The following is a 135,119-nucleotide window of genomic DNA, read 5'->3' as shown; positions in this document are numbered from 1 at the left end:
GCTGGCCACGGCACTGATAAACCTGTTCTGACCGGGCAGGGATATCAGGGCTCTCTCAGCCTCACCTCCCTCGCAGGGTGTCTGTTGTGGGGAGAGGAAAGGGAAGGCGACTGTAAGCTGCTTTGAGCCTCCTTCAGGTAGAGAAAAGCGGCATCTAAGAACCAACTCTTCTTCTTTTTCTACAGTGCTGTCAACCAAGAGCTAGGTGGGGAAAGGGCTGTGCCACATGCTTCAGAGTACCACTGGATCAGTTACGTTGTGCAGAAAGCAAAAGGCAAAGGGAACACCTGGGAAGGAGGTGGGAGGAGAGAATGATAATCTCTCCCTCACTGGCAAAGCCTAGGAGGGAGGCAAGAGGAGGGAAGGAAACACCCTCTCTCATTGGCAGAAAACTTGTGACAGATTTCACAGCTCTTAGCACTGATTGGAGCTGAATGACAATGGGCAGGGCTACACAGCTTTGTGCACCATAGCCTGGTTAAGATGGAGAAGGGTGGAGCCTCTCAACATGTTCCTAAAAGCCCAGAGCAAAAATGTAATAAAGGCCAGAAGTGTGAGGACAGGTGTAGCTTCTTTCAGCAATGCTGGGGAGAGAATGCTTAAAACAAAGGTGGGAGGAGGAGGAGTTGGCTTCTTTGTAGCCCGAGGGAGGAAGGTGTTCAGAGCATTTTCTGCTAATGATAGTGGGGAAACAGATACTCCCTTTCAAAGCCAAGGCAGAGCGACACCATCTCTGACTAGCTCTTTAGGCCCTTTATGTCTCAGGCTCCAGCTCTGGATGAGGGGGGGGGGGCACTTGCTAACAGTCTGGAAGTGTCACATGATTCCCCGTGGTTCAGGGGTAGCACATTTGCCTGGCATGCAGATGACCCCAGCTTCAGTCCCTGCTGTCTCCAGTAGATGACATAAAAGCCCTTTCTCTGTCTGAGAGCTGCAGCCAGTTTGGATAGACCTCTCTGAACTTGACAGGTGGAGGGCCTGGTTGAGGAGAAGGCATTTTCATATGCTCTGCTGGAGTTGTCTGTTTTCCAGAGGGCACACCAGGCCAAATGGTTTTGCTTTGAATTTGGAGTGTAATCCACATTTGGGTTCTTTTTGTTAGGGGCATGGTTAACATTTTAACATTAACATTTCATATTTGCTATATCAGTTTTTATGTTGTTTTTAGCTTGTTTATGTTTTTAATGTGGTCTGTTCCTTTGGATGAACTGTGCTGAAAAAAGGAGAGGGGGGAAGCTTTCCCTTTTGGCTATGGAGCTCAAGGTCAGGCCCAGGGCTCTCTGTGCCTCCAATTTAGCTTAATGAAAACCTTGTGAGGAAGGTTAGAATGGCCAATGAACTCCTCGTGGGGGGGGGGAATATTCAGGGGAGGGGGGTTGGGCTTTGGGTCTCCTCACTCCCAGTCTAGCACTCTAACCCAGAGCTGCATACTCACTCTTATAAGGGGGCCAAAGTCTTATAAGGGGACCAAAGGGGCACAGCACATAGAGCTACAGCAGAGGCCCAGATCTGCCCAACAAGCCCAATCTCACCATATCTTTTTGTAGTCTTCTTCTAATTGATTGCATTTTTTATTCAAATAAGCTTTGCTGTATATTCTTGCTGCCTTTTGAAAATCCGCATTTAATTATCTTGTTTCCTCCCTTTTGCATGCAGTTTTTGCTGCTTTTCTACATCCAGCTGTTCTTATAGTTTCATTTGAGAGCCATTTTGATCTTTTTTCTGATCTCTTGTGTTTAACTGCTTTAAAAGTGTTTAACTGCTTTTTCCCCATCAGTGGATTGAATTTTCTGCCACAGTTCAACAAATATATTCTCTGTTGCATCCAATAGCTGAAATTGATTTTTTTGGGCAGAGTTTTGTTTTGATGTTAGCCAATAACAGTTCATGATCTGAACCACAATCAGCACCTGGATACGTTTGACAGCGAAGATTAAACTGGACCATCTTCTCTTACCCAGAATGGATACTTGAATTGCTGGGGAATTATTAATTCAGAAGGGGGAATTAGCTTGAGACAGGGGGAACAAATGGGGTCTTTTCACCATTTGTATACAGGAGATGGGGATTCCTTAGACACCTGGAATTAAAGCAGACCTTGATTCTCTGAACCAGAGTTGATATTTTATTAAATAACACACATATACAATATGATACACAGACTTCTAAAAGGGAAAGACTAGCAAGTGGGGGAAGGAAAGGAAATTATACTGCACCTGATCCTGAATCGAAGAGGGTTTCCAGGCAAGCTAAGAAGAAAGGGGACTCAGATGACCAGCATCTGACCTCTGATCTCAAAGCAACACGTTGGGTGTGTTGAGAGCACGGCACACTTTGGAGGTGTGCGTTGGAAGAGATAAAGGGTTTGAAAATCCTGGGCTGCCCACAAATCAGCCCACTGGGATGTGAGGAATGATGGCCTCCGATATTATGAGTACCTGATAGGTGAGTTTGAACTGTGAGGTCACTGAGTGTTACTCATGGTCAGGGAGTGTAACAACAAAGCCCTTGATGAGCCGTGTTCTAAACTCCAGGTGAGGGTACCGTCAGGCTCTCATCTGGGCTGGGCACAATGGCTCATATTAATAGGTGGATAGGGAGATAGGGAAGAACAATAAGGGACATTGGCACAAGGGTGTAGCAGGAGACTTCACTTGAGATAGACATAAGATTTAGTTAGTTCAGGAAAAACTATTCTTCTCTAGGGACCATCTGATGGTCAGGCTGGGAAGAGCACTGGTCCTCTTGTGCTTCCCATAATTGCCCGTTTAGGCTTAAGTCAGACTCTTTATCACAATCATAGATCAGTCTAAGATGATGTGATACATCTATTAAAACCAGAATTTAAAACATCCTAATGCAGTAATGCAAAGTAAAACATGCAGTAAGAATGTATACAAACACAGCTCTCCAGTTCACTTGATACAGACCTTTCCATTGCGAATTTTCATTGCTGCTGCACAGAACCTATTTGTATCTAAGCAGCAAAGAAATGTAAAATTGTCCTGAATGCCCTGGCTACATAGTCCCTATGGGCTTTCCAGCTACCAGAAATCTGAAAAACCACCCCCTAAATATTTGAAATAGCAAACCTGTTCAATTCTATGGCCATCAGTGATCCAGGAATGTCTCTTAGGTGTTTTGGCAAATGCCATAATTTTGGTTTTCTGATAATTAAGTTCTAAATGGTCTTTTTTACAGTATAATGATAAAACAAGGCTCTTTTAACTCCAATCGGTGTTTTTGATAGAATTACTGCATCATCTGCATACAGCAAGATTGAAAGGTGTCTCCCAGCAAGTTTCAGCGAGTGAAAATTCATATTGCAAAGATGGCCCACCATATCATTAATATAGAAATTAAAAAGAAGTGGGGCCAATATGCATCCTTGTTTGACCCTTTTTTGGCTTAAGTCTGTTGGACTAGAGGAACTGAAGAAGGAGGTTTTCCATCTTGTTCTAGCAGCCTGACCTCCTTGACCAAGAAATGTATCCAGTGACTTTTCATATCGAGTATCTGTCAGTCTGGTCTCTGTGTGTACCAGTCTGCACAGTGCCCAATATGTGCCAGGCATATGAAGATGACTTCTTGAAACCTGCCTCCTAAATGGGGGCACTTGCCAGGGTAATACTTTGAGTATGTAAGATGTAGTCAATTTGGTTCCTGTGTAGTCCATTTGGTGATGTCCCAGTGTATAGGTGACATTTATGCTGTTTGAACCAAGCATTCATGATACAACTAATATTCATAACAGAATTGTACCAGATGATCACCTGCATCATCCCTTTTTCCAAGTCTGAAGTTGCCAGTAATGTCTCTCTCTGCTTGTGGGACAACTTTTGCATTAAAGTCACCCATTATGTAAATGACATCCTTCTTGTCTTGAATATAGAAGTCTTCAATTTCCTCCTCCGTTGCACCTGTTGTCAGAGCATATACTTGGATAGCTGTGATATTTATTGGCTTGGCACAAATTTGGATTGTCATAATTCAATCATTGATTATCAAAAAGCTTTCCACTGCTGAAGAAAATTTTTTGCTTGCAATGGAAGCCATGCGTTCCTTCTTATGATGTTGTGTCCTGAATAATAGATGGTGAAATCCTCCAATTGAAAGGAAATATCATCTGCTCAATGTGAAATTACTGATGCTAAAGAGGTCAGTGTTCAACATGGCCATTTTTCTTTTGACAATTTCCAATTTTCCTTGAGTCAATCCTCTAGAAGAAGAGTTGGCTTACATTTGCCTTCCCTTTCCAGTCCCCGCAACAGACACCCTGTGAGGTGGGTGAGGCTGAGAGAGCCCTGATATTGCTGAAGAAGAAGTTGTTCCTTATATGCCGCTTTTCTCTACCCTAAGGAGGCACACAGTGGCTTCCATTCGCCTTCCCTTTCCTCTCCACAGAACAGACACCCTGTGAGGTGGGTGAGGCTGAGAGAGCCCTGATATTCCTGCTAAGTCAGAACAGCTTTACCAGTGCTGTGGTGAGCCCAAGGTCTCCCAGCTGACTGCATGTGGAAGAGAAGTGGGGAATTAAACCCAGTCTGCCAGATTAGAAGTCAGCACTCCTAACCACTACACCAAACTGCCTCTCACACTCTAAGTTGCTATTCGGTGTATCTTCATAAAGCTCCAACCCTTGCTGTCCCCATGGGCAGCATCAGCACCTGGGGTTCCTGCTGGATTTGCCCCAGGCACATCATAAACTCCAGGGCTGCTTGCTGCAGGTCTTTGCTCCTCCCCAGTCACTTGTTGGGTACCTTCTGGCCTGAGGGACTCAGCATTGGGCACCATATCAAAATCGTTTGGGAGCTGTTCCATAGGATTTTCTCGGCAAGGTAGGTTGCCAGGTCTTTCCCATATTCCCAGGCTTGGGACCAGCATGCTCAAGTGTGCATGGTTGAGTTTCTCAGAAGCTTGTTGTTGTTGTTGTTGTTAGGTGTGAAGTCGTGCCTGACCCAGCGTCACCCCATGGACAATGATCCCCCAGGCCCTCCTGTCCTCTACCATTCCCTGGAGTCCATTTAAGTTTGCACCTACTGCTTCAGTGACTCCATCCAGCCACCTCATTCTCTGTCATCCCCTTCTTCTTTTGCCCTCGATCGCTCCCAGCATTAGGCTCTTCTCCAGGGAGTCCTTCCTTCTATGAGGAGGCCAAAGTATTTGAGTTTCATCTTCAGGATCTGGCCTTCTAAGGAGCAACCAGATGCAGAGGGTCACTGTGGGGAATGATTTATCAGACCCCCTTGGGCTCCCATGTGGAGTACCTTAGGGGGCGATTCTCTCCCTCACATTGTTTAACGTCTATATGTGCCCTCTAGCCCAGCTGCTCCTGAGTTATGGCCTGGGATGATATCAATATGCAGATGACACCCAGCTCTATCTCCTGATGGATGGCCAGCTGGACTCCCCTCCCCCCAGAACCATTTGCCAGATGTTTGGAAGCAGTGGCTGGATGGCTCTGCCAGAGTCACCTGAAACTAAACCCCTCCAAGATGGAGGTCCTGTGGCTGGGCAGACCAGGGCAGGATCAGGAAGCACACCTCCCCCGCCTAGATGGGGTTTAACTAATGCACCAACCACTAGGAATTTGGGAGTGACCTTTGATGCCTCCCTTTCAATGGAGGCTCAGGTCACAAAGGTAGCCCAGGTGGCATTTTTTCATCTATACCAAGCACGGCTACTAGCGCCCTACATCCTCCCAACATTTGGCCACAGTGATCCATGCAACGGTCACTGCCAGGTTAGACTTCTGTAACTCGCTCTACGCGGGCCTACCCTTTGCTTTGACCCAGAAATTACAGCTGGTACAAAATGCAGCTGCAAGGGTCCGCACTGGGACATCTTGGAGGGCCCATATTCAGCCAGTGCTATGACATCTGCACTGGTTACCAGTTTGTTTCCAGATCAAGTTTATGGTATTGTTTTTAACCTTTAAGGCTATACACGGCTTGGCCCCTGGTTATCTGTGGGACTGCTTATTTCCTTAAGCCTCCTATAGGACACTTCACTCTTCTGGTATGAAGCCCCTGGGTCCCCGGGACATTCATAGAATCATAGAATCATAGAGTTGGAAGGGGCCATAGAGGCCATCTAGTCCAACCCCCTGCTCAATGCAGGATCAGCCCAAAGTGTCCTAAAGCATCCAAGAAAAGTGTGTATCCAACCTTTGCTTGAAGACTGCCAGTGAGGGGGAGCTCACCACCTCCTTAGGCAGCCTATTCCACTGCTGAACTACTCTGACTGTGAAATTTTTTTCCTGATATCTAGCCTATATCATTGTACTTGTAGTTTAAACCCATGACTGCGTGTCCTCTCCTCTGCAGCCAACAGAAACAGCATCCTGACCTCCTCCATGTGACAACCTTTCAAATACTTAAAGAGGGCTATCATGTCCCCTCTCAATCTCCTTTTCTCCAGGCTGAACATTCCCAAGTCCCTTAGCCTATCTTCATAGGGCTAGGTCCCTTGGCCCCAGATCATCTTCGTCGCTCTCCTCTGTACCCTTTCAATTTTATCTACGTCCTTCTTGAAGTGAGGCCTCCAGAACTGCACACAGTACTCCAGGTGTGGTCTGACCAGTGCCGTATACAATGGGACTATGACATCTTGTGATTTTGATGTGATGCCCCTGTTGATACAGCCCAAAATGGCATTTGCCTTTTTTACCGCTGCATCACACTGCCTGCTCATGTTTAGTTTACAATCCACAAGTACCCCAAGGTCTCGTTTACACCTCCACTCCCTCATCTAGATAATTAATAAATCTGTTAAAAAGTACCAGACCGAGCACCGAGCCCTGAGGTACCCCGCTACTCACCTCCCTCCAGTCTGATGAAACACCATTGACAAAACTCTTTGAGTGCGGTTCTCTAACCAATTCCCTATCCACTTAACTATCTGAAAATCCAGATTGCAGTCCTTCAATTTATCCATCAGAACATCATGGAGAACCTTATCAAAAGCTTTACTAAAATCCAAGTAAACGACATCAACTGAATTTCCACGATCCAGCAAACCTGTTACCTGGTCAAAAAAGGAAACCAGGTTGGTCTGACAGGACCTGTTGGAGACAAATCCATGCCGACTTCCTTGGATCACCAGATTGTCCTCCAGATGTTTGCAGATCGCTCCCTTTAATATCTGCTCCATTATCTTCCCCACAGCAAAGGTCAGACTCACTGGTCTGTAGTTTCCCGGGTCATCCTTCCTCCCTTTTTTGAAGATCGGAATAACGTTTGCTCTCTTCCAGTCCTCTGGGACATCTCCAGTCCTAAAGAGGTCCCGATGATGATGGACAAGGGTTCTGCAAGTTCTCTGGAAAGTTCTTTGAGCACTCTCGGGTGCATTTCATCCGGACCAGGGGATTTGAACTCATCCAGTACAGCTAAATGCCTCTCGACAACCTCTCTATCCATGTCAACCTGCCACCCAGACACTATCCTTTGGCTACAGCCATCTCTAGATGTGCCTAAACCATTTGACCTGTGGGAAAAAACAGATGTAAAATAGGCGCTAAGCCTTTCTGCTTTCTCTGCATCTTCCGTTAGAGTCTGTCCATCCGCACCCAACAGTGGGCCTATTGCCTCCTTTACTTTTGCTCCTCACATAACTGAAAAATCTTTTCTTGTTACAGTGGGCTTCCCTGGCCAATCTTAGCTCACTCTCAGCTTTGGCCTTTCTGATGATTGATCTACAGTGCCTAGTAACCTGTAGGTACTCTTCTTTAGAGCTCTGTCCTTCTCTCCATTTTCTGAATATTTTCCTTTTCTTCCTTAGTTCCTCTTGAAGTTCTCTGTTCATCCAAATAGGCTTCTTAGAGCTCCTGCAGTGTTTTCGTCTTTCTGGGATAGTCATTGATTGAGCATGCAATAGCTCTTGTTTGAGTACAACTGAGATCACGTGGAGAGAGCTACTGGGAAGTGTTGCTGCTGACCAGGTGAGCCTATTATGGTGCTGAGTGAGGAGATTGCTGGGAGGATTAAAAAGGGCTGCTCCTTGCCAGAGGCGCGAGCTGAAGGGCAAGAGACAAAGGGTTCTTGGCCTGAGGCTCTTAGTCTGGGGTTCTTGGCCTAGCAATTAGAATCAGATTATATTTCCCTAGTAGTTGCACTGCCTAGAAGTTACAATGGACCTCCAGGACAGTGGTCCCCAACCTTTTTATCACCAGGGACCACTCAACGCCGGGGACCACTCACCGGGGACCACTCAACGCCTTTTACTGAGGCCCGGTGGGTCTCACACCTCCTCTACTCTCAACCACTGCCCTAATGCTCTCTGATCGCTATGGTAATGTTTAAACATCCCTTCAAAATAAGATACAGACACGCCACAACAATGAACATAAAGAACATTTTATTTTCATGGAAATTTTAACTCATGACAGTGACAAATCGATGGGAACCCTGAGCTTGTTTCTCTGCAACGAGAGTCATCTGGGAGTGATGGGAGACAATGACACCCAAAGTGTGTTGTAAAGGGCCAGGGGGGATGAAGTAAAGGGCTGGGGGGGGAGGGAGAAGGCATCCTTCGGGGCCCACCTCCAATTAGTCAAAGGACCACATGTGGTCCACGGCCCACAGGTTGGGGATTGCTGCTCCAGGACACTCATCCCATCATCTGCAGTGAGTGTGACATGATTGCCTTCCTCCCTGAAGACAAGATGGACTACATCTGCCCCAAGTGAAAGCTGGTAAGACTTTTGGAAGAAAGGATTAGGGGATTAGAAGACAGCATTATTACTCTGATCCAAATTAAGAAAAGGGAGGAGTTCATAGACCAGAGCTGTGCAACTCGGAATAAAAAGGATACAACCAGTCCTGAAGAGGATAAGGGGATTGACCTCACTACGGAGCCTCTGCAGACAGTTAGGAAAAAGACTCAACGGCGTAGAGCGAGACGGTTCTTGGGGCCTTTGGAGCTCCAGAATAGATTTCAGGCCCTTGCAGAGGAGGTGCAAGTGTCAACGAGGGAAGGGGTCCCAAAACAAAGTCTAAGACAAAGTGAAGAGGCCACGGGGATAGAAGGAAATGGAGTTGAGAAGAAGAAAAAAAGGAGAGTACTGGTAATTGGAGACTCCCTGCTAAGAGGAATGGATCACCATGTTGCTTGCCAGGGGCGAAAATTAAAGACATTTCAGAACGGCTGCCCAAACTCCTCAAATCTATGGATCGCTACCCATTTGTGATGGTCCATGTGGGAACGAATGACATGTCCGTGAATACCATCACTCCTATTAAAAAAGACTATCAAGATCTGGGAGGAAGCTCAAGCAAATGGGGGCACAAGTGATATTCTCTTCAATCTTGCCTGTCAAGGGAAGAGGAATGCGTCGTGAGAGGAAGATAATGGAGGTGAATCAGTGGCTGCGTAGTTGGTGCCGGCAGGAGAGATTTGGTTTCTGGGACCATGGGATAGGCTTTCTTGAGGAAGGCCTACTAGCACCTGATGGACTGCACTTGTCGAAGCTGGGGAAGAATGAGTTTGGCAGGAACCTGGGGAGATTCATCAGGAGAGCTTTAAACTGAAGCCACAAGGGGAAGGAGACGATCAACTAGGGTCACTTCCCCCTAGGGTCCCCACCTCCTCCTTCACGTCATCCACCAACTCTTGCCTGTTGGCCAGTATTAAGTCCAGTATGGCTGAACCTCTTGTGGGTTCATCTACCATTTGATAAATGAAATTGTCAGCCAGGCAGGTCAGAAAGTTGCATGACTGAGGAAGCTTCGGAGAGTGTTTTCCAGCACACATCTGGGAAATTGAAGTCACCCATGATGACAAGGTCCTGCCGCTTGGATATTTTCTCAAGCTGCTCACAAAGTGCAACATCTACATCTTCTCGTTGGTCAGGCGGTCAGTAGCAGACACCAACCACCACACTGTTTGTTTTCCCCTCGCTTGTTTTCACCCAGATGCTTTCCACTGTAGATATACTGTCCTTCACTAGAATTTCCTGACAGGTAAGCCCTTTCCTCACATACAGTGCCACTCCTCCACCTCTTTGATCTATTCTGTTTTTTTCTGAACAGTTCATATCCATCCACTATTACATTCCAGTCGTGAGAATAATTCCACCAAGTTTCTGTGATGCCTACTAGATCATACCTTTCCATCTGCATGAGAAGTTCCAGCTCTTCCTTCTTATTGTCCATGCTTTGGGTGTTAGTATAAAGGCATCTGAATCCTTTTACTTTTGGTTCCCTATGAGCTGGCCTTGCCGGTTGGGCTGCCCCCAATCGGTCTCCTTCCATACACTTCCTATGCTGATCGTCTCCTTCCCCTTGTCGCTTCAGTTTAAAGCTCTCCTGATGAATCTCCCTACATACCAAGCAAGAATATCTCTTAGCAGCAACAGGGAGCTCCAGAGATATGGACCGCAGCCAAAGGCAGCAAGGCAAGGCAAGGCAAGGCAGGGCAGGGCAGGGCAGGGCAGGGCAGGGCAAGGCAGGGCAAGGCAGGGCAGGGCAGGGCAGGGCAGGGCAAGGCAAGGCAAGGCAGGGCAGGGCAGGGCAGGGCAGGGCAGGGCAGGGCAAGGCAAGGCAGCAAGGCAGGGCAGGGCAGGGCAGGGCAGGGCAGGGCAGGGCAGGGCAAGGCAGGGCAGGGCAGGGCAGGGCAGGGCAGGGCAGGGCAGGGCAGGGCAGGGCAGGGCAAGGCAAGGCAGGGCAGGGCAGGGCAGGGCAGGGCAGGGCAGGGCAGGGCAGGGCAGGGCAGGGCAGGGCAGGGCAGGGCAGGGCAAGGCAGGGCAGGGCAGGGCAGGGCAGGGCAGGGCAGGGCAGGGCAGGGCAAGGCAAGGCAGGGCAGGGCAGGGCAGGGCAGGGCAAGGCAAGGCAGCAAGGCAGGGCAGGGCAGGGCAGGGCAGGGCAGGGCAAGGCAGGGCAGGGCAGGGCAGGGCAGGGCAAGACAGGGCAGGGCAGGGCAGGGCAGGGCAGGGCAAGGCAAGGCAAGGCAGGGCAAGACAGGGCAGGGCAGGGCAGGGCAGGGCAGGGCAGGGCAAGGCAGGGCAGGGCAAGGCAGGGCAGGGCAGGGCAGGGCAGGGCAGGGCAGGGCAGGGCAAGGCAAGGCAAGGCAAGGCAAGGCAAGGCAGCAGGGCAGGGCAGGGCAGGGCAGGGCAAGGCAAGGCAAGGCAAGGCAAGGCAAGGCAAGGCAAGGCAAGGCAAGGCAAGGCAAGGCAAGGCAGGGCAGGGCAGGGCAGGGCAGGGCAGGGCAGGGCAGGGCAGGGCAGGGCAGGGCAGGGCAGGGCAAGGCAGGGCAGGGCAGGGCAGGGCAGGGCAGGGCAGGGCAGGGCAAGGCAAGGCAAGGCAGCAGGGCAGGGCAGGGCAGGGCAGGGCAGGGCAGGGCAGGGCAGGGCAGGGCAGGGCAGGGCAGGGCAAGGCAAGGCAAGGCAAGGCAAGGCAAGGCAAGGCAAGGCAAGGCAAGGCAAGGCAAGGCAGCAGGGCAGGGCAGGGCAGGGCAGGGCAGGGCAGGGCAGGGCAAGGCAAGGCAAGGCAAGGCAGGGCAGGGCAGGGCAGGGCAGGGCAGGGCAGGGCAGGGCAGGGCAGGGCAGGGCAAGGCAAGGCAAGGCAAGGCAAGGCAAGGCAAGGCAAGGCAAGGCAAGGCACAAAACCTGTCACTAAACCCATCATCACATTGTGCATCATTGTGCATCATTGCCCATACAGCTATAGCAGCAGTTCTCAACCTTTCTGGTGCCACAACCCCAACTTTGGCGGCGTGTGTATGTGCATATGCAGTGCATGCAAGTGCACAATAATCAAGGTGGTGTGGAGATGCCATTACCATGGCTTCGCCACTTCTTCTGGCCACTGGCCACCACCCTTTCCTTGAGGTGCCCAGGGGCTGGAGGCAGAACAAGGGGCTACAGGCTGGAGGGGCTACTTGTCCAGCAGGACAACCAACCGCCGCCACCACCCACCTCTGCCCGCTGCTGCAGGCTGCTACCATTGAGGCCAGCAACCTGGTGACCCAGGGGAAGGGGCCAAGTGTGGTCATGACTGCAAGCTTCAAAACCACTGAGCTATAGTGATGCAAATGATCATCCCTACCTAAATGACGAACTTTACATGTATCACTGTTGAAATTCATTTTATCATTTTAGCCCAGTTTTCTAGCCTGTCAAGATCATGCTGTATCCTGATTCTGTCTTCTGGTGTGTTTGCTACCCTCCTAGTTTAGTATCATCTGCAAATTTAATAAGCACCTCCTCTATTCCTTCACCCAAATTATTCATTCATTCATTCATTCATTCATTCATTCATTCATTCATTCATTCATATACCACCCTCCCTGGGGGCTCAGGGCGGTTTATATAATAACATAAGAACAATACATGGAACAGTCTGAAAAACATTTGAATAACCGTGCAATAATGATAATTGTAAACATATAACATTATAATTGTATAACCAATAAGCAATACAAGGTTGCAACATACAAACAGGTCCAGAGTGTATAGGTGGTGTTCTGAGGGGGCGCGGGGAGCAGGGACCCTTTGGTCGCTGTTGGTTATATCTGGTCTCAACCAAATGCCTGGTGGAAGAGCTCCTCCTTGCAGGCCCTGTGGAACTGTTTAAACTCCGTCAGGGCCCTGATCTTCTCCAGGAGCTCATTCCACCACGTGGGGGCCAAAACAGAGAATGCTCTGGCCCTGGTTGAGACCCGGCGGACTTCTTTAGGGCCAGGGACCTTTAGCTGGTTGGTAGCAGTGGGGGGTCTAGGCAGGGGGGCGATCCCTCAGGTACACTGGGCCCTGACCGTGTATGGCCTTGAAGGTAATTACCAGAACCTTTAGTCTGATCCGGAATTCAACTGGCAACCATTGCAGTTGATGGAGAATGGGCCGGATGTGGGACCTCCACAGTGTTGTAGTGAGGATCCTGGCTGCTGCATTTTGAACCAGCTGTAGTTTCTTGGTCAAGACTAAGGGCAGGCCTGCGTAGAGCGAGTTACAAAAGTCCAGTCTAGAGGTGACTGTCGCATGGATCACTGTGGCTAGGTGTTCAGGGGCCAGGTAGGGCACTAGTAGCTTGGCTTGGTGGAGGTGGTAGAATGCCAGCCACGCTACCTTTGTGATCTGGGCTTCCATTGTCAGGGAAGTGTCCAGAGTCACGTCTAGGTTCCTGATGGAGTGAGCCATAGAGAGCTGCACACCATCCAGGGCAGGCAGGCACGCTTCCTCACATGGGTCCTTCCTACCCAGCCACAGGACCTCCGTCTTTGAAGGATTGAGCTTCAGACGATTTTGCTTGAGCCATCTCATCACTGCTTCTAGGCAGCTGGCTAATGCTTCTGGGAGAATGTCAGGGTGGTCATCCATCAGGAGGAGGAGCTGGGTGCCATCTGCATATTGATGGCAACCCAGCCCAAACTTCCGTACCAGTTGTGCTAGAGGGCGCATGATGTTGAATAGAATAGGAGAGAGGACCGCTCCCTGTGGGACTCCACAAGTAAGTTGTCGGCAGTCTGATGTTCTTTCTCCTATTGCTACCCTCTGTTCACGATCCCGGAGGAAGGAGATCAGCCATTGAAGGGCTGTCCCTCATATTCCGGCATCGATGAGGCGGCGAGCTAGTAGCTCATGATCGATTGTGTAGAACGCTGCTGAGAGGTCTAGTAATATCAGCAGGGCCGACCTGCCTCGGTCCAACTGGCAACGGTCGTCTATCAGGGCAACTAGCACTGTCTCTATACCATGGCCAGGCCTGACACCCTGAACCCCAGGAACTCCACAGTTTACTACAGGGTGCGCACTAAGAAGGGGCATGAATATTTGACTGCTTTTAATATGCCCCTGGGACAGTTTGAATATACTGTTATGCCGTTCGGCCTCGCCGGCGCTCCGGGTACGTTCATGAATATGATTAATGAAATTATGCATGATTTATTGTACAGAGGGGCCCTGGTTTATCTTGAAGATATTTTGGTGTATTCTGACAACCTTGCTGAACACGTGTCGTTAGTACGAGAGGTGCTGCAAAGGCTCCGAAAGCACCACTTGTATGCCAAACTTTCCAAGTGCGAATTCCACAGGGAAGCTGTGGAGTTTCTGGGGTTCAGGGTGTCAGGCAAGGGGATTGAAATGGACCCTGGCAAGGTCCAGGACTTGTTGGCATGGGAAAACCCAGAAAACACGCAAACAGCTCCAAAGTTTCTTGGGGTTCGCTGATTTCTACCGGTCATTCATCCCCAACTTTGCTAAAGTTGCCTTGCCCCTAACTGACCAGTTAAAGACCAAAGAGGGCGGCAAGGCTGCGGCGCGGCCAGGCGCACCCTTACGGTGGACGCCGGCATGCCAAGCGGCATTCAACAATTTGAAGGCTCTGTTCACATCCGAACCAGTACTCGCCCATGCAGACCCCCCTGAAGCAATTCACGGTTCAAGTAGATTCCTCGGATGTAGCTATGGGGGCGGTGATCCTATAGGAAGGGTGGGATGGCAAGTTGCACCCAATCGCCTATTTGTCTAAAAAGTTTTCTGGCCCGGAAAAGAACTGGGCGATCTGGGAAAAGGAGGCTGCTGCTGTGAAACTGGCATTGGCAACCTGGAGACACTGGTTGGAAGGGGCAGCCCTCCTTTTCATTGTATGGATAGACTATAAGAACTTACAGGCGCTGAAGCAACCCTGCTTGCTCTCCGCAAAACATATGCGGTGGGCGAAGTTCTTCTCCCGGTTTAACTTCACTCTCAAGCACCTCCCGGGGAAAATGAATTTTTTGGACGATGCGCTCTCGGCCTCCCCCAGTAAACGGGACCCATTGGTGGACACGGTTTTCATTCCGTCCCAACTGGGGCTGATGGTAATGACGCAAAGTAAAGCGAAGGGGGACGGACCATTCCCAGAGGGATGGGTCCAAAAGGACATTCAAAGCGACGTGGAATTTAAGATGCTACATCCCTCCCTTGAAGAAAAGGAGGGCATGTTTCTTAAAGACAACCGCCTGTACGTACCACTAAGCGCCAGGAAGGAGGTTTTGAAACTGTGCCATGACTCCAAGCCAGCTGGGCATTTCGGCTTTGTAAAGACACTCCACCTAGCCCGGCGGCATTATTGGTGGCCCTCCCTGTGCAGGGATGTGGAAACCTACATACAGGGGTGCCCTGTTTGTCTGACTAGCAAGCCCATGGGGGCTAAAAAGAAGGGCTTGCTACAGCCATTGCCCACCCCGTCTAGACCCTGGTCAGACGTCACCATGGACTTTATCACGGACCTGCCCCCTAGCCATGGCAAAAGCATAATTTGGGTGGTGGTGGATGCTTTTTCCAAGCAAGCCCATTTTGTCCCATGTATAGGGATGCCTTCAGCTGTGAAGCTAGCCTCCCTGTTTGTCACCCACGTATACCACCTACATGGGATCCCTAGTAGACTGCTCACAGATTGGGGCCCGCAGTTCGTTGCCAAGTTCTGGCGAGAGCTTTTGAGACTGCTGGGCGTGGAGCAGGCTCTAACTTCTGGTTACCACCACGAAACAAATGGGCAAACTGAGAGAATCAACCAAATTTTGGAACAGTACCTCCGCTGCTTTATTAACCACCAACAGAACGACTGGGTGCACCTGCTCCCGTTAGCTGAATTTGCCCACAACAACGGGATTCATGCTTCGACCGGTGTGTCCCCATTCAAAGCTGTATACACGGCGGATCTACTGGCAGTGCCCACCTGGGAAATCTCAGGTTGCTGTTACAAAATGCAGAGCGAGCAGGCAGAGATCAAAGTACAAATAATTCAGAGCGGACACTACAAAGCATGATAGCATGGGAACAGGAAGTAGATTTGGGTTACATGAAAAGCAGGGAGAAGAACACTAAATACAGGCAAGATGGAGTCACCCCTGTTCATAGACAAATCATGGCAGAGAACAGGGACTGATCCTGACATTTACCTGCATATAGGTTTCTCAAGAGACAGATAAAATACTCTGGTATTCCCATCTCTTTAAGAACTTGCCACAATTTGTTGTGCTCCACACAATCAAAGGCTTTCGCATAGTCAATGAAGCAGAAGTAGATGTTCTTCTGGAACTCCTTAGCTCTCTCCATGATCCAACGTATATTGGCAATTTGATCTCTAGTTCCTCTGCCTCTTCGAAATCCTGCCTGTTTTTCTGGAAGTTCTCGGTCCACATATTGCTGGAGCCTAGCTTGTAGGATTTGAGCATAATTTTGCTAGCATGAGAAATGAGTGCAATGATGTGGTAGTTTGAACATTCTTTGGCATTGCCCTTCATTGGGATTGGAATGTAAACTGACCTTCTCCAATCCTGCGGCCACTGTTGAGTTTTCCAAATTTGCTGGCAGATTGAGTGTAGCACTTTTACTTTTATTCCCTTACTATTCCCTTTAACCCCCTTCAAGGATCGCTGCCTTGTTGTGGCAAGGGGGCTTGCGTAGTTCAGTGAAGCTATGAGCTATGCCGTGCAGGGCCACCCAAGACGGACAGGTCATAGCTGAGAGCTCTGACAAAAGGTGATCCACTGGAGAAGGAAATGGCAAACCACTCCAGTATCTTTGCCATGAAAACTCTATGGACAGTTCCAATAGGCATAACGATATGACGCCGGAAGATGAGCCCCTCAGGTCGGAAGGTGTCCAATATGCTACTGGGGATGAGCAGACGGCTAGTACAAGTAGCGCCAGAATGAATGAAGCGACTGGGCCAAAGCCGAAAGGACGCTCAGTTGTGGAAGTAACTGGTGGCGAAAAGACAGTCCGATGCTGTAAAGATTTTTATTCCATAGGAACCTGGAACGTCAGATCCATGAATCAAGGCAAGCTGGACGTGGTCAAACAAGAAATGACAAGACTGAACATCGACATTTTAGGAATCAGTGAACTAAAATGGACAGGAATGGGTGAATTTAATTCAGATGACCATCAGGTATACTACTGTGGACAAGAATCTCGCAGAAGAAATGGAGTCGCCTTCATAATCAATAAGAGAGTAGGAAAAGCAGTCTTGGGATACAATCCCCAAAATGACAGAATGATCTCAGTTCGAATCCAAGGCAAACCATTCAACATCACAGTGATCCAGGTCTATGCCCCAACCACTGCTGCGGAAGAGGATGAAGTTGATCAGTTCTATGAAGCCCTACAACACCTTCTAGAAGCAACGCCAAAAAATGATGTGCTTATCATCATGGGGGATTGGAATGCTAAAGTAGGAAGCCAAAAGATAACCGGGATAACAGGCAAGTTTGGCCTTGGAGTACAAAATGAAGCAGGGCACAGGCTGGTAGAATTTTGTCAAGAGAATACAATGGTCATAGCAAACACTCTTTTCCAACAACCCAAGAGACGACTCTACACATGGACATCACCAGACGGTCAACACAGAAATCAGATTGACTATGTGCTCTGCAGCCAAAGATGGAAAAGTTCTATCCAGTCAATAAAAACAAGACCAGGAGCTGATTGTGGTTCAGATCATGAGCTTCTTGTTGCAAAATTTAGGCTTAAATTGAAGAAAGTAGGGAAAAGCACTAGGCCACTCAGGTATGAACTAAATCATATCCCCGAAGAATACACAGTAGAGGTGACAAATAGATTTAAGGAATTAGATCTGATAGATAGAGTGCCTGAAGAACTATGGACGGAGGTTCGCAATATTGTACAAGAGGTAGCAACTAAAACCATCCCAAAGAAAAAGAAATGCAAGAAATCAAAATGGCTGTCTGAGGAAGCTTTACAAATAGCTAAGGAGAGAAGGGAAGTGAAAGGCAAGGGAGAAAGAGAAAGATACACCCAATTGAATGCAGAATTCCAGAGAAAAGCTAGAAGAGATAAGAATGCCTTCTTAAATGAACAGTGCAAACAAATAGAAGAAAACAATAGAATGGGGAGGACCAGAGATCTTTTCAAGAAAATTGGAGATATGAAGAGAACGTTTCATGCAAAGTTGGGTATGATAAGGGACCAAAATGGTAGGGACCTCACAGAAGCAGAAGAGATTAAACAAAGGTGGCAAAATTATACAGAACAACTATACAAGAGCGAGCTTAACATCCCTGATAACCACAATGGGGTAGTTACTGACCTGGAGCCAGACATCCTGGAATGTGAAGTCAAATGTGCCTTAGGAAGTCTGAGCAACAATAAAGCTAGTGGTGGTGACAGCATTCCAGTTGAACTATTCAAAATCTTAAAGGACGATGCAGTAAAAGTGCTACACTCAATATGCCAGCAAATTTGGAAAACTCAACAATGGCCACATGATTGGAAAAGGTCAGTTTACATTCCAATCCCAAAGAAGGGCAATGCCAAAGAATGTTCCAACTACCGCACTATTGCACTCATTTCTCATGCTAGCAAAGTTATGCTCAAAATCCTACAAGCTAGGCTCCAGCAATATGTGGACCGAGAACTTCCAGAAGTACAGGCAGGATTTCGAAGAGGCAGAGGAACTAGAGATCAAATTGCCAACATACGCTGGATCATGGAGAAAGCTAGGGAGTACCAGAAGAACGTATACTTCTGCTTCATTGACTATGCTAAAGCCTTTGATTGTGTGGAGCACAACAAATTATGGCAAGTTCTTAAAGAGATGGGAATACCAGAGCATCTTATTTGTCTCTTGAGAAATTTATATGCAGGTCAAGAAGCAACAGTGAGAACTGAACATGGAATCACTGACTGGTTCAAAATTGAGAAAGGAGTTCGGCAAGGCTGTATACTGTCGCCTTGCCTATTTAACTTGTATGCGGAGCACATCATGAGAAATGCGGGATTAGAGGAGTCACAAATTGGGATCAAGATTGCAGGGAGAAATATCAACAACCTCAGATATGCAGATGATACCACTCTAATGGCAGAAAGTGAAGAGGAACTAAAGAGCCTGTTGATGCGGGTGAAGGAGGAGAGTGCAAAAGTTGGCTTGAAACTCAACATCAAGAAAACAAAGATCATGGCATCCGGCCCTCTCAATTCCTGGCAAATAGATGGGGAAGAAATGGAGATAGTGACAGATTTTATTTTCCTGGGCTCCAAGATCACTGCAGATGGGGACTGCAGCAAAGAAATTAAAAGACGCTTGCTCCTGGGGAGGAAAGCTATGGCAAATCTAGACAGCATTCTAAAAAGCAGAGACATCACCTTGCCAACAAAAGTGCGTTTAGTCAAGGCTATGGTCTTCCCAGTTGCAATGTATGGCTGCGAAAGTTGGACCATAAGGAAGGCCGAGCGTCAAAGAATTGAGGCTTTTGAACTCTGGTGCTGGAGAAGACTCTTGCGAGTCCCTTGGACTGCAAGGCGAACAAACCGGTCAGTCCTAGAGGAGATCAGCCCTGACTGCTCTTTAGAAGGCCAGATCCTGAAGATGAAACTCAAATACTTTGGCCACCTCATGAGAAGGAAGGACTCCCTGGAGAAGAGCCTAATGCTGGGAGCGATTGAGGGCAAAAGAAGAAGGGGACGACAGAGAATGAGGTGGCTGGATGGAGTCACTGAAGCAGTAGGTGCAAGCTTAAATGGACTCCGGGGAATGGTAGAGGACAGGAAGGCCTGGAGGATCATTGTCCATGGGGTCGCAATGGGTCGGACACGACTTCGCACATAACAACAAAATTCCCTTTAAATCTGCTGTGTTCCCATCTACAGTTATTGTCATCGAACTAGCCTTTGAATCTACATCTTGCTCCCACACTGGACTTAGTTTAAAGCCCTCCTCAATGCGCCCACAAGACTCACAAGGAAGAGTCTTGTTCACTAATAAATAAATTCACTAATAAATAGTTACTATATTAGTTTATACCCTTTGTAAAAAGTGCCTTTTCTTTCTTTGTTGTTTTCTGACCACGTGCTCTCAGCATGCTGCGCTTATCAGCCACACTCTGCTAACTTTCAGGACATTAACACGTTATCATGAATCTATCAGAATTGAATATCCTTCAGCTCCAAGGAAGAGCAGTGAAAAAAGAAGACTTAAAAGAGGGGAGAGCACACACTTTATTAGAAAATTCTTTATTTTTTTCAAGTGGATCTGTAGCAATTCAAACATCATCTCTGTTAGTAGAACCTTCAAGGCCAGAGGACAGTGGAGACAAGTCAAAGGAAGAAGGGAAGAAGGACATCAGCTGGAAGGCCGTGGATTGCTCTTGGAATCCTAAGTCTGCCCTGCACCTTTGGGAGGCCATGATGTCTGGGTTTTTCTCCTATCAGATGAGTGCATGAAATGTTCTCTGCTGGAAGATCCCCCCATCCTGCAGTGGGTCCTCAAGAAGGCTCCCCAACAGTCCTGCTTCAGGGGGCTGGGCTTCCCAGGAAGTGTCTCAAGTAGGTGGATTCACCAAGGGCAGAACTGATGCTGATGCAGAGTTTCTGAGGCCTGGCGAACTTCTGGAAGGTGGCCCGGAGGGGGGTGCTTGAGCCCCGCATGGCAGCCTGGATCATTACCCGATACACGGCAGACAGCTCAGACACACTGCAAGTGGGGCAGGAGGAAGAGAAAGAGGAAGGAGACTTGTTTCTTATATGCTGCTTTTCTGCACCTCAAAGTGGCTTCCAATTGCCTTCCCTTTCCTCTCCCCACAACAGACACCTGTGGGGGAGGGGAGGCTGAGAGAGCCCTGAGATTACTGAAGAAGAAGAAGAACAAGAGTTGGTTCTTATATGCCACTTTTCTCTACCCGAAAGAGTCTCAAAGCAGCTTCCAATCCCCCTCCCTTTCCTCTCCCCACAACAGACACCCTGTGAGGAAGGTGAGGCTGAGAGAGCCCTGATATTACTGAAGAAGAAGGAGAGTTGGTTCTTATATGCTGTTTTTCTCTACCAGGAGTCTCAAAGCGGCTTCCCATCACCTTCCCTTTCCTCTCCCCGCAACAGACACACTGTGAGGGAGGTGAGGCTGAGAGAGCCCTGATATTACTGAAGAAGAAGAGTTGTTTCTTATATGCCACTTTTCTCTACCCGAAGGAGTCTCAAACTGGCTTCCACTCGCCTTCCTTTTCCTCTCCTCACACCCTGTGAGGGAGGTGAGGCTGAGAGAGCTCTGATATCACTGAAGAAGAAGACTTGGTTCTTATATGCCGCTTTTCTCTACCCGAAGGAGTCTCAAAGTGGCTTCCAATCCCCCTCCCTTTCCTCTCCCCACAACAGACACCCTGTGAGGGAGGTGAGGCTGAGAGAGCCCTGAGATTACTGCTCTGCCAGAACAGCTTTCTCAGTGTTGTGGTGAGCCCAGCTGGCTGTATGGGGAGGAGGACCTGGCTCACCGGATTAGAAGTCCGCACTCCTAACCCCTACACCATGCTGGCTCTCAAGGACTGGCTGGGGGAAGGTGTGGGCCCGAGCTGGTCTCCAGCAGAGACGGGGCATTTCTGCTTCCCTTGCAGAGTGTGTGAGACCAGAACAGCTTTAGGGGGTGATGCAGGAACAACTTTCAGGCTAAGCCTCAAAGCCCTTTGCTAGCCGTGGCCTGGGGGGCTCCCATCCAAACAAGGAGGGCCAGGGGGAGAGGTGGGGTGGGGAAGCCAAGTTGCCTGAGTTTGGGGAAGTTTCTCTCCCTGTGGATGTGGTGTGGACTGGAACCTGTGCTCTGCTGGTATATTTTTGAATGTCAGGTTTTGCTTACAATAATCTTTCCCTTCCTCTCTCCACAGAACCATGAGGTTTAGGTGGGGCTGAGAAAGCTCTGGGAGAACTGCTCTACAAGAACAGCTGAATGAGGCAGCAGGGCCCAGTTTCCTCTCTCTCTAGCCCAACACCTGCCCTAAGTACTCTCCTGTTGGGGCCAACACCTACCTGGACAGGTGGAATCTGGGGGAACATTCCTGGGGCAACTGTGAGCCTGCAGGGTCCCCCTCACCCAGGACTCTCTGTGCCAGACGCAGGGCAGCCATGGACAGCCGGGCAGGCTCCACCCCCACGGCATCTGCCTCCATCAGGGACAGCTCCATGAAGTACATGGCCATGTGCTGGACCTGAGAAAGGCGCAAACAGGGCAGCTCACACTGCAGGAAAGAGGAACCAGGAGTCTGGCTGTACGGCAACCCACCAGTAACCCTCCCTCCCTCTCCAAGTGGACACTGCAAAGCTGCACCAAGAATTGTGCTTCTGAGTATGCTGCAGGAGGCAGGGCTGGGGAGGAGAAAGGCACGAGAGCCATGCACCTGCCACCCCAATGCCCCTCACCTCTGGGCTGGCGCTACCCACTTCTGCTATCAGGTGGAGCAGGGCAACAGGGTTGGCATAGTGCAGCTCAAAGCGGAGGCAGGCCAAGACTTTCCGCTCCATGCGGAAGAGCTCCTTGGGCGTGAAGGTGTCCTCTGCCATGAGGCACAGCTGGCTGGACTGGAGGGGAGACGGAGGGCCCATCAAGGCCTGGCCAAGGAAGCCCCCTGCTGACTCTCGGACTCCTCCCTCCCTCCCTCCCACATAAGGATTTGCAACTGGATCTCAAATTCCCTAGCCCACTGTACCACTGTCTGGGGCTTGCAGGTGTTAGTCCCCAGACCTCTCCCCATGGGGGCAAGGCAGGGTAGCCAGCGGGAGCCCCAGCCCAGCCACAGGGAGCTGCCTTGTCTCTTACCTGGGGGCAGGTGCTCTCCTCAACCTTGCAGGCCAGGAAGAGGCAGGTGATGCTCAGGAGCTGTAGTGTGGCCACTCGTACTTTGCTGGCTTTCAGGTAGGCATTCATGAGGTACACGGCCAAGTGAAGGGTGTCGTCGGCCAACTTCAGGTACTCCTAAGAAGGAGGCGGGGGGGGGGGAGAGGAAGTCAGTCCCCCTTGTGGGGCATGCAGGCACCGTTGACATCACAAGGAGGATGCATCCCTTGGGGCCAACCTCTGATGGCTGCCCTTTGGGGGCACCAATAGGCTCTGGCAGCTCAGAGGGGAGTTCGACCCCACTAGAAGCAAGCCCTTAGAGGGCTGGCAAAGGCAGACAGTGGGTCTCCAGGGTGAGCACAGTGACCTCTTTCTTCTCACCCCCCATGGAGTAGATTTGCTGAGAGGGCTTCTTTAGAGGCACTTTCCTCCAGCCACAGAGGTGGGGGGAGGGAAGGAGAGGGAAGGGGGGCACCTACATGCACCTGCACCAGCCAGTCGACAAGGAGCGCCCGCCCCTCAGCAGTCATGGTGTGGGGCATGTCAGAGGCTCGGACGGTGTGCCGCGGCTGCTCCTGGGTGGCAGAAAGAAGAGCATGCCGGCTGCCTCAGCCCCAAAGGCATCTGCAGGGTGGTGGGGAGAGGGCGCCTCTTGGGAAAGGCTGCCGAGACCACTGGTTCCGCTCTCCTTTGAAGGGGTGGGGGCTGGGAGCAGTGCCCTCCCCTGGCTCACCATCAGGTTCCAGAAGATGTCGTAGCAGTACTCCTGCTCCGACCCCATGCCCATCCGCTGCATGGCTCGGGACAGCTCCTGGCCCATGGAGGCTGAAAGGGAGGGAGGACGGGAAAGGAAAGCAGCTGGTCAGCCACTGGCCGGTCACTCTTGGGGCTTCACTCTTTTGCTTCGCTTGCCCACAACCAGGACGTTGCAGGATCCCGAGGGAAGACCAGCAGCACTGGCTGCAACACCCAGCTACAGAGAGGGGGATGCGTGTCCCTCGAGCTCTCCGCCACACACAGTTCAAGTGGGCCCAGCCCTCCTGCCCCCCCTTCAGCCCCCTACCTCTCTGCAGAGGAGTCTCTGCAGCAGTGCTTCTGGGGCAGGCAGCTCCCTGCTTCCCCAGAGCGCTGTCCCTTCTCCGGCTCCCCTGGACCTTCTGAGAGAAAACAGATTTGCTGTTGCAGCAGACTGCCCCGTCCCTGGGCAGAAGGCAAGCGGGACCAGGAAATCCTGGGGCCGGAGGAGTCTCAAAGAGCTGCACACAAGCAGGACACAGGAGGCCTGGGAGCCCCGGATCATCCGGCAGCCCAGTGCTGGCAGTAGTTCTCCAAGGGCAAGCTCTTTTAAGCAGAGTGCCAGGAGGCCCCTCAGGCCGGCCTGCGGTGCCCCCCCCCCCAGGCAAGCCAGATGCCTCTTCATCCTGCCGCTCACTTCTTGGCACGCAAAGGTGGAGATTACGCCCTCCAGAACACCCCCCCCCAAACAAGCACAGGTCAGCAGCTGGGAAAAGACCCCCTTCCCAGAGCTTAAACAACCCACCAGCACCTGAGGAGAAAAACCTCCCCCCCCCCCCCAGTTTCGGGTATCACCCCATTAACAGGCTCTCCTAACAGCGCTTCCCTGGGAGAGCTGCGGGTGGGGAGCGCAGCGCAGCAGGCCCCCCCTCCCCTCCCCTCCCCCCCCCCCCCCCGACGGAAGCCAGCCACGCTTCATCCCGGGCCGCTCCGCAGGGTGGAGAGAAGGGAGGAAGGGTGCGGCCCACACAGGGAAGCTTCTCCCCGCGGGGAGGCTGGGCGCGGCGCCGACGGGGCTCTTCCTGGGAGTAAGCCGGGCTGAACCGAGGCGCAGAGGCTTCGTTGTTGACCTGCTCGGGAGGGCCCTGCAGCCGTCCCGGGGACGCCTTTGGGGCGTGAAGCTACCGGCCCGGGCCAGATCTTCTAAGGCCATCGGGGTCGCTCTTGCCTGCTCGGGCCGGCAGCGGCTCGCTGGCAGAAGAAGCAACCGGGGGCTGGGACCGGGAGGCCTTCCCGCCCGGACCTCACACGGCTCGGCTCGGCTCGGCACCGGCCTCAGAGGGCCTGCGGAGACGATGCAGGTGACCTCCGTGGGCCAGACCGAGGGGAAGGGGGCGGCCGACCGACCCTCCACCCCCTCCCCGCACCTCTCTGGGCAGCAGCCCCGCCATGAAGCTAAAGCGGCGGCCCGCGAGACGCGCCTTTTCTCCCGGTCGGCCGGGCAGAGCCTCCCCGTGCAGAGGCAGTGTACCGCCGCTCCGCCCCCTCGCCGGACGGCGGCCGCCCGGGCAGGGCGTCGTCCCGCCCACGGCCAGACCCGGTGGCGCTTGGCTGCCTGAGGTCCGCCCCCCGCCCAGCACCCAGACCCGGCTCTGTCGGAGCTCTCTCAGCCCACCTCCCCCCACCCCACGGCGGCTGTTGCGGGGAGGGGGAAAGGAGGCGCCTGGGAAACCCTTGGGGCAAGGAGCCAGCCCATCCTGGCCCCGACAAAGGGGCGCTTTGGCCTCCCCTGCGGGAGACGAAGGTAAAGGGGGCTCAGCACCTGCAGGGGCACGGGGAGGAGTGCGTGTGTGTGTGTGTGTGTGTGGGGGGGGGCTTGTCTGACGGCAAGAAGAGTGGCAGGAGAGCCAGAAACGGAAACAGAACCATTTTATTGCTTGTACCGCACAAACCCAGGGAAGAGGCTGGCCTTCTGCGGCCTACAGAGCCAAGCAAGCAGCGACTCAGGAGAGACACCCCCCCCCCCCCGCCCGCACAACTGAGCTCAACGGGCACTGGGGTGAGGGGGCTGGGCCCCGGTGTAGGTAAGGCAGCAAACAGTGGCAAGTTAATAAACGGCAACTATCACAACAGAAAGAACACTTTTATTTCTGTAAAAAACCCAATGCAAAGAGTAGGGGGGAAAACAAGGCTTCAGGCTTCCCTGGAGCGCAAACACGTTTTTGCCTAACTTCTGAGAGATCCTAGACAGCGTCATTTGGATCCAAAACAGGGTGTGGGGCACCGCCCTGCCCCTAGAGCGCCAGGCTGGGGGAAGGCCAGCGGGCACCTGAGCACAGGAGCAGAGTCACAGTTGGGCTGGCTGGTGGGGCAGGAGGCCCCAGCACATGAGGTGAGGAAGGACAGCACCAGCGAGGGCATTAAGGCGGGACCTCCTCTTCTGTTGCAGCAGGGCCAGGTGAGGCAGCCCAGCCCACCCCGTCCATCCAGCCTGGACCAGACAAGCTGCTTGGCTGGGAGCCCCCAGGGGTCTAACCCTCCCCCACGAACTGTGGCTTGCCACCCTGTGACGTGACCAAGCAGTTTGCCCCAGGGAAGAGAGCAGTGGCACCCTAGGGGCCAGCAGGGCACAGAAAGGTGGCCTCCAGCCACAGACTGCTTGAACAGGACAAGGCTCCTGCAAGGGGGCAGAAAACAGCCCCACACAGTGAGGTCCCCAAAGCCCAGGGAGACCTCCAAGGGCCTCTGGCACAGAACTGTGCAACGGCAGACCGTGCCTTCCATGGGCCTCTCCAGCCAAGGGCACCAGGAGATGCCCCCTTCACACTCCATTCCTCCTGCCCCGAGGACCAGTGGCCACGCTCCAAGGAGAAAGGACAGCCAGACTCCACTCTGGGAGAGCCAGCTGCTGGGCAGTCTAAACACAGCTTCGCCCTGAGCCAGAACCTCACGGGCAGGAGGCTGTGTTTCAGCAGCCCCCAACCTTCTGGATCCCACACAGGGGAGAGGTGGAGGAGAAACCACCAGTGTCAGGAGATGGGTGCCAGTTTCACCCCCTTCCACCCCCCTCCAGAGTTGCCCACAAGCCCCCTAGGGACCCAGCAGGGAGGCCTGGCCCCCACACAGATGCCCAATCGTGAAGCCACCCACGAAGGACCGCCCCTCAGCCTGCCTCTGCCTCGGGGGCAGCCTCTCAAGGACCCCCCCCCCTCCAACCTCCAGAGACTGAGCAGACATCAACCAACTGGGGCAGCTTGGGACACTCCAGAGGACCTCAGCAGCCCCATTCGCTTGGGGGCAGCTGATTGCTGCAGCACCTAAGGGGGGCACAGAGTCTGCATCGCTCCCCCAGCCCAATTTATAGGTGATGCTGCCATCCTTGTGTGGAAGAGAAAGAGAACCGCATCGTCTCCTCCTGGGACAGAGGCGGGCACAAAAAAATGTCTTGGGTGCCAGCAGGGGTGGGAGGAGACATGGGGTAGCCCACGGCAGGGCTCCTCAGGATGGATGCGAGCTGCGCTTCTGCAACCAAACCGGCCGCTCCAGCCCCTCCTCCCCCTCGGAGCCAGTCTCAAGGAGTCCAGGCCAGTCGTGACCACAGAGGCACAGTGGGGTGGAGCCCCTCCCCTGAAGACAGGAGAAAGGGGCAGGAACACCCACACACCAGCTTGTTTTTAAGGCCACCTGCCCCCTCCTCCAAGTTCCATGGGCTGTTTCTGAAATGCCAAAACGAGGATTCCATGGGGTCACTACTCTTCAGCCAGCCCAATGTGGAGAACAGCCCTTACCCTCGAGGAGGAAGTGCACCTGAGTTCCAATCCAGCCTCTCGTAGGGAATCTCCCCACATGGCCCAGAGTAAGAGATGCAGGACAGCCTGTGTGTGGGTGTGGGTGTGTGTGTGGGGGGGGGAGTGGACCCCGTTCTGCTGGGAACCTTGGCTGCAGGCCCTGCTGAGCATGCAGCCCCCCCCCCCCAGCAGCTGCAGTACAGGAAGATCGAGGGAGGTGCAGAACTACCATCCTTCTCCAGCCCCAAAATGCCACCCTGAGGGAAGCCCACCATTGCCAGCAATGGGAGAGGCAAAAGGGACTTGAAGCCAGGATTTTGGTTCCAAAAGGAGTTACATGTCAAGGGGCCCTCCCTCAAACCAAGAAGGGGGAGGGTCTGCAGAGAGGTCTGGACTACGTGGCCAGCTGGAACCTACCCATGGCATATGGGGGCCAGGCATGGGGCGGCCTCTTGGCCCTTCGAGGTAGCAGCTACACAGCACGCAAACCGCACTGCTCACTTGGGATGGGGAGAAAAGCAGGTCCCTCCCAAGATGCAAGGGAAAACACAGCCCTGAATGAGTAATCCTGGGGCTTCTCCTCCCCAGGGCAGGCACCGGGAGGCACCAGGACTGGTGGGTCACCTGGCGGCACAAGTCCCCCCACCAACGGTAGCTATAGCACACCGAGACCATCGGAACAGAGCTGCCCCTCTCCAGCAGCACCACGAGCCTGCAAGGAGACAGCACCGGTCGTCGCCGCCACTGCCGGGGCGGAAGTGAGGCATCTTCTGCCTGGGGCCACCCAGCTGCAGAAAGTGATACTGGGCAAGCATGGCGCTTGGGCTAAGGCATTGGCCCAAGCGAGAGAAAGAGCCCTCATTGCTCCTCCTCTGCACCAAGCAGAGAGGAGGTGGAGACTTCCTGTAGATTTTACTGCCCACCACAACAAGGAGGGCGAATCTGCTGGCAGTGAGCTGGCCTGTCTTGTCTGTCTGTCTCTCCCTGGTGCCCAAGGCCAGTCGGAAAGGAAGAGGCACCAAGCAGAAACAGCCGCCAGTTTTGGCTCTGGTACCTCCTGCTGGCAGGAGGTAGGAGAGCATCCCACATTCAATAGGCAAGATGCCCCCCCCCCCCAAATGTGCCTTTTTTTGGTATGCCGTGTGGCAGTCTGTTGATCCAAAGGGATCTCTTCTGTTCCACAAGCAGAAAGCCCTTGCCTGGCTCCAGGGGGCTCCTCTCGCCTACCCAGAGCAATTTCCAAAGGAACCTTGGAGAAAGGCCCCTGGGGCAGAACACGGAGTCTGTATACGCTTCTGCTGCGGCCCCCGGACTGTTCTCCCACAGAAGACCCGTGGGGCTGGGAGCAAAGAGAGCCCCACTTTCTTGCTGGGGCAAGTTCAGGACTCTCCAGGGGGGAGGAAGGCAAGCAGGCAGGCAGGCCGGCCGGCCGGCCGGCCAGCAGGGCTGGTGATGTCGGTCCAGTCCCCAGGAGCTGGGGTGCCGCAGAGCCAGCCGCAGGGGATCCAGTCAGAAAGAGCTGCCTTGGCTGCCCCCGCGGAGTCTCCAAGGGACCGCTGCCCGCCTACTCCCGGATGCTTGCCGAGTAGGAGAACTGGGGGAAGTGGGTCCTCTGGTCGGCCTCCAGCGAGTCCAGGCTGTCATCTGTGGGCAAAGGAGATGCAGCTCGCGCATCGCTCGGGAACGGCAGAGGAACAGGCTCACCCCCTCCCCTCTCAGGGTGGGCACGAACCAGCCCCAGCTGGGCCCCAAACCCAACCGCCGCTGGTGGGAGAGAGGCTTGGGGGGAGCACAGTCTTTCTACTCACATCGGTCAGGTGGGGTGATGGTGATGGACTGTGCAGTGAATTCGTCATCAAAGTACCGGGTGTCGATCTCAGAGGTCACCTGGGGCTTGAAGGGTGGGATGAGCTGCAAGCAAGAGGCACGTTTGCTCTGGAACTCAGTTGGGCATGAGCAGGCCCCCCACCTCCCAGGAGCCCAGCAGCTCCAAGCAGTTGAGGGGGCCCCTTCCCCGGGGTTCCTCACCCTCACCTTTCTTTGAACCACATCCTGCCAGTTGACAGCTGCAAAGAACCGGTGCTCCATCACTTCTTTGGCATCGTTGGGGCCTCCGCCAAGCCTGCAAGGAGCAATGGAATTGTCTCCTGCTCCTGGGAGGGTGTCCAGGGACAACTGGGAGCCCAAGACTTGTGAGAAAGTATCCCCACCCAACTGACTGCAAGGCGCAGCAATGGGGGAGGGGGCTGCCCTCCTCGGGCCCAGTTAGAGGGACAGGAACAGGGGAACACTCTTCTTCCCAACCTCCACCAACATACATACTGCAAAAAAATAGATTACAAAGCATCCCGCCCAACCCAAACACTGCTGCTGACACCATGAACTGGGGATTCTCCCATGCCCTGACCTGGAGGGCCCAGGCAAAGCCGATCCCAGGAGAAGCCATGCAGAGCCCTGGCGAGCAGCCCTGCTTTGCACTTTGGAGGCCACTGAGAGTCCAGGGCACCTCCGAATGTCCAGCCAAATTCCAGCTCCACATGTTTGGTTAAGGCTGGCCATGCTCTGTTTCGAACGCAGGCCTGGGCCAAAAGGTGCCTGTGGAACCCTGTGCAGCGCCCCAGAGGCCAGCCCCCCTCACCTCTGCTTGGGGTCTTTCTTGAGCAGCCCGGCTAGCAGGGCCTTGGCCTCTGGGCTCAGCGTGCGCGGGAAGCGGATCTCTTCCATGAGGATGAGCTCAAAGAGGCGCTCGTGGTCTTGGTTGTAGAAGGGGAGGCGCCCACACATCATCTCGTACATGACCACCCCCAGGCCCCACCAGTCCACGGCCCGTCCGTAATCGTTGTCTTCCAGCACCTGTGGGGGGAGAGAAGCAAGTGGGCCTAAGCCCCAGCAAAGAGAGGGATGGTTCCAGGGGCACAGGGGGGCCTGGGCAGCAGCGTGGTCGGATTTCTGACCCTCCAGTGCCTCAGAAAGCCAAAGAGCCAGGCAGCTGGGCACTTTGGCAGGCACAGGGCATGTCCCCACATAGGCCATGATGCCACATCCACCCACTCCAGCCGCTGTTTGCACAAGGATTTTGCCATTCCACACCATAAAATCTTGCTGGGGGGTTAACTGAATCCATCCTGTTCTCCCTCTCCCTGCCTCACCCACCCCCCACACTCCCCCTGTGGCCTCTCTCCCCTTCTGGGCAATCCCCTGTGTGAATGTCAGTGTGTGTTGAGACTCCCTCAGGGATGGGGAGGGCACACGCTTAGCTTTCCCTGCTGGCCTCCCAGAAGCAGGCTCCCCACGGGACCCTGTAAGCCATGCCTGGAGCACCAGCCGCTGCTGTGTGCCAAATGGGATCGGAGCCTGGGTGGCAGCTGATCACCGGACAGCCCAGCTTGGCCTTGTCCTGTGTGCTGACCCACTGTGTTAGGGGGCATGAAGCACGGTCTGTCAAGAGCAGCCGGGTCAGCTATGGAGACCTTTTGCACCACCTGCTCCCTGATCCTTTTTAAGGGCAGAAGCAGCCTGGGACTGAAGGGGGGGGGGGCTTCTGTGTTCAGGGCGGATGTTCTACTGCTGAGCTTGCCAGCTTGGTTGCTGATTCAGGAGCTCCCTCCATCTTCCCTCCCTTCACTAGGCCGCTCTGGATGGGTCAGTTGGGCAAACTTCCCTTACCTCTGGGGCCAAATACTCTGGCGTCCCACAGAAGGTCTTCATCGTGGCCCCATCGGTGATACCCTCTTTGCACAGCCCAAAGTCCGTGATTTTGATGTGTCCGTCTTTATCCAGCATGAGGTTCTCCAGCTGGTAGGAACGAAGGCACTAAGGGTTGGTTTGGCACCCAGCAAGTGCCCAAGAGACAGTGGAGATCCCCTGTGCCTCCTGCTGCCAAGCAACCCAACCCCTGAATGGGGGTGGGGGGCAGGGGGAACCCCCCCAAGTGGCAGCCACAACTCTGCTTTCTGGAGAGACAGCACCTGGCTGCCATTCCAAAATGTCCCCAAGATGCGCATGGGTCACCCCTGCAATTGTAGGGCTGGGACTCAGGGCAACAATGGTGGTTTTCATTTCTCACCGGGGGGGGGGGGGGGCACAGTGCCAGGCCACAAGGCGTTCGCCAAAGCACCTGCGCCAGCATTACCTTGATGTCTCGATAAACAACATCCCGGGAGTGGAGGTACTCTAAGGCTGACACAATCTCGGCCCCGTAGAAGCGGGCCCGGTCCTCAGTGAAGACCCGCTCTCTGGAAAGGTGGAAGAAGAGCTGCAGACAGGGAGACAGGACACTTTGTGAGCCGCAGGGGAGGTGGGTAAAGGCCACCAGCACATGCAGGAGGGGTGAGGTTACCCAGCCCATGAACTGGCATGTGCTTCAGGCAGGCCAAGGAGATGTCCACCAGGGCTGGGACCTCGCTGCCCGCTTCCCCTCAGCCTGAGCTTTCTGGCCAGCACAGCCTCTTAGAAAAGGGCAGCAGGGTTTTGATCCAATCACAGGCTGCCTTGCTGCTCTGGCGTGGCTTCACCTACCTGCGTGCTCATGTGTGGCTCATCTGAGAATTAAATGAAACACCCACAGAAATAGTGGACATTGACTTTTAACCGATTACGAGCCAAGTTTGACTTCTAGTCCTGCTTTAGAAAGGCTAATGAGAATGTTACCAAAGGCATCTGCGTCAGATTACCTCGTCCTTTGTTGAGGACGGATTATTTATCCAGAGGATGGTATGAGGGAGTAGGGGGAAATTTGCACAGGATAAGATTTGCTGTTTTTCTATATAAACTCTTTGCTGTAGCAAACAGATCAGATTTCTCTGGAAGGAACTCTCCAAAGGCACGAGGTGAGCTGTCTGGTTGTGTCCATGACTTGGGTTTGCAGAAACATTCCTAGACGTAGTTTAAGATGATCCTCTGAAATCTGCTATGATGGTCTGCAATGGGAGGGGAGGATCCGAGTCCACAAACATTGCAGAGACCATCAAGAATTTCAGGGGAGAAGCTTATGAAAGCTGGACTCAAACATTGTTATTGTTGTTAGGGGCGAAGTCATGTCCGACCCATCATGACCCCATGGACAATGATCCTCCAGGCTTTCCTGTCCTCAAACATAGCTAATCTGAACTCTGGATCACTTTGAATTTGACATATTCAAACATACTTGAGTAATGCCAGGAGATCTGACTTTACTGGCACTTGTCTTTGCAATTGTTAGAGGGTTAATGTTCACATGCTTTTATTTTCTAGCATTTTGTCTCAGGAAGAAAATTACTTCTTTTTTTCAGTAAAAGGTAATTTAGATCTCTGAAAGTTTTCTGCCTGGTTTGCTAGTCTTAATTCACTAAAAACATAACTCGCAATTCATTTGTGCTGGCAAAATAAAGAGTTGCAACCAATCTTAAATCTGACAGTTCTGAGAGATATTTGGGGCTAAACAGTTTAAACGGACAGTCCTTGGAGAACCACCCGGTCCAGAGCCACAATCCTGTCCCAGGAGGACCCCCACCTACCTCCCCTCCATTGGCGTACTCCATGACGAAGCACAGGCGGTCGTTGGTCTGGAACGCATATTTCAGTGCCTGGGGAGGGAAGGGAAGGAACTGGATCAGCGCTGAGAAACAACTTTGCCGCAGCTGGGGAAGGGGACGGAAACCGGCCCTTGCAACCCTCCTCCTCAATCCACGTACCGTGAGGAAGGGGTGTCTGGTGTTCTGCAAAACTCGGCTCTCCGTGACTGTGTGGGCCACCTCGTCCTGGGAGAGGGAGACACAGCATTGCCTGTCACTTGATCCACAGGCCTCATACCTGGCAAGCCACCAAAGGCAGACTTTGCTGATGCCAGCATCTCAGGCCCAGATGACGAACAAACACCCTGCTTGCAGGGGGGGGGGGCAATGCAACACACTCCCAGGGTAGGTTTTCTTAAAACACCCTTCTCCAACAGGGAGAGCCCTAAAAGGGATGCCAACTGGGCCACCAGAAGAGCAGTTTTCCTCAGCGGAGCAGCCAGCAGGACGGCCAGGTGTGCAGCCAAAGCTCACCCTTGCTGCTGAACCCGGGAGGCTGTTCTTGGACCTCCACCCAGGCAGCAGGGTTGAGCCACGCCCTCCCTGCAGGCAGAGCGCCTCACTTTCACCTCCTGAGCTTTCCAAGGGGCCCCTTGCTGCCGTTCACTGGACCCCCCCCCTCCCCGGCTGTGGCCAGGCCCGGTTTCCCTTCTCCCCAGTCCTCCCCACCCTGATGCTCAACCAGACCTTGGCGATTATGACTTCTTTGCGCAGAATCTTCATGGCATAGTAGCGCCCGGTGGCCTTCTCTCGCACCAAGATGACCTTCCCAAAAGTGCCCTTGCCCAGGAGCTTCAGGTAGTCGAAGTCGTTCATCGTCTGGGGAGGGAGGGAGGGAGCAGAGAGGAGGGGGTCAGGGGGCCTGCCAGCACACCAGCACCCACTTTTCCCCAGCCCAGATCCTGGGGGCCCAGCAAGCAGAACGAAACATTCGACCTGACCTTCTTCTCTTCAGTGAGGTGAAGACATCCAGGGTGGTTAGGCTGTGCCTCTGCTCGCCCAGGTAGACAGGGCAATGCCTAGGCAATTTTTGCTAAGCCTCCTCTTGAGTGACTACTGGGTCCAAGCCCTGCTGCATCCTTATGCTTGGCAGCATCCATCTTGCCCATGTGAACGTCCAACGCTCCCCTCTGCAAATGACCTTGCTTGGGTGGGAAGTGGATGACTTTACCCCGCTGAGGACAAGAGACCTTCAGGTAAGGTCCAACTTTTGGCTCTCCTTCAGTGGGGCCAAAGTCATCCAAGGTGGTCAGCAGTACTCAAGCTTACCCTGGGGTGGAATAGTGTTTCCATCATTCCACCTGCAGCCAAAGGCAGCCTCTTCCGAGTCCACCTGGCCAATATGGTACTGCTTGCCGAAGGCAGAAAATGATGGCTGTGCAGCTGACCTGCAAATACCTGAGACGGGAGCCCTGGCAGAGACAGCCATGGAGGAGGCGATGGCTCTAGTGGGGTGAGTGGCGATCTTCCCAAGCGGAAGCTCGCTAGGTGACTTGCATGCCTCGACCCAGAATGCAATGGTCAATGAGGAGACCTTCCTGCCTAGGTTTTGCATGCCATGCGGAATGAACAGAGTGTTTGAGAGCCTGAAAGCTGCCATCCGATAGAGACAGACTCGTTGTGCTCTACAAACATCCAGCTTGTGCCGCTCCTTCTCAACCGTATGCTGTGCTCTGGTGTAGAACGAGGACAGGACCACTGGGTGCTCCAAGTGAAACAGTGAGTTGACCCTGGGAATGAAGCTAGGAGTCCAACCTGAGCCCTTTAGAAAGGCAGGGAGTTCCTAGATGGCAGCGCTGCCAATTGCAACACCTGTCTGGCTGAAGTGACGGCGATAAAGGAGGCCACCTTCCATTTTAGGAAATTGAGTTGTGCCCTCTTAAGTGCCCGGAGCACAATGGGTAACCTCTATTTGGCCCCCTTAATGAAACGTCTGGAATGACAGAGAATTTGCTCTTCCAAATCCCAGGACTGCATTGAGAGCTTGTCTCCTCAGGATATTGGCCCAAACTCCCTGTTTCCATCCCTCAACAAGGAAGGCTAAGAGGTCTTTATAGGATGGGCAAAGAGGGTGGATGCCAGTCTTGGTGGCCCACCTGCTGAAGGCCTTCCAGGTGTGGTCATAGATGTGTTAGGTAGATGGCTGACAGGTCTGGAGCATCAGGCTGACGATCTTGGATGAAAATCCTAAAATTTTCAGTAGATGCTGTTCACCTTCCATGCCATTAGTTGAAGCCATGCTGGGTCTGGGTGTTGGGTGAGTCCCTGGAGCAGCAGTTCCTCATGTGCTGGTAAAGACCACGATTCCATCTCTAACATCTGGGCCAACCTGGAGACCCACAGGTGTCTGGGCCAGTGTGGAACAATGGAGATTACTCTGGCCCCTACTCTGCTGATGTTGCTCAGCACCTTATTGATGAGCTGTAGAGGGGGGGAAAGTGTACAGCGGACCCCGAGGCCATGGGTGTATGAGCGGGTCCTCACCCTCTGCCGCCTTGTCGCAGTAGAGTGCCAGAAACCTCCATGTTTGCATGTCGCTGGAGATTGCTAGAAGACACGAATCTAGAAGGATGTTGCTAGGAGAGCCAAATCTGGTTGCGATCTGGCCAAATATCCCCTGGTTGAGATGCCACTCCCCAAGCTCCAGACCCTGACGGCTCAGCCAGTCCATTTGCTGGTTTGCCTGGCCCTGCAGACGCTCTGCTTTTAAACCGATTTAAGCCCACTTGAGGAGGAGACAGGCTGTGACAGAACCAGCCCACTTTTGCCTTACAGGCCGTTCCGTCCTTGCCTGCCATTCTGGCAGGTTGCTAAATCCAGGCAGGTGGCAAAAGGGACTCTCTGGGTAGCTGCCACCACCACCTGGCTAAAGTACAGAGTCAATGCTGGGAAAGCCAGGCACCCCTAACTTCCCCTTTCACGCAGGTGAGGCCTTGCCTCTGTGGTCTTCCCATGGCCCCAACACCTGAACACTGTGGGGAATGAGTTACTGCAAAGATACACAACTTGGGGTCTTCCCTTTGCACTGGGGAGCTTTTCCGAGGTGGGGGAGCACTACGTGGATCAGAGAACCATGGCCCACTTCCAATTTATAAACAATTTATTATTAAAAGAACGAGGCTTAAAAAGCACATCTTTAGCACAGCACAGAGTTAAGTAAAAGAAGACAAAATAAACTGAGCAGGCTTTAGCACGTTTCATCTTCCATACCGCCTTTCCGCTGGTTGCAGGATGATTGTTCACCGGGGAACCGCACATTTCAGGGAGGAATTTGCAAGGCGGCTGCTAGCCAGCTTCTGGAGGTAGGCGACGCCATGTGGAGGGGCTGGAATTTGCTGCCTACCTTTGGGGGCTCTCTGGCTTCTGGGAAGAAGCAGCTCTCCCTCCCCCATTCCAGTCCAGGTACCTGCTTCCTGGGCAGGTCTATCAACATGTGAAAGGGACGGTGAAGGGAAGGGGGTCTTAGTAGCCCTTCTCTTCCCTTCAGCCCAGTGGGAAAAAACTGTCCTTTTGAAATAGCAGTGGAGGCATTTCGTCACAAAGGCATCCAGATAAAGCAATTGGGACTTCATCCCACCTTGTTGATTGATGTACACCTTCGTCATCATATTTTCTGAGCACACCAAGACACAACTGTCTTGAACTGGGTGCAGAAAGGCAAACAGCTGAAAGCTCTCGCCCAGGCTTTTTCAACCAGGATTTTGTGACAGCCCTGGAAAGGTTTCCTGAACGGGTGGGCGTTAATTCATTTTTAAAATTTGTTAAGCATTTATCAGGTGATACAACCATATACGGTCCTGTCAACCCCCCCCTCCCCAAATGGCCAATGATGGGCCTGCAGGGGGTGGGAAGGGGAGGAGCCCCGGGTGGTTATAAACGCAACCACCACATTCAGTACATGGTTTCTCGAAGCCTGAAGAATGTTTCTGGGGCTTCTCAAGGGTAAAGAAGTCGAGAAGGGCTGGGCTGGGCTAGCCAGTTGATGCTGTCTGGTCCTTCCTGGGATGAGCACTTTCCCTGAGCTGCCTGGCCCAGGCAGGGAGCTCCCCATCCTCGCTGGCTAGCACTGGGCGTCATGATGTCTTGGTTGCACGAAATCTGTGCCCTTCCCGAGATGCACATACTATGTCCACCAACAAAGCTCTGCACATTGGATTGCCAGTATCTGGGTCTTCCTGTTCCTTCTCTGGCAATGTCCTGAGGTAAGGCAGAAGGGACATTGTAGCTGTCTTGGGTGAAAACACACCCAGGGCACGACATCTATGGCAGAGGTCACCAGTCCAAGTCCTGCTACCAGACGCACCAGGTCTGCCTTTTTGCTTGCATGAAGTCTTGCTTCCGGAGGAGCGATCTTATGCCGTTTGTCTTCTGGCAGGAACACCTTTAGCAAGTGTGTGCTTATCCTGGCCCTAAGATGAGCCAGGTCCCTTGTAGGAGTCAAGGGTCTCTTGTCCACGTTAAGGAGGAAGTTGTGATCCTGTAGGAATGATACCATCCAGTGGGTGGACCACCTCACCATGGCCACCTCCTTTTCCCTCAACAAAAGATCGCGAGTGGCAGCCCAAACGCTGCGCTTCGTGGAAGAAGCAAAGCGACCTTCAGGAATCTTCATGTAGGTCCACGGATGTCTGCATGTCCACAGCCTGCAGAACTTCCTGGAGGTATCGCAGAGATTCCCTTCTGAATCGGCTCTTCTTCACCCGCAGACTGAGACCCCGGAGGTTCAGTCCCACCAGCTGCCTTAACCCCTTCTCCTGGCCTTCTCTCCCATGCCCTGGAAATGCTGGGCACCTGAGGAATTTCGCTGGGAAGGCCCTTGCCTTCCCTTGGTAATAATCCTTTCTCTCTTTTTCATTTGTTGGGGTTAAACTTTTGAAAACCTAGACTAGGAGCAGGGCTCTGGTCTTCCTACCGGAGCAGTAGGGCAACTGCAAGGTCACTCAATGGTCACTCAAGAAGCAGCTTAGCAAACATTTGCATGTGTATTGCCTGAGCGAGCAGAGGCATGACTTAACCATCCTGGATGACTTCGCCCCACTGAAGGAGAAGAGGCACTGCTCATCAGGCCTCCGTTCCTCCCCCCAGCAGCCTCTCACCGCCTTGGCCCGGGCCTGCGTCACGGCCACCACTTCCATCTCCTCCGCCCCGGTGCTACCCCCAGGAGAGCCGCCCTGGTAGTCCATCTGGTCCTCTTCCGGCTCCTGGTTCTTCAGGCTGTTGGCGACCATCTGAATGGCACGGATCCACTCCTCGCTGCAGACAACACAAGAGGGTTACGGACTCTGGCAGCCACACAGGGGACAGCAAGCCCTCTGCCCAACAAAGCACAGCTAAGCTGCAGGGCTCCACAGATGGGCTGGACTAGAACTGCTGGCTTCTCGTGTGCTCTGCTTTTCACTACCTGGTAGAGCAGCTGACAATGGCCTACCCTCCTGTCCCCACAAGACACCCAGTGGTGTAGATTAAGCTGAGAGAGCCCTGAGAGAGCTGTGACTGGCCCACAGTGGAGGAGGAGTGGGGAATAAAACCCAGTTCTCCAGATTAGAGTCTGCTGCTCTTAACTACAACGGCACTCTGACTCTAGCATGACAGGCCCCTCCATGGCTTCTACCATCACCACCACCAGCACCTGCCTACACAGAGATCTGAATTTCTGGGTGCTGGGAACCAACATGGGATGTAGAAGGAGCTGCTCCGGCCGCCCTGTGCTGGGGAATGGCTGCATGCCACTCCAGAGAACTGAGGCTGCCCTTGCTGCAGGAAGAGCCCCAGCTGATGGCTCAGGCATGCTTCCCTGGTCCCCCCACAGAGCCACACCTGTTGATGGCCCAGGGCCTGGTCTGGGCGTTTTGGGTTCATTTGCCTAGTGGGCAGTACCCAAATAGAGTGACCACTAGACTGGAAAACCTTTTATGATTTTATTCAACTGCAGAAGAACAAAATGACACAGGAGGGTTGGTCCCAAAAGGGCCTGTGCGTCGAACAATATACATGAAATTATATAACTTTTCACTGGAGGTGGGTAAAGGTGATGCCCCTACGGGTCAAGCCAATAACCTAAGGTCTCCACCCTTTGCACATCCCCCCCAGACCACCCTTTGCCCTTTTGCAAAGTCACTGGAAAGGCCCCAAAAGGCAATTTTCCATTCCTCCCAGCCCTCCGCCCGACTCCAGTGGTTTAGGATCAACAATTCTAGTTACTTCCCCTGGCCTTGGAAATCGGCCAGCCCAGTACAGCAACATTGGCACCATTTGGCAGCATTTCGAGAGATGCTCAAGTACATCCTCCTCCCAATTAAGACAGAGTTCCAGAAGCTAAGTGACAGGGACAAAACATTACAGAACTTTGCATGGTCACAAACAATGTTTAACCACTGAATGGGCATTTTAGGAACTGCAGCAAAGTTCAAACTCTCCTCCATCACCATCCCGCTCACCGTTCATCGGGGGAGTCTACGTGGAAAGTCCGCTCAATCACAGTCGTCCACTGCAGGCAGCGGATTATGAAAGTGTTGGGCCGGGGGCGCTCTGCCTTCATGAGCTGGCATTCTGTGAAGCGGGAAGAAGAAAGAAGAAGAAGAAAGAAGAAAGAAGGAGGAGGAGGAGCATGGAATCAAACGCAGTTCTTCAGATTAGAGTCCAGGAAGGGCCCATTACCTACTCCTTACTGAGATCCCCCGCTGGGTCAGAGCCATGGTGCAGCATCCTGATCCACACAATGACTGGAGGGGGACTCTTCCCTGCAAGTTCTACTGGCCAAAGCCTCCCTCCCCCAGCCTTTGCAGGGAGCTCCAGGTGCTAGGTCAGTCTTTGGGGGCAATTCAGGGCAGCCCCCTCTCCCTGCGAGGATCCCTGAACCCTTGCTGTCCTTTCCCTTCTGAGCCACCATGCGCACTCTGGAGGGCAAAGCAGAGCCCAGGGACAAATCACTGGGGACCATTATTATTAGATTCATTTCCCTCCGCTATCAGCAAAGCCATCTCGCAGCGGGTTACACAACAGTAAAACCCAACATGAAATATCAACAATCCGCCATTAAAAATATATCCCGGTGACGAAAACCCTACCTTTCCTCCCCCAGTCCAGATAGCTCCCTCCCTGTGCCTCATGTGCCAGCAATCCACTACCAGAAGATGATCTAACCTGGAAGGGCCCATCTGGTCTCCCCTGCCCTGCCCTCAACTGAAGACCAGAAGAGCTCCGTCCCACAGGCCCTGTGGGACACAGAGAGCTCCTGCAGGGTCCTCAGTTCTTCCGGGAGCTCATTCTACCAGGCCAGGGCCAGGCCAGGCCAGGCGAACCTTCCCAGCGCTGAGTACCATTGAAAGGTGGCCCTTTCAATGACCATACCCAGAAATGCAGGATGCGAGACTGGGCGGTAGCTGGCTGGGTCCCGCGGGTTCCGTGATGGTTTCTGAAGGAGAGGGTGACCCAGTGCCTCCTTCAGCTGCTCTGGAAACTCCCTGCTAGACAGGGAGAGGTTGATAATATCCCACCAGTGGGCCTCCTATCCGCTGGCCACCACCTTCACGTAGCCAAGAGGGGCAGGGACCCAAGGGGCAAGTGGCTGCCCTCGCTGACCCCAGTAACTTGTCCAGTTTGGTCACCTCCCAAGGCGGCCAAGAGACCTCCAGTTCCCTACCTGTATCATCCAAAGCGGGCAGAGCAACAAGACTTTTATCTGCAAAAAAGCTCGCTAAAGCCTCACAGCTAAGGACTAATTTACTAGTATTTTGGGGCCCCTCCTCGAGGTCGGCGAGCATCCGAACCACCCTAAACAATTGTGCCGGGCAAGAGCACGTGGACGCAATTCCCATGGTGAAAAAATCTCATTTCACCACTTTCACTGCCATCTCATGCGCCCTCCTAAGCATGCAATAAGATGTTCTTGTCGCCTTGTCACGAGTTTTCCGCCACACTCGCTCCAGTCGTCTCGCTTCCCCTTTCCTCTCCTGAAGCTCCCTGGTATAACAAGGAGACCATTTGAGCTGAGGACGGAGAGGACTAGGGGTGATCTCATCTATGGCCACCAACAGACAGGACTGCCAGTCCTCCACCAAGGCCATCAACGAGTCACCAGGAGGGATCGGGTACCGCAGGCTAACATGCGCCTGTTGCCCAAACAGAGAAGGGGTGGAATCTTGAGCCGGGCGCGCAGGGCAAAGTGGTCTGACCGTCCAATGCTGACACACTCCACTCCAGAGATCACCAGCACCGGGAGAGTCCTGAAGGAGAAAGCCCCCCGGACAAGAATACCCCCCACCCCCACCCCCACCATGGAGCCAAGACTGGCAGGGAACCCGGGCAGGGTTAGTTCTTTCAGGGTCATTGTTTCGCCCTCCCATGCCCAGGTCAACCCCAGACCCTGCGAAATAGTCAGGCAGAATGGAGGTCTTGTTCTTAATCAACCTGGCATTGCACAGCACCAGAGTCGGTTCCTCCTTAGCCTCCACCCTCAGAAATGCAGGGATGGGATGGAGGTGCATCTGGGCCCACGTCCGAGGCCCACCCAGGTCCGCACAGCTCCCAGCCTCTTCCCTTGTCCAACTCCCTCCTCCACGATATCCCCCTTGGCCATGCTCCTGTCCTATCCACTTGGCCTGTCCTCTGGCATGCTCCTTGTGGAAGGGGTGGCCGACCCCACCAATCCCTCCACTAGCCCTAGACCCCAGCTGCCATATATAAACCCATGCCCTCCCTCCGTATCCCTCCCCCTCCCAGACCTAATCCCTAACAACTGGCTCAGCCCCTGGAGGGTTTAGGGCCAGGATTCCACCTAACCAACAGGGGTTCTCTTAGTCTCCCCCCCCCTCCCCAGCACCCCACCCCTGCTTAACGGGCTGTCTCTCCCAACATGCTACTTCAGGAGCCAGCACAGCCTCAATATATTATTTCCGGGCTTCAGACCGGCATACAATCCAGGGACGGGCCGTGGACACGAGATGCTGCTCCTGGGCTGTTCCCTCCAGTCACCACCAGATGTCACTGGAGGTCTTGTCCCCAGCTCTCTCTCCTCCGGGATCTCTGGCTGGATCTTCAGGCTGGGAGGTGAGCTGGTCACAAGAGGAGCTGGCTTTTTATACCCAGCTTTTCACTTCCTGAAGGAGTTTCTAAGCAGCTTACCGACACCTTTCCCTTTCTCTCCCCATAACACACACCCTGTGAGAGAGGTGAGGCTGAGAGAGCTCTGAGAGAACTGTTCTACAAGAACAGCTCTCAGAGAACTGCGAGAGGCTCAAGGCCACGTAGCTGGCTGCACACAGAGGGGGAGGAGGAGTGGGGAATCAAACCCAGTTGGCCAGCTTAGAAACTGCTACTCTTTAACCACGACACCATGCTAGCCTCACAGGGCATTTGGAGGGGGGCTGGGAAACATAAGGGGGGGGGGGGCTGGAGTAACTCTCTGGTCCTGCTGGAAAGCCACCCCCACTCCCCCCATACAACACAGCCTTCTCCTGGCCCCAACCTCGGGTCTCCCAAGGCCAGCCCTGCCTCCTATCCCAGGTCTCTGGTTCCTGAAATTGGAGAAGCCACCAGGGACTGAACAGGGAACCTTCAGCCTGCCAAGCAGAGGTTGTCTCCCTGCCACACAGCTGTTCCCTCCTTGGCCGCTGAGATCCAGAACACGGCCAGAGGCGACCTTGCGCAACGCACCTGCCACAGAGAAGTCGTTCAGAGGGGGCAAGCTGTGCTCAGACGTTTCAGGTTTCTCCTTGTACCCAATGAAGGACCCGTCGCTCTTCAGCAGGAAGTACCTGGGCCGCCATGTTTTGATGTATTCACCTGGAAAGCACAAGGGTTGGGGGCAAAGCACTGTTCAGAGAGGTCCTTGCAGCTTTTTCTGAGGGAGGGGGCAAAATGGAAGGGGGCAGCAGGCCAAGGACTGGCTTAGAAACAGGGCCTGGTTCTGATTACCCCACTGGGGGAGGGGAGGACCCTAGGCAACACTTGCCTGCCCCCCTGATCCGACGTGTCAAGCAGCTTGGGGTGCAGGGGCATCTAGGCCAGACTGGGCCACATGATCTTGGTTCACATTTCAGCAGCCAGCCCTGTTGCCTGAGGAAGGGGAGAGGAGAAGGGGGGCCCACACAGAAGCTTCCCAGATACTTCTTAAAGCCCAGACTGAACTTTTCATGGCCAACCCCCCCCCCCCCCCCCGAGCTGCAACCCAAATTACAACTGGGGCTTAGTTCCTCTCCACCTTGACCTGGCCAAGTTCTTCTCTGAAACCAGAAAAGCAACCAAGAAGAATCTGCCCGCAGACCCTTGGGGACTCTGGTCATCCCTGTCCACAGCCCACATTTCGTCCACACATTTTGTGTTCTCTGGGCAAGGCTGGGGGCAAGTTGTGCTTCTCTCTGAGGACCAAAATAGCCGCAGGCAGGCCTGGAGACCACCAGCTGCCGTCTATATTTGTCTGCAGGGAGAAGGAATGTGCTGGAAGGAGCCCCAGCCCAAGGGGGGGGGGGCTCACAGGGCACCAGCTCAGGGCACAACAGAGACTGAGGAGAGGAGAACCAAGCAGGGGGGACCAAGTCACATTCTGGAACTGTGCAGCCTGGTCATGACTCCAGGGGAACCACTCGTCATGGAATCATAGACTCACGGGGCTGGAATGGACCTCCAGGGCCATCTAATCCAACCCCCTGCACCATGCAGGAAATTCACAATAACCTGCCCACTGCAGTGACCCCCAACTCCATGCCTGGATAATGCCCCCCCCCCCCTTTCACAGAAAAGAAACCAGAATCTCTGGATAGTCTGGCTGGAGGAAATTCACCTACTGAACCCAAAGGGGTGACCAGCATTTCCCTGGGCATGCAAGGAAGGGCCGCAAGAGCCAAGCACCCACACCACCCTTTCTGCCTGTCCACTCACCATATGCCTATATTTTATTCAAGTTTGGGCAGATGTCCCGATATCAACTCATGGCTAAAAATTAGTGAGATTCTTCATTTATCTATCCTTAACACTATTTCGCTCCCTTATATATTTGGCAAACAGCCTCCTGGGAGGAGACTGTCTGGGCCCTGTCCGTCCAGGTCCACCCTGATTGGCCCTCCCCCACCAGCTCCCACCCTCCCTCCTTGCCTGCTAGAAGTCTTGTGGCTGCGGCCTCTGTTGTCGCCCACGAGGAGAGAGGCAGCGGCAGGGCTTTGTGGCCCGCAGGTACGTTCCTGCTGGGAGGGAGCGGGGGGGGGGGTTTGCAGCCTCCCTGCGGGCCACAAACCCTGTCGCCACCAGCGGTGGGGAGGGGGGCTTTCCACTCCCTTTAGCCCGCTTTGTGGGCCAAAGGAAACCGCAGCCACCCTCTCACGCCCTCCTGCCTGCCGCCTTTTTAAAATGGGCTTTGATACTAGTGGCCGACCCCACCAATCCCTCCACTAGCCCTAGACCCCAGCTGCCATATATAAACCCATGCCCTCCCTCCGTATCCCTCCCCCTCCCAGACAGAGTTATACCCAGGAAGCATCTGTAAACCGCTCCACGGTTATTAAATAAAAGAGTAAGGGCAAGTTGGGAGGAGTTAGGGCGGACTCTGTCCGGGATAAAAACTCAGAGGGGCGAATCAGGAGCCGCTTCCGAGTGTCAATCCTGGACCAAGGAGCGCCTCCCCATTGCCTCCTTGGTCGCCATAGACTATGCATCACTGCGGGGAAAGGAGCAGGGACGCCACTCCTTTCCAGCCGCACAACATCCCAACTTGCCGCCAAAGGGCCTGGGACACCGCACCCCTTTGCCGCCGCCCCTCGCCGCTGCTGGCCAGAGCTTCTCCATCCACAACGTCGCTTTCTGGCCGCTGCCGCTCCCAGACGCGGCTCCCCCAGCGTTGCCGTCCTTCCCTGATGAACCTGCCTCCCGCCGTGGGCCTGTCGATACCGTAGCCGAGCCGCTCTGCCGCCACCACCACCACCACAGCTGCCCCGCCACCCCCCGCGGCGCACCACGTGCCCGCCTGCCTAAGGACCGCCCGCCAAACTGCATCCCCGCAGCTCCCAGCCGCTGAGCAGCCGCCAGCGGCGAAGGCAGGTAGGCCACTTCCAGCCCCGGCCCCACTGAGGCCTTCCGCGATCCGGGGGGGGGAAGCCTTCTGCCGCCCCACGGCCCCTGAAGCCGTTGGGAGTCGCCGGGGGGGGGGGGGGGAAGCCGCGTCCATCTAGCGCCCATTTTATTTCAAAATAAAATGGGCTTTAGTAGTGGAATAATAATACAAAGCCTGGAGCCCAGCAGGTGCAGGCAGTTATGCAGGCAGTTTTGGCCTTCCCCCTCAATGCTCCCATCTAAGTTTCCAATCCACTCAGTCACAGCTGGGGAGACCTCCATCACATCTGCCAGGAAAGCATGACTCTTGCATCCCTACAAGCAGCATAAAGGGAAACAAAAACCCAACCTGAAAAACAGGCGTGAACCAAAAAGGCTAGGGATAAAACCAATTATAGAAAAATATGAATAATGTATTTTTGGAGCTCAAATGTTTATAAATCATAAAAGAATATCTATTCCACACATGTAAAACCTCTAAGGGAGTATACCCATACGGCCTGATTGTAAAATCTCAATCCTCTGGAGCTCTGGAAAGAGAATGCAGTCTGTGCAATTCTCTTGCCTCCTCGCGGGGCACCTTAGAGAACCCTTTGGGCTGCCAGGCCATCGTAGGCTCTCCGAGCAGCACGGCACACACGGAAACGGCACAGGGAGGATCCTGAACAAAGCCGACCGAGTTACTAGCAGGCCTCAATTGCAATGTTAAATTTGGGGTTTTATGTATTTTATGGATTCTGCGTTATGCTTTATTTTTTATTTTATTACTAATAATAAATAATTACTGTGATAATTTACAGAATTCATACCATGCCCTGTATGCAGCCAAGGCAGCTAAGAATTCGAAACATACAAATGTGCTAAAGGAATCACATCCAGAGCTGCTGGAAGGGATCCCAAAGGCCCGTCCAAACCAGCCCCACCTTCTCAGGGACTTATAAACCACACACTCTGCCCGGAAGGGTGCTCAGCCAATCTACTCCCCAAAATATCCAACAGAGACTCCACTTCCACCCGAGATGGCCTGGGCCAGCAGTTCTCAGCCCAGGGATTGCGACCCCCTGAGGGGCCGTTTGGCTTTTCCCGGGGGATCAAGGCGGCAGCTGGCCTTCGGAGCTCACGGAGGTGGCAGGGAGGAGTCCAGCGTCATGGTGCCGCTGCTACCGCCGCCTCTCCTGTGACACTAGCCCCCTCAGTACCATCTTGGCAAGCTCTGAGGCAGTGCAAAGGAGGCCAGCGCCATGCCGCCACTGCCGCTCTGGCTGCCTCCGCCACCGCTCCCCCCCCCCCAGAGAGAGAGTGACGGCAGCATCTGCGCATGCGTGCCACCGTGTGAGTGCGGACACCCCAACTAGGCTTGTGCGATTCGGCCGCCGAAGCCTAACCCCAACCCTGCTGTAGGGGTTGCAGAGTGGTGGTGGTTGAGAACCGCTGGCCTAGACCATCCACCAACAGTCCTCACCATCAGAAAACGCTTTCTAATATTTAAGTGGAACCTGTTTTCCCGTAATCCGAACCCACTGCTCCTCATCTCAGTCTCTAAAACTGCAGTAAACAAGCTGTCCCCCTCTTCAATATGGCTGCTCTTTATTATTATTATTATTATTATTATTATTATTATTATTATTATTATTATTATTATTTACCGCCACTCCCCGTAGGCTCGTGGCGGGTCACAATAGTTTTATCCCCATTAAAATACCCATTAAAAGACTTTAAAAACAATCCCAACATGGCGGAAGCTCTCCTTATTCCTATCCCCTGCTATCAAAGCGGCAGGGGGGGTGGGGGGGAGATCTAACTTACTAGGTCCGGGGGAGGGGGGGGAATCATTCGCTAGCCCCGGCCTCAACCAAAAACCTGGCGAAAGCACTCTGTCTTGCAGGCCCTGCGGAAAGCTGGTAAATCCCGCAGGGCCCGCAGCTCACCCGGGAGCTCGTTCTACCAGGTAGGAGCCAGGACCGAAAAGGCCCTGGCCCTGGTTGAGGCCAGGCGTGCTTCTCTAGGTCCAGGAACAACCAGGAGATTCTCCCCCGCAGAGCGTAGAGCCTTGCGGGGGGGCATAGGGCGACAGGCGGTCCCTCAGGTACTTGGTTCCCAACCCACGTATGGCCTTAAATGTCAAAACCAGAACCTTGAACCTGATCCGGGCAGCAATTGGCAACCAATGCAGCTGCCTCAGCACAGGCTGGATGTGGGCCCTCCAAGGTGTGCCAGTGAGGACCCGAGCAGCTGCATTTTGCACTAGCTGGAGTTTCCAGATCAGAGACAAGGGTAGGCCGGCGTAGAGCGAGTTACAGAAATCTATTCTGGAGGTGACTGTCGCATGGATCACTGTAGCCAAGTGGTCAGGGGACAGGTAGGGCACTAGTAGTCGGGCCTGGCAAAGATAGAAAAACGCCTGGCCCGCTACTCTCTTGACCTGAGCCTCCATGGTCAGGGAGGTATCGATGGTCCCCCCCCCAGATTCCTGGCCTGGGGCGCAATGGTGAGTTGTGCTCCTGCAAGGGGGGGTAGCCGCGCTGCCTGGTCCTGCCCTCTGCCTCCCAGCCACAGGACCTCCGTCTTGGAGGGGTTCCGTTACAAATGACTCTGCTCGAACCAGCCTTGCTGCCGCCATTCGCCCGCTCGCTCGCCATGCACCAGCCACCTCGCCGCCGCCCTCCAGCTCCAGCCGCACCTGCACCCGCCGCCGCCTGCTGTCGCGCCTCACTACCCCATGACTCCACAAAGCCGCCCGCCGCTGGGAGCGCCCGCAGCCATCACCCCCCACACCTACACGCGGCCACGTCCCCGCTCCCGCCCGTCGCCCAAACGCTGCCGTCATCACCCCCACGCACTCAGGAACGGCCGCCTCCAACCCATCCACCCAGCCCACACGCCACCCGAACCTCACCCGGCCGCGACAGAGGACCTGCCCCGAGCCCCAAGCCTACCTCCTGCCCTCCGAGCCCGCAACCAGCCTCCCGCCCGCTCCATGCTCCTGCCTGACCTCCAACAAACAGGTAGGACACGGCCCGGCCTGTCCATTCGCGGCCTCTTCACTGGCCGCCCACCGCCCGGTCTCAGATCTGTCTCCGCTGCACCCCAGAACTCCTACCCCCCACTAGCGCCCGCTGTCTGCAGATTACAACGGGCTCTATTTCTAGTATACACACACACAGACACACACACACACACATATATATATAGGTAAAGGTATCCCCTGTGCAAGCACTGGGTCATGTCTGACCCTCTAGTGTTTTCTTGGCAGACTCAATGCGGGGTGGTTTGCCAGTGCCTTCCCCAGTCATTACTGTTTACCCCCCAGCAAGCTGGGTACTCATTTTACCGACCTCGGAAGGATGGAAGGCTGAGTCAACCTTGAACTGGCTGCTGGGATCGGACTCCTAGCCTCATGGTCAGAGCTTCAGACAGCATGTTGGCTGCCTTACCACCCTGCATGCACGCACGCATGCACAGACACACAGACACAGACACATACACAGACATATATATAAAAAAACAGATCACATTTAAGACTTTCTAGATAATTGGCGAGGGGAATCATTCTATTTATTTTTTAATTTATTTACTGTATTAGATTTTAGCTCGCCACTCTCTAGGGTTAGATAGATGTCACCATGTAGTCTTAGGAGGGACCTCATTGTTCGTAGCCTTGACCTCAACCAAAGACCTGGCGGAAGAGCTCCATTTTGCAGGCCCTGCAGAACACTGTGAGCTCTGCCAGGGCCCTCAGCTCTCCCAGGAGTCCATTCCACCAGGTAAGGGCCAGGACCAAAAAGACCCTGGCCTGGGTCGAGGCCAGGCATGCTTCCTTAGGGCCATGGACCTCCAGTAGGTTAGCACCCATAGAACAGAGACCCCCGTAGGGGGCATAAGGAGACTAGCGGTCCCTCAGATAGGCAGGGTGCAGATAAGCAAGCTGCAGATGACCTTAAACATCAGCACCAATACCTTACACCCGATCTGGATCAGAACTGGCAACCAGTACAGCTGCCTCAGCATAGGCTGGATATGGGCTCTCCACGGTGTACGTGTGAGGACCCTAGCAACTGAAATCTGCACCAGCTGAAGTTTCCAGTTCAGGGATAAGGGCAGGGCCATGTAGAGTGAGTTAGAGAAGTCCAGTCTAGAGGAGACCGTTGTATGGATCACCATGGCTAGACAGTCCGGGGAAGTAGCTTTGCCATGAGTGACCTGGGCCTCCACAGAAAAGGAGGTATCCAGAATCACACCCAAATTCCTGACTGAGGATGAGATGTTAACCTGCACCCCAGCCATGGTGGGTAGATGTACTTCCTGGTCCTCCTCTTTTCTGCCCAGCCACAGGAGCTCCATCTTGGAGGGGTTGAGTTTTAGGCAACTCTGCTCTAATCATCCAGCAACATCTTCCAAACATGTAGCAAATGTATCTGGGGAGGGGGGGGGAGTCCAGGTGGCCGTCCATGAGGAGACAGAGCTGAGCATAATCCGCACATTGGTGATGTTCAAGCTGGTAGCTCTGGACCAGCTGTGCCGGAGGGCGCGAGAGTACCGCTCCCTGAGGGACCCACAAGGAAGTCGATAAGGGCACAACAGACCCTCCCCCACAGTCACCCCGGGTCTGGTTCCAGAGAAGCCGTTGAAGGGCTATCCCCCGAATCCTGGCCCCAGCAAGGGGGTGCACCAACAATTCATAATCGGCCTAGTCAAATGTTGCAGCAGTCCGTGAACGACAGTGAAGGGGAGACAAGCAGCCATGACATCGCCACCAAAGATGCCAAGGTGAGGCCCCTCTCCCCACCGTACCCATTGACATGATTCGGAGGGGCAGAGATGGCCAGTGGTGGAATCACCAATTCTGGTGCCCCAGCTCGCCAGGGGGGCCAAGGGAGAAACAAGTACCCCACAGCATGCAAGCGAGAGATCATCCATGTTTGGTGACCTCCCTTCAGAAAATGCACAACTGCAAACAGAGGCATCAACCCCAGGGGTTAAACTTTAATCTGGTTAAGTGGGACTTGGTTTATCCCAGAAGTCAGGGCCTTTGTCTCAGGGCAAGCTCAAGGACCACCTTTCTCTGTTTGTAACGAGACTGCAAGGGCATTCCCAGTCCGTTTGGGATCTGCCAGACACCATCAAGGTGGGGGAGGGAGGCACCTGACTGGGCACAGAGATGTTAGACCACAGGCTCACCATACCCCCAATCAGCCCCACTCTTTGTTGCAGACCTTACAGGGTACTACCTTCCCAAGACAACAAAACCACCACCACTTAGCTCCTTCTGGTGGTGGGGGCAAGGAATCGCTCACCTCTCTTGTGCAGCCATCCCTCCTTGATGACGGACACGTCATTCATGTTGACGTGGTGGTATCACTTCACTTCCCTGTGGCAGGGTTTTCAAAGGTGCTTGACTCTGCTGACCTGCGGGAGAGAAGAGGACTGGCTCAGGACGTGTGCCAAGGAGCAACTAGCAATGGATGGCAGACAACCCCCCCCCCCCGGATGGACAAAGGTAGAGGTCAGAGTGCATCCTGCACTAGTGGCTGCTAATCAGCAGAACTTCTCCAAGAAGTCTCACTGTTTCCAGGAAAAGCTGGTTTGGCTGCAGTCCCCCAGCCCCATGTGCTGTCCCTCTACGCAGCACCCAGATGCAGCAGAACTATGTCATGAGAATAGTCATCTCCTGAGCCACAGTGTCCCTCCAGGTAACTGCCAACCAATCACCCTCACCCTCCTCCAAGGCACCAACCAGAACGGAAGAAAACAAACCCTGGGTGCCCAAATTTCTGGGACTCTGGGCATAGCAGATCGGCCCCCCCCCACACCTCTGTTTTCCAATTCCCTTGCAGCCTTCTCTGCCCCTGTGCCTTGCCCTACTATCAGCAGTGATAAGGAGCGAAGGGAGATAAGAGGCCTTCCCCAGGCACAGATCAAAGAGCCATGCGGCAGCAAAACATCCACCCTTGCAGCAAAAACAAACAGCAAGCAAAAGATTAATTCCAGGCACCTGACTGGATTAACTCTGGGGTCAGAAAGGAGCCCAAAGAGGCTGCCTGCTGGGGAGACCAGAGGGGGCTGCCCCCAAGCCAGCCTGGCAAGCTGGGAGGATTCTGCTGGCAACACTCAGAGGCCAAGAGAGCCAGAACTGGGGGTGCTGGGGCAGCCCCAAGGGAAGACTACATGTCTGTGCTGCATCTCAGCATGGAGCACACACGCCAAAGAACCCCACATGAAGGCCTCCGGGGTGCTGCTTCTGAGTGAAAGTTGGGGGGGGCACATTATTTGCACTCTGCCAATGGAGCAGGGGGGGATCCCATTCTCCATAGAAAGCTGGCCGGTCAGAGTGGCTCAGCAGGCCTCTGCATAGGGGGAGATGCCTCTCCCCCCTTTTAAACTTAATTTTAGCCCTACTGTTCTCCTCAACAGAAAACTAAAGCAGCTTGTCCCATTCTCCCCTTTATCCTCACAGCTGCTTCCTGAGACTGGTATGAACTGCGACGGAGCTGGGAGCTGGAATTCCAACCCGCGTCTCCTAAATCAGGAGGCGCTATCCACACCTTGTTCTCAGACACAGGAGAAGAGTCTATTGTGCTTCCTGAAGGCAGGTAAAGAATGCAGCCCCTTTGTTTGGAGGTCCCACCTGTCCCTTACCCAGCTTCTGTGGATCATCTGCTTCCTGCTGCTGGGTGGCAGGCAGAGCCAAGCCTGCAAAGAACCCCCCACCCCGCAAGGCCTACTTGGAGCAGAAAGGAGTAGTTCCCTCCTTGCTGTTGACAAATAAGAGCCCACTAGGGCTCTGCTGGTCAGGCACCTGCTTGCGAAACACCCAACGGCAGCAGCACACACTCGCTTGTTTCCACAGAGGCTGGCAGCTGGAGTTGCATCAGGGCTTTCCAGGGGCTTGCGCAACTGTGCGTGGAGGTCCCCTGCAGGCTGCCTGGAGCAGCCACATTCCCCCCCCCCTCCCACAACCAGCCTGGAGGCCAAGAGGGACTGGGAGGAAAGGGCAAAGTTCTGCCAAGCCAAGCAAGGCAACCCAGCACCCCCCCCCCAGGGGTCAGTCAGCCACCTGTCTTCAGGTCACGTTTTGCGGATGCCTGGAGAAATGGGATGGAGGAGTCCCCTGTCGGAGGCGGGGGCTGCAGTCTGCCTACTACAGAGGTGTCCACCAGAGGTGCTGCAGTGGGACACCTCCCAAAAGGAAACTGCAGAAGGGGCCACTCCTTCCTCCCTCCCAAAGGCTCTATGGATGCAGATGATGAACAGTGGGACGTGGTGGAAGCAGGGACTGCCCACCTTGGAAGTGCCTCACGAGCAAGGTCAGGATTGTGAATTTCCCAGAATCCCAAGGCCTCTAGTCTCCCTTGAAACAAAAAGGGCCTCCAAAGGGCCCTGCCATGAAGGCACAACAGGCTGGTGTGGCCGACAACCCTTGTGACCACATATGCAGCCCTCCCCCGAAAGGGGTGGTAGTGGTCCCAGCAACCTGGTTTGCACACCACCTCCCCTTGACCCCAAATGGCCTGGCAGCTGACTTGAGAGCACGGCAGCCACAAGGCAGTGAACTTCCCTGTGGACCGGCAAAACAGATGGGGAGAGGCTGGATGACTCGTGGAGCCCTGGTGACTCAGATGCTGCAAATGCAGGGGTTGTTTACACTCTCCAGGATGTGACCCTGGCAGGGCAGGACTTGTGGCAGAGGGAGGGGCAAGAAGACCACAGTTGGGCTGTATTCAGTGACATTCAGGCAAAGAGGAGGGGGCTCTCATCTGCCTTAGGGGAGCACTAGGGGGAACGGACCTGTGGGGCCACGGCTGCCACCAAATAGGCAAGGCTCACCTGCGCCATGTAGCCCCACAGCTTACCAGCCCCAGGGGTCTTTCCCCATCAGGACGAAGAGTGGCTGGAGATGTAAAGAAATCCAGAAAGCGGCCCAATGACAAGTTTTCCCAACTTGGCCACATCCACAAAATCACTGCATGCCACGAGGGCCACCCAAATCAGGAGGGAGCAGGATCAGCAATGCCCCTCCACCTCTGCCACGGACAAGCAGCCCCTTCCCTGGACAAGACTGCAGGGGAACCAAATCCCATCAACACTTGCCTTCCACCTCCTGTTCAAGTGGCCAGTCAGGTGTCATAAGCAGCTAGACAGAACAAGCCGCAAGCCGTGACTGAATCTGGAAGGATGTACTGCTGGTCACAGGAACAGACAACATTGAGAGGGGATTAGATCTATCAGCAGCTACTACCCACGGTGACCAAAGGAAACCTTCACGTACAGAGGAGCAAAACCTCTGGATCCAAGTGCCTGCAGGCAACATCCAGGGGAGGCCCCGGATACTTTGCCCTGTTGTTGCACCTCTACAGGAGCTGCTCGGCCCCTGAGTGAGATGGGAGGCAGCACTGGGTGGACCGTCCTGGGTCTGGTCCCCAGACCTGATACAGGCTCTTAAGGCCAACTGCAGCCGTTAGTCACTCCAGTGAGAGTGCTGCTGGGCCCTCTTCATCCTGCCCAGGAAATGAGGCTGCAGACGGGATGGAAAATACTGTCCCATTCGGCAGAAGGGAGACTTCGGGGCCTTGCGAAGCCGCAGACACAAATCCTGCCCAGCGCCTTGGAGTCTCCCCCCCCCCCGCCCCCCGGATGTTGGGCTCAAGACCTTTGCCCCTGTCCGGGGAAGCCGCGCCTTCCCTTCAGGCTCCACGAAAGCGGGCTTCCAGGCAGGCAGGCAGGCAGCCCCGGGCGGCCCGCCAAGGAGACGGCGGCGTCTGCGACCCGCTGGCCGGCCCCGGGAAGACCCTTCGCGGCGCAGCCCCCGAGGCCGCCCCGCCGCGTCCCAAGGGCCCAGCGAAGGGGGCCGGGCCGGGCCAGCCAGGCCAAGTCCGGCGGCGGGGGGGAGGCGGGTCCGCCACGCGCGCCGGCCGGGAGCTCCGCAGGGCCAAAGGCCGCCCCCCCCCCCGACGGGCCAAGGTCACTGGGGGGCGGGAGGCCCAGGCCCGCCCCGCCCCCCCCCCCGCGCCCCTCGATGGTTTGGCCCCCTCCCCCCACTCCGACAAAGGCGCCCCACAATGCCCCGCGCGGCGGGCGAGACCATTCCTCCGCCTAGGCGGGGGGGGGGGCGCGGGGAGGCCGCCTCACCTGCTGCCGGCGTCACCTGAGGGCCATCCTCCGGGCCGCCGCCGCCGCCGCCGCTCCTGCACCGACGGCGCCCGCGCTCCCGGAAACCCCACCCCCGCCGGGCCCACGCATGCAGGGAGGGAGGCGGGCGGGGCTTGTTTGCGCCTCGGAGGAGGAAGGCCGCAAGCCCCACTCGCCGCCGCCACCTTCTCCGCTCTGCGCACGCGTACCACAGCCGCCTTCATCTGCGCAGGCGCCAAAGGGGCCCGGCGGGAAGCGCGCACAGCGCCTGTGCGGAAGCGCTGGGCCGCCGAACGCGCCTGCGCAGCCGCGCTGGGGCCTGGGGAGGGGGAGGGAGCTGTCCACGTCTGCAGCTGGCCGCCACGGGGGGGGGGAGCTGACGAGCCGGTTGCCACCTCCAGAGCAGGACGCGCTGGGAGATCGTGGGTGGGAGGGAACACGTTGCCTTCCCCCGCCCGCCCGCCCCCAGCAGCCCCCCGGTTTCCCCAGGTTTACATAGCACTCTGCATAAATTTACATGGAACATTATAACAATTTTCAAAATAACATCACAATCTAACAGTAGCAATCGCAGCACAACATGACTAACAACAACACTGGGGAATTCAGATTGTTCAGTCATGGGGCGGTGACCAGCAGGTGTTCTGAGTCGGTCGGCCTCAAGGGAATGCCTCTGTAGGAGCTCCCTCTTGCAGGTCCTGTGGAACTGTGGAAGTTCAGGCAGGGCTCTGTTTTCTCAGGGACCTCGTTCCACCAGGACCGAGAAGGCTCTGGCCCTTGTGGAGGTCTGACATGCTTCTCTGCGGCCAGGGATCTGCAGCCAGTTGGAGGTGGTGGAGCATAAGGCGCTTTTGGGGGTATAGGCAGGGTGGCGGTCTCAAATACACTGGGCCCAAACCACGTATGGCCTTAAAGGTGATTACCAAAACCTTAAGCTTAATCCAGAATTCAACTGGGAGCCAGCCAAGTTGGCCGGATGTGGGATTTCCATGATGTTTTAGTGAGAATCCAGGCCGCAGCATTCTGCACCAGCTGTAGTTTCCAGATTAAGGATAAGGGTAGGCCTGCGTAGAGCGAGTAGCTAGTCTAGAGGTGACCGTCGCATGGATCACTGTGGCTAAGTGCTCTGGGTCCAGGCAGGGCACTAGTTACTTGGTTTAACGGAGGTGGTAAAATGCCAGCCGCACTACCTTTGTGACCTGTGCTTCCATTGTAAGGGAAGCATCCAGGATCACGCCCAAGTTCCTGGTGGAGTGAGTCGCTAGGAGCTGCACACCGTCCAGGGTGGTCAGACGCGCTTCCTAGCCAAGCATAGGACCTACGTCTTTGCAGGGTTGAGCTTCAGACGAGACTGCTTGATCCATTTTGTCACTGATTCCAGACATCTGGCTAAGGGTTCTGGGGAAGAGTCAGGGCAGCCATCCGTCAGGAGGAAGAGCTGGGTGTCATCCACATATTGGTGGCAACCCAGCCCAAACCTCCATGCCAGCTGAGCCAAAAGGCGCATAAAGATGTTAAATAGGAGAGAGGACTGCTCCTTGTGGGATTCCACATGTGAGCTGATGATGGCCAGATACTCCCTACTATCGCTACCCCTCTGTCCGCAACCCTGGAGGAAGGAAATCAGCCATTTGAGGGCCGTTCCCCGTATCCCAGTGTCGGCTAGGAGCTCATGATCTACTGTGTCAAACACTGCTGACATGTCTAATAGTATGAGCAGTGCTGACCCGCCTTTATCTAGCTGGCATCAGAGATTGTCCATCAGGGCAACTAGCGTTGTCTCTACCCCATGTCCAGGCCGGAAGCCTTACTGAAATGGGTCAAGGGCTGATGGGGGGGGAAAGTTCCAGACCCTACCTGGAGCCTGGCAACCGTGCCCTGCAGGGTCCACTCGAAGCCCGGGCAGGGGGCCTACTAGGAAAGAGGAGCGACTCCTAGCGGCCATCAGATTCAAGGGGAGCCACAGAGGCCCGTTAGTCAGCACCGGCTCTCCTGGAATGCATCAGCTGTCGCCCATGTGGGCCTGAGGCCGCTCAGTCCAGCGGGACCTTCAAGACTTTTTCTTGTGGGCAAGAACCATTGGGGGCCTTGGAATAAAAGAATAACTTGGTTCCTCTTAAAGGTCGTGCCGGACTTGGACCTTGTGTGCACACAGAAGCTGATACCCAGAATTGAACTTGCCTGGTTGTAACGGGGCTGCTGGACTCTAATTCTCTTCAATATGCCGACACGGACACATATACATGTATACAGGAAGTTTCCTTATACTAAATGGGAACCTTAGAGCCTCAGATAAGCACTTTCCCATCACCTACAGTCTACAGAAAAGCTGCAATGAAAGGGACGTACTAAAACTTCGGACATTGATGGCCCATGGACAATTCATGCTTGCCCATGGAGAATTGCCATAGGGAATAATGGAGCACACTATTGCCCATACGAAGGAAAACATAATTGCCCATAGGAGATAATGGAAAGCATGATTGCCCACAAGGAATAATGGGAGGAACAATTGCTCAGAGGGAATAATGGCAAGTACGGTTGCCCACAGGAAGGAAAACACGACTGCGCATAGGGAATAAGGGAAAGCATAATTGCCAATAGGAAATAACAGAAAGCATGATAGCCCATAAAACATAATGGAAAACATAATTGCTCACAGGGAATGATGGCAAGCACGATTGCCCATAGGATTCCATGGTCTTGCTGATAGGGAATAATGGAAAGCACAACCGCCAAGAAGAAGAGAGTTGGTTCTCATATGCCACTTTTCTCTACCCGAAGGAGTCTCCAAGTGGCTTCCAATCGCCTTCCCTTTCCTCTCCCCACAACAGACGCCCTGTAGGGAGGTGGGGCTGAGAGAGCCCCGATATCACTGCTCGATCAGAACAGCTTTATCAGCACCATGGTGAGCCCAAGGTCACTCAGCTGAAAGCATAGGAAGGAAAACACAATTGCCCACAGAGAATAATGGGAAGCACAACTGCCCATTGTTGTTAGGTGCGAAGTCGTGTCCGACCCATCGCGACCCCATGGACAATGATCCTCCAGGCCTTCCTATCCCCTACCATTCCCCGGAGTCCATTTAAGTTTGCACCAACTACTTCAGTGACTCCATCCAGCCACCTCATTCTCTGTTGTCCCCTTCTTCTTTTGCCCTCAATCGCTCCCAGCATTAGGCTCTTCTTCAGGGAGTCCTTCCTTCTCATGAGGTGGCCAAAGTATTTGAGTTCCATCTTATGAATTTGGCCTTCTAAGGAGCAGTCAGGGCTGATCTCCTCTAGGACTGACCGATTTGTTCTCCTTGTAGTCCAAGGGACTCGCAAGAGTCTTCTCCAGCACCAGAGTTCCAAAGCCTCAATTCTTGGACGCTCGGCCTTCCTTATGGTCCAACTTTCACAGCCATACATTGCAACTGGGAATACCATAGCCTTGACTAGACGCACTTTTGTTGGCAGGGTGATGTCTCTGCTTTTTAGGATGCTGTCTAGATTTGCCATAGCTTTCCTCCCCAGGAGCAAGAGTCTTTTAATTTCTTTGCTGCAGTCCCCATCTGCAGTGATCTTGGAGCCCAGGAAAATAAAATCTGTCACTACCTCCATTTCTTCCCCATCTATTAGCCAGGAATTGAGAGGGCCTGATGCCATTATCTTCATTTTCTTGATGTTGAGTTTCAAGCCAACTTTTGCACTCTCCTCCTTCACCCGCATCAACAGGCTCTTTAGTTCCTCTTCACTTTCTGCCATTAGAGTGGTATCATTTGCAAATTTGAGGTTGTTGATATTTCTCCCTGCAGTCTTGATCCCAATTTGTGACTCATCTAACCCCGCCTTTCTCATGATGTGCTCCTCAAACAAATTAAATAGGCAAGGTGACAGGATACAGCCTTGCTGAACTCCTTTCTCAATTTCGAACGATGTCTAACTATGTCCCAGTGAAACCCCTAGCAGCTGCATTTTGTCCCTGCTGTCATTTCCAGAGCAGGACAAGGACAGAGCTGCGTAGAGAGAGGCATGCTTTGTGTGACAACTTTGAGAAAAAAATATTTTTGGCTTTATTTATTTATTTGTTTGTTTGTTTATTTATTTAATTTATATGCTGCCCTCCCCGGAGGCCTGCATGCTTGTATGCCTATTCATTGATCCAGGCAGTTTGCTTTAAAAAACTTTCTTTCTCCCTTCCCGGAGAAGGGAGGTGGGTGTGACGGCTGGATATTGGAGGTGGAGACAGCGCTTCTTCGCCTCCATACATTTCTTTGGTTGGTGGCATGCTGGTTGCTCTCCTGTAGCTCACACTTTTTAGGTTGGGAAGCCCACTTTATGTGATTCCCTAACTATCACTTTAAAATGGCAGATGTAGCGAGCAGTTTGCTGCATGGCTCCTGGATGTTGTCGACATCATGCAGTGTCCAGAATATAACGAAAACCTAAGGTAAGCATTTCACTATATTTATTGGATGCGGAATTGCCCCATGTATTCTCTAAGTGCAAACATTCATTGTCAATGGGCAGTCGCTGTCCCTAGTTTTAGAACTTCCTGCAATGAAAATGTGGAACAGATTTAAAGAAATCTGCTCTGAGCCGGAACAAGGGACCCTACGGAAAAGAAAGCATTCTAGGATGTGAAAGACAATCCTCAAAGTAGGTTGATGCCCCTGGAGCAGTGTGACAACTCCCCCCCAAGGAATGGCACTACCTTGAGCCCTTGAGGGTCCATTGGCATTCACAGATCCCAATTTAGCCAATAGGCATTCTTGTAATCCATTTTAGTGCACCCAGCTCCCTTTTCAATGGCCTCGAAGGCTCTTTTACAAAATGAATTGTGCTGTAGGACAATGAATTGATCAGAACACTTCTTATAAAAAGGACAGCTTATGGGCTGTAAACCTTACCTTGTTTTTCTCTCCTGTGTTCTCTAATTTCTGTAATGCAACTTTGACATCTTTTAATCCAATCTTATCACATTGCTGCATTATTTTTAAATGGCATAGTCTGATTTGTTTCTCTACAATAATAATAAATAAAGTTAAATGACTTATGGAAGGGAAACTCTGCTGTGAGTTGCTGGCAGGAGGGTGCAGAGGTATGTCCCCCACTGGCTCAACTGGGGCAAACTAGTGTTCACAAAAGGTAAACAGCTGCTACCAGCATCCCCCTTTGGACCAGGATGGCAGCAGAGATTAAATCTGCCCCTGGCCACAGTCCCACTGGAGGGAAACCAATAGTTTCATCAGGACAAGCAGCAGAGAGGGCCGCTAGACAGACCCCTGGCCTGATCCAGCAGAGCTCTTCTTGTGTGTTTGCTCCTTTTTTCCTTGCTCCATCAAAGCTCATGGGGGCATGTGCTTTTTTGACTAAGGAAGGAGAGGGTGGGTAAAGACTGGTGTAGAGGTTAAGAATGGCGGCCTCCAATTGCAGACCTGGGTCTTGGTTCTCCACTCCTCATCCACAGGCAGCCAACTGAGTGACCTTGGGCCAGTCACAGTTCTCTCGGCCCCACCTTACCTCACAGAGGGTAGGGATTGTAAGTGGCTTTGGGACTCCTTTGAGACTCTTCTTCCATACCTGTTCTCATGTTAACCTCCCCGGCTATGTCAGGCAAGTGGTCACCCAGTGGCACCAAGCAGCCCATCAGTTGTTGGGAGGAGGTCCCCTCATGTTGCCAACCAGCAGTGGGGTTCAGAGATGTACTGCTTCTGGTTGTGGAGGTTCTCTTAGTTGCCATGGATGGAATCTGCCCAACTCCCTGCTAAAGCCACCCTTGCTATGCTGTCTGGTGACCCTGAATCCCATCATTTAATTATTCTTGGATAAAGAAGTAATTCCTTTGGTGTGTCCTGAACCTACTGTCCATCAGTTCCAGTTCACTTCTGACATCACAGCTATAGTTTCACAAACCTCCACTGTGACCCTCTTCAGCCACCTCTTGCGCCCCTCCTTGTGTCATTCTCCTTGTGGCTGCCATCTGCACTTCTTCAAGCTCTGTGGTCTTTTCAGGTAGCCAGATCAGAACGGCTCCATAAGCTACCTTGCATCGTTTCCCTCCTAATCCCCAGCATGGGGTTTGCCCCCTTTTCACCACTGCCACCCACTGAATTGGCACCTTCATCAAGATCTCCAAGGTCTCTTTCCCTTCCAATTTGTCAGTTCAGACCCCAGCAGCATTTATTCAGAAAGGACAGTGGGTTCCCATGTACAGGAGCTTTATCCTTACCTGCAGGGAACTTCATTTGCTACCTTGTATACTTCTTTCTGTCGCCTTCCTCCCCAATGGGGACCGACAGTAGCTTATATCGCTTCCTTCTCTTTTAACCTCACAGCCCCCTGCAAGATAGGAGAGGCTGGGAGAGTGCGCCTGGGCCAAGGTCATCAGTGAGCTTCCTCAGCAGAAATCAGATTCGTTCTTCCAGATCCTAGATCAGGGGTAGTCAAACTGCGGCCCTCCAGATGTCCATGGACTACAATTCCCAGGAGCCCCTGCCAGCATTCGCTGTAGTCCATGGACATCTGGAGGGCCGCAGTTTGACTATCCCTGTCCTAGATCAACACTCTAACCACAGGGATGTGCTGGCTCTCTAATCCTTCCCCTGACATGTTTGGAAAGATCCTGCAGTTCTTGACACTCTGCCTGGGTTCTCACCATCGTGGACAATTGGGTTTCTGCACTTCAACACTGTGCTGCCTGCCCCCTTCCAATTAAGGTAAAAAGAAATTAAACTGGTACTGAAGTTCGGACTGGGATGTCACCAATATGCGGATGACACCCAGCTCTTCCTCCTGATGGATGACCACCCTGATTCTCCCCCAGAAGCATTAGGCAGCTACTTGGATACAGTGACGAGGTGGCTTAAGCAGTCATCTAAAGTTCAATCCCTTGAAGACGGAGGTCCTATGGCTGGGCAGGAAGGATCCAAGCAAGGAAGCATGCCTACACAACCTGGAGGGCATGCAGCTATCAGCGGATCACTCTGCCAAGAATTTGGGTGTGATTCTTGATGCTTCCCTCTCCATGGAGGCACAGGTCAGAAGAGTAGCGCAGCTGGCCTTCTACCCCCTTCACCAAGCCAAGCTACTAGCGCCCTACTTGGCCTCGGAACACCTGGCCACAGTGATCCACGTGACAGTCACCTCTAAGCTAGACTTCTGCAACTCACTCTACACAAGCCTACCTTTAACTCTGAACCGGAAACTACAGCTGGTCCTGAATGCAGTAGCCAGGGTCCTCACAGCAACATCATGGAGGTCCCACATCCATCCCATTTCCCAATAACTGTACAAATTACCAATCGAATTCTGGATCATGCTTAAAGTTTTGGTAATTACCTTCAAGGCCATATGTGGTCTGGGCCACAGTAACTGAAGGACGGCCTCTCTGCCTACGCCCCTCTAAGAACTCTGCACTCCACTACCTCCAACCAGCCAGTGATCCCTGGCCCAAGGAAGTCCGCTTGACTCCAACCATGGCCAGAGCCTTCTCTGTCCTGGCCTGTATCTGGTGGAACGAGCTTCCAGAGATTAGGGCCCTAACAGAAGTAACAGAGAGCCAGCTTGGTATAGCGGTTAGGAATGTGGACTTCTAATTTGGCGGGCCAGGTTTGATTCCCTGCTCCTCCCCCCACATGCGGCCAGCTGGGTGACCTTGGGCTCGCCACAGCACTGATGAAGCTGTTCTGACCAAGCAGGGATATCAGGGCTCTCTCAGACTCACCTACCTCACAAGTTGTCTGTTGTGGGGAGAGGAAGGGGAAGTTGATTGGAAGCTGCTTTGAGACTCCTCTGGGTAGAGAAAAGCGGCAACTTTTCTTCATCGTGGAGTTTGATGTACTGTTCTGTTTTTGTTCCCTGTGAACTGCCCTGAGCCTTAGCAGAGGGCAGCATATAAATGTAAAAAATAAACCACATTGGTTCCAATCCTGCTCCCATGAAGCCCCTTGGCACCACTGTGTTATTCCTGGCACTTGACCACTTTTGATTCTTAGCGGGACTTGTCCTCTTCTCCCAGGTTTTCTCAGTTTATGCACAAATCTCTGATGCGGAAGGTTTTCAAAAGCCTCCCTACTCCCTCCTCCCACCACAAAAAAAAAAAAAAAGGTGGGGGAGACAACCCAGATCAGGACTTCCACCAACGCCTTGTGAAATGTGACGACAGCCTTATTTTGGCTTTCCGAGACTCTCCCTGAACCTTTTTTCCAAGTGTTTCATGATGCATCTCCTCACATCCCCTTACAGTGCAGGGCACTGGAGCAAGACCAAAAGGACCAGCCAGGAAGTGGCTGAAAGTGGGGCCCTCAGCCTGAGAGAAAAGAGGCACCAGAAAACTGAAAGCTCTCTGGGAAAGCTGCAGGCAAGAAGAAAAAGGACAGAAGATCTTAAAAGGCTCTCTAGCCCACCCTCTGTCTCTTGCTGTGGATCCTCCGGCGGGGTTCTTGACTCCTCCTGGGACACTGCTTCTTCCTCTCTGAGCACAATACTTTAAAATGTGCCTATGGAGACCCTCTTGCAGAATCAGACTTAAGGTCAAGAAGGAGAGAAGGAACTTCAGGGACAGGAAGCACATTCGCAGGGCGAAAGCCAGGAGGGTTCTGTGCCGTCCCAGTGCCAAACAGGAAGCCCCCCCCCCCTGCCCTGAGTAATGCTAAGTGGAGGCAGTTACTAACACTCTTTATTGCAAAGAAACTCACATCTTCCACGAGGCTGAAGAGGCCTGGGCTGCTCTGCCTAAAGCACTGCAAAGCCCACCCCACCCATCGTGCAGCTAACTACCAAAACCCAAATGACACCCACTTGCAATATTAAAAACAAAAAACCACACACACCGTTAACAGTCATTTCCAAAAAGGTTCTCAAGTAAACTCATTAAAATATTAGGAGTCAAACAATGTCATCATCTTGTGTGTTTTTCAGGGAGGGGGGACAGGATACAGAAAAGCAGAATTTCTTCCACTGGTGCAAATCCCCGAGGTCGAAAATGAAGCTGACTGTGAAGGCACTGTGGGTGGGGTGAGGAGGACCCCTATATGGGAACCAATCAGAAGCCATCAGAAACCAGGGGACGCCATCAGGCAGAGCATTGTGGTATGCAGACAGGTGGTCAGTCAAGGAAGACTCAGGCCAGCCCTCAGGGGAGAGGCAGAGGAACCTCTCTCTGGCCTAGGATTTCTGGGGGATTCCCCTCTGGCTTGCCGGGAGCTCCCATCCTGTGCCACTAGCTCTAGAAATACCCCTTCATACAGGGACACAAACAAACTGGATCCCAGCCCCACCCCAAGTCAGGCTGGCTTCCTGCGCCTCCCTCTCAGGCTGGAGGAAGGTCAACTGACCAGGAGGCCTGGCTGCCGCCAAAGCCGTCGTTGAGTCCCTACACAACCCACGACCCCGGGCAGTCCAAAGGTAGCGTCCAGAGGACAGCTGCAGTGCAGCCTCCAGGGGATTTAAATCCCACACCCAACCAAGGCAGTGGAAAAGGACATTCCTCCTTTCACTCCAGCTGAAGCTACACCCAAGGCAAGCTGGTGGGAGGGGACACTCAGAGGACCCTCGGAATAGTTCTCACTTGGCTGCCAGTTGACCACACCACCCTTCTGAGAGCCAAGGCCCCTTCCAATGCTACAGGTGTGCAAGTTTGGACCCAGGGCCAGCGATGTAATGAAAAGGCGGTGGCTAGGGCCTGCCCCACAATTCCTCCTTGCTTGTGCTGCTACCATGCCTTAGTAAGCAGCAGTTCCCAAAGGGACAGTGAGGGGTCCGCACTGCAGGCCCGCAGCAGCCAGGCCTCTTGCTCTCACACAGACACTCCCCCTCGCCAGGTCCCATCCCTGGCCCCAATCCTGCAACACAGAAGCATCTGTTCAGCAAGCCGCTCGGCAAGAGGTCGTTCTGCTGACCCCTCTGCTCTCACTCGGAAGTGGCCTAAATGCCATGTCCAATACATATTTGGTGCCTGGGGCAGAATTCATCCAGAGGCAGGCTCAGTCATGGCTCCACAGCACTTTGTTTCTCTGCTCTCATGGGCCACAGAACAGCTGGCCACGTAAAGAACAGAAAATGTGGGTTCCCTTTGCTCTCAAGAGTCTCCTCAGAGCCATGAGACCCCCATGTTGAGAGGGGCACCTCAGCCAAGCCCTAAGCTGCTCCTTGGGTGGGGGGAGGAGAGGCCTGGCCTCTTCCCCCTAACACAAGAAGAGGCCCTTGGTCTGGGCCAGGAAGTGGGATCTAACACAGCAGCTGATTCTGATCAAGGCCAGAGAAGTGTGTGCAAAATGCTGATGAGATGCAGCGAATAGCCAAGCAAGAGATTTCTCTCCAACAGAAAGGTGCCCAAAAGCAAAGTGGGACTGAACGGAATTCCTGGCACGGGGCAGGACTTGGGAGGGGGACCCTGCAGGTTGTCTCCAGCCAGAGAGGTCTCTGCCAAGTGTTTCCTTGCCTTTCCTGAGGTCAAGAAAGCACCAGGAAGTCACAGATGAGAGCCCGGGGGGAGGAAGGGAGGGAGAAAGACAAGAAGGAGGCCCCAGCATCGCCCAAGCCCCTCAAGAGCCTACATCCTAGGAAAGGGCATAGACCTGCAGAGGGAAACAACAACAAACACAGAGAAAGGGGGGTTCAGTGCGGTCCAGAGTGGCCCAAAAGTCCGGGTGGGAGCCCCCGGATCCAGGTCCTTGTCCTCACCCCCAGCCACATCCACGCTGGTGCTCCTCAGTTCAGAGCTTGGGGGTGGGTGGGCTGAGCTTCCCTCTTCCCCTCCCCTCTGGCACAGACCCCTGGAGCAGCTGGAAGACCCAACCCGGAGTTTCACAGAGGCACAGGGACTCCCCTGCCTGGGATCAGGGCCAGAAACCTTTGGGTTAATGGGTTTGAAACAAACCAACACACAAAAACCAGACACCAAGTTCAAGCGGTCTCCTTCAGGTAGACAGGGCCCTGCGTGCTTGTGAAGGACGAGCAGCAGCAGGCCCCCCGGGGCATCACACTGTCCTTCTGCCCAGCCGCTTAAAGACGCTGACTGTCCCCGTGTTGTCCATCTGGGCACTGTGGCCTTCCGAGGTGCTGCTTACCTTGGCGCTGCCCAGAGTCCTCTGGATGGTGACCTGCAGGTCAGCTTCCGCCCTGCTCCGGGAGCTGGTGACGCTGCTGTCCTGGGCCTCCCCGGGCAGTGAGGTCTTGCCCAGGCGCTTGGCCACATGGCCTCCTCGGGAGGGTCTCTTGAGCCCCTGCTCCTTCTGGGGGGCCTTTTCTGAGGGGCTGGCTGGGCTTCTGCTTGCCGGCGGCTGGGCCTCAGAGCTGGTGGCTTTGGCCTTGATGGTCACCCCAGCCTTGGCGGTCTCCTTGAGGGCAGGTGGCCGGAAGGATTTCTTCAGCACCCCAGCATACTGCAGGACCGAGCTGTCATCCTCCTCGCTCTCCGCCGCTTTGTCCTCCTCCGCCTCTTGCACATTCCCCAGCCGGCTGAAGACGCCCGTGGGCTGCCGAGACACCAAAGGGGTGGGGTGCTGAGATGGGCAGGGGGGCATGGAGGAGAGCGGCCCCATCTCCAGCCCTTTGAGATGAAGCAGGAGAGGACAGAAAACAAAGCCGCAGGGGAGAGGGGGAGGGAGAGGTGAGGCCACAGCTAGTGGCCAGCAGAGAAAGAGGACAGAAGGCAGACAGCGCTGCTGGACCCTGAGGGGAGATAAGAAGCAGGACCAAATGGACCTCTGCTCTGGCCTGGACAGAAAGCAGGGGCAGGCAGAGTCCCCTGCCTACCAATCAGGAGACGCCATGGGGCAAGAGGTCCCAGCCCCAGCCCTCCCTCCCAGGGGACTCTCTGCAGAGCAATGCTGGGTGGCCTCAGAAGCCGAGGCCCAGCCACGAACAACACAGAGGTCTGATGCTCTTGGGTCACAAAGGTGGCTGAGGGACCCTTGCTGGAATGCAGCAGGAAATGCAAGACAAAGGCCACCCCCCTTCCCCTCCCACACCTTATTGCCTGTGGTCGTGTCCGCGTTGGTCTCTGCACCCAGTCGATCAAAAACAGAGGTTCTCTGCAAACCTGAAAGCAGACAAGTTTGAATAAGAGACTGCACTGTATGAGGGGGTCAGGAGAGCTGTCAACAAAGAGAGTGAGGGGCTTGGGGACCAAGTTGGAGGAGGAAAGGTTGAGGGAGCTTGGCCTGTCTAGCCTGGGGAGGAGACCAAGAGGTGATAGGACGGCCATCTTCAAGTACAAATGTTCTTACATTATTATCCTAACCCCGCCCATGGCGCTGTGGGCGCTGCGGACTAAATAAAGCCGTAAGGGCTTAGGGGAAGGAGTTAGGGCGGGCTCTGTCAGGGATGAGGAAGGGTGCCGATTGGCTCCTTCCTCCGGACAGACCATCGGCGGAACCAATTGGCAGGAGCAAAGCGCCTGCCAATTGGCCTCTCCGATTCCCGCCCTGCCGACAAGGGACCAACTGCGAGCCACGCAAAGCGCCTCCGACGCATCAGGCCGCCGGCCAGGGAGCCCCCGCCAGCCGCGCTGCGCACGCCTGCCACAGGCTCCCTGGCCTAGCACCCGCTGTATTGTGAGTACAGCGGGCTTGATTACTAGTATGTTATATTGTAATATAGTTTATCAATAATGTATAGCTCTTGAACTTTGTATTTGCTGTATTTGCTGGCATTATTTTATAGTACTTGGCCTTATACTGTATTAAAATAAAATCAACCAGTAGCAAAGTTTCCATCTTCAAATGCTTGAAGGGCTGTCATATAGAGCAGCGGTCCACAACCTTTTTCTGGTTGCGGACCGCTGCCAAGGGGGAGAGGGCAACCCGAGGCCCGCACAAACGCACATGCTCGGACCTGCCTCGCATGTGCGTTTGCGTTCCCAGCAGGGGCAAAACATGCATGTGCAGCAGCTCTGCACATGTGTGCATGTGCGAAACTACTGCACGTGTGCTTTTTCACCCCCATCGGGCACAAACGTGCATGCATGGCAGGTTTGCGCATGCAAGTTTGCACCGCCAGCATGCTGGCAGCCACGCTTCCCCCCCCCCCTCCCGCAGCAAGAAGCTTGCTGGGCCGCACGCTAATCGGCCGCTTTGGGGGGGCGGGGAGATGGAACCGCGGCCCGCTGCCGAGGCTCTTGCGGCCCGGTACCGGGCTGCAGACCGAAGGTTGGGGACCACTGATATAGAGGATGGAGAAGAGTTGTTTTCTGTTGTCCCAAAGGGTCGGACCGGAACCAATTGGTTGAAATTAATTCAATACAATTTTCGGCTAAACATCCTCAGTGGAACAGGATTCCTCAGGATTCTCATTCTTTGGCAGTTTTTAAGCAGAGGCTACATAGCCATCTGACAGAAAGGCTGATTCTGTGAATGAGACAGTTTGTAAATGGGTGGGCAGGAAGGGATTGTGTCTGAGCTTGGCTCTTGTGGCCCTTTCTGGCATGTCTAGGAAAGAGCCAATCACCACCTTGGGGTTGGGAGGCAAATTTCTTCCAGGCCAGACTGGCCAAGGATTGTTGTTGTTTGGGGGAGGGGGGGGTTCATATGTGGTTGGGCAGGTAGAAGTGTTTCCTGCATTCTGCAGAAGGTGGGACCCTGAAGGTCCCTTCCAATTCCATGAGTCTATGATTCCAAGGACATGAAACAGCGCCCTCGGGAGTGATCCTGGATCCTGGACCCTTTCTATTGAGGCCCAGGTCATGGGACTAGCATGGACAGCATTTTTCCACCTACACTAAGTGAAGCTGCTAACGCCCTACCTGTCCTCAGATTGCTTGACCACAGGGATCACCTCCAGACTAGATTTCTGTAACTTCCTCTACACAGGCCTGCCCTTGTCCCTGACTTGGAAATTGTGTATTAGGGCAGGGGGACATTTCGGTGTCTGTGGCCTAATTCACACGAGAAGGGAAATGAGGTTGAATATGGAATTGGGAGGAATTGGTTGCCATGTAATCTCCCCCTAAGAGGAGTCTCCAGTCTGATTTTCCCTTCACATATCTGAGGACATGGCTCTGGAAAGTTCATCTATAACGACTATGCCACAATTCCCCAAGGTCAGTCCTCTCCCACATTCAAGGAACATTCCACACCACATGTTCTTGACACCCAAGCCCTCATTTGTCACCACACCACCACAACCCCCCCACAACACACATATTCAACCTCATGCCTTTACTGACTGGACAACCCTTCCTCTTCCCACCATCAAGCTCTCTCTATCTTAATCACTCTCTTCCTCTCTACCTCTCTCTCTTTGCTATTTTCCCCCCTCCCCCCCCCCGTGCTAGCGCCTGTTGTATCAGATACAATGGGCTCTAATTCTAGTAACCTAATAAAACCTGACTTTTGCTCTGCTCCTTCCTTCTCCATTCCCATTTAGAGCCTTTGGGCAGAGACCTGCAGTCCTCTACTTCCAGATTTGCCACTCACAGCAGCGCTTACCGATTTCCTCTGCAAACACCCCTCAACCCACTTCCCTGCCTGGCCCCTTTCCCTAATTCTTCTCCCAACACGTGATCGGAGAGGAGTCTCCCCACCACAGCAGGTGGCCAAACATGGCTCAGACCTACCTTTGGCTGCCTGCTGCTCCAGGATCTTCTTGGTCCTGGGAGTGGTGCCCTTGGGCATGTGGACGATATACTTCCCCTCCATCTCAGCTGTGACACGGCGGCGCTTTGCCATGGTGGCCGTGGCAGGAGTCTCGTCCGTGGGGCCGCACAGAGCTAAGGCAATGAGAGATCAGGTTTGGCTTGGCATGAGCTTCAGTACCCGCCTGCTAACAAGGGCAAGTAGCTCTCCAGGCTGCGAGGCTGGCCTTCATCTGATGAGGCAGTCTGGGCCTGGGGGTTCTGTTCCTTTGCTGGCCCATGTGGGTGCAACGGCAGGCATGCTTGTTGGGGATGGAGAGGGGCACTGACTGCCTCTTCCCACATTGCTCCAACCCATCCCCACACAGCGCTGTAAGGATACACCCACTCACACACTGAAAAAGAAGCCTTTGCCTGGGCCACTAGAGGGGAGCAGAGAGCTTTGCTCGGTCACCCTTGAAACGGAGGAGGGTTTCATTACTGAACTGATATTTTCCAGAAACAACCTTCAAATATAACTATTACAAGTTTTTTGAAAATCCCTCCCCCCTTTTGTTTTCTGAAGCAGGGAAAAAGGACTGGAGCATCTCCTCTGGCTCTTATGAGTCTGAGGAAGGTCAGAGATAGCAACTGCACACTTTTCCTTCTCCTCATTCGAGCATCCATGAACACCAGATTCCCCCTCCACCCTGGCTCAGTCAAACAAAGGACTGTGTGATTTTCAACTCAGCAATGTCCCTCCTGGCCTGAAAGTTTTCTTCTAAAACATTCAGTTAGAGCTGCACAACCCGTCCCTTTCCTGAGCTTCCCCATCTTAAGGGGCAATCCAGGGAACGGAGCAAGACTTTCTTTGCTCCATCTGAAAGCTGATCCGTGAGGCTGTGCATGCACCCACCCACCCACACACACACAAATACAATTCCTGCCCCCGTCCCCACAAACCCTTACAACAGCGGTTCTCAACCGCCCTAGTGTCACGACTCCTAAAGTAGGGGCAGCGGCAGCACATGTGCGCGCAGGCTCGCAGGCCACTGCCACTCCTGCTCACCGTGGCACTGGCCAGGGCCATGCTGCCACACCAACCTCTGCTGCCATGGCCCCCAGGAAAGGGCCAAACGACCCCATGAGGGGTCACGACCCCTGGGCTGAGAACCACTGCTCTGGAAGGTGCTGGGAACAAGTCCGAGGACAGAGCAAGCCTACCAAGGCAGGGCATAAAGAGAGATCCTCCCCCTCCCCACTCACCTGCTTTGGCATTCTTCACTGCCAGCTTGTTAGACACCGTGATGGAGATCTTGGAAGCGCTACTGTCTGGCCTCCGAACGGGAGTGGAAGGTGGGGAGTCTCGGCTGAGGCTGTTTGCAATCATCCTACTGGCAGCTGTAGGGAGAACAGGGACTGGTGGAGGAGCTTCTTCCAGCCTCAATGGCCACCAGATCGAGACATCACCTCTCCGATGGCAGGGAGAGGCATGGGCACTCACTGCACGTCTGTGCCCCAGCTGCACCTGCCTTTGTGCTGCTCCCGCTTACCGCTGGTGGCGCTCCTGCGGAGTTCAGATGGCATGGCTGCTTGGCTGGAGGCAACCGACTCTGTGGCTGCCTTGCACATTTCCTAGAGACAGAGAAGACCAGGGTGGAGTGGGCATCCCCCTGGTTCTGGTACCCACACTCCCACAAAATCATGAGGCTCACACAGATCCCAAATAACCCTTCCACAAGGCCCCTCTCCAAGCTAGCCTACCAAAGCATAAGATCCTGCACCCCGCAACAGGAAGCCTGCAGCAAAGAGGTGACAGCCTGGGTATGTGCCAGGAATTCCTAGGGCCATCTGGATGCTCCTTAATCAGGGCAAACCTCCAGTTCCTACAAATGCCCTTCAGGCCCCTTCCATGGACTATTCTGGGGCTCACAGAAGGGCAAACGGGAATGCTTCTGGAAGTTTCCTTTGCCACCTGTCTCCCCTGGCCCCCAAGCTAGACCGATCCATTTGCCTCTTACATAAGGAGTCTCCCCAGAAAGCCAGGCCTTTAGGGAGCAAGCTTGCATACCACGTTGCCTCATTTTTGTTTCAAGTATGGAAGGGGCAGAGCCACATTTCTCCCAGGAAGCTGCTTCCTGTATCCAGGAGACCCACCTGCCTATAAACAATTTTGGCATGCTTTAGAATGGCGATGATATCCCCGACCACAGTGACACCCAGCTCGTGAAGGATCTCCTTGTTCAAGTCCATCAGCATGTTCTTCTGGATCCTGCAGGAAATGCAAACCATGTGAGACAGTCACCGAACTAAACTCCTTGTCGTCTGAGCACCAAAGGGCAACTGGGCCACCCAGTCTCAGCCACCCAGAAAAGGCAGAGAAGAAAGCTGCTGCCAAACCTGGGGAAAGAGAAGCTGGCAGGGAAAAGGCTGTGGGCTCCCAGTTGTTAAAGGAGACGGCCACAGGAAGAGCTCTTCCAAAGGCTGAGTGCCCTACCCCACCACAGTGAAGGCAAATGCCAGCTTTGCCTTTAAGTAAGTTCTCCTAAAGCTCTTTAAAAAGACACCACCGAGAGATCAAAACTGCAGCATCATCTTCAAGGAAGCTTCCATTTGTATTGCTTAAATGACATTCAGTGCAGAATGCTCAGAGTGCTTTTGCCAGAAAAATCCTGGCTCTGTCTAAAAGAGAACAATTCATATTTTGAGAGTGAGCATGCATCTTTAAACAGAGGCAGGAGGGTAGCCGCCACGTTCATCTGAAGCAGCAGAACAAAGCTTGAGTCCAGGGGCACCACTAAGAGCAGCAAAGTGTTGTGTGTTTATACAAAAAGTTGCAGAGGAAAGTCTGAGTCCAGGGGAACCTTTTTAAAGTCCCACAAAGTTTGATTCTGGTTATAAGCGTGTTGTATGCGCGCACACTTCCTCAGATACCTAGAATGAAGGCATGCTAGGGACTTGGGTGCTTACAGCGTTTCATTTGCACAGCCATTGCAGAGCTAACATGGACACGCCCAGAATAAGACTCCCTGGATCTCCGGGGGGACAGGCCAGAACCAATGGGGAGAAATTAATTCAAAAGAAATTCCATTTAAACATCCAGAAGAAGTTTCTGACAGCTAGAGCAGTTTCTCAGTGGAACCGGCTTCCTCGGGAGGTGGTGGGTTCTCCATTTTTGGAAATGTTTAAACAGAGGCTAGAGAGCCATCTGATGGAGAGGCTGATTCTGTGAAGGCTCAAGGGGGTGGCAGGTGACAGTGGATGAGCGATAGGGATGTGAGTGTCCTGCATAGTGCAGGGGTTGGACTAGATGACCCAGGAAGTCCCTTCCAACTTTGTGATTCTAGGATTCTAAATTCCATCTAAATTTCCGGAAGAAGTTCCTGAAAGAGCGGTTTCTCAGTGGAACAGGCTACCTTGGGAGGCGGTGGGTTCTCCATCTTTGGAAATTTTTAAGCAGAGGCTGGATAGCCATGTGATGGAGAGGCTGATTCTGTGAAGGCTCAAGGGGGTGGCAGGTGACAGTGGATGAGTGATTGGGATGTGAGTGTCCTGCATAATGCAGGGGTTGGACTAGATGACCCAGGAAGTCCCTTCCAAATCTGTGATTCTAGGATTCTAAATTCCATCTAAATTTCCGGAAGAAGTTCCTGACAGTCAGAGCAGTTCCTCAGTGGAACAGGCTTCCTCGGGAGGTGGTGGGTTCTCCATCTTTGGGGATTTTTAAACAGAGGCTGGATGGCCATCTGACGGATAGGCTGATTCTGTGAAGGCTCAAGGGGGTGGCAGGTGACAGCGGATGAGCGATAAGGATGTGAGTGTCCTGCATAGTGCAGGGGTTGGACTAGATGACCTAGGTAGTCCCTTCCAACTCTGTGATTCTAGGATTCTAAATTCCATCTAAATTTCCGGAAGAAGTTCCTGACAGTCAGAGCGGTTTCTCAGTGGAACAGGCTTCCTCGGGAGGTGGTGGGTTCTCCATCTTTGGAGGTTTTTAAGCAGAGGCTGGAGAGCCATCTGATGGAGAGGCTGATTCTGTGAAGGTTCAAGTGGGTGGCAGGGGACAGCGGATGAGCGAGAGGGTTGGGAGTGTCCTGCACAGTCCAGGGGGCTGGACTAGATGACCCCGGAGGCCCCTTCCCACTCTGTGACTCCATGGCTAGGGGGGCCTGGCTGGGATCCTTCAGCAGACGCCCTGGAGTCGTTATCCACGAAGAGGCGGCGCTCCCCCCTCACCTGTTGTCGACGAAGCCGACGGCGTAGTTGACGGCGGGCCCGGGGGGGATGCCGGCCTCCTTGAAGAACTGGATCCACTCTGAGGTCGCTGCGGGAAGAGAAGAGGCCGACGGTGGACGCGGCGGCCAGCGAGGGAGACCCCCCCCCCCATCACCACCACCACCCCCCTGCCAGGTAGGCCGCCCCAGCCCGCCCCAGCCCGCCGCGCCGCGCCCCCTCCCTCACCCATCGTGACCGACGCCATGGCGAGGGGCGGAGGGGGTCGCGGCGCTCTCCCCCCTCCCCGCTTCTTGCTGCCTCCGCCGCCCCCGGGCCCCGCGACAGCCGAGGGGCTCCCCAGGCCCTGCCGGAAGCGGAAGGCTTCCCGAACCCTCACCCAAGCACTTCCGTGGCGGCGCAGCCTACTCTGGCCGCCCGCGATCATAGACGCCGGGAGGACCGACCCAGCCGCGGCAGGAGGGGAGGGGAGGGGCGGGGCTTCACGCGCGCAGGCTCCGCCCCCTCCGGAGGCAGCCTGGAGATCGGGGTGGGGGGGCGGACGGACGGACGGAGGGGCAGCAGCCCGAAGCCCCGCCCAGGAGGGGAGGCGCCTCGCTAGGGAAGGTCTTGCTCCGGGGGGGGGGGGATGGGAGGCATGCACACAAAGTTCTGCAGCCAGGCCGGAGCCAGGGGGCATGTCACAGACCAGCAGAGTTTTATTCTGGGGGGGGGGAGCTTTGGGGTGCATGTGCTCAGAGGGCTAGAGCAAAGCCTGTCCAAGGGGGCACCTGGAAGACCCAGCAGAGCTTTGTTCGACGCGGGGGCTTTGGGGTGCATGCCCACAAAGTTCTAGAACAAAACACCAAGTGAGAGTTGGTAGCCCTCCTGGAGGAGAAGGTACAGAAGCTGGAAGAACGCCTGTCCACACTTGGTTCCATAAAGGAGGGTGAAGAGGGCTTGGAGCCATCAGGTTGGGGCCATGGGTGAAAAGGCCCTGGCTCCTGCTGAGGCCAGGCAGGCTTCTTTGCGGCCTAGGCTCACCAATGTGTGCCCATTAAAGGATCCCACTCCTTGGGGGAGATGGACAAGCAGACAGGTCTCGAGAGACACAGGACCCAGACCACGAGTGGCCTTGAAGGGGAGTGCCCGTCCCTTAAACCTGATCTGGTACTGGACTGGTAGCCAATGCAGCTGCGGAAGGATTGGGGTAATGTGGATTCTCCATGGTGTTTCTTTTACAAACAGAAAGTCTGGTCCCTCCATTCAGCTTATTACCTAAAAACCGTAATGGCCTCATCCCAGGAAGACCAATCGTTTCTGGTTGTGGGTTAGTTTTTGAGCCCCTGGCAACACACCTGGACCTGTTTCTGAAACTATTTATCCCCAAAATAGGATCATTTATATATGATGCTAGAAGAAGTAGAAGAGTTGGTTCTTATATGCCGCTTTTCCCTACCCGAAGGAGGCTCAAAGCAGCTTACAGTCGCCTTTCCTTCCTCTCCCCACAACAGACGCCCTGTGGGGTGGGTGAGGCTGAGAGAGCCCTGAGATTCCTGCTCGATCAGAACAGTTTTATCAGTGCCGTGGTGAGCCCAAGGTCACCCAGCTGGCTGCATGTGGGGGAGTGCAGAATCGAACCCGGCTCGCCAGAATAGAAAAGTCCACACTCCTAACCACTACACCAAACTGGCTATGGATTTCCTTAACCACATGGACAAAGTGGAATTAGGTGAGGATCATGTAACCATGGATGTTATCTCATCGCATATGAATATTCCACAGAATGAGGCCCTGGAAGTGATAGTCAATACATTAGAAAGGAGGGAGAAACCCAGTCCACCTACATCTTTTTTGGTCAATATAGCAGAAATTTGTTTTTAAAAGTTTTCTTTTCCAGTTTTCTAAGGATTTCTACTAACAGATGTCAGGGACCGCAATGGGTTGCAAATCTTCCCCAGAACTGACCAATTTATTTATGAAAAAATTTGAGAAACATTCTTCATAAAGACAGTGCATATAGGAAATATATAACCCTGTATAAAAGATTTCTGGGTGATATCTTTCTATTACGGACTGGCACTGAAGATCAGTTTGTCGAATTCGTAAAATATATAACCACAGTCCATGAAACCATCAAATTTGACCTTAAATGTGACAAAATGTCTATTAATTCTCTGTCACAGTAAGTAAACAGGGTAACTGCATACATACACATGCGTACAGTAAAACAACTGTCAACTCGTTCCTTTCTGGGGATAACTTTGATCCAGACCGTCTAAAAAAGAACCTTTTAAAGCAACTTAGGTTAATGAGAAATTGCAGTCAAGATGCTGATTTTTATAAACAGGCAAAGATAACCCTGCACCAGCTATCAGAGAGAGGCTATTCCAAAAGGATCCTTAAAATGCCTTCTTTAAGGCAAGGAATACAGAAAGGTCATCCCTTCTAATCCCCCAGCAAAAGAACCAGAATGAGGAAAGGATGAGTCACATTGACCTATAACACAATTTACAATCAACTTAAAGGAATCATCCAAAAGCATTGTAAAGGTATCCCCTGTGCAAGCACCGAGTTATGTCTGACCCTTGGGGTGACGCCCTCTAGCGTTTTTATGGCACTCAATACGGGGTGGTTTGCCAGTGCCTTCCCCAGTCATGACCGTTTACCCCCCAGCAAGCAAGCTGGGTACTCATTTTACCGACCTCGGAAAGGTGGAAGGCTGAGTCAGCCTTGAGCCAGCTGCTGGGATTGAACTCCAGCCTCATGGGCAGAGCTTTCAGACTGCATGTCTGCTGCCTTACCACTCTGCGCCACAAGAGGCTCTTTTTGTTTGCATATAAGCATTCAAAAAATCTTAAGGACATGCTGGTCAAAAGTAGGATTAAGAAATCTTTCACAGATAATTCCACTGCAGATGGCAGAGACATGGCAAAAGGTTTGTTTCCTTGTGGGGATTGTGGTGCGTGCAAGCGTTATGACAAGACACAAATGTTTCAGAACTCAACTAGAGAGAAAACCTTTTATACAAGTGAGTTTGTAAATTAGAATCAAAGATTGGATTCTGTGATTCTAATTTACAAACTCACTTATGTTATTGTAAACGCAAAAGTGTTGTCTACATCAGTGATCCCCAACCTTTTTATCACCGGGGACCACTCAACGCTTGACAATTTTACTGAGGCCCAGTGTGGGGGGGTATTTTACTCCTCTACTCTCAACCACTGCCCTAACGCTCTCTGATCGCTATGGTAATGTTTAAACATCCCTTCAAAATAAGATACAGACACGCCACAACAATGAATATAAGGAACATTTTATTTTCATGGAAATTTTAACTCATGACAATGACAAATCAACGGGAACCCTGAGCTTGTTTCTCTGCCACGAGATAGTCCCATGTGCGCCTGCTGGATCGTGGATGAAGTAAAGGGCTGGGGGGGGGGAGAAGGCGTCCTTCGCGGCCCACCTCCAGTTAGTCGATGGACCACATGTGGTCCACGGCCCACAGGTTGGGGATCGCTAGTCTACAAGATAGAATGCGAAAAATGTAAATTTCAATATGTAGGATTGTCCACTAGACTGGACAAGGTTCTCATGTCAGAACACCTCATTAGAACCGGGAGGATGTCTGTCCCACTGGATGCCCCTGGTCCGTATGGAGGAAGATCTGCGCTTCTGGGTGACCGAAAAAGTAAAAGCCACAAAAGATGAGCTCCTTCACAAACTCAGGAGAAGAGCGTTTCTGGATTTATACATTAAAAACTCTGGTACCAGATGACTTGAATTCAGTAACTGATTGGATATGGCTATGAATTAATGTATGTCATCCCTTTTCAGTATACTGTGGGTTTTTTTCTGTATGTAACTCTCTAAAAATATCTAGGTCAATACTAGTGACTCCCTTCCCCCCCTCTGCATGGTTCAGCAGAAAACCATTGCATCATCCCACATTCCCCCCCACACACACACACACACACACACTCTTCTGGGTTGTGTTTAACACTCAGTTTATCCTTTAAAAGGCACACAAGAGCACAAACCAAAGAAAATATGTACATGAATAATATTTAAATATATATTTAAGAGATTGGTAAAACTGGGAACTACTAAAATGCATCTCCTTTTTGGAATAGGTTATTGAGGGCAGCCCGTTGAAATACCCTTATCTGGATAAGAACGTTTAACATCCAGCGGATATGCAAATCACCTCCCCTTGAATAATGTTATGGAACAGAATTTTTAGATCAGAAGTCTGGTAATCTTTGCACTAACCCTGGTATGTTTTTGTCATCCACACAGGAAATTATATAATATACTTGCGGAATTTTTTAAAAATGTAAAAAAAAATTGGGGAAAAACCCCAGCTATTTGTGTTGAATTTTTTAGAGGGCAGGGTTCATAAGGATCTTAGTTCTATTTATGTACATGACTTCTGCAGCTAGAATTGTTTTCACTTCTCATTGGAGGAGCCCTGATATTCCCTCAACCCAAGAGTGATTGAGGAAATGGTTGGACTATGTTGACGTTGCCAAATTATCTGCTGTTCCCAAAGACCTGGATCTTGGAAAATATGTTAAGCAAGGGGCATTGTTTTTGAATCACAGGAAAAAACCCTGACCAGACTTTGCGAAGATCTATAAAATGTAATATAGTGGCAGCAGGTTTTAAGTAAAATGTTATGTCACAGATCTAGGCTTTATGATTTCATTTGTTAGGGTTAGGAGAAAAGTCTTGAATGTATATTTGTGTTTGAGTTTTAGGTTGCTGAACTGATGTATTAGTAATGGTTATGGTTATATATATATTTTTGAAATCACAATAAAATGTTTGAATTGGAAAAAACAACAACACAGAATCACACCCGAATTCCTGGCTGAGTGCTAGACCTTCAGTCAAGGGAGGTGCGGTTCCTCTTCCGGCCAGTCCCAGGACTTCAGGCTTGGAAGGATTTATTTTCAGCCGGCTTTTCTTGAGCTAGACTGTCACTGCTCCCAAATGATTTGAGTGTGTGTGTGTGTGTGTGTGTCAGGGCAGCTGTCCATCAAGAGATAGAGCTGGGTGTCATCAGTGTGGCCCAAACGCGGGAACAGCTCAGCCAGAGGGCACATAAAGATGGCAGATGGTGTGGAGAAGAGAACTGCACCTCAGGGAGCACCACTCCTTTCTAGTGTTCAGGGAGGCAGACGTGTGTCTCCACCCCCTCTTCTCTATCTTCTATGCTGGCCCCATAAGAGGAGGGCAGGCAGGCAGGCAGGCTGGCTTTATTTAAGCATCCCCCCTTCCAACTAGGCACTTTTCTTTGTTAAAACCTTTTTTTGGTGGGGGGGGGGGAAGTGGCAACAGATTCCAGTGGGAAGCTGCCATATTTTGCTCAAGAGGCTGGCTGTTCCTCTGGAGACGTGTCTCATTGGGGGCGGATGCCGGAGGTCAGTGGCCCCCACACGGGTCATCTGTCTGGCCCAGCAAGCTCAGCTCCCGGCTGTAGCGTGAGTTCCAGTCCCGCTCAAAGGTAGCCTGCAGCTGATCTCGGATCGTCATCTGGTCCCCGGCCTCTGCCCGACTCTGCTTGACCACCAGAGCAGACCCGGCCGTGTGGAGGAAGTAGTCCCCAGACCAGTTGGATGTGCCTGTTGGAAAGAGAAGCAGGTGAGGAGATGGGGCAGTGGGGAGCCCTGCCGGCCAGAGGAGCCGGCCTTGCCCCCCGGAGAGCCAGCAAGGTGGCCGGAAGGGTCTCCCAAGAGGAATCAGTGACCTGATCCAGCCCCTTCCAGTTTTGGGGCCGTTCCTGCATCCCAGCTGAGCTCCCATTTTGGAAGAGGCTGTCCTGCCAGCCCTCATGGGCCCACTCTGACCAGGCCCAAAGCCTCTCCACCCCCACCCCCTCTTGTGGCTTCTGGGGCCCTTCTCCTCTTGCTGGGGCCCTTCTCCTCTGGCTTCAATCTTTGGAAATTTCTAAGCAGAGGCTGGAGAGCCATCTGGAGGAGAGGCTGATTCTGTGAAGGCTCAAGGGGGTGGCAGGTGACAGTGGATGAGCGATTGGGATGTGAGTGTCCCGCATAGTGCAGATGACCCAGGAGGTCCCTTCCAACTCTGTGATTCTATGATTCTAAGTAACTTCTGGGGGTCCAAACAACATCTCTCGGGGGAGGGGGGAATCAAACTCCTCCCTGCCCCAATACCTCAGCCCTCCCTGCTACTCACCAATGTATGCCACTTGATCCGACACCATGTACTTGTTATGGTTCACCCGGGCGTAGGGGATCCGGGCCTGTGTCTCATTGGCTGGGACTACGAAGAGCCTCTGGAAGAGAGAGGGGAGAAAGGAAGCCATGAAAGGATGCAGGGAGGAAAGACCCTGAGCCTGCTGGGGGGGGTGTGTGCTGGAAAGCAGGCAGCCATGGGCTCTCTAGGGCCGGAGGCAACCACCATCATGCCCCCTCTGGCCACCAACAGTGGAGAACCTGCAGTTCAGAGCAGCGGGGAAAGCCGGAGGCTAACAGTTAAATATCCCGTGCAGTCCCCACCCCAGCTTCCTCTAATGAGCGGAGGGTTCTTCCTTTGTCCCTTCAGTCCCCCCAAGGGCCCTGTGAGGCGGCTTTGTTTTCAAGCAACCTGTTTGTTTGATTCTGCACGCAGGCTTAACTCCCGGGGGAAATCTCTGCTCATTTTGGGTGGAAGAAACCATTACCCCTTAAACTGTGTGAGTTCTGGAAACCACCTCTCCTTTGGCTACCAAAGGAGCCCCGTTGACTGAGCTCTCAAGAAGCTCTAGCCCAAGTCCAGTGGCCGGTCCTTTCACTCTGGGGCCACGAGGGCCCTGGGGCCTGCTGGACAGAGCCACGGGGAAAAACGGGGGGCTCTTGAAGCCAGCCAAGGGACGGTCCCTGAGGGCGGCGTCTGGACGCTGGAGGCAAAGGAACCTGCGCCTGGCTGTTCAGAAATCCTTCCTGCGGTTGCAGCTTTTTTGACTACAAACTGTGCTTTCCTTTGAAGTCTCACAGCATGCCTGGAGATGTCCAGCCACGACGGCTGTGCTCCAAACTTCCTCGGGTGACCCCCAGAGAATATCGGCTGTGGGGTATTCTGGGGGCCAGAAGAGGCAGTGCACTGAGGACACTGATCTTCCCCCTTCTGGGAAAGGCTGGGGATTGTAGAGCCAGAAGTTGGATGGAGATGCTCCCCCCCCCCCCCCCACGCCTCCCACCCTTCCAGCCTTGCCCTGTGCCTGCTCTGGCAACTCCATTCACTTTGGCCGGGCAGCCAGGCCTCCAAGCACAAGCTCCCTCCAGTGTAGGCCTTGCAGAGAAAACACACCCACCCACCCACCTACCCGGCCGGTCCTGCCCTCCCCCGCAGACCCTCACCACTTCAATGCAGCAGCGGGTTCGATTGTCCTGCAGGGCTGCCAGCGACCGCAAGAAGGGGAACATGGTGGCCTTGGAGTGCTTCCAGCAGCCGACCAGCAAGCGGACTCGGACTCTCCGCTCGTAGGCCACCTTCCGGAGGTGGTCGTCAATCACCGGCCAGAACCTGAGGAGAGGACATGGCGGAATGGCCCCCAACCAGCAGACTGTCCACCCCCACCTCCCCACACAGCCTGTCTCCTGGCCCTCCTGGTGACGGATACGCTTGAGGGTTAGGCTGGTCCTCCGGCTCACAGGCAGGGCCTCTGCTGGGCATGCAGGAGCTCCCCGGTTTGATCCCCGTCATCTCCAGGCCAAACAGAACTAGGCAGCAGGGGACAAGGAAGGCTTTTCTCTGCCAGAGACCCTGCAGAGCGGCCCTCAGTCTGGGAGGCAACACAGACCTTGGCGGATGACACCCAGGCTCCATACAAGGCGGCTTCTGGGGGGGGAGGGGGAGTCGGTCTGGGCACCCTGTGAGCCCTCTGCCTGCTCAGCCCATGGGGTGCTTCCAGGGACACCTTTCTAGCCTGTCTCCCCAGACTGAAGTCAATGCTTGGGGCCGCCCCATACACGGTGCCTCAAGGAGAGAGGAAATCCGGCTTTATGGGCCCCAGGCAAAACCTCCTCTCTCCCATCACCCCCCCCCCCCAGTCACCAGCCAAGAGCCACCTGAGACAGGGCAGTGTACCTGACTGCCCATGGCCGGGGAGGAGTACCTCTGCCACGGACCCCTCCCAAACTCCGAGAGACCATCCCTCCCAATGTTATTCTGAGGGGGGCAGGAACGTGGGACACAGGAGGCAGCACGCCGCCCCCCAGCCCCCACTTACTTCCTGGGGTGTGAGAACTCCATGGTGGGCAAGTAGCTCATGACGGCCACGTAGACAAACTTCTGGGCCCCACTGATGACGCTCAGCACCGCCTCAAGGTCTTCGGTCCGCCCCGTTGGACACAGGGCTGGGGGGGAGCTCTGGAAGACCCACAGAAAGGGCTCGTGGGATGAGGCATGGGGAGCACAGTGACGGGCAGGGGGTCGAGCCCTTGCTTCTGTAAGCGGGATCTCTGCTCTTGGTGCTCCAGGGGACGGGGCCCAGAGAACGGGGTCATTATATGGGAGCAGATTTGGAGCACATCTAAGTGCCACGAGGGGTGGGGCCTTCAGCCCCACCTCAGCAGAGCGCACCCACCTGCAGGGCCCCATGGGCCGACTCACCGAAAGATATACCCCGGCTTCGGTGTCATTCAGCCGTAGAGCAAGGGGCGTCTCCTTGTTGTAGGGGGTAGAGAAGTTGGCGGGCCAGGGGGAGGGGATGGTAGCGTTCGGCAGGCCCAGGGCCCAGTAGACCTCGAAGAGCTTGCCCAGGTCCTGGGCCAGGCAGCTGCAGTTGTAGATGGCCACGCCCAGCTCCTTCACCTTGGAGCCAAGCAGGAGAGAGGTTTGGCCACAGCCTGCCCCGGCAGACGACCCGCAGAGGCCGTGGCCACCGTAGGCAGCCCCCGAGGCATGGCCAGACTCCCTGCACCGCCATGCAAGAGGAAGGGCCCCGACTCTCAGACCATGAGCAGCTGCTCCTGGTCCCCCTTCTCCCCCCAGCCACAGCTCCTGGCTCAGGCCGACAGGCTGCCCAGAGACGCCACCTGGGTGAGAGCCCGCCAGTCCATGTTCGCGCTTCCGAGGTAGACATGCATCTGGTCCACAATCCAGAATTTGGTGTGAAGGATTCCGGTCGTCAGCCGGGGCAGATCTACTTTGCGGATCTGGGCTCCTGGCAGGATCCAGAGGGACGGTCGTGAGCTCTGGGCACTCAGTGCCACTCCCCCGTGTGGCAGCAGAGTCCCCTCCCCGGGCAGAGCCCCTTCCTCAGTGTCCCCACTCCCCCCCCCGGGGAGAGGGCAGGGGGGGCTGGGGCTGTGCGGCCCCTTCTTCCCGCACTCACCGCTTTCCTCCAGCGCCAAGAGGTTTCTGCTGGGCATCCTTTTAGAAGGTGGGTTGACTGCTATCCGGGTGGCAATGCCTCTCCTGGGCAGCTTCAGTAGCCCTGCCAGGACTTCTTCCCCCTGCTTGCCAGAGACGGATTCAGAGGGAGGCAGCAAAGGAAGACCCACCCGCCCCTACCCCTCCTCAGGCTGGTCAAGTGGGCGAAGACAGGGTGGCCTGCCCACAGGGTGGGGGGCACTCAGGCAGCTCCTGGGTGGCACTGCAGGAGGCGGCAACCGGGATTGCTGCCGTCTGGCATCACACCCCCACCCTGTGCCCCTACTGGCTGGGTCCACAGCCGGCCTCGGGGCCACTCCATGTGCACCCAGCACCCATCCAGCGGCAGCACGAGATATTTTGCTGCCCCAAACAAGCAGCGGATTTGTTTGGCTCCAGCCTCACTGCTCCTAGGAGGAAGGCATGCTGGGGATGTTCCGTTCAACCCCCAAGGAGAACGCTTTCTTTCCAGGGGGACGGTTTGACTGGGGGAACTGCAGCCCCCCCCCAAAGTATCTCTGCCACTCCTGCCTTTTGGCCGGTAGTCCCATGGGGTTCGCCCAGCGGTGGCACATCGTTGTTGAGGGTTGTCTCCCCCACCCAGTTTGCATCCAGCCCAGGTCTGCCCCAGCGGCCCCCGGGGGGAGAACGGCCTCTCTGGGAGGAGCCAAGTCAGCCTGGCAAAGCCACCTGGAGCTGAGGTTTCATTCCGGAATGTCACCTGTTTGTCACGTTCTCCTTTCTTTCTCTCCTTCTAATCTGCCTAAAATGGAATCTGCTCTGGCCCAAAACCCTGCTTCCTACATGGCATCACCAGCGGAAGAGCACTTCTGGGAAACCTTGATTTTCATTTCTGGGTTCCACAGATTTGGGAGAATACCACGTAACTCCAATGATGGGCAGCTCCCTCCCTCCCTCCCAGCTCCGGGGTGGACTGGCATCCTCAGGCTGTGCAGTTACCAGGTTGCCTGCCAGAGGATTGATCCTGCCATGCTGCTGAGCCACAGGGCAGAGAGCTGCTCCTGCCCCATGCGCACACCCCTTCCACCAGCAGACTTGGCTCTGCAGCCCGAGAGGAGAGTGGAAGCTGAGGAGGCCACCCCTGAGAAGGGGTCCTGATCCTTCTTCACCTGGCTGGCTGAGGGATCGTGGGTGCCTGTGTCGTTGTTCTGGAGAGACCAGTAGAAGGCGGCAATGTCCACGGTGCTTCTGGCGTCCGCAAGGAGTTCCATCCAAGCCCCAAAGGTGGACGGGTTGGCGGTGGCATTGTCCGCATACACCAGCCCTTCCGGGATGCTTTCCACCAGCACGATCCTAAAGAGAGCAAAGGCCTCTGGAGGAGGGGGGGCAGCAGGCAGGACTCACCCCCCCCCCCAGCTCATTCCACCAATTCCCCTTTAGGGTATCTTTTAGATCCAGGTGGGTGGGTGGCCAGGTTGGTCTGAAGCAGCAGAACAAAGTCTGAATCCAGGGGCACCTGGAAGACCCACAAAGTTTTATCCTGGGTGTTTTTGTCTGCATGCACAAAGAGGAGCATCAAAGACCACCAAGTTTTATTCCAGGTGCAAGCTTTTGTGTGCACGCACCATCTGAGGAAGGAAGGCTTCGACCTTGGTCTTAAAGGTGCCCCCAGGCCCAAACTCTCTGCTGGGGTCTTCTTTCCTTCTGGGAAAGCCTTCTGGGCTCTGAGGCCAGGCCTGTTTTTTAGTCTAGCCCCACAGACCCACATCCCACAAGGTCAGAGCTGAATTCCTTTTTTGGGGGGTGCTCCTGAGAAAAGGTGGCACAGAGTGGTAAGGCAGCAGACATGCAGTCTGAAAGCTCTGCCCATGAGGCTTGGAGTTCACTCCCAGCAGCCAGCTCAAGGTTGACTCAGCCTTCCATCCTTCCGAGGTCGGTAAAATGAGTACCCAGCTTGCTTGCTGGGGGGTAAACTTTAATGACTGGGGAAGGCACTGGCAAACCACCCCGTATTGAGTCTGCCATGAAAACACTGGAGGGCGTCACCCCAAGGGTCAGACATGACCTGGTGCTTGCACAGGGGAGACCTTTACCTTTTACCTGAGAAAACTTGTGTTCTCAGGACTGAACGTTGATGTCCACCCAATGGAACACAGGAGCTCCTGCAGCAGATGGCAGGAGCAGCCCTGTTCAACCCTCCCCCCGGGGGGGGGGTCTGGTGGGAGGGTGGCCCTCACCTGCAGGGGTCACTGCAGGGGTTGTCCAGGGAGGCGGCAGCCATCACAGTCTCCCCCTGGGTGGAACCGTAGGAGGGCAAGAGGAAGGTCTGGATGAGGAGAGCGGCCAGCAACACGGTCCCCAAAGCAGCCATCACCAGGAGGCAGTGGAAGTGCTGGCAGAGAGAGCAAGAGAGACAGTGAGACTTTCTATCCTGGGACTCACACCCAGGACCACTTCCCAGCTCTCCAGGAATGAGCTGCTACAACCGCAAGAGAGCAAGCCAGAGCTCTGCATGGCCTGCTGCCCCCCCCCAACCCCCCACCGTCTCGGCTTAGGCCGGCAAGATCCCGAGGAGCACCAAGGTCTCTGCAGAGAACCCTGGGCAGGGTCCGGCTTCTTCCTAAACGCTTTTCATAGTCATTATCGGTTACGCTAAACGCCAACAAGGATCAGCTTAACAGGGAGGGCATGTGGCTAGCAGGAGAGCTTCTGCTGGGCTTGGCCAGAGCTAAGATCGGGTTTCTCCACCTGCCTCTGCACCTGCCAATCGGTGCTCCGGGGAAATCACACCGTGCCCACCCAATACCACGTGAGGAATTGTTATGGGCAGTATTAGAACGTGGCATATTCCGACGTTTTAATTTAAACCTGGTTTTATATGGGATCTTAGTATTTAAAATACATTGTAATCCACCTTGAGTCGTCTGAGACAGGGCAGAATAGAAACTGAATGAAGAATAATAAAGATAATTAAGGTCCCCGGTTCAATCCCCGGCAGCATCTCCAGGGAAAAGGGCCAAGCAGGAGGGGATGGGGGTACCATGGCCAGCTGGAGCAGGTGGGAGCCGAGGGGCTGGTTGAGCCCATGGCAGGTTCACATGTGTCCGTGTGTGCCCCACGAGGAAGAGATGGTCCCCCACCTGATGCCCCACCGAGGTGTCTGTGATGAGGATCCCCCACCAGGCCCCTTCCACACCTGGAAGGCCGAATTGCCATCTCCCCAGTATACAGTTGGGGGGGGCTGAGGGCCAATGGGGGTAGTGGTTATGGGAGGGGGGGTGAGGAGGCTGAGAGGGGGTTTTAGGGCTGTGTTGGTTTTATATTAATTGTTGTGATCCGCCGTGAGCCAGCAGTACTGGAAACGCCAGAATATAAATGTAATGATAATAATAGTGCCATTTTCCATTGTTGCCAGGTTGCACTTGAGAGACTTCAGACAATTCCGGGATCTTTAAAAGAGAAAGAGAACTCCTCCCCACACCCCACACCCCACACCCCACACCCCTACCCTAGAGTTTCCACTCAGGCAGGAAGGCCCCGAGGGCAGAAAGGGCTTCCCTTGGCCGGGACTGGGAAGGAAACCTACTTGAGGGGCCAGGCCGGTGGGTTGCGGCTCCTCAGGGCTTCTTCGCAGGACCTTCAGCTGGAAGGACAGGAGGAGGAAGGCGGTTCAGGCCGACAGGGAGAGGAAGCGGCCTCAGGGCCTGCGCCGCCAAGGTCCCGTGGACACACGAGCCATCCCTCCCCTGCGCAGCCACCTTAAGCAGTGCCCAGGGGGAGCCGGGACCAGCGGCCCACCCACACAGCCACCACCACAGGGATCACGCAGAAGCACCACGCCTGGCATGGACCCTCCCTTGGGCCTGCTGTGGGAGCTGGAGGACCTCCCAGCTCCACTCTGAAGGAAGCGACGGGCCCCTTCCGAAAGGCTCACCACTGGTTCAGAGACCCCCGCCCCCTGCCTGCCCCGGGTTCCATTCCATCATGGTTTGGCCTTAGCTAAGGGCATCCAAGGGCATCCTGTTTGTGTCACTCTGTTTTTCCAGCATCGCTTCTTGCACCAGGGGCTGCCGGGCCTCAGGCAAGGTGCTTGTGTCCACAGTGTCCCCCCCCCCCCGTTCCAGGATCCCGGCCCTACCACCTTGTCCGCCGGATGCTTCTGCTGCCTAAACCAGTCCATCGTCGTCCTTCACGTTTTGTGACCCTCTCTAAACAAAGTCAACCAGCTCCACTGAGGCCGACGGGGATTACCTGCTGGAAGGCTCCGTGGAGCTTCATTTCTCCCGCAGTGTTGGGGCCACCGAGGCAGGAAGAACCGACCCGCGAAGCTGCAATAGACACAGCTCAGTGACTGAGCCTTTGTGCCTTCCTTGCAGGGCTGCAAATAGCCGAAGAGAAATGAACTCCTGCTTGCCCTCCTGCCCCTCAGAGGGCAGCTCTGCACCAAGCTCCTTCCTGCCCCACTGTTCCACTGCCAAGGATGCCCACCGCAAGCCTCTTGCAGATTCTGGGCGGCAGTGCCAACCCAGGCCAGGATGCCAACTGCGATCCTGCCTGACCAGGGAGAGAGGTGTGGGGGGGGTGGCGGGTCCTTCTGGGACTGGGACCCAGCTGGGAAACGGTCCTGCCAGGACTCTGGGGAGCCTCCTGCCTCCCGCTAGCCACACAGGCACCTGCACAACTGCTTTCAGGAGGGGCGGTCCTGCTCCCTGACTGAGGGGGCCATTTGGGTCACCGGCTGGAAGGCCAGCAGCAGCTGCCAGGCTGCCCCACCAGCGGCCCCTGTCATCTGCCCAGAGAAGTCCTCACGCTGACTGAGCAGCAACCAGGAGGAGGGATTCAAGAGGCCCACGCTTTGCACCCATTCAAGTGGGTGGCCGTGTTGGTCTGAAGTAACACAATAAAATCAGAGTCCAGGAGCACCTTTAAGACCAACAAAGATTTATTCAAGGCGGGAGCTTTTGTGTGCAAGCACTAGTGCTTGCATTTGAAAGCTCACGCCCTGAATAAATCTTTGTTGGTCTTAAAGGTCCTATTGGACTCTGATTTAATTGTGCTTTGCATCCAGTGCATCGAAAGTGAAAAGGCCTGTTTTCAGGGGGGCTTCCCAAGGAAGAAGAGCTGCAGTGGGGGGAACAGGGCCTGACATCACATCCCGAGGAATCCCCCCCACCCCCATGGAGCTCTGCACCACACCACCAAAGAGGAAGAACGGGAAAGCCTGTCTTGTGCCAGGAGGGAGGAAGACTCCCCTCTGCTCGCAAGAGCTGGCAAGTGTCCACATGCAGATCTTAAGCAACCTTGTTTTCTGAGTCATGAGGTGACTCAGGGGGTGGGGGGGGGTGAGTTCCCCCTTCCCCCTTTGGTTTCGGAAATCCTCCTCAAGATCTTCAAGCTGTTTCCTGGACAAGCCCTTTCCACTGGTTTCTCCAGTGTTGGCCCATTCCTATTCGATTGAGTGGGGAGGAGGGAGCAAAACTTGGCCCCCTGAATTGCTAACCAGTGAAGGGAAGGTGTGTGTGTGGGGAGGGGGGGTTGTCTCTTCACTGCCTTTTGGGGGCCCCTCTTGTTTCTCCTTGTGACCCACAAGGAAATGCTGTGGAGACGAGGGGTCTGCTTTCTTCTGGAAAGGATGGGGGGGTTCTTTCGAGAGACACATTATCCAATTGGGAGCCCCCAAATAAGCCGCAGGTCCGACCTGGTGTGATAACGTGCCCCCCACCCCCTGTTCAGCTTACCCCTGGGACCTGTTTGCAGATGTGTGGAGGGCATGCCCCTGTTTGGAACTGGATGTGAGCTGGGGGATGGGGGTGGCTTAGGCCGGGCTGTAATCTTTGGAGGCAGGAAGGAGGCGATTTACCAGTGTCTTTTGGGGTCTAGAACCACAGAAAAGCATCTGGGAAGTGGGCACCAATCACAGGAAAGAAGCTGGTGCAATCAAAGCTCCCAGGAGCAGAGGAGGGGGAGGCAACTCAGCTGAGATGGGCTGGCTCCGGCACCACTGGGACTCTTGCCCCCACCTACCCCCCCCCCCACACACAAAAAAAGAAGTCAGTCCCGGCTCCCACCCATGCAAGACCTAGCCCAGTGCTGGAGCGTGGCAGAGGCAGCTGTGCCCAGCAAATACAAGCCTGTGTTCCCCCCGGAGGCTCCCGGAGCCTGACAGCCCCCAAGCCCACCTCTCCCCTGGCATCCCATCCTGCCCCCAGGTTGGCCCCTTGGCAGAGGCCTCCCCTTGGACTCAAGATGGGCTGAGAAGATGAAAGTGAAATCCGCAGGAGAAGGAAACTGGGGCCAGGCTTGAGGAGGGGAGAGACTCCACTGCCCTCCAGGGGCTCACCTGGATCTTCTTCCCCCCCCCCCCCCAACCTGGGGCAAGTTGCGTGACCGCCCTCCTCACCTGCATGGACCCCACCAGGCCCCTCTGCCAAGAGGCCACCCCCTTAATCTCACAGGCCCCATGGCCTCAGAGGCTCAGCAGACTGGTCCCAGTTGGCACCAGAGTGGGAGATCCATCATCTCCCCCCCCCCCCCCGTCCTGAGGGAGTCCAGGCTGGCCAGGGAGAGGCAGGCCAAGGGGCAGGCACTCTGTTTGTGGAAGCCCCCCCTACAGACACACACACACACACACACTGCAGGAGCTCTGGAAGAAAAGCAGCAGCAGCTCCGCACCTCCCAAGGTGCAGCCCAAAGGGGTCCCCGCCGGCTCCACCCCCCACCCCAATCCCACAGCCCTCCTTCTTTCCTTCCTCTCCCGCCCCTGGGAGCCCCCGGCCGCCGTGACCGAGCTCGGCGGGGACGCGCCCTGGGATCCGGACCCCCGCAGGACCGGCCGACTCTCGCCCCCACCCCGCCCCCTCTCACACCTCATCTGGCCGCGCAGGAAAAACCGGCGCCGACGAGGCGGAGCCCGGGGTAGGGGAAACGCGGGGCAGTGCAGGGCAGGGGCGCTTGCGAGGGCCGTAGCGCTGGCACGGCGGGCCCCCTCCCACGGCCGGCGGAGCCTCGCCTCACCTCGCCTCCGGCTGCTGTCCCCGCCGGGAGCCCAGCCCGCCAGAGGCGACGGGGGAGGCGGGCGGCCAGGGCGGTCGCCGCGGGCTGCGGGCCGCAGGGATCCTCTGAGCTCGTGCAGAGTGCCGGGGGTCCACAGGCGAAACCCAACCCGTCTCCCACCGCCACCCCCACCCCGGGCTGGCGCGGCGCTACCGGTCTCACCCTGCCTCGCTCGCTGGGCGCCCTTTCTCCCGACAGCCCAGCTGGACGGCGGCCAAGAAGGCGTGAAGGCAGGGACGCCGGGCCCGCCCGCCCGGCCGCCCCGCCCCCGAGCACCGCGGCTCCCCCCCTCGGACCGTGACGTTGCCTCTCGGGAGGGGAGCGGAGGGCCGGCCGGCCGGGCGGGCGGGAGGAAGGAAGGAAGGAAAGGCGCGGCGAGCGAGGCTGGGCGGCCCCAGGAAAGGGCTGCCTCCCCCGACGCGCTCGATGGTGCCTTCCGCGGAGGGGGGCGGGCCCGGGGGAGCAGCAACGGGGGTCGCGGGCGAGGCGGGGCCGGAGAGGCGGCCAGGGATTGGGGAGCCCGGGGGCGGGCGCATGGTCGGCAGCGCTTCTCCTTTCCTCCGGAGCCGTCTCCGGGCAGCCGTCGGGGCAGAGGAGCCGTGCGCGCCAGGAGGCGTCGGGGGCGGCGCTGCAGCCGGGCCTGCGTGCTTCCCCCCTCCCCCCCGGGTCCCGGCGGCGCGACGGGGGCTCGGAGCAGCGGGCGAATAGGCAGGGGCTTTTTATTGGCGCGCGCGGCTCCCTCCGCAGCGAGGACCAGCCTATAAATCTCCGGGGCTGCGGTGACGGGCTCTGCCGGCCGGCAGGCCGACCTCTCGTCTCTCCTCCTCCTCCTCCTCCTCCTCCTCCTGGTCCGGGCCCGCCGGTCAGTGGTGGCTGGCGATGTGTGGCAGGAAGGGCTGCAGCGGCGGGCGGGCCCGGGGCCCGTGCAGCGCCGCCACCGTCGGCAGGGCGTTCCTTTCCAGGCCGGGCTCCGCCAGCCAGTCGTCGGGGGGCTGCCAGCTGTTGTGCCCGGGCGGCAGGCCTCCAGCGGGCTCGTAGACCTCCGGCGGCGCGCGCTGCCAAAGAGAGACCGGGAAGGGGGGAGGGGGCGACACACGCGCGCGCGTTACTCTCCCTGTGGCCAGTCTGGCCGGCGAGCTCTGCCCGGGGCTTCAGAGTCCTCAGCCCCAAACGGGCGTGGTGGGGTGGGAAGCAGCAGCACCCGCCCAGCCAGTTCCTCCGGAGGGTCAGCCACAGGGCAGAGATGCCGAGGCTCTGCTGGATCAAGCTCATCCCGCATCCTGTCTCTCCAGTGGCCAATTAAAGGGCAGGGAGGCAGACTAGGGAGGCTCCATCTAGGCCAGCAGCCAACCAATCTCCTATACTGGCCAACCAGTTTCTCCGGAGGGCCAGCAACAAAGCAGAGAGGCTGAGACCCTAGCCGGTGATAGCAAAGATTTCTTTTCCTGCAGCCCCCTCCTCAAAGAGTGCACTCCCAGGCTGCTTGGTCGGAACAGGGCTGCTGCCTTCCCCCCCCCCCCCCGCCCATCTTGTCCCCCTGGCCATCACATTCAGGGTTAAGCCTGGCTGGACGAGGGCCTAGGGCTGGGCCCCTCCTACTGCAGGGTGGCTGCTTGGGCACAGGCCTCAGGACGGAGGCATCTCTTGGGCACATGCCAAGCTGAGAATCCCAGCAGGTGCCGGGCAGGCAAGCCAGGGAGCCCTTCCCTTGCTGCACTAGGCATGGATTTTGAAACCTCTTTGTCTCCTATTCACCTCCCCACCGCACCCCCCACACACACACACAGATACCTCCTGCCTATGGAAGATGGCTGGGCACACACTCCAGCTCCCCCAAATCCCTCCTGTGCAGAGAGTCAGAAGTGGACTTGGTGGCACTGTAGCTCCTGGGGAAAGGATCCGTGCTGCCGTGCTCGCTCTTTGCTGCCGCCCTGGTACGGTGGACAGCGCTAGGACCTGTGCTCCCCCCCCCCCCCCGCAATGGCAGGGATTTCCCCATCTCCTCCCCACTTCCTGTTTTTGACTCAGCCTGATCTGTGTGTCATCACCGGAGCCTGCTTTTCAGTCCTGAATACTTGGCTTTCTCCTGCAAAACTGACCCAAACACCAGCTCGCTTCTGCAAAAGCCTTGCAGCCTTCGGGGGGAGGCGGGGTATAAATATAAATATAATAATAAAAAATATAAATATAATAAAAAGTTTAAAATGTGTCTTCTCTGGGATTGCTTCCTGCTGCCTCAGCTCTTGGTTTCTCGTCTGCTGACCCAGGGCGTGCCAAACTGGTCAGAGCTCTTCTTGCCTAGACTGTGAGTTTTCATGCCTTAGTAACTTCCGGAGCAGACTGCTACAATGTTCCCTCTGGGAGACTGCCCTTGAAGACTATAGGACTGCAGCTGGTGCAAATTGCTGCTTTCCCCCTTTGGCCTGGCAGCATCGCCTTGCCCCGTGCCAACTCAACTGCGCTGTCTACTTGTAGGTCTTCCAGACTGGCCTTGGCCTTTGGAGCCCTACAGAGACTGAGCAGCAGGCTCACTGCCCTCTGCATGGCAACCCCTCCCTCCCTCCCCCCAAGATCTCTGGTCAGTTGAGAGGCCCTGCGTCAGAGCCCTCCTTGCAGGGAGGCTAGGTTGGTTTCATGCAGCACCAGGGCCACCTCAGTGGCTGCACTGGAGCATTGGTGTGCACCAAGCCATCCCACCCCTACCCCAGAGAAGTCAGCCAAGCTGCATGTTTCACAGGGAGGGGGAGGAAACGGCTTTGAATTTGTTTGGGAGCCCCTTTGATATGACAACTAGATGCAACTTCAGAAGCACCTCAGAGACCAACCGGATTCAGGCAGTGTAAGTTCCCAAGAGTCAAAGGGTCCTTCATCAAGTACCTGGAGAAATCTTCAGGTAGGTGGCCATGTTGGTTGGAAGCAGCAGAACAACGTCTGAGTCCAGAAGCCCCTTGAAGCCCCACCAAGTTTCCTTTTGGGTAGACGTGCTGGTACACATGAGAGCTTGTACCTTGAATGAACCTTGGTTGGCCTTTCAGGTTGCCACTGGACTCAGACTTTGTTCTGCCCCAAATCTGCTTGGTCTCCAAGCTGTTCCTGGACTTATTTCCAGCCATAATAGCTGCAGATCACACAGCTGCCCTCTTAAACTCTTGACCGAAGTCCTTCTTAACGGCTTTGCTTCTGCTGCCTTTGGGGGTGGTTAGATTAATGTCTTCCCGCCAGACTAATGTCTTTTGTGGCTCTCCCTTTTAGTTGGTTGTGCTTCGCTAGGCCAGCAGCCCCTCCCCCCCATGGCCCCCTCCGGCCAGTATTGTGGCTATGCGCCTTCTGGAGGCGGGAGAGATGACACCTCCACAAAGAGCGTCACAAGGTGGGCTCAGGGCTCAGCTTCCTTTACGAGAAGGTGGAGCAGTTACCATGGAAGGCCATTGCCAACCATCCCTGCTGCTGGACTGCTCACCTAGCCTGAACACGGCGGGCTCTTTTGCCGTTCTGAATTCGGCCTCTGCTGCCAAGGCTTCCCTCTGAAGCATCGGGCTCCTTCCTCCTGTTCCCAAGGTGGTACAGAAGGGGCTCATGGGCGCCCCAAGAGCCAGAGCTTTCGTTCTTCCGGGAGGCCTTTCCTTGTCCCTGCTCACTGGCTCTCCCTGCACTGGGGGCCAGCCAGCAGGGCTACTTTCTCGAAGGTGGAACAAGAGCTTGGCTGGATGGGCCCAGTGGGTGTTTCACCGCGAATCATGGACCTGCCAGCCCCAGCACACCCCAGAGATGTCAATGACTCCTGTGAGGAAGAGGCAGCCAGCAGACCTGGCCCAAACAGACAGCCAGTGAGAAAGACACTGCAAGTGGAGGTGGTCTCTGAGGAGCAAGGTACCCATACATTGGGACCCCGGCCCTGGGTTGGCAACAGAGAGCTGTTTGCCGGCCTCTTCATCTCCCCTGACCCCAGAGCCATGGAAACAGTGCAAGAGGAGGAACAGGAGGAAGCTGCAAGACAGAAGGCACAGTGATGGCAGCACAGCACAGGCTCCCCACCAGCAGTGAGGAGGAGTGTTTGCAGGAGCAGGGCTGGGATGGTGCTTGGCAGATGCTTGTCACGGTGACCCAAAGCAGCAAACAAGGAAGAACCCCTGACCTTGCAGCCTATCTGGCCCTGGCCTGTGCTCTAGAGCTCTGGTTTTGGATTTCCCATTGAATGTGAAGCTGTGAGTGTGCTTGAACATGGGTCTGGACCCCAGAGTGATATTTTGACTACCTCTTTCTGCCTGCATATGGAACCCTTGCTGGAGATAGTTGGACCGGGGGGGGGGGGCAGAATTCTTCCTTTAGCATGAGGGCTTGTTTCCCTGTGGCCAGGAGAATGGGGCACTTCCTGTTACCTGCGCACTGGGCGAAAGCCTCAGGCCTTGGGTGAGGCTGGGCCCCTCCCTGGTGCTGGGCTCTGGCAGGGAGGTGCTGCTGGTGTTGCTCCCCTTCTCCCATTCCGCTGCATCCTCGGGCGAGCACTGCCCCAGCAGGATAAGGTTGTCGAAGGAGAGGTCGGGCTGCACGTGCTGGGAGGCCTTGCGGTGCTTGGGACTGCTGTGCCGGTTCCTGTAGTAGGCCAGGATGGGCTCCTGCTCATGGCGCAGGCAGAAGTTCTGGTGGAGAGTTTTGCGCCGGCTGGTGGCTGCCTCTGCAGGGCCGGAGAGGGGCTCATAAAACCCCCTGCTGGCCCCTTCGTCCCATACCGCGAGGGGCAGGTCCCGGCTTGCCTCGGCCAGGCTGAGGTCATCCATCTGGCTGGTGGTCCGCTGAAGGCTGTGGGCGTTCTCCTCTGGGAAGTGCTCCTGAGTGGCATAGAAGCGTTCTTCTTCCAGGGCGCCGTAGGGTTGCTGAGCCCTCCTCTCCTCCTCCGCTGCTGCCGCCGTCTCCCCACACGCCTTGCCGCTGCTGGGCATGGACTCCTGGAGACTGTGTAGGCACAGGGTGTAGTACTGGGTGAGGCTGTAGTTCTGCTTGAGGGACTGTGTGGAGATGTAGGGGTGCTTCAGGGCTGCGCTGGGGGTGATGCGCTCGTGGGAGTCCCACGTCAGCATCCTCTTGATGAGCTCCACCATGCTGCGGAGGTCAAAGTACTCAGCCAAGGCCTCAGAGTCTGGGTAGATCATCTTGTGGACATTCAGCGTCTCCATCTGGTCCAGAGACTTCAGGACGTACTTCCTTCTCTCCACCGACTTCACCTTGGTGTCGGCCAGGTACTCGGTGGGGGTTTTCAGCTGCCAGCCATTGACCGCCTCCTGATGCTGCCCCCGTTTGAAGAAGAGATGGGCCTTCCGGGCTGCGTTGAGGATGGTGTGCCGGGGCATCCCTTGGGTCTCGCAGATGTACCGGATCTGGTCGTACTCATTGTTCCCAGGGTAGAGCGGCCAGCCAAGGTGGAGCTCTGCCATGACGCACCCCAGGGACCACACGTCCACTTTCTCGCAGAAGGGCAAGCCCAGCAGGATCTCCGGGGCCCGGTAGAACCGGGACTGGATGTACGGCTCTTTGACGTAGCGCACCTCGTTGAAGATGCTGGCTGAGCCAAAGTCGATCACTTTGACATAGAAGGGGTGCCTCACCTGGTCGACCAGCATGATGTTCTCGGGCTTCAGGTCTGCGTGGATGATGGACAGCTCCTTCAGCTTGGCCAGGGCTCGGAGCACCTGCGTGGTCACCGTGCGGATGTGCCGGATCGGCAGCGGGGAGAAGTTGTGCTCTTTCTGGAAGTCAAAGAGGTTCTGCTCCAGGAGCTCAAAGACCAGGTAGAACTTGAGCTCGTCGTGGAAGAACTCGTGGAAGTGGACAATGTGTGACTCCTCCGCGTCCACCTCCGCCATGGTCTGCAGCAGCTTCAGTTCGTTCTTGATGATCCGGCTGCGGTAGGAGTCGTTCTTCAGGATCTTGATGGCCACCATCTCCCTGCTGCTCCGCTTCCAGCTCTTCACGACTTCCCCAAAAGTGCCCTTCCCCAGGATCTCAAACACGTCGTAGTAGTCAGACGCCGTCTCGATTGTGACCATCGTTCTGGGCTCGCCCAAGCTCAGAAACACCACAGGTGCAAAGTGCCTTCTGGCCAACAGAGGTTCAGCTTCCTTGGAGCAGAGAGAACCCCGGCCCTTCTCCGGAACAGCAGACGATGTCACAGTCAGCTCAGTTCCATCGTTGCCGTGCTAGGAAGGTTCTGTTGGGGAGCTCCTTTGGAGCTGCTGATGGGACTCCTTTCCTGAGTCCAGGGTGTGCTGAGCCAAGCCCTTCCCTGCAGCCGCTTCTTGCAAAAATCGGGAACAAAAGCTTCTTCTTCCTACGGGCAGCGTTTGGGTCAGACACAAGCACAGAGAATCTCTCTGGAAGTACCACAACGAAGGGGACCCTCCTCTTTTATCCCTCCCCCCTTTGCAGAAAGGGGCTTGACTGATCAAAGACCTCAGGTGCTCTAGCACTGCCCTGGCCCCTCCTCTGACCCCTTTCTTGCTGCTGCTTGAAGGCGAGCAAAAGGTGCACAGTTTGGGTGCAAAAGGGGACTGAATTTTGTTACTGTGCATTTTGCAGGCCTTTGGAGGGAGAGTAGCTGCGTATGAGAGGCAGGAGGCAAGCAAAAGGACAGGTGAGTTTTCTAGGATGCTGGTGGCTGCGGCAGCCCCTCTACAAACCTGGCTGGGAGATGGCCGGGAGTGCACTTTGCGCTTCCGCCCCGCTGCTTTGACCCACGGCCCCGTGAGCAGTAGGCTCACTTACCAGATCTTACAGACGTCCTGGGGAGCTCCTTGTCCCCCTCCCTGGGCAGAGGGGTCCTTGGGGACAAGGGGAGCCCATTTCCAAACCCTCTAGGGACCCTGGGCTCTCTGAGGGACCTTGGGACCTCTGACTGCGTGTGGGGCTTGCTGCAATGCGCCTTGGCCGACAGGAGAAGCTGAATATTCAAGTGAGCCAAAAATGGCCGTGGGCCCTGTCTTGGTTTATTTATTCTTCCATGTTTATACCACCTTCCCAGGAAGCTCACAGCGGTTTCCACCTGCATGGGCATCTTAAGCAACCCCCCCGGGATGTCCCCATCCCCTCCCCTCCCCCCATGTGTGTGGGGCAAAGACGAGGCCAAAGGGAGCCAAGGTAGTCCACAAATTAATTTTATTCAAACCCAGACTGGGAGGGGGGAGGAGACAGCCTCAAAAGATCCACAGAACAGCTTGTTTTTAAAAAGTGATTCACAATAAATACCATCTGGCAAATATTTTAGTAGCGAGTTCTAGAAGCTCCTCACAGCAGGCTTGTGGTGTTAACAAATTAGGCTTAAAGACTTGGGGACAACAAGAAGATTTCACCCCCCCCCCCACGGAGCCCTTGTTCCTTTGGAGATCCTTCACCACTGCAGGTCTGAAATGCCTTAAATGCTCATCGAAAATGAAGCGGGGGGCGGGGGGGGGTTGCTGTTGGTTTCCTGAATGACCGTTGAGAAGGGGAGGAGAAAGAGCCAGAAGGAAACCTGGCCAGGACAGAGGTGGCTGGAAAAGCACGGAAGGCCTGGGAGGAGGGCCCCATCTATCTGGACCTGCACAGGCCAGCTAGGCAAGGGCTGGTCACCCAGAGGGCTGCAGCTTCCCCTCCCTCCCTGTAACTCCACCTGCCCCCGGTCCCAAGCCTTTGCCCAGGATCCCTTGGGGTCTCCACCCTCTCACCTCAGCCAAACACACCCGCTCTCCCCTCTCTGCCTCCTGCTGTAGCCTTCCGGGGCCTGGGACCTCGTAGGGGCCCTTCAGTCGCTGCTGTTAGCGGAGAAACCTCCTAACATTAGGGTGAGCAAGAGAAAGGAGGTCCATGCAATCCTGGCACCAGCGAAAGCCACCTCTCTGGCCTTCTGTGCCAGGGGCCGGAAGAGATCGGCCCAGGAAGGAACGGGCCCCAAGGGGCACCTGGGGGCCCCTACCCTGTCCCAGGGCTTCTGGTTAGTGCTAAATATTGGGGGGTGGTGAGAACCCAGGCTGTGGCTCTCCCAGCTTCACAGGGCAGCCGTAGCTTCCCCCTTGCCTTCCGCCACCGCCTGTGGGGGGATCCCTCCAGCCTCCTCTGAGAAACCCACCTTGGGCACCTGGAGCTTCAGCCCCTCTTGAGAGCCCCTCGCCACCTCCTCTGCCCTGTGGGCCTTGGGGCTGAGCACCACCTTAGGAAACTTGAACTTGGGGGGTTTCTCCCCCTTGCGGGATGCCTCCGCCCTCTCCAGGGAGGCCATCTCCGTTCGGGCTGCCGAGGGGACCAAGGCCCCTGAGCCTGGCTCCCCGTTTCTCTCCCGGAAGCCCGAGAAGGTGATTTGGGGGGGCTTAAACTTGAGGGCGGCCCAAGCGCCCGGCCACTCCTTGGCCTCATCGCCCCCTACCAGCTCCAGGCTGAGCTCCGGGTCACCCTCCGCCGTGGGGGAGGGGGAGGACAGCTCCACTTGCGGCAGCCGGATCTTGCCCAGCTTGGCTTTGGCATCTTGAGCGCCGTTCTGCAAGGCAGCCTCGGCCCCCTCCCCGTGGGAGAAGCCCACCTTCGGCAGCCGCCCCCCTCTGGAGGAGCCATCCCCCAGCTCTCCATTGGCTTCTGGGCCCATCTTCAGGCGGGAGAGCCCCAGCTTGAGCCTGCCCATCACCCCCTTGCCGTCTGCCTCCTCGTCTCCCTCCAGCAGCCCCGAGGCGGCTTCTGTCTCCCTCCCCCTAGGCCTGCCCAGTGCAAGGACGGGCCTCTTGGCCTTGGCCTCGCCCTCCTGCCCCGCAGTGCCTTCCCCAGCTTTGGGCCAGGCCAGCGTGAACTTTGGGATCTTCCCCTTGTACTTCTTGCCTGCCTCAGCATCAGCGGCCTCCCCTCGGCCTCTGGGGCTCTTCCGGCCGTCGCTGCTGGCCCGGGCTCTTCTGCCAGCCTCTTCTGGGGAGCCCCCGGCCCGGCGCTGGGCCCCCTCCACTTGGTACTCAGCGTGAGCCTTGAGGGCAGGGGCTGCCAGCTCCAGGCCAGGCACCCTGAATGCCTTTCCTTCTGGGTCGTCCTGCCCTCCCTTGGCTGGGATCTTGGCCCTGGGCATCTTGCCCCAGGCCTCCGACCCCTCGGCTCCCGGACCCTCCACACTTGCCAGTTTCCCTGCTTCCTCCTCGGCCTCTCCCCTGCCTTCCTGACCCATGGAGAACCCCACGTCCGGCAGAGCGATCTGGGGCCTTCGGAAGGCCGCGTCTCCCTCCTTCCGGGAGGGGCACAGGGGCTGGGTGTCCGCCCGCGCCTCCGGCCCTGCCTTGGAGAGGCTCAGCGAGGGGAGCTTCAGCTTGAACTTGCTGTCGGCGCTGACAGCGACCCCCTCCTCTGCCTCCCCGCCCGCCTGGCACAGGCCGAAGCCACTGGGGGGACAGGGCCCCGCAGCCCCTGCTTCTGCCCCCAGCCTCTCGGAGCTCCCTCCGAGTTTGGGAACCTTCAGCTCGAGTTGGGGCAGAGTCGCTTCTGCCTCCCCCTCCCCTCCCTTGCTGGGGACTTTGAATTTGGGCAGCCTGATGGCCGGGCTGCTCAACTTGACCTTGCCCCCTTCCAGACTCCCCCCTGGGGCACTCGCTTTCGGGGTGGGGAACTTGGTCAGCTCCACAGAAGGCAGCTGGAACCTCCCCTCAGGCCCGTCTCCCTCCGGCCGGGGTGGCTCCCCCTCAGGCGGTGGCCCTTTGGGCAGGGCGAGATCCACTTGGGGTACCCAGAGCTTGGCAGCCCCCCCTGTGCCCCGCTCTCCCCCTCCCCCAGCCGCCCCCTCCTCCCCGCTCCCAAGGGCCAGCAGCTCCACTTGGGGCAGCCTGATTTTGGCCTCTGCCCCAGGAACTCTGTGCAGCAGGGGGGGGCCTGCCCCAGTGGAGGGCAAGCTAAGGTCCAGCTCCACTTGGGGGACAGAGACGGCCAGAGAGGGCCCCTGGGGCATCCTCACTTCTGCCTCGCCTCCTGCCCAGGGCACCCCTGGAGCCGGCTCTGCTTTGGTGGGAGCGCCAGGCATGGCAATCTCCAGCGAGGGCACTCTGGCCTTGGGGCTGCCAGGGTCCACAAGCAGAGTCTCTTCCCGGTTGGCCTCTGGAAGGCTGAGCTGGGGCAGCTCCACCTGGGAGATGTGCCCATGGAGCAGCTCTGCCTTGGGAGAGGGCATCTTGTGCAGGGGACCCCTGGTCTTCTCCCTGGGGCTCTCGGACCCCTTCTGGGTTTTGGTATCCGCCCCTTCAAGGCCCCCGCCCTCTGGGCCACGCCCCATCCCACTGAAGAGTGCCATTTTGAATTTGGAGGCCTTGACCCGGCCGTCCTTCTCTCCTTTCTCCAGCTCCGCCTCGCCCTCCTTGCCTTTGCCCCCAAATCTGGGCAGGGAGAACTTGGGCATCTTCCGCCTGATGTCCGGGAGCTCCAGGCCAAGCTCGGGCACAGTCCCGCTGCCATCTTCGCTGGAGGACTCGTCTTTGCCCAGCGTGGGCACCTCGACCTCTACCTTGGGCAGCGCCATGGCAGGGAGCTGCCTCCTGCTCTCTGCTGGCTCCTTGGGAGGACTTCTCCTTTCTCCTCCCAGGGCCGGCTTGGGGCCCTCTGCATCACCACCCCCTTTGGATTTGGGGAAGGCAATCCCAAACTTGGGCATCTTCAACTTGGACCCTCTCTCTGCGGCCTCGGGGCTTTCCCCCTGTGCCCCAAACAGTTCCGTGCTGACTTTCCAGGCCTTGGGGCCAGAAATGCTGAATTTGGGGAGGGCAAATTTGGGCGACTTCAACTTGACTTCTGTCTCAGGGAATTTGCCGCTCTCTGTGGCTGCCTGTGGGAGCTTTATGGCGGAGATTTCCACTGAAGGCAGCTTAGCCGAGCCTTCTGCTTGTGGGCCGCCCTTGCGCCCCACGCTGGCCGCTGCCGCTGCCTCTGTGCTGAAAGCCAGGTCCACCTGGGGGATTTTGGCGACCATTGCCCCAAGGCCCGGCCCCTCTGAGGCCTCCGGCCCTGGCTGCTGCTCCGGCTGCTCCCCCTCCACGTATTTGGGAATGCTGATCTCCACGCTAAGGCCTTTGCTCAGGGTCCCCATGGTGGGCATTTTAAACATGGCCTCGTGGTCCCTCTGGGGGCGATCAGACTGCAGACGCTCGCTTTCTGCCTTGGGGAAGCCAAGTTCAAGCCCAGCTCTGGGCAAGTCGAGCTCCAGGGCTGGGACGGTGGCCGAAGGGAAACTCAGCCGGGCAGCAGGAAGGGCCACTTCCCCCCATGGCCTGTCCACGCTCAGGTCCAACTCTGGCTTCGGCACATGACCCTTGGGGGGGAGCTGCACTTCCGGGGGCTTCCCTGTGGGCAAGTCGAGCTCCAGGTCCAGGACCCCTGCCTTCCCTCCAGCCCCACCTTCTGGCTTCCGTGGCCCTGTGGGTGGGGAGGGCGTTGCCTTGGGGGGGCTGCATTTGGGGAGTGATAACTGGGGCATCTGGAGCTTGAATCGGGGCCCTTCCACAGCCTCCTCCGCCTTTGCCTCCGGGGCACGGGCCACCAAACCAACCAAGGACTTTGGGAGCGGCACGTCAGGCACCCTCGGGGCAGAGATGTTGAGGGACGGCACCTTTAGGCCCAAGGACCTCATCTTGCTCTCAGCAGGCCCCGTGGGGGCCTCTCTGCTCTCTGGCCTCCTGGAGAACCCAACGCTGGGGGCCGGGCTCCTGGCTTCGGCCTTTGGGCTGTCCCGTCTGCCCACGGAGAGCTCCAGTTGGGGCACTCGACTCTCTTCCTCCTCCACCTCCTCTCGGGCCTTGGAGCCCAGCTTGGGCAGGCTGACGGTGGGCACCTTGAGCGAGACCTCTGGGATTTCAGTTTTTGGCCTGGGCACCTCCGCTTCTTCCTTCCCCCTGGGCAAAGGGATCTCGACCTCCAGGGACGGCATGGCCAGCTTCTCTTCCAGCCCCTCAACGGCAGCCCTGCCAATTCCTACAACAGCATCGAGGAGGGCCGGCTTCCTCTCCATCTCTTTGGCAGAGACCCCCAGCTTGGGGACCTTGAGCTGGAGGCCGTCCCCTCGGGGGGCCACTTCTGGGGGCCTCCCCTCTAGCCGGGGGAGGCTCAGGGCCAGGTCTACCTGGGGAGCCGCCACTTCAGCCGCAGGGAGTCTCAGCCCAGCCAGGGGACCCTCTTTGGGTGCTTCTGGACCTGCGGGGCTTCCCTTGGGCAGGGCCACCTCCACCTGGGGCAGCCCAAGTGGCGGAACTTGGATTTTGTGACCCGCAGCAGCCTTGGGGGATTCTCTACCGGGCCCGACTTTGGGCACAGGGAAGTCCAGTTCTACCTGGGGGGCCTGGAATCCCCTGGTGGCCTCTTCCTCTTTGGGCTTCTTGCCTTTGGAGAAGGGGACAGTGAATCGGGAGACTCTCCCCCCGGCCCCTGTTGGGGCAGCAGCTTTCTGTCCCGTGTGGGCCTTTGGCAGAGCCTCTTCCCGCCGCCCCACGGCCCTCGCTGCCAGGGCCTCTTTGACCCTCAGCCTGGGGAGCTTCAGCCGACGCCGCTTGGTCTCCAGAGAGGAGAGGAGAGGAGAGAGGTCCGGGCTGGGCCGGGCAGCTGCTGCCACTTCTCCGGTGCTCCTGGCCTTGCGCAGCTTGGAGAACTTGGGCATGCAGAACTCCACATCCACGGGGGCCACCACCAGCTCCTGGCTGCCACGGGCCGCCTCCCCCCGCCTGTCCTTGGCCAAGCCCTTCCCAGCCTTCTTAGGCTTCTTCTTCAGGGAAGTCAAGCTCTGAATGCTCTGGAGGAAAAACAAAGGGGCAGGGTGAGCCTCAGTCCCCCAGCAAGCCAGCCTGCCCACCCAAGGAGCAAAGAGGGCACTGCATGGACGGTCCAGGCAGAGGAGGAGAAAGGGGGAAGTGGACTCGGGGCTGAGCAGACAAGGCCTCTGAAACGTGGAGGATTTCAGCAGCTCTGGAACGTGGCCTGCCTTGGCTGCCCGGGTCTGGAACGGTGGCTGACACCGACCCTGCCACCCGGAGCTCCTTAGGAGGAAGGGCTCAGTAAAACCCCCCACAGAGGAACCGTTTGGGCACCCAGGCCAGGCCAGGCCACCCTTTGGGGGAGGAGAGGGCAAAGGGGCATGCCTAACTAACGTTTTGTCCACCAGAGGAAATGGCCTTGCAACAGGGAGCTTCCCTGCCTACATGCCACTGCTGCTATGTTTGCAAAAGGGGCGTCTTGGATAAAATCCTCCAGGAGGCTTGTACACATCAACTCAAATCAAAAGTCACCAATAAAACAATTAAAAAACCTACAGAAGGGAGAGCTTGATGTTCCTTTTAAAACGGCATGTGAAGAAGGCTGCCTTCTAAGCCATGGCGACCTGCTTTCCTCCTGCCTGCTCTCCTCCCTGCAGGTGGCCTGAGCCCCTGAGAAGACCGGGGAGGCAGGCAGGTGCACCCAGGAGGTCATCCTACCTTCATCCAGGTCCCAAACCGGTCACCAATGAAGGAATTTTGAGAGGTGATCCCTGCAGCTTCCTCATGAGCAGCCTGCCCATCATAGTCTGAATTCTCTTCAAGGGCTGCCCTGTATGGCAGCAGTCAAGCAGCGCAGGTTGTGGTTTGAGTGTCAGATGAGGAGATAAGGGTCCAGATGGCCCCTCTGCCCTGAGAGCCTTGCTGGGAGCTCTTGGCCCCTTCACTCACTCTCAGACACGCACTCGGCCTAGGCCCGTCTCACAGGATTGTTGGGGAAACATAACGGGGGTGAGGAGAGCCCTGAGAGTGGCTTTGAGTGAGTCCCCACTACAGTGAAGTACTTGGTCTCAGCCTCTTAGGCACCCCCTTGGGCCAGAGGGATCTCGTGGCAGTGGGCCCAGCCTAGAGGCAGCAGTACTCAGGGCAAGGGGCAGCCCCCGGGGGTTTCCAGCCACTCACCAGCTTGGCGACTTTGGCTTTGGGCCCCCTGGCTTCGAAAGGGGGGGCTCCAGGGCTGCGTGCCACACCTGTGCTGGGGACTGTCCGCTTCAGGCAGAAGGAGACCTTGTACGGCTCGGCACTCTTGAGGATCTGCAGGGCATCTTCGTACTTCATGTTGTCAAAATACACCCTGGCGCTCAGGAGCTGGTCACCTGTGGGGGGGGGAAGGGGGGAGAGTGGGATTGGGAGAGCTGGAAGGCCGGCGGGGGGGGGCCCTTGGAGACTGACCTGGAGCCCTTCAGGTTGGCTTAGCACAGGAAGGCCACAAGAGAGGGGGCCAAGGCCTCCAGCGCTGGGTCTGTGGGGAGGCACAGCCGCATTTGACCAGGGACCAAACCCACAACTTCTGCCTCTGAGCCATCCCCAGAGGGAGGCAGGAAAGGGGCTGCAGTACTGGGGGGGGTGGGGGGGGCAACACACACTGACACCCAGCCAAGTCCAGAATCTGAGCCCACCTCCAGAGTTGCCCAGGAGTGGAGAAATCCCAAGAGGTTTTTTGGGGTGGGTGGGATGGAGGAGATTGGTCCAGGGGGGCCAATCTCTGTCATATCAAAAGCAACTGTTAACAATGGGGGTACTTCAGCCCCCCTCCCCAGAGACTGGCAAGTCTGGAGCCCCCCCCACTCCCCCCCTGCAGCCCTACCTTCCCTGAGCCTCAGGGCTTGAGCAGCCGGGGAGCCCTTCAGCACGTCCTTGACGAACAGGCCTTGCCTCCCTCCTCCGGCCACACTCATGCCGCTGGCCCCGGCCTCAGCCTCGGTCTCCACAATGATCTCCAAGAGTTCGGAGGTCTCAACGGTCTGCTGGAGGGGGCCGGGAGAGGAGAAGGTTGGAGTGTGTGTGTGTGTTCCCCCCCCCCCCCATTGCTCTCCCGTGTGTCGGAGCAGCCTGCAGCCTCTCCGTTTTGCGCGGCCCTGATTCCCCCTGGGCCAGCCCGCGGCCTCACCTCCATCTTGCGGAGCAGCGGTGCTCCCGTCTCCCCCGTAGGTTGGGGTCCCCCCTCCGCCTCCTCGGAGCTGGCCTGGCTGGCCCCCTTCTTCTGCAGGACCCGCTTCAGCTCCGCGTGGAGCTTCTCCTTCTGGGCCTGGGAGGTGAGAGGGGAGAGGGGCCCGGGGGCCAGAGCTCAGCCTGCGTCTACATTGGCCTCTCAGCCGGCTTGAAGTCAGTGCAGCAGCCCCTGCTTTCCTCTCGGAACTGACTGCTGTGTCAAGATATTGGGAGGGGGGCATTTGAAGTATCCAGCCCCCCAGCCCCTGCACAGAACTGTGGCTTGCAGGGCTAAGCCAGGGAGACCGGTTTCAAAAAAATCTCTGACATGAAACAAGAGGCCGGCACCAGAGGGCCAGGTCTGCTAGACTCAGGCCCCGCTTCCCTCTCCCTCAGCTGGGGCAAAAAACCTTCCCTCCGCCCCCCCTTCATGTCTCTGCTCAGAACGGAGGGCGGACCGATTAAGCCCCCCCCCCGTCCTGAACAAAAATGACACCTCAAGGGACACAGTGTTCCCCCCCCCCCCGCCCTCCAAAAGAACAGTGTTCCCCCCAGGATTACCAGCTCTGACCTGGAAAATCCCTGGGGATTTGGGGAAAAGGTGGAAGGTGGGTAGAGGGGTTGTGGGGGGGGGGGGGAAGCAGCTCAGCAGGGCACAGTGCCAGAGGGCCCACCCACCCTCTACCCACCCTCCCACCCTCTGGGCCCCACCTGGAGGCCAGCTGCGTTACCCCTCCGCAGGGCACCTGGAAGAAAAATCCTCTCCCCCCCCCCCCATTTACCGCTCTGTCTGGGTCAGCAGCTTCCTCTGGGAACAGGGGGGAGGAGTGCAGGCCAGAGGGGATCTGGGCTGGAGCAGGCGGGTCATTCCTCTTGGACTCGGCCAACTGCAAGAGGAGGCGGGGGGGAGAGGAGAAGGAAGCTTCCAAGCCCAACCCAACCCGGGCCCCACTGCTAGGACCCCCCGATCCTACAGCCGCACCGCTAAGCCCCCCAGGAGTGCTATGCCATGCCGGAAGCTGCCTTCTCCTGAACCAGCTTCCTGGGTCCCTCATGGTCAGCACTGCCTACTCTGCAGGCAGCCGCTCTCTGGGGTCTTCCACGCCCCCTGCCTACTGGGGTGCTGCTGGGGATTGAACCTGGGACCTTCTGCGTGCCACACGGAGGCTTTCTCACTCAGCACACTTGGAGTTGCCCCCTGGGTCCCTCACGATCAGCACTGCCTACTCTGCAGGCAGCCGCTCTCTGGGGTCTTCCACGTCCCCTGCCTACCGGGGTGCTGCTGGGGATTGAACCTGGGACCTTCTGCGTGCCACACGGAGGCTTCCTCACTCAGCACACTTGGAGTTGCCCCCTGGGTCCCTCACGATCAGCACTGCCTACTCTGCAGGCAGCCGCTCTCTGGGGTCTCAGGCAGAGGCCTTCCCGTCACCCACAGCCTTCTCCGTTGATGCCGGACGTGCTGGGGAGGGAACAAGGGCCTTCTGCAGGCCGCAACAAGCAGAGGTTCTTCCACTCAGCCCGCAGCAAGAGGCCTTTGGCTTCCCTGTACAGGCAATGGGAGTTTGGCCCCTGGAATGGCTCCAGCACGATAGGACTCTTTGCTGCCCCTTTTGGCTCTCTGCGGACCCTGCCGGCCATGTCTAGTGGCAAGCTGTGGGTCAGGGAGGAGTGGGGACTGGGAGCCTCCTGCAGACAGGTCTGGCCCAACCCAGCCTGGGCTCCATTTCTAGGACCCTCCTCCCCAATCCCACTACTCTCCGTCCCTGGGAGGCCTGGGCTCTGATTGGGACATGGGGAGATGCTGGGCAGCAGCGATGGGGCCACGCTAGAAGACGCAGCCTGCCTGCCTTTGGATTGTGACATCCCCCCCCCCATAGTGCCTGGGGGAGAGTGGGTTTGTGCTTCAGTCTGCCCCCTCCCCAGCTGACGTTCTGCAGCCTCCAGCTATAAGGATGGTGGGGGCGGGGGGGGCTCTAGCTACTTACAGGCGCTTGTCGTCTGGTCCGGCTCAAGTGGCTTTCCTGCCCGTGGCCCTCTGCAGCTGAGGAAAGAAACCCGGGGGTTAATGACCTGGACGTCTGCCTGTGCTGCAGCTCCTCCTGGGCTTCCGTCCACACCCGGGCAGTAAGGGCCCCAGAGGGCTGGGTCGGGGTCGCTTGAGATGTGATGGGGCCGGCTGCACCATGCTTACAGCATCTTCCCTGGAAGTTCCCCACAGAAGTGCCGGGCTCCCTTCAGCTCCACGGTGCCCGGGAACAGCCACCACCTGCCCCAGCCCCAGTCCCCTGGCCAGAGGAGGTCCCAAGGGCTGGGCCACGGAGCTGCCTGCAGGGGGTGGGCCTCTGCCAAAGTGCATCAGGGAGGCACACTGGCTGGATCCATCCTCCTGGGCTGCAGCCGGCAGTGGCTGCTCCTCACAGGTAGACTGCCTCTGAATAAGGAGGTACCCGCAGCCCTTGGCATGCTCAGGCCCTGATGCTGCCCCCCACCCGCTGCCACTGTCTTCCCTCTTTCTCTGTTAGGCTCCTGCCAGCGCCACGGCTCTCTCGGGCTCCCCCCCCCCCCCCCGGGGACAGACAGCATTTCATTCCCACGCTGCCTTGGCTCCGGAGGCCCACGCCACACCGTGCCATTCCCCAAAAGGTCACAGCTCCATGCCGAGCATTCCCAGCCCCCGGCAGGCGAAAGGACAGCCTGCAGAGCCATAGCTGGCATTCCGAGACTCCTCCTCCTCCTCCTCCTCCTCCTCCTCCTCCTCCTCCTCCTCCTCGTGCTGCTGGGCTACAGGCTGGGGCAAGCTCAGAGCTGAGCTGCAGGGGCTCTCCCTCCCCCCCCCCAAAATACAGGGAGGGGTTCGCCTGTAAAGGAGTGAGATGCAGGTTCGGGAGCCCCTTCGGCGTGGACAGGATTTCTATAGGGTCTGAGCTCGCTTGGTAAGGGGAAGGGTTTGCCCCCTGGGCACACACCCACAAGACGGAGAGCAGCAGCGGGGGGCAGAGCAGTTCCTGATGGGGGAGGGAGAAGCCCTGCTTGGAAGGAGGGTCACTGGACCACCCAGCAGGTCCACGGGCTTCTCCAATTGCCATAATTCTCCCCTGGAGCAGCCATCACCCCATGGCCAGGAGCCAGGGCAGAGAAAGCGGGAGCACGGGCCATGGAGGTGGTGGGACAGAGCAGGGGCTGTGCGGGGGGGGGGGGGGAAGGTCCCCTTCCAGGACCTGGAGGAAGAGCTGCAGGGCAAGGCCACCCACAGGGGCAGGTGGATGGGCCTTCCAGAGCCACTGGAAGGCAGTAGAGGGTGGATCCCCCGCATTCATCCCACTGCCCTGGGCCGAACCCAGCAGGTTCTGGTGCACATGACGCAATCCCTCCCAGCGTGGCCCTCTGGGACTCTCACACAGGAAAGCCTGCCAGCATGCCCTCCAGCGCCCCAGCCCCAAGCCAGAGGGAAGGCACCATGGGGTGCTGCAAGGTACAACGGGAGGAATGTCCTCAGCCTGCTGGCCTCCCCATCCCTCCCCACGAATGCAGGGTAACAGCTCCCACTCACCGGCAGACAATCGGGGCCTGTTTCCCTCCGGCCGGGCGGCTGCGCAGGGAAGATGCCAAGCATTCTGTTGGCTCAGCACGCGGGAGGCCCGGAGCCGCGGCCAGGCACGAGGACCACCGAGGGCGGTGTCTGAGGGAACCAGGCATCACACCCAGGGCTCCTCCCCACCAGCCACTGAACACCACTGCTAGGAGACCAGCTGGGGGAGGCCAGGGCCCCTGGGCAAGGGACCCGGCTGGTCAGCAAAGGGTGGGTGAGGGTCTCACCTGTCCCCCAGGCAGCCAAACACGCAGAAGTCCCAGGGCCTTTCCCTGGCTCACAGGGTTCGTTCCTCTGCCCCCTTCCCTCCCATCCTGCTCAGTTCTCCCAACCCAAGGCATGCCCACCCAGAGCCCCCCCCCCTTGCTTGGCTTAGTGGGCTTTACCTCCAGTGCTGCCCTAATTACACTGGCAGTACAGTACAGTGCTTAGAGCAGGGGTAGTCAAACTGCGGCCCTCCAGATGTCCATGGACTACAATTCCCAGGAGCCCCTGCCAGCAGACGCAGACACTGGCAGGGGCTCCTGGGAATAGTAGTCCATGGACATCTGGAGGGCCGCAGTTTACCCCTGAGATAAAAGCTTACCTGTCTGCCTGCGCCCCCACAGAGCACCCCACTCTTTGAATTCCAACAGGTTGGTGGTCTGGGGCCGGAAGTCCGCCTGACCTTAGCCAGGGCCAGGGCCTTTTTGGTCCTGGCCCCGTCCTGGTGGAATGAGCTCCCAGAAGGCCTCAGGGCCCAGGCAGAACTGCATCAGTTCCTCAGGGCCAGCAGACTGAGCTCTTCTCCCAGGTGTTTGGTTGAGGCGAGGACAGGGACATAAATGACATCTTGCCACCCCCCCTCCCCTCCCCTCTGCTGCTCAGATGATAACATCACGGCGTTGCTTGCTCAGTATACCTATTTATTCTGCAAGACGATGCTGCTATTGTGTTAACTGTTATGGTACGATGTTTGTACACTGTTTTAAACTTGTCATGAGCTGCCAGAGGGCGGTGACACCAGGAGTGACTGGATAAAAACTGAAAGTATAAATAAATAAATCAAGTGGGTCACTGTGTTGGTCTGAAGGAGCACAACAAAATCAGAGTCCAGGAGCACCTTTAGGTTTATTCGAGGCGTGAGCTGCCGAGTGCAGGCACTTTGGGAATCCCAAAGTTGGCAGCCACAGGACATAGAACGGCACCCGCTCAGTCAACTTTGGATATCACCTTCCTCCTGTTTCCTGTGGAATTGGGGCTGAGGCCATCCATGGTCCAGAACTGGCCCACCCTTTCCTGTACTTGAGAGGGGGCCGCTCGTCATTCCCCCCCCCAGCATCCTGTCTCTAATTCCTGACTAGGCGTTTCAGGCTGGGCCGCCTCTCTGCCGCCAGTTCAGACACCCAGGTCCTTCCTGGGTGTGGCCAGACACCCCTTTCTTGGGGAAACCTTCAAAAGGGGCCATGGCACAGATTTGCCAAGCATCTCTGCCCATCGCAAGGTTCTTGGTGCTGCCCTGCCCTCAGAGTGGGGAGAGGGGCTGTGCCTCTTGAGGCTCCAGCAGTGGAGCTCTCTCTTCCAGGCAGCCAGCCCCCCCCCCAGCCCAGCCAGCAGCCACGCCAGCCAGCCAGCGTCTGCTCAAAGGTGCTGCGTTTAAGGCTTTGTGGGGGCCCTTGAAGCCATTCAGGGCTGAAGCGCAGGACGGCCCAGAGCACCTTTGGGCACAAGGTACAACGCACCTTCTCAGGTGACCTCCCCTTCTGCTTGGTGTGCGTGTGCGGAAAAGGGTCCAATGAAGGCACAGCCTAGACGTTCCTGGGCAGAGATTTTTCTTCGCTCTCTGGACTTGATCCACAGCTTGTCTCAAGCTCTCCCCACCTGAAGCAGCTAAAGGGCTCCGATTAAAATTCTAGCTAGCAAGGAGGCCCAGTTGAGCCCCCCCTCCCCCCCCGCATCTCCCTGGACTTCTCAACCTGCAGCTGGCAGGCCTGCTTTCCTCTCCCCACCAGGCCTTTGCCCCTTTTGCCATTTCCCTTTCTAACAAGGGAGGCTTGGCTCCCCCTTGCTGGGCAGCCCTTGGAGGCACTCCACTGCTCAGACCGTCTGGCGCAGGGAGCCAGAAGCAAGGCCTTGGATGGAGCCCTTCAGGGTCCCTGGGGCAAAAGAAACCACTCCCAATTCTCTGCTTCAGCCAGACCAGAGCGGTGTGCTCCACGGAGTCTGGGTGCAGCCTGCCAGTGACGGAAGGTGCCCTACCTGCTCTGACCCCCGTCCCACAGGGAGCCCGCACTAGGAGGCAGCAGCCTTGGCTTGGCTTGGCTTGGCTTGGCTTGGCGGAGGGTCCCGTCGGCAAGCCAACTTTCCTGGCCCCTCCCACTGCCCGTGGCTCAGCTTGGCAGAGAAGGACAGGGGGGGAGGCAACAATTCAAAGAAGGAAAACAGCCTTCAGCCCCTTTCCTGCCCGGTTTGGGGTGGGAGGAGAAACTTGTAAGCATCCTTGGAAGCAAGGAGTTCCAGAGCCAGAGGGTGGCCATTTTGTCCCAGCACCTTTGGGGGCTGCCCCTCTGGGGCTGAAGGCCATGACCCACCCACTCTTGTGGAGTGGGGGCCTGTGGAGAAGCACTCCACAAGACTCCCCCCACCCCACACACACACTGAAGCTTGCCCGTGCCCAGGAAGCACCGGGCCCCCACCCCATTCGCCTGGGGGAAGAACAGAGAGCGGGAAAACACTCAGCAAGGACCCGCGCCTGGGGAGAGACCACCGCAGAGGGTCTGCTGCGCCCTTCCTAGGCCTCAGGAGGGCAAGAGAACTCCAGGGCTGAAGAGGACTCAGAGCAGCTCCTCCCCACCCCACCCCTGCACATTTCTGCAAGAGGTGATTTGGGAATGTGGGTGGGGGGGGGGGCAATAGCCCCTGACCCTCTGAAGCGTGCCTGGAGAGCCCGGCTGGCCTGGCATGGGGCCCACCTCTGCCCTCTTCATCGGCATGGAGTTGCAGGCTTTGCCACGGGAGTCTGGTGGTGGTGCGGGCCCTTCATGGGTGTGTGTGAGACTTTTGTTCTTTTGGGGGTTTGATCCCACTGGATAACTTGGCAACATCTGGGTCTCTTGGGGGAGGAAAAGGGGTGAGGAATCCCAACAAGGGGCAGCAGGGGAGGGGAATTAGGCCAGCGCCTGCCCTAGCAACCCACCCACTGACTGCAGGAGGGGGCGCAAACGCCCAGAGGCATGGCTGGCTACTCCGGCTGACACAAGAGCAGCTCCCTGGAGGACCCCCCCCCACACACACACACAGACACTGCACCCCTCCCCCAGGCCCAGGCAGAAGAATCCGGGATCTCCCTCCCTCCCACAGCCTGGCCTGGAACGCCCCCTCAGCAGCCCCTCTAGGGACCAAAGGGCCACAGGACCCTCCTTCCCCCCCCCCCCCGCCGCTATCTGAGGCTGGCAAGAGGGGTGGGGGGGACCTTTCTCAGCTCCTTCTCAGCTGGGAGCCCCAACAGTTTGGGACTCCAAAACTGTATCTTTTGGCTGGCATTCTCTCCCTAACTTTTGGTAGCCCGCCTTCCTGTTTGTATGTTTATATGCTTTAAACGTGTGGATGGCTTTTAAATGCCCGGGAAGGCTGGTCACTGGGGGGCACATGTTTCGAATAAATACAACCCGGGGGATGGGGGGGGGGGGCTGAGCAAAGGCGGGCAGGGCAGGGCAGGGCAGGGGCCATCGCAGACGCGCTCTCTGGAAGTGGCATACAGAGATTGCCTGCCCCCCCCACCCCCAACCCCACCCCCACCCCCACCCCCACCCCCACCCGCGCCCTTGGCCAAGACCCTCACCCGGGTGAGTTGGCCGCAGTCCCGGACGCCCCGCCTGGGGGGTGGGCAGGCATCCCTCCCCGCCTCCCCTCGCTGGAGTCTCTAGTGCTAGTCCTGTTATTCTCGCGCAGGGCTTCGAGGGCTCGCCGGAGACGCAGGTCCCCCGGCTGGAGCTCGGAGGGGAGACGCCGCGCAGGAGGGCCGCCTCGCCCCCCGCCCCCACCCCTCCGGGCTGCCAGCTGTGCCGCCCTGGGATGGCCCGGCCCCTGCAAGCGGCGGCGACTCTCGCAGCCCGTCGCGGCGCACCGAGATCCGCGGGCAGCGCACGACCCTCCCGCCTCCCCGCCTGCTTCGCGGCCCCTCCCCGCCTCCGCGCGGCCCGCCTCCGCGCCGCTCCCTTCGGGCCCCTGTCTGCCAGGCGGCCGCCCCATCGATCCAGCCTTGGCGGGCCTCCGGAGGGCGCCCCTCGCCGCCGCCCCCGCGCCCCTCTGGACGGCCGGCCGGCTTACCTGCCCGCCGGGCCCGGCGCCCCGTCCGTGCTGGCGCTCCGCAGGGCTCCGCCGCTCTGGGCCGCCGCTGCCTGGGACGCGGGGCCGAGGGGCCGCCGAGCAGGAAGGGGGCGGCCCCGGCCGGCCCTCCAGCCCGTGGGCGCCGGACTCGGCTGGGCCCTGGAGGACGGGGGCAGGCAGGGAGGGAGGGAGGGTGGTCCGGAGCTTTGCCCAGCCCAGCCCGCCCTACCAGGGAGAGACGGACCGCCACTGGCCCCGCCCGTCGCGCCCCCAAGACGGCCCTCTGCACGGGCTCAGAGGTCCCGTCGCCGCCGCCGGCCTTCGGGCTAGGCCCGAGAGGAAGCCGCCTGCGAGGCTGTCGCGGGGACTTCAAGGGGGAGACGCCGGGGGGGGGGGGGGAGGCGGCATTCGGGCGCAGACGGGGCCTGGCTGGGGGGCCGCGGTTGGCCTTTGCCCCCCGCCCCCGTAGCAGAAGGCGGCGAGCAGGTGGGTTTCCCGCTCCGCTTCCCCTGGCCGTGCACGGAGTCTCCAAGCCCGGCCCTTCGCCTCCGTCCTGTCCCACAAGCAGCCCCTTGCAAGGGCGGCCCGGCCCGGCCCAGAGAGCTCCGGGAGAACCAACACTGGCCCAAGGTCATGAGCAGACTTCTGGCAGAGGAGGAGTGGGGACTTGAACCCGCCTCTCCAGATTCGAGGCTACTGCTCTTCCCCAGTACCCCAGGATGCCCCCCCCCCCGCCCCGGTTCGCCAGCAGCTGCAACCTATGGGGGAGGGGCCGGCCACCTTGCTCCCCCCCCTCCAGCCCCTGCAGCCAAAGGAGGCCTGGCCCTTCTCTGAGCTCTTCCTTGGGCCCCCTGCAGGATGGCTGTGTCTGCATGTATCCAGCTGGGGCGTAACGGGGACTGCCCCCTCCTTGCACCCTCGGCCCCCCTCACCCGTGGATGAGTCTCCGGGCAGCCCCAGCACTGAGGGGCAGTGGGCCAGGGCTTGCCCGGTCCTGGGGTGCCCTGCCCCTCCCCCCGGTCTCCCCTTACCAGAGTCAGCCGCTGGGGCCCAGGAGACCCCAAACACCCTGGCAAAGCAGTCGCACATCGTCCCGCAGGGGCTGGGGCCGGGGCTGGGGCTTCCTGGCCAGCGCAACCGCTCTGCAAGGCCAAGTGGGGCCGAAGACCCTGCCCGGCACCCGCCCGCCCGCCCGCCTGCCCACCCGGGGTGAAAAGGGAGCCAGCCAGCCAGCCGGATTAGAGCAATCCCTCCATCAGCACTTTGGGCCGCCTCTGAAAGCCCCTGGCATTGTTGGGCTGCAGGGCAGGATGGGCCCCACCGGCGGGGAGAGACAAAGGGGGCACCGGTGGGAGGGAGGGAGGGAGGGAGGGCAGCCAGCCAGGCCAGCCTGTCACTCAGACCTGTGGAGCAGAGTTGGGGCCCTCAGGAAAAGGAGCTCCCCCCCCCCCGCCGCCGCTGCCTGTAGCCTGGCTGTGGGGAGGGGGGGCTCCACCTGCTTGGGCAGCCCCCCCATACATCCTACATCTCCTGTGCCTCCTCTGAGGCCCACTGCCCCCCTTCCCTGCAGAAGGCCGTGGGGCCCAGTGACTCCCTGGAGGGCCTTTGCCCTGTCCTTCCAGCCCCCCCTCCCTAGGTGGACAACAGCCTGGGTCCCCCTCACAGGGCTGGTGTGGGGCTTGCAGCACTGTGTTGCATGGCCAGGCATGAACTGGAGGAAGGGGGTGGGGGGTCTGAAGAGGCCAGCTGCTTGGTCTGCAGAGAGAAGCAGAACTCCCCCATGAGAAATCAAACGGGGGGGGGGGGAGACACAACAGTCACTCCACTTAGAGCTCTGACACAGGTGACCAACATGGCCTCCCCTTCCTCTGAGGTCAAATAGGTGGCCCTTTTCCCCCAGGGTCCCATGCCTTCCCCAGGAGAGACAGGGTGGGTGGCCCCTGCTCTCTGTGAACCTCCTGTGGAAGCCAGGCGGATGCTGGGTGGTTCTTCAGCTTCTGGCCCAGTGGGGCAGGGCCCCATGGATCTGCTCCCTGTCCCCAGAGCTGCTTTTCTTTCTCTGTCGCACAGCGGAAACCTGTGGATTTCTCTTTCGCTGCTGTTGGTATGGAAAGACTTTATCACCCTTGGACCTCTCTTGGGGGAAGTAGAGGAACAGAAGCCATTTCAAATGCACCAAGTTAGCCAAAGACCCCCCGAACTCTGGGGACGTACAAACCCTCCACACACACAACCCCATTCACCCCGGCCGGTGTTACCTGGTGGCCACCCACAAGAGAGGCAGCTGTTAGGGGATGTTGGCAGGCACAGTTGGAGGCTGCTTGGCTTCCCCTCTCCTTGTTCGGGGCAGGCCTGCCAGTCCCCAATGTCCAGTCAAATGGGAAAGGAGTTGCAAAGAAGAGCACTGAGAGAGGCCGGGGGGGTGGGGGTGGGGGTGGGACACCATTCCATGAGGACAGGCGGCCTGCACTCTTCTTTGTTTCCGATCCTCCTGCAGCCTGGAAGTCTTCCCACCTTCAGGGAGCGCCGGGCCTCGGATTGGGCCACCCTCCGGACTCCCCAGACACATTCCTGCTAAGTAGCCCTCTTGGACTGCAGAAGAGCAAAGGGGAGCTGTGGCCGCCATTCCGGGCTGTGCCCCCCTGCTTGGGTTAGAACCCCCAAATCCCTTGCTGCAGGGCCTCTGGGGGGAGGAGTAGGCAGGGCCAGACGGACCACGGGTCAGATCCAGCAGGGCGTTTATTCCATGGTGTAAGACCCTCCTCCATCACTGCTGCTCAAATACGCCAAAACCCAAGAGCCACAACCCAGCTTAAACAACCCAAAGTGCCTCCCAAGCTGAGCAGCCAGACCCCCCCCCCCCCAGCTTCTCTTCTCCTGCTCACAGAACCACCGGGGACAGGGAGGGGGGAACGGCGGTCCCACTTCAGGGACTGGTGCCCAAAGGAAGGGTGGACAGAGGAGGCAAAATATTTTTGGAGGTAAAATGTTTTGTATTAAATTATCTCCAAAGGAGGAGGAAGAGAAGAGCTGGCTTTTTATCCCCCCGCTTTGCACTACCCAAAGGAGTCCCAGGCAGCTCCCAGTCCTCTCCCTCTCCCCTAGGACAGTCTCTCCAGAAGAGGAGCTGCCCTGCCCTGCAGGAGGGTTGGCAGACAGGTCAGCCACAACCATGAGGCTGCGCACCCCCACCCCCTTCCAAGGCTCAGGGCCAGTGGGCAGATCTTTCTGGCCAGTGCCATGGGGACAAGGGACCTGATTCCAAAGATAGACGTGGGAATCCCAGCTCTCCGGGCCGTGGCAAGAGGTCACCCAGCAGGAGGCTGCCGGAAAAGTAGGGCCGGATATCCTCAGCAGCCTGGCTTCTTTCCAAGGGGGAATGGGTGGGGCCAGCCAGCAGGTGACCCCTCCCCTTGAGCCTCCTGCTGCAGAGGTCAGTCACTGGCCTTCCAGATGCTGTGCAGGGGGGGCACTCTGCCCTGGCTGTGGAGGGAGGCTGGGGTCAGAAGGGGCAGACCCGCTCCTTTTTAAGGCTGCCCAAACAGCACCCCGGAGAAGCAGGGCGGTGAGGAGCCAAAACGATCCTCTTACTAGGCATGAGCAGTTCTCCCTGTGTGGGGGATTTCTTTGCCAGCCCAGATCTCGAGTGGGTGCTAGGTAGGGATTCTGGAGTCTTCTGTCCAAGCCCAGGAACTGGCATCAGACATCCACAACTGGAAGGGCAAATTGGTGATATTAATGTGCAGGAGAGGGAGCCATGAGTCCCAAGAGGGGATGGGGGGGGGGGGTCCTTGGATCTTAAAAAAAATGTGGTTCCAAGTTTTAAAATGACCCCTCAAACCCCCTCAAAAACGGTCAAAATAAGGAATAGGTGCTCAAGCCTCTATAGAGTACAATTGAATATTTTGGGCATGGCTGCCTTTATCAATGGTCAGGCATAAACAGGTACTCAGCATACCTGGGAGAGAGGCTGGCTCTGACAGGACCCTCAGTGGACCCTGGAAGTGCTCCTTTGCACCAGGGCAAAGACCCAACCCCCATCACTCATCCAGGTTGCCCCTCCCAGGCCCAAGACAAAATGGGTCAGCCCCACAATGGTGGCAAAGCCAGGAGTAGCTCTTTCTAAGGGGAGCAGTACCTCTAAGACTTGTACCTGTGGTGCGGTGCAGAAATCCCACCCAGTTACAGCGCTTCCTGCTTCGCTCCTACAAACTAGTGGGGCCGCTTCACAGTGTTGAGGCGTTGTGCTCCAGGGACAGCATGCTCCCCTTCCCATTCACCCCACTACAGCCAGCAAGAACAGGCAGGGAGTTCTTCCCAGACATCAGGCTTACAGCATTCAAAATATAAGAAAGTTTAATAAATTAATAAAAAGAATACACATTACTTTTGCTGAGCAAAGGATACAAAGAAAAGGTGGGGTCACACAGCCCCTTTTCCTTACACCCGGGACTTTCCCAAAAGCTGTTTACAGGGTAACATTTAAAGTTCAGCATTTCCTTAGTTCTCATTGTTGGGATTTCTCCACGTTCTCCTTTGTCCATCCAAGGGGCTGCTCCGGGTTGAAGAGGAAATGCAAGACAGCTGCCAAGCATACACGAGGCTTCCCCCCACCTCACACATTATGCCTCCGTACCCCACAAGGAAGAAAATACATTCAAGCTTATCTGGCGACTTCCCTCTGTCCCTGGGTATCACCTTGCCGTAGGGCGTGGGGCATTAAAGCTTCATCTTTGGCTGGGGTCATTTGCACAAGCGGGAACTTGATGGCTCCTCCCCCCATCTTGCCAGCTGTGAATTTGCAGCTGGATTTCTGGGCACACAGAGAGTGTAGTCCAGGGGTAGTCAAACTGCAGCCCTCCAGATATCCATGGACTACAATTCGCTGGCAGGGGCTCATGGGAATTGTTGTCCATGGACAACCCCTGGTATAGTCTATGACTGAAACAGCAGGGTGAATGCCTGGGTTCAGAGCATTTCTCCACAGACTTCAAGAATGGAAATGGGTTAGCCCAGGACAGAGGCTCCACCACACTGCTGTACGCGCATTTTCCCTAGAATTTCAAGACTCATGAAATATCCTGCCCCTCCTACAGTTTTTAGCTGTGGATATAAATCAGCCCTGCTAACTGGAAGCCTGAGGATAGGATGCTGGCTCATGAAAGAGTCTGCCACATGGACTCCGATTTAAGACACTGGAAGAAGAAGAAGAGTTGGTTCTTATATGCCGCTTTTCCCTACCCGAAGGAGGCTCAAAACGGCTTATAGTTGCCTTCCCATTCCTCTCCCCACAACAGACACCCTGTGGGGTGGGTGAGGCTGAGAGAGCCCTGATATTACTGAGGAAGAAGAAGAGTTGGTTCTTATATGCCGCTTTTCCCTACCCGAAGGAGGCTCAAAGCAGCTTACAGTTGCCTTCCCATTCCTCTCCCCACAACAGACACCCTGTGGGGTGGGTGAGGCTGAGAGAGCCCTGATATTCCTGCTCGGTCAGAACAGCTTTATCAGTGCCATGGGGAGCCCAAGGTCACCCAGCTGGTTGCATGTGGGGGAGTGCAGAATCGAACCCGGTATGCCAGATTAGAAGTCCGCACTCCTAACCACTACACCAAACTGGCTGCTACCAACAAGAGGCCATACGAGGCCATACAGGGCTTTGCCGGCCTCTCAGCTGACACCCCGCCCCCCATCCCCAAAAATACGATCAGCAACATTTCACAGTTCAAGACAGGCTAGCTACGGTGTGCAAGCAGGGAGGCCAAAGTTGTGCTAGTCTAGCAGGTAGGGGGTGGTGTGTTTGTGTGTGTGTGCATCATGCATGTTTTGTTCTTTGTGCACACCACAGAGAACAGGTGCAGCAGCAGGACAGGAGGGCAGACCCCTCCCCAATTATCTCCTTAAAAAGGCACGCTCTTTCACTCCTACAGCCCTGCAGCTAGGTTGGTAAGGTCACTTTCCTCTGTCTTACGAGCACCCTTTTGGGGAGATCTGTGCAGCCCCCCAGTAACCAGGGCAGGGGCACTCAAGCAGGCTGCTTGACAATTAGCACAGGTTGCGCAGAGGTGGAAAGAACCCCCACGAGGGGAGCAGGACTTTGGTGCAAGGTGTTCGTATCACCCTCCCCAAGCAGCCTCTGCCACACAGCTGGACCCCGCCGTCCATCTCCAGAAGGCTGATAGAGCTCTCCCTCTGGGAAGCAAGGACAGGGAGGGGTGCCGGCAGGGGAGCTCCCCCCACCCCCAACTTATCCCCAGCCAGAGAAGCAGCTTGGCCGTTGAAGATCAGAAAAGCTTCCTCCGGATTCTCCGAGTGTCCCACCCGGCCCCCTTCCACTTCCCATAATCCTCCTTCCCTGTGAGAGGCTGGGGGGAAAATCTCTACAAATTCTCAAATCTGGGGAGGGGCAGATAACACACACACACACAAACACACCCTGGCTGGTCAGGCAACACAGCTGGCAGCCCCTGGCAGGGGGGGCAGAGTCCCTGCCGGCCCTCCTGGGACAACCTGGGAAGCTAGAGGGAGCCTCTGGTTCCTTCACAGCCAGCCCTTTGTCGTCTATCCTTTGACACCAGAGCCAGCGTGGATCCTTCTAATTACGGCTCCAAGGCACACTTCTCATCTGCCCCAGCCACCTGTGCTGTTTCTCTCCCCACCCCTAACTTGATCCCCTGGGACTTGCACCCCTGAGCCCACCCACCCCAGCCCCACAACCCCCTTCTCCCAGGCAGGAGCAGTGTGTGGGCAGCAGGGCCTCCTGGGCAGGAATCTGGACCAGCTAAACAGGATGCCCAGTGCATGACTCATCCCAGGGGAGGGGCCGGGACTTCCTCCTGTCACTTCCTGCTCAAAGACAAACAAGGCAGGTGCCCCATGGGAGGGGGGAGGGCAGAAGAGTGTTGGTTCTTATATGCCACTTTCCTCTCCCCGAAGGAGTCTCAAAGCGGCTTCCCTTTCCTCTCCCCACAACAGACACCCTGTGAGGGAGGTGAGGTTGGGAGAGCCCTGATATTACTGCTTGGTCAGAACAGCCCAAGGTCACCCAGCTGGTTGCATGTGGGGAATCAGATCCAGCTCGCCAGATTAGAAATCTGCACTCCTAATCACTATGCTAAACTGGCTTCCCACTGCAGAAGAATTTGTGGCAGCCTTCCTCCCCTCCCTTCTGCCCCCACAACATACACCCTGTGAGGGAGGTGGGGCTGCAAAAGCTCTGAGAGAACTGCTCTGCAATAAGAGCTCTAAAAGAACTGTGACTGGCCTAAGGTCACCTCACTGGCTGCATGTGGAGGAGGAGGGAGGGAAATCAAACCTGGCTCTCCAGATCAGAGGCCACTGCACTAATCACCACATCATATAGGGACATCACTCTGCGAAAGGGTCAGAGATCACAATCTTTGCATGCTCCCTGCAGGGTCTGAGGCCCTTCCCCTGGCCCTCAGTCTGTGGCCAGGCCTCTTTTCCCCAGCAGGAGCAGCAGCAGCCCTAGGGCAGAGGGTTGTGCACTGGGCAGCCAAGGACTCCTCTGAGAACCTTAGAGTAGCGGTCCCCAACCTTTCTGAGGTCAGGGACCGCCTCTGGGGATGAAGGGAGAGCCGACACACGCGTGGCAGCTGCGCACAAATGCGCATGCGCAGTTGCCGCACATGCGTGTTTTCACCACCATGGGCGCAACACGCATGCGCTGCAACTGCGCGCATGCACATTTGTGACGCCGGCGCCCGCCTCTTCCCTTCCTTCTCGCTGTGGGGGGGGGGGGGGGTTGGAGGAGGCAGGCGCGGCTACCGGCGGCCCGGTACCGTGGCCTTCTGCCTAAGTTCATTATCTCAGCAATTCTGTCAGATGACTATCAAGCCTCTGTTTAAAAACTTCCAAAGAAGGAAAACTCACCACTTCCCGAGGAAGCCTGTTCCACTGAGGAACCACTCTAACTGTCGGGAACTTCTTCTGGATGCTTAGCCAAAAATTCTTTTGAATTAATTTCATCCCATTGGTTCTGGTCTGACTCTTTGGGGAAAGAGAGAACAACTCTGCTCCATCCTCTATATGGCAGCCTTATAAATACTCGAAGATGGTTATCAAATCCCCTCTCAGTCGTCTCCTCTCCAGGCTAAACAGACCAAGCTCATATGTCTTGGTTTTCATAGCCCTCCTCTGAACACACTCCAGTTATGGTGCCCAAAACTGAACACACTACTCCAAGTGAGGCTGAACCAGAGTGGAGTAAAGCGGTAACATCTCCTTTTGTGATCTGGACACGATACTCTGTTTTTATACAGCCCACAATCCCATTTGCCTTTTAGCTACTGAGTCACACTGCTGACTCATATTCAGTGCCTGGTCTACTAGGACCCCCAGATCCTTTTCACATGTACTACTGCCAAGACAAGCCTCGCCCACCCTATAGTGATGCAGTTGATTTTACCAACCTAAATAATCTACAACTTAAATAAATAACCCCTCTATTCCTTCATCCAAATAATTCATGAATATGTTGAACAACACAGGGCCCAGGACACATCCTGAGGCACTCCACTCGTCCCTCCTTTCCAAGATGATGAACCATTTACAAGCACCCTTTGGGTATGATCTGTCAACCAGTAATAGGATCCATACTGCATTTTACCAACTTGTCAATAAGAATATCATGCGGAACCTTATCAAAGACCATACTTAAATCAAGACAAACTATGTCCACGACATTCCCCCGATCTAGCAAGAGAGTAACTTTCTCAAAAAAGAGATAAGGCTGACATGGCTTGTCCTTGAGAAAGCCTTGCTGACTTTTAGTAATTACAGCCATCCGCTGTAGCTGCTCAAGGACTGACTGCTTGATGATTTGTTCTAACATTTTGCCAGCTATAGACGTCAAGCTGACAGGTTGGTAGTTACCTAGAGGACAAAGGGATTTGTCCTGCATCAGTAGGGTAGCTGGGAGAGGCAGGTGTGGGAGATGCTGGCCGGAAGGATCAGGACCCGCCTGTGCTCCTCTTGCCTCAATTAGGCCAAACCTCCACAAATGGCCACCTGCCTTGGCACAGAGCTGGCCTGCCCTCAGGTCCGGCCACTGTGGGCCACTCCTGCTGCTCTCTGCTCAGCCTCACCCACCCATATTCCTCACATATGCCCCCCACCCGTGAGGAGCCAGGAGTTGCTTAGCCCAGAGGCCAACAAGGAGAGTGAGCGATGCCCGTCCTCCGGCTGGTGTCCTCACAGTTCCTCGGCTCCCACGAGGACATCCAGGAGGTAGTCCAAGTCCTCTGGGCCCTGCCCGCCTGCCAGGGGGCCTGAGCAGACCTCTTTGCCAGGGGTTCCCCAGGGATTGCAGTCATACATGGAGGTGTCAATATCCTCGAAGAGGCTGTCCAAGCCTTCCTCCCATAGGCCCTCCTCAGGGCCCAGAAGGTCCACAGGGCTGAGGCCCGGCTGGGCTGTCCGTCCGGGCTCCAGGAGGTCTTCCAGCGGGGCTGTCGGGGGGCACAGCGGGTTGCTGAAGCAGTCTGGCCCGGTCAGGTCTCCCAGGACGGAGGAGAAGACAGCGGCGTCCAAGCTGGAGAGCAAGAGCTGGTCAAGAGTGGGGGGGCAGCGACGGATTCCTCCTGCCAGGATCCAGCCAGACCCCCCTGCCCTGAGGTTGTGCTGGGCCAAAGCTGGTGTCCATCTCGTCCTGGAGGCGCCGAAGAGCGTTGGCCACCAGGACCAGGGGCCGGAGGTCAGGCTCTGTCCGCTGCAGCCGCAGGCGTAGCTTGGCCTCTGACAGGCTGAAGAGGGCGCTGGAGGGCAGGGCCCCGGCCGGCTCCGCCCCTTCCCCCTCCTGGCTCCGCTTGCGCTTTTGTCCTTTGCCCGGCATCGTCCTGGAGGGAGAAGGGAGGGAGGGCCAAGGGCTCAGCGGGATGGCTGGAGGGGCTCTGCCTGCCGGTGCTCCCTGGGCATCTGGAGGGCCCGCTGATTCACCCCGCCCGAGGCGGTCTCATTCCGCCCCCCACCCGAAGTTTAAAGCCGCGGGGGAGGGTCGCGGGCAGGTTGCCGAGCGGCCGTCGGACTTTGGGCGGCCCTGGAAGTGCCCCGGCGGAACAAGACGCCCGCTCCCCGGGGGCGAGGGAGGGGCAGTAGGGTGCCTGGCCCGGTGGCCCCGCTCCCCCAGGACACGTGACCCTGGCACGAGCATCTCCCGCAGGGCGGCCAGCGGCCCGTGACTCATGCAGCAAGCGCCCGCCTCCTCCTCCTCCTCCCCGGTGACCTCCCAGAGGCGCTGGGCTGCCAACTCCCGCCGGGAGGCCCCACCACTACGGCCAGTTCCCGCCGGGAGGCCCCCCCCCCCGCCTCCCGCTCGACCTACCTGGCGACTCAGGGGCTGATCGGTGGGTCGCGGGGGGCGGCGCGCGGCCAATCGGCGTCCACCATCGCTCGCTCGCTCCCTCCCGCTCCGCACCCGGCTCGTCTCTCGCCTTTCCGCGGCCGAAACCCGGCTACATTCGCGGGGCGGGGGCGGGGGCAGCCAATCACGGGGCTCGCCGGGCGGCTCATCTGCATAAGGAGGCGAGGAAAGGGGTTGGGCGGATAGCCACGCCCCTGATGGGCCCCGATTGGTTGAGGCGCTCCGTCCCCGACCTTCGCGGAGGAGCTCTCTGCGCACGCCTAGAGGCGCTCTTGCCCTTGCTGGAAGGCTCTCAGCAGCTGCGCCTTGGGCGGCAGACCTGGCCGTTCTGCAAGCGCTGGCGCCCGCCCCTCCGCCCCCGGACCACCCGGCAGTGCCCTGCCCCACCTCGGAGGCCCGGTCCAGCCGTGCCCAACCCCCCAACGGCCACGCCCCACATTGGGGCAGAGGCAGCAGGTGATGCAGGAACGGCCCACCCCACCCCCTGCCGCGTGGCATTTTTGGCAGGCCACAGATGGGGAAGGGCCGCGGCCGGGGAGAAGGAAGCCCAAACGCCCCCGTCTGCCCGCCCCTACCAAGAGCCCCACCCGGGGAGCCCTCCGGTTGCAGTCCTGGCGGCGCTCAAAGCGGCCCTCCGCCCGGTCCCGCCAAGCGACAACACAGCGCCTGCCTCGTTTTGTTTCGTCGCCCAGAGTCCGGCTGTGGGCCGCCCCCCTGCTGCCCGGTGGCATTTTCTAGCAGGAGGGAAACCTGTCCAGAGCTTCTCTCTCTGTGTTACACACACAGAGAGACACACACGGGCATGGGGTTTCTGTGAGGGCAGGAAAGCCAAGGGATGCGGCCCATGTGGGGGACACCCTCCCCACGGGACCACCTGTGACCCAGTGGGAGGAGGAGGAATTCCACAAGGCGTCTTCAGGATACAGGGGGCCAGACCCACTGGGCCAAGGTTGTCCTGTGGGGCTGGCCAGCACACACACACAAACACACACCCTGTTTCCCCTGTATCCGGCAAGGGTGAAGGTGAAGAAGAAAAACATGAGTTGTTTCATTATACCACACTTTTCATTGCCTGAAGGAGTCTCAAAGGCATTGCCTTCCCTTCCTCTCCCCACAACAGACACCCTGTGATGTAACAACAGCGCAGGACTGTGAGTGGCCCAAGGCCACGCAGCTGGCTGCATGTGGGGGAGCAGGGAATCAAGCCCAACTCACCAGATCGGAAGCCGCTGCTCTTAACCAACACACCAAGCTGGCTCTGAAGAAGGAGACACAGCAGTGCTTGAGCCACAGAAAACAGGTGACCCTTTAATGCTCCTGCTGCCTGGTACACAGCATAGTAGGCAAGCCTGGGGGGGGGAGCTTGAAGGGGGGCGGGTGAGGTGCACAGGGGGCTGGCAGTAAGGCACAAAGGGTGCCACCACTGGGCTACAGCAGCAAGCAGGGAGGTTTTGCAGCCGGGAAATCCTCCACAACAGAAAGCAGGGGGGCAGGGGAGGGCTTGGCCAGGCCAGAGCAGAAGTGCCCTGTTTCCTTCTGCGTTGGGGGCCAGTGTCCAGTCTCCACCCCAGTGAACGGGAGGGGAGGAGATGGAAGAGGGAGGGGGCACTATTCCTTGGCGTAATGCCTCGACAGGTATACGTTTTTCCCATCGTATTCCGCGGTGGTCAGGCACTTGAGGAAGAAGTGCCCGAGGTCATGCTTGGAGATGACCCTGGAGCCCCCCGAAGTGTCCACGGTCACGGTGTAGTCCCCTGTGAGCGGCTGGTCCCCTGGGAAAGGAAAGAAGACAGGTTGGGGGGGGGCACACTGCGACCCGCCACGAACTCCGTGCACCAGGGGTGTGTCTGCTCTGCAGAAGGGGTTGTTTCGACTGCCAAATTCCAATCGATTGGTTCTTTTGGTGCCTCCAACTGGTCCAAAGTGCAGCTCCTTACAAGGACTCTGCAGAGGGCACGCACCCTGCCCCCCAACTGCATTTCTTGGCTTATTCTCTTCGTTCTTGTGCTGCCCTGACCCAAAGGCTCGGGGCGGCTAGCAACATAGATATCCAACAAAACAGATAATAAAAGGCTTAATTATTAAACTTAAGATTTGCATTTTAGAACCAGAGTGCTCGCCGCCTTCTCTTCCATGGGGGCTGGGGGCGTGAAGTGCTACAGGGCAGGCCAATAGATGCAGAGAAGGTGTTGTCTGTGTAGGCCAGCCAGCCTGTTGAAGTTATTCTGTGGGTCTCTCCCACAGGCCTGATGGAACAGCTCTGCGGAGCCGCCTTAAATCCCACAGGGCCCTGATCTTGGTCGGAAGAGTGTTCCACCAGGTGATGCCGGGGCGGAAGAAGCCTTGGCTCTGGTTGAAAACAATTTAAATCCCCTGGCCCTGAGGATCTTGAACACATTTTGTGTGTTCGATCTCAAATGTCTGTGGGGAGCATATGGGAGAAGGCACAAAGGTCCAGATTGAAGACCTAATCAGATTCAAGGTTCTGGTCAGGCCCTTAAAGGCCCTAAACCAGGGGTAATCAAACTGCGGCCCTCCAGAAGTCCATGGACTACAATTCCCATGCTGCAATTCCAATACAATTGGAATGCTGGCAGGGGCTCATGGGAGTTGTAGTCCATGGACATCTGGAGGGCCGCAGTTTGACTAACCCTGCCCTAAACGGTCTGTGGCCCTTGTACCTAGAATCATCTGTAACCACTCTGCAGGAGCGGCATTAATAAAACGCTAAGCTTCATCTGGCCATTTTGGTATGGGAGACAAAAATCCAAACTGAGCAGGACCAAGTTCAACGGGATTTCTCCTTGGCTGACCACTCGAAAGGAGAATGCCGGCCAGAAAGGGATGTCCACAATGTTAAGTTCCACATCTGGCCGCGAATGCAGACTCAACCTTGTGCAAATTGAAACAAATCCGTATATTATTATTTGCATGGATGTGAATCAATGCATTCTTATGTCGTTTCATAAACTACCTAGGTTGGGTTGCCAAATTCCAGGTGGTACCTGGACATCTCCCAGCAGTACCATTTATCTCCTGGTGACCAAGGTTGTTCTCCTGGAGAAAACGGCTACTTTAATGGTTGTGGGGGGGGGGGGGCTCTATGGTGTTATTCCCTGATAGCTCTTTCCAAACGTGCCCTTCCCAAGCTCTCCCCCCAACACCTGCAGGCGCTACCCCAACCCAGAGCTGGCAACCCTATTCGTAAGTCTGAAGTGCTGGTCAAGGACTGTCAACAAGGCAGCATAGCTGGAGAGAGAACAAAAGTACTGTTTTTTAATTACAGACCATTCTAATTTTAGCCCGCCTGTCTTACAGTCAGAGTTTCATGAAGAGTATCAAGATGTATCCTAATTCACCTAAAGCCAGTGTGGCGCCGTGGGTAATAGCGGTGGCCTCTAATCTGGAGAGCCAACTTTGATTCCCCACTCCTCCACAAGCATCTTGGGCCAATCAAAGCTGTCTTAGAGCTGTTCTTGCAGAGCAGTTCTATTATAGCTCTCTTAGCCCCGCCCCTCACGGTGTCTGCTGTGGGGAGAGGAAGGGGAAAGTATTTGTAAGCTGCTTTTGGACTCCTTAGGGTAGTGAAAAGTGGGGTATAAAAAACAGCTCTTCTTTTTCTTCTAGTAGTCATTGGGATGTGCTAGCTTTAGCTTCCAGTTAGTTTATTGGGAGGACAAGCAGACGTCTAAGCAAGAAGGATCCCCTGCTTGTTGCCAGCTACCGCCCTCTCTATCAGAAGGGTCTGGCTGGATGTTCTGTTGGCGGCTTTTGGTCGGAGAAGACTTTGTGGTGCCTGCCTGGGCTTCCCTCGTGGCATCACACTCTGCCTGTTCCCCTTTGACTTGGTTTGCCTTCAGCTTAGAGAACTGCATTCATTAGGAATTTAGTTACAATTTCAGAAATGTTAGGAGGGATGATTTTTATCACTTGCATTTATTCTGGATTCTCAGGGTTAGTTTGCAACTGTTGTATTTGCTAAGACCCTGCCTAACAAGATGTCTCAAGCAGAGTCGCCTGAAGCTCAATCCTTCAAAGTCGGAGGTCCTGTGGCTGGGTAGGAAGGGCCCATGCGAGGAAGTGCATCCACCCACCCTGGATGGTGTGCAGCTCTCTATGGCTCACTCCACCAAGAATCTGGGTGTGATTCTGGATGCTTCCCTCACCATGGAAGCTCAGGTCGCAAAGATAGCACAGCTGGCATTTTACCATCTCCACCAAGGCAAGCTACTATCCATCATTACGTGGCCCCAGAACACCTAGCCACAGTGATCCATGCGACGGTCACCTCTAGACTGGACTCCTGCAACTCACTGTATGCAGGCCTGCCCTTAGCCTTGACCTGGAAACTACAACTAGTCCAAAACGCAGCGGCCAGGGTCCTCACAGCAACACCATGGAGGGCTCACATTGGGCCCATTCTCTACCAAGTACAGTGGTTGCCAGTTGAATTCTGGATAAGGCTAAAGGTTCTGGTAATCACCTTGAAGGCCATGTGCGGTCAGGGCCCAGTGTACCTGTGGCACCGCCTCCCTGCCTGTCCCTCAAAGATGTTTACGCTCTGCCACCAGCAACCGGCTAATGATCCCTGGCCCTAAAGCATGTCTAGCCTCAACTAGCCCTCGTAGCCCCACCTGGTGGAATGCGGTCCCGGAGGAGATCAGGGCCCTGACGGAGCTAAAGTAATTCTGCAGGGCCTGCAAAAGGGAGCTTCTCCACCAGGCATTTGGCTGAGGCCAGGTGATCAGCAACATCTGCAGGACCTCTGCTCCCTCCCTCCCAACAATTCACCGATGCGTTCTGCTCTGGACCTGTCCGCAGCCTTATATTCTGTTACCTCTGTTTAATGTTTAATGCTATAGTTAATGTTATAGTTAATGTTAATGTTATAGTTATCTATACTATGAAAAGTTGAGTTCCATGTACTGTTTTCTGTGTTTTTATGTAAACCGGTCTGAACCTCAGGGGAGGGCGGGATATAAATACAATAAATAACTAAAAACAATTATTTCAAATGTTCCCTGCTCCGCTGGCAAGGATCTGCCCTCTGGCCAATAATATTTCTTTGTGCTGCCCAAGAGAAGTCTCCCTCGGGGGTCTGGCCTCAGCAGGCCTGGTGGGGAGACTAGCGAGGCCTTAAGTCTCCAAGGGATTTAAATCTCCAAGTCAGCCAGGGTCGATCACTAGACTGGTCAGGCACCGAATACTTGGCCAAGAGGCTGTCTTGATGCACATGGGTTCCAAAAGGGGCGGCGGCTGCCCTCCGTCCCTCCCACCCTTCATCTCCTTCCTTCCTTCCTTCCTTCCTTCCTTCCTTCCTTCCTTCCTTCCTTCCTTCCTTCCTTCCTTCCTTCCTTCCTTCCTTCCTTCCTTCCTTCCTTCCTTCCTTCCTTCCTTCCCTCCCTCCTTCCTTCCTTCCTTCCTTCCTTCCTTCCTTCCCTCCCTCCCTCCCTCCCTTCCTTCCGTGTAAGTGAAAGGCAGTTCCAGCCCCCAGCCCCCATACCCAAGAGCCACGAGCTAGACCTGCGATGTGGGGGGGCATCACGTAGACGCAGTCCAGCCCCGACTCCTTCAGGATCTGCTGCATTCGGATGTGGTCCTCAGTCAGCGGCCGCAGCTTGGCAGGGACCTTCTCCAAATCCCACATCAGGAACGCTGGGTCAGAAGAGCACAACCTCTGGTTATGGGTGCTGCCCTCCCAGTGCCCCCTTGCCGTGGGACAGGCCTCCCGGGGCGCCGGCTGGTGCTGCAATGTCCCCCCCCCCATATGGGACGTGACCATAGTGAACTGTGACAGAGGCCATGCCCTGGAACAACTGCTGTGCTTGGACTGTAGGGGGCTAAATTCAAATCCTGCGCCTTGGGAACGATTCTCTCTCATGGTCTGCAGAACAGAAACCTCAGCAACAACAGCTTCCCCCCTGATGAGCCACATTCAAAGTTGAAAATGCAGACAAATGCAGACATTTTAATGGATGCCTTAGGCTGATCCTGCCTTGAGCAGGGGGTGGGACTAGATGGCCTCCATGGGCCCTTCCCACTCTAGGATTCTAGGAGTCTAGTTCAGCAGGGGAATGGGCTGCTCAAGGGGGTGGGGAGCTCCCCCTCACTGGCCATCTTCAAGCAGTGGCTGGACAGATCCTTCTCCTGGATGCTTGAGGCTGATCCTGCCCTGAGCAAGGGGTGGGACTAGATGACCTTCATGGCCCTTCCCACTCTGGGATTCTAGGAGTCTAGTTCAGCCGTGGAAGGGGCTGCCTAAGGAGGTGGGGAGCTCCCCCTCACTGGCCGTCTTCAAGCAGCAGCTGGACAGATCCTTCTCCTGGATGCTTGAGGCTGATCCTGCCCTGAGCAAGGGGTGGGACTAGATGACCTTCATGGCCCTTCCCACTCTGGGATTCTAGGAGTCTAGTTCAGCCGTGGAAGGGGCTGCCTAAGGAGGTGGGGAGCTCCCCCTCACAGGCCGTCTTCAGGCAGCAGCTGGACAGATCCTTCTCCTGGATGCTTGAGGCTGATCCTGCACTGAGCAGGGGGTGGGACTAGATGGCCTGCATGGCCCCTTCCCACTCTGGGATTCTAGGAGTCTAGTTCAGCAGGGGAAGGGGCTGCCTAAGGAGGTGGGGAGCTCCCCCTCACTGGCCGTCTTCAAGCAGCGGCTGGACAGATCCTTCTCCTGGATGCTTGAGGCTGATCCTGCACTGAGCAGGGGGTGGACTAGATGGCCTGCATGGCCCCTTCCCACTCTAGGATTCTAGGAGTCTAGTTCAGCAGGGGAAGGGGCTGCCTAAGGAGGTGGGGAGCTCCCCCCACTGGCCGTCTTCAAGCAGCGGCTGGACAGATCCTTCTCCTGGATTATTGAGGCTGATCCTGCACTGAGCAGGGGGTGGGACTAGAGGGCCTGGATGGCCCCTTCCCACTCTAGGATTCTAGGAGTCTAGTTCAGCAGTGGATTGGGCTGCCTCAGGAGGTGGGGAGCTCCCTTCACTGGCCGTCTTCAAGCAGCGGCTGGACAGCGACTTCTGGATGCTTGAGGCTGACCCTGCACTGAGCAGGGGGTGGGACTAGATGGCCTGCATGATCCCTTCCCCCTCTAGGATTCTAGGAGTCTAGTTCAGCCGTGGAAGGGGCTGCCTAAGGAGGTGGGGAGCTCCCCCTCACTGGCCGTCTTCAAGCAGCGGCTGGACAGCGACTTCTGGCTGCTTGAGGCTGATCCTGCATTGAGCAGGGGGTTGGACTAGATGGCCTCCATGGCCCTGGCCAACTCTGTGGTCCTATGCTTCTCAGTCCAGTGTGCTTTGGCTCCACCCAGGGTTCAGGTGCCGCAGCACGTGGGAAGGGGCTGGTCCCAAGGGAATGGGGCTGGCAAGACCCCAAGGACTCCCCAGGGGCAGTGGGAGCTCACCTGAGAGACAAACCACCACCTTGCGGATCCGGTGGGCCTTCATGGCTTCCACAATATTCCGGGTGCCTTCGGACATCATGGTGGTAGGACCTGGTGAGCAATGAACAGAAAGGGGAGGGTCAGGAAAGTCCGGGGGAAGGGGGTGGGGGGCCAGGGGAGACTCCGCCTCGCGTACTCAGGTCGTTGCGGGTGCCCAGGATGATGATCACAGCCTCTTGGCCCCTCACGGCCCGGCCCACGTCCTCCGGGTTCAGGACGTCTCCCACGATGACATGTGCGGGCTGCAGCTCTGGGGGGAGGCGGCCGGGGTCTCGCACCAGCACCGTCACCTGGTAGCCTGGGGAGAGGGAGAGGGGCAGGGCGGTCAGCATGGCGGTTCGCGAGCCAGACCCACGGACAAATCCCTGCTCTGCAATGCACCCCCACGGGGTGGTCTTGAGCCAGTCACACACCCTCAGCCTAACCCTGCCTTGTAGGGATGTTGTGAAGATAAACCAGAGGTGAGGAGAGCAAGGAGATGAGTCCCTACTGGGGAGGAAGGTGAGGGGTGAGGGAAGAAAATAAGAGAAGAGGGAGCCTGACTTCACCCGACTCCAGAAGCCAAGCGGGATGTGGATGGGAAACCCCCCCCCCGCGAAGTCCTGGGCCGCCATGCAGAGAGGCTGCCAGGGGCAAACCCCTCTGAACACCCCTTCCCTCGACACCGCACAGGGTCCCCGCAGGTCAGCCCTGACACAAGGCCAAACCGAAAATGTCACAAACGGGAGGAGGCTCCCTGCGGACGGAAAGCGGGGGGTTAAAGCAGACTGGCTGGGCAGAGGCCGCAGGGTTCTCCATGTCTACTGAGGCTCAGGCCTCGGCTGAAGCCTGTGGGGTGGGGGAGTCGGGGGGAGGCTTGGGACCCCCGCCATGATGCCTCCTGCCCAGGAACACCCAGGGCCCCACTGCTGCAGCCTCGGCTCCTCAGGTCCCAAGGAGAGGAGGCTCTTTCTCTGCCTGGCTTGGTTGGAATCCAGATCCCGGAGAGGCCAGAAACGGAACCCGGGTCTTTGTGGGCACAAAACAGGGGTTGGCCTGCTGAGAGAACCGGTTCCGCTTTCGGCCCGGCCTCTATTTGCCAGCGGCTGCTGAAAAGGCCTCGGAGGATTCGGCCTCCCTGAGGGGCGCCTCCCAGGCCCCTTCTGTGGCAAGGCCGGGGAAAGGGGGTGGCGAACGGCAGGGGGGCCGTGGGGTGCCCCCCCCAGCCACGACCGCATCCCTGGCGGGCCCCTCAGGGCCAATGGTGCCGAAGCAGGGCAGGGTGCGGTTCCGAATCGCCCGCGGCAGAGCCTGCCGCCCGGGGCCGATAAGGGCGCGCCTCTTTATCGGCGCCCGCCAGCCCTCCCGCCGACCCTCCCCGACGCGGCCTGGCGAAAGCCGCGAGCTTGGCCGGGAGCTCCCGCTCAGCCTCCCGGCCGGCCGCCTCTTAGCCACGTGCGCCGCAGACGGAGTCCCTGCCTGCCTCGGGGTGGGGGGCTCCTGGCCGCGAGCCCCTTCCGCACTTCCTCCCCCCGGCGGCCCCCAAAAGCCCCTTGGCCCCGGCCTCTCCCGCCGCCCCTTACCGGCCTCGAGGGCCTGCGCCAGGGTGGCCGAGCCGGTCATGCCGGTGGCCCCGAAGATAGCGATGCGCCTGCAGGAGGGGGCTGCCATGCCGGCCGCGCTGGGCTGCGCTGGGCTCTCTGTCTCCGTCTCCGTCGCCGCCTCCGCCGCTAGCTGCCTCGGCCCAGCGCCGCACTCCGCCCGGAGCTCCTCCCGCGGGGGCTGGCCAGGGGGAGGCGCCGCGATCCTCCGCGCCCTGCCCGGCCAGTCCCCGCCGAGCGGGAAGGGAAGGAAGGGAGGGGAAGGCGGGCGGCCCGCAAGAAGGAGCATCCCTGCCTGGCCGCGGGGAGAGCTTGGCCCGCAGCCCTCGGGGAGGCAGCCGCGCCGGGGAGGGGGGGAGGGAGGGAAGGGAGGGGGGCGTCCGTCGGGGTCCGGCGCGGGGCGGGGCGGGGCGGCGCGGATTGGCTGCCGGGCCGGGCCGGGCGGCGGTGATGCTGCCGAGGAGTCGGGCTGCTCGTGCCCGCCGCCGGAGCCAGGGGCGCGGGAGGCTGCAGGCGCCCGGGCAGGGCGCGGCTTCGCTGGGCGCCGGTGAGTGCGGGGCCGGCAGGAGGCTGCGGAGGAGGCGGAGGAGGCGGCGGGCCCAGCGGGGAGACGGACCTCCGCAGCGCCGCGGCGCTCGCCCGGGGCGGGGGGGGGGTCTCTGCGGGGCAGACGGGGCGCCTTCGGGCCTGGCCCTGGGCGGAGGGCTCTCGGGGGAGGGGGAAGGGGGGGCTGGCTCCCGGACGACCCGGGCTCCCCTCCAGGCTTCGCTCCGCCCGCCCTGCCCATTGTCCCCCCGCCGCGCCGGAATGGATGGGTCGTCGGAGGGCGAGCAGACCGCGAGTGGGGGCCTGTCCCGGGGAGACTCCTGCCGCCCCCCGCCCCGCCTTTCCCGCCCTGCCGCGGCCTCGGGGACATCTCGCGCGGGGCGGGGGGGGGGGCTGCTGGGAGACCTTGGCAGGCGGTGCGGAGACCCCGGGAGGGCAGCCCGTGAGCTCCTCCGGCTGCGGAAGGCCCGGGGATTGGGTCGGGGTCGTCCCAGGAGCCTCTGCAGGGGGATGGGACGGGGGGGCAGGGGAGGCGCCTTCAGGAAGTCCTCCCCCCCCGCCGTCCTCAAGGCCTCTTGAGAAGCCGCCTGCCTCGGAAGCATGAGATTTGAGGGGCTCCTTTCCATTCAGGATTCCGTGGGGTGCATTGACGGCTTGGAGCTGCTTCATGCTGGATCCCTCCCCCAGGGTCCGTCAAGGTCAGTCCGTCCGTCCAGCCAGGCGGGCAGCTGCTCATGGCCTTTCACGTCTCTTCCCGCCTCATCCTTTTGGCTGGCCGTGCTGCCGGGCCTTGAACCTGGGACCACCAGCATGCTGAGCAGAGCCTCTGGCTCTGAACCTCGGCCCCTCCCTGTGCAAGTGCCATATTCATTGATTTGATGGATTTCTTCCCAGGGGAACCCCAAGGGGCTTTCTCTTCTCACAACAAGCCCCTGAGGTAGGCCAGACTGAAAGTGTGACACCTTGTGAGCTTTGTTGTCCCCCAGATTGCAGTTGTTTTTGCATCAGTAAGATATGCGGAGTGCTTCCCGGGCAGATGCTCTGCTGAGAAATGCCTAGAGAGCCCAAAGGGAGGTCGGCAGCTTTACCAGCACACTGTCCCACATCCTCACAGGACTGGCTGAACACTGTGGTGAATAGCCCCCCCCCTTCAAATCTCCCCTCTGCCCTGAACTTCACAGGAGGCCTCGGACAAGTCCTGTGCTGTCTCTCAGCTGCACTCCCTGGCCTCAAAAAAGGGACATAATGCTGTCCTACCATGCAGGGGTGTTGAAAGGACTGCTGAGGTCATCGGTGCCAAGGACTTTGAGATCATTGAGATCTGGGGGAGGGGTAGCTTCTCCCCTACAGTTTAGGAACCCAAAGCTTGAGCTGGAAAAATGATTTTTAAAAATTTCACAAATATTTATAAAAATAAAGTGCACTAATTCAACATATCAAAAACATGGTCATCATAATTTAAAAGCAACCCATTTCTAACGGCACATGAAACAGACCAACAGAATGGACCACGTGCGTTTTGACCCAAGGGGTTCTTCTTCAGTGGTCAAATAATTGTGAGGATTTGTGTGAAGACTCATGTATAAAATCAAAAAGCTTCCTGGGTGGCCAGGAAAAATCCTGAAAAAATAAATGTTCAAAACATGCTAGAATGAGCATATATTTAAAAACGTCTGATGAAATATTTTTATTTTATATATTTAATTTGTATAAACATGGCAGTAACTTACTGTTACATGCTGCTCCAGCTAGTCTTTTGAAGGTATCTGATTTGGAGCTCAACTTCTAAAATTTGTACTTCTTGCCACCTCTCTATAAATTCAATGGAGGTTAAATTATACAATTCAGAAAACAAAATGCCCATATATTTCAATAAGAATATCTCCATATATATCTCCAGCTCTGAATCAGGAATGCATTTCCATCTGTGTCAGAAAAAGCTTTGTCACTGCAAGGGGGGGGCATTCCCCAACAGCTCAGCCCCCCCAGTAACTGACTGTCTGGGACAGCTGCAAGGAGGGACCCACGTTCACCTCCTGGTTGGAGATGAGCCAGTGGCCTCAGTGAATTGGAGATCTCAGTGGCCTGCCTGGCGGGAATGTTGTGCGGAAGGATGGCAGCTGCAGGCCACCTCTGGGCCCAGCTGCCAAACTCAGAAGCATCCCAGTCAGCTGGCAAGGGGGCCTGTACTTGGATCCTGCTGGGGAGAGTCTCCCAGGAAGGACGTTGGCTGCCCAAGGAAGACAGCCCTTTCCTTTCGGATGCAGTCTGGGAGGGGCAGGCCCTGGCTCTGGATTGCCCAGGGGAGGCACAACGCCCTGCTGCACCACTGGAGGGGCTCCCTGCCACCTGCCCAGAAGGAAAGGGCACCATGCAGAGCGATCAGAGCTCTCCCCATGGGCAGCTGTGGATCCCAGGGTGGTGCCATCTCTCTCCAGGAGAGTGTGAATGCATGCGTGCATGCATGAGGGAGAGAGAGGTGTCGTCAGGCAGGACTTGAGCTGTAGGTTGCAACCTGAGTGGCAGAGGCAGGCATGTCCCTCAATGGTCCATTCCCTTGGCCTGTCTCCTGGGGTGGGGTGGGCTGCATTGATCCAGGAGGAAGAAAGACCAGACCAACCAGTTCTGCCTCAGTTCAGAGAGGGATTGGGTGACACTGGGATAGTTGTCTCTGCAGAAGCAATGTGATGCCTTCTGCCTGCCCCGCTTGCCCTCTTCCAGCGTGGCTTGCTAACCTCTCCTCTGAGCGTGGCGAGGCTCTTGGTGCTGCGTGGTCGGCCTGCCTGGAAGAATGCGCTGCCAGGCGAGGCTTGCCCCAGTTTTCTGGTGGATCATGCCCATGGAGCCTCTGAGGCAAAGAGAAGCCAGAAGTTGCCTTTTCCCGCAAGGAGAGCCATTCCCTGGGGTTTTGCAGGAGGGCCTGGGGAGCATTTGCCTGGTTCAGTCCTGCCCTCCCCTTCTTGGGCACTCCTGTTTGACAGGGTGCTGCCTCTCCACCGGAGCACGAAGGCCCCTGTGTCTGGCGGGACTCCAGAAGCCTGTGCTCTTCACCCAAGCTCTGGCTGTTGGTGTTCAGTGCTGAAGCTGGTCTCTCTGGACATGCTCAGAGGTCACTTCTCAAGTGGCTCCTATAGCAGCAGAGCTAAAAGTCCGGCCTGGATTTCTGTGGTTCCACTTGTCTCCCGGCTGCAAACTGGCAAGGTGACTGCAGCCAAGGCTGCCTCCTCCAAGTCAGTGGCCACCCTTCCATGGCTCCTGCGTTACATGTGAGGCCTTCTGAATACTGTAGGCTGACAGGAGGGGCTGTGGCTCACTAGAAGAGGAATGGGAGAGGAATGGGAAGGCGACTGTAAGCCGCTTTGAGCCTCCTTCGGGTAGGGAAAAGCGGCATATAAGAACCAACTCTTCTTCAACTCTT

At 56.5% G+C, this 135,119-nt stretch overlaps 8 protein-coding genes across 25 annotated transcripts in view; 1 reads left to right on the top strand and 7 right to left on the bottom strand.

Annotated features, from left to right (window-relative positions):
- Nucleotides 1–19,926: 19,926 nt before the first annotated feature.
- Nucleotides 19,927–24,865, bottom strand: CCNP (cyclin P). Of its 5 annotated transcripts, none has more exons than XM_077318719.1 (8): nucleotides 24,698–24,865; nucleotides 23,599–23,692; nucleotides 23,269–23,360; nucleotides 23,015–23,110; nucleotides 22,518–22,673; nucleotides 22,142–22,279; nucleotides 21,731–21,909; nucleotides 19,927–20,411 (listed from the first exon to the last, which is right to left on the bottom strand). In XM_077318719.1, exons 1-8 carry the CDS (start codon nucleotides 24,719–24,721, stop codon nucleotides 20,231–20,233), a joined length of 960 nt encoding a protein of 319 aa, XP_077174834.1. In that variant the 5' UTR covers nucleotides 24,722–24,865; the 3' UTR covers nucleotides 19,927–20,230. The 5 variants fall into 5 exon arrangements, with proteins under 5 accessions (XP_077174834.1, XP_077174833.1, XP_077174832.1 ...); XM_077318718.1 differs by having other exon boundaries at nucleotides 22,121–22,279; nucleotides 23,021–23,110; XM_077318717.1 differs by having other exon boundaries at nucleotides 22,121–22,279; nucleotides 23,599–23,689; nucleotides 24,698–24,864.
- A 527-nt stretch (nucleotides 24,866–25,392) lies between these two features.
- Nucleotides 25,393–53,995, bottom strand: AKT2 (AKT serine/threonine kinase 2). 4 transcript variants are annotated; one of them, XM_077318712.1, is made up of 14 exons: nucleotides 53,779–53,995; nucleotides 49,947–50,058; nucleotides 42,265–42,393; nucleotides 39,048–39,159; nucleotides 37,707–37,863; nucleotides 33,298–33,429; nucleotides 32,731–32,796; nucleotides 32,554–32,622; nucleotides 31,191–31,313; nucleotides 30,725–30,853; nucleotides 29,697–29,911; nucleotides 29,093–29,180; nucleotides 28,867–28,969; nucleotides 25,393–28,702 (listed from the first exon to the last, which is right to left on the bottom strand). In XM_077318712.1, the coding sequence occupies exons 2-14, from the start codon at nucleotides 49,990–49,992 to the stop codon at nucleotides 28,623–28,625; spliced, it is 1,449 nt and encodes a 482-aa protein (XP_077174827.1). In that variant the 5' UTR covers nucleotides 49,993–50,058; nucleotides 53,779–53,995; the 3' UTR covers nucleotides 25,393–28,622. The 4 variants fall into 4 exon arrangements, with proteins under 4 accessions (XP_077174827.1, XP_077174829.1, XP_077174828.1 ...); XM_077318714.1 differs by lacking the exon at nucleotides 53,779–53,995 and adding an exon at nucleotides 53,300–53,548; XM_077318713.1 differs by lacking the exon at nucleotides 53,779–53,995 and adding an exon at nucleotides 52,741–53,251.
- An 8,426-nt stretch (nucleotides 53,996–62,421) lies between these two features.
- On the bottom strand, nucleotides 62,422–72,945 carry CUNH19orf47 (chromosome unknown C19orf47 homolog). Of its 2 annotated transcripts, XM_077318476.1 has the most exons (9): nucleotides 72,778–72,945; nucleotides 72,553–72,640; nucleotides 70,474–70,588; nucleotides 69,870–69,951; nucleotides 69,583–69,717; nucleotides 68,320–68,472; nucleotides 65,735–65,805; nucleotides 64,832–65,239; nucleotides 62,422–64,339 (listed from the first exon to the last, which is right to left on the bottom strand). In XM_077318476.1, the coding sequence occupies exons 1-9, from the start codon at nucleotides 72,794–72,796 to the stop codon at nucleotides 64,322–64,324; spliced, it is 1,089 nt and encodes a 362-aa protein (XP_077174591.1). In that variant the 5' UTR covers nucleotides 72,797–72,945; the 3' UTR covers nucleotides 62,422–64,321. The 2 variants fall into 2 exon arrangements, with proteins under 2 accessions (XP_077174591.1, XP_077174590.1); XM_077318475.1 differs by having other exon boundaries at nucleotides 62,422–65,239.
- A 2,878-nt stretch (nucleotides 72,946–75,823) lies between these two features.
- Nucleotides 75,824–93,554, bottom strand: PLD3 (phospholipase D family member 3). Of its 3 annotated transcripts, none has more exons than XM_077318677.1 (12): nucleotides 93,306–93,554; nucleotides 89,089–89,981; nucleotides 85,460–85,516; nucleotides 84,111–84,265; nucleotides 83,043–83,226; nucleotides 81,875–81,995; nucleotides 81,576–81,703; nucleotides 81,151–81,351; nucleotides 80,768–80,907; nucleotides 79,896–80,061; nucleotides 78,733–78,832; nucleotides 75,824–78,158 (listed from the first exon to the last, which is right to left on the bottom strand). In XM_077318677.1, exons 1-12 carry the CDS (start codon nucleotides 93,406–93,408, stop codon nucleotides 77,959–77,961), a joined length of 2,448 nt encoding a protein of 815 aa, XP_077174792.1. In that variant the 5' UTR covers nucleotides 93,409–93,554; the 3' UTR covers nucleotides 75,824–77,958. The 3 variants fall into 3 exon arrangements, with proteins under 3 accessions (XP_077174792.1, XP_077174793.1, XP_077174794.1); XM_077318678.1 differs by lacking the exon at nucleotides 93,306–93,554 and adding an exon at nucleotides 86,125–86,251 and having other exon boundaries at nucleotides 89,089–89,224; XM_077318679.1 differs by lacking the exon at nucleotides 93,306–93,554 and adding an exon at nucleotides 86,125–86,201 and having other exon boundaries at nucleotides 89,089–89,224.
- HIPK4 (homeodomain interacting protein kinase 4) lies at nucleotides 93,547–94,970 on the bottom strand. Its single transcript, XM_077318710.1, has 2 exons — nucleotides 93,677–94,970; nucleotides 93,547–93,566 (listed from the first exon to the last, which is right to left on the bottom strand). The coding sequence occupies exons 1-2, from the start codon at nucleotides 94,968–94,970 to the stop codon at nucleotides 93,547–93,549; spliced, it is 1,314 nt and encodes a 437-aa protein (XP_077174825.1).
- Nucleotides 94,971–96,064: 1,094 nt separating this feature from the next.
- Nucleotides 96,065–112,932, bottom strand: PRX (periaxin). 8 transcript variants are annotated; one of them, XM_077318669.1, is made up of 7 exons: nucleotides 112,788–112,932; nucleotides 105,845–105,900; nucleotides 104,639–104,743; nucleotides 103,816–103,953; nucleotides 103,513–103,672; nucleotides 102,828–103,021; nucleotides 96,065–101,686 (listed from the first exon to the last, which is right to left on the bottom strand). In XM_077318669.1, the coding sequence occupies exons 1-7, from the start codon at nucleotides 112,843–112,845 to the stop codon at nucleotides 96,944–96,946; spliced, it is 5,454 nt and encodes a 1,817-aa protein (XP_077174784.1). In that variant the 5' UTR covers nucleotides 112,846–112,932; the 3' UTR covers nucleotides 96,065–96,943. The 8 variants fall into 8 exon arrangements, with proteins under 8 accessions (XP_077174784.1, XP_077174785.1, XP_077174788.1 ...); XM_077318670.1 differs by having other exon boundaries at nucleotides 103,513–103,669; XM_077318673.1 differs by lacking the exon at nucleotides 112,788–112,932 and adding an exon at nucleotides 111,757–112,080.
- A 10,490-nt stretch (nucleotides 112,933–123,422) lies between these two features.
- BLVRB (biliverdin reductase B) lies at nucleotides 123,423–131,455 on the bottom strand. Its single transcript, XM_077318735.1, has 5 exons — nucleotides 131,138–131,455; nucleotides 129,712–129,873; nucleotides 129,537–129,626; nucleotides 127,658–127,789; nucleotides 123,423–123,906 (listed from the first exon to the last, which is right to left on the bottom strand). The coding sequence occupies exons 1-5, from the start codon at nucleotides 131,442–131,444 to the stop codon at nucleotides 123,743–123,745; spliced, it is 855 nt and encodes a 284-aa protein (XP_077174850.1). The 5' UTR covers nucleotides 131,445–131,455; the 3' UTR covers nucleotides 123,423–123,742.
- A 106-nt stretch (nucleotides 131,456–131,561) lies between these two features.
- Nucleotides 131,562–135,119, top strand: part of SPTBN4 (spectrin beta, non-erythrocytic 4) — a 79,315-nt gene continuing 75,757 nt past the window's right edge. Inside the window, exon 1 of the mRNA XM_077318725.1 lies at nucleotides 131,562–131,702. The gene's annotated coding sequence lies outside the window, so the exon portion shown is untranslated. The remainder of the gene's footprint in view (nucleotides 131,703–135,119) is intronic.

Source organism: Paroedura picta, unplaced genomic scaffold, assembly GCF_049243985.1.
Source record: "Paroedura picta isolate Pp20150507F unplaced genomic scaffold, Ppicta_v3.0 Ppicta_v3_sca21, whole genome shotgun sequence".
Taxonomy (NCBI): Eukaryota; Metazoa; Chordata; class Lepidosauria; order Squamata; family Gekkonidae; genus Paroedura; species Paroedura picta.
The sequence above is the reverse complement of the archived record's forward strand: the minus strand, read 5'-3'. Positions and strand labels throughout refer to the sequence as shown.

Excerpts from the sequence above, each read along its gene's own strand:
- CCNP (XM_077318716.1), bottom strand. The coding sequence starts at position 24,721 with ATGGCGGGGCTGCTGCCCAGAGAG. Across the intron at positions 23,111-23,268 it reads ACATCTTCTGGAACCTGATG|GAGCAGCCGCGGCACACCGT; the intron begins GTGAGCCAGGGG and ends TCTGCCACCCAG. Across the intron at positions 20,412-21,730 it reads CCCAGATTCCACCTGTCCAG|TGTGTCTGAGCTGTCTGCCG; the intron begins GTAGGTGTTGGC and ends CCCCACTTGCAG.
- AKT2 (XM_077318712.1), bottom strand. The coding sequence starts at position 49,992 with ATGAATGACGTGTCCGTCATCAAGGAGGGATGGCTGCACAAGAGAG. Across the intron at positions 31,314-32,553 it reads AGTACGCCAATGGAGGGGAG|CTCTTCTTCCACCTTTCCAG; the intron begins GTAGGTGGGGGT and ends CCCTGTCTGCAG. Across the intron at positions 28,703-28,866 it reads CATCACCCCACCTGACCGAT|ATGACAGCCTGGACTCGCTG; the intron begins GTGAGTAGAAAG and ends CTTTGCCCACAG.
- CUNH19orf47 (XM_077318475.1), bottom strand. Across the intron at positions 70,589-72,552 it reads GTCGGCTTCGTCGACAACAG|GATCCAGAAGAACATGCTGA; the intron begins GTGAGGGGGGAG and ends CATTTCCTGCAG. Across the intron at positions 69,952-70,473 it reads CCAAAATTGTTTATAGGCAG|GAAATGTGCAAGGCAGCCAC; the intron begins GTGGGTCTCCTG and ends CTCTGTCTCTAG.
- PLD3 (XM_077318677.1), bottom strand. The coding sequence starts at position 93,408 with ATGGGAGAAGGGGAGCAACACCAGCAGCACCTCCCTGCCAGAGCCCAG. Across the intron at positions 84,266-85,459 it reads CCACCGGCCTGGCCCCTCAA|CACTTCCACTGCCTCCTGGT; the intron begins GTAGGTTTCCTT and ends TCTCTCTGCCAG. Across the intron at positions 81,352-81,575 it reads ACTGGCGGGCTCTCACCCAG|GTGAAGGAGCTGGGCGTGGC; the intron begins GTGGCGTCTCTG and ends CTTGGCTCCAAG.
- HIPK4 (XM_077318710.1), bottom strand. The coding sequence starts at position 94,970 with ATGGTCACAATCGAGACGGCGTCTGACTACTACGACGTGTTTGAGATC. Across the intron at positions 93,567-93,676 it reads CCTCAGCCTGGCCGAGGCAA|AACTTCTGCCTGCGCCATGA; the intron begins GCCGGGACCTGC and ends ACTCTCCACCAG.
- PRX (XM_077318669.1), bottom strand. The coding sequence starts at position 112,845 with ATGTGCGACTGCTTTGCCAGGGTGTTTGGGGTCTCCTGGGCCCCAGCG. Across the intron at positions 103,022-103,512 it reads AGCCCTGAGGCTCAGGGAAG|GTGACCAGCTCCTGAGCGCC; the intron begins GTAGGGCTGCAG and ends CCCCCCCCACAG. Across the intron at positions 101,687-102,827 it reads AAGCCAAAGTCGCCAAGCTG|AGCATTCAGAGCTTGACTTC; the intron begins GTGAGTGGCTGG and ends TTTTTCCTCCAG.
- BLVRB (XM_077318735.1), bottom strand. The coding sequence starts at position 131,444 with ATGCTCCTTCTTGCGGGCCGCCCGCCTTCCCCTCCCTTCCTTCCCTTC. Across the intron at positions 129,874-131,137 it reads GGCGCAGGCCCTCGAGGCCG|GCTACCAGGTGACGGTGCTG; the intron begins GTAAGGGGCGGC and ends CCCTCTCCCCAG. Across the intron at positions 129,627-129,711 it reads GGGCACCCGCAACGACCTGA|GTCCTACCACCATGATGTCC; the intron begins GTACGCGAGGCG and ends ATTGCTCACCAG.